Raw genomic sequence first — 112428 nt, 5'->3', positions numbered from 1 at the left:
TCAGAAAAGCCTGCTGCTGCTCCCCAAGGCAATTTTCTCTCCCTTGCCTTTTTGCCCCGCCTTCTGCCCTCCCCTGACGTGACTCTGTAGTTAACAGTGTTTATAGCATGTTCCTTTATGATATCCTCAAGCTTACTTTTGACATATATTCTTTGTTAGAAGACAGCAAAAGTGAAAGTACTTAGAAGTGTAGCTTTTTTTTTGACCCTATTAAAGAGCTCTGAATCATCTCTTTTCAATAGATTAAGCTGCAAATATTTATTTTAATTTGCTGCTTTGCATTTTATTTACTGAATGAAAAAAGTTCTGGTGATTTATATGTTGATATTAAAAATAGAGAGTCTCAGGGCCTTTGCACTGTTCACTTTTTCCTTAGGAATCAGCTTGGTTAGTTTCCCCACTTACTGCAGATCTGAGGCCATCCAAGCAACCCTTTCCCTAGCCACCCTGTCTCTCACACTTCATACTCCATTTTCTTGCTTCACTCTTTCTTTTAGCTTTTGTTTTACTTATTTGTGGTCTACCTCTCCCACTAGAACATAAGCTCCATGAGGGTAGCAATTTTTGGCTGTTTTGTTCATTGCTGTATCTCTGGCATTCAGAACAGTGCTTGGTACAGAGCAGAAACGTAATAAATGTTTGTTGGATGAATGGACAAAAAGTCAACACAACTGCAAACAAACCTCTGCACATCTTTATTAAAAACTGTCAATATAGTGCAAAAATAACTTCAGTGATATAGAAGTACAACTCTAAAAAATTAATTTCCACGCAGTACAGTATATAAAGTTTTAGTAATATTTATTAAAGTATTTGAAAATATTCGAAGTATAAATCCTCATTTTAAAAGTGTTTAGTGCTGAATAATTTTTCTTAGCTTTCCAACATTTTGTACAGTAGAGGGTATGATTTAGATGACTCCACTGTTTTCAACCAATGGATATTGAATAATAAGTAGTGGTAGTAGTAGTAGTAGCAGCTGCTAACACTTTGATAGCACATCATGTGTGCCAGGCACTAGTTAGAGGGAAATCACACAGACAACAATAATTATTCACAATGTTATTTTCAAGAATGTTCAAAGTGCACAAACCTAGTAAATTGGTTTCATAGCTCTTCCCATTTGTATCAGAAATATAAAAAAGCAGGGACTGCAATTTACTAACTTGCCAGTATGCATCATCCTTGAGGTCCCTTGGCACAAAAAGAGAAATTCTCTAACATGACAAACAAAGAGACAAAAAAGAGAAATGGAGAAATGGGGGTTGAAATCTAAAATGTAATTTTGTGGGGGGATGGGACTAAAAAATATATGATGGTGGTAAGACAGCACTTGCTTTTTTTTTTTTTTTTTAATGCTGGAAATATAGTCTTTTGCATTACAGTCTTTGGTGAAAAAGAACGTTTGCAGGATGATAAAATCCAACCTAAGAATGTTTCTATACCTGCAAAAGCATTCTATGTCCCTCTTTATTTAAAGTTGCAGACAGGCACTTATTGTCCAGTGAGGCGCATCTACTCTCAGGTGTGAATCTGAACATATATGGAAAAATGAGCAGCTAAGTTTACAGTACTTACCACACTTATTTTGATATCTATTTAGAGATAAGAGCCAAGATAATGTTTGGTTTTCTTTCTTAAAAATACAATGTCTCTGCAACATGCACATTACAGAGCACATCTGCAGTACTTCACAGGACTTGGCTTTATATAAGATCAGTAGTCTGTCTTTTTATTTCAGTTATTAAATAGTGGTCTTCTGATTCTTTGAGACCAGGAAAACAGTTCAACAGATCAAAATTTCACTAAGTGAAACAAAAAGTTCCTAATGGTAAGTCCAAAGTTCAGTCTGTTTGAAAATCTGAGGTGATCCATGGCTGCATTTATAAATAATTCTCCATATTAAAAATAGCTTCATGGTGTTTGAGGGAACATTATCAAGAAATTTAAGACATTTACTAAATACTCTTAAACAATACTTTGATACTTATATATGTGCACAAGCAGTCTTAAGACAGTAGTAAAGAGTCTATCATTTGACTAAAATTATAATCTGAAGGGGAGGTTATTGCAAGCCATTTTCTACCAAGTTTCTTGCTCTGTTTTGAATGCCAAAATTAAGGCCCACAAATCACTAATAGGACAGGTATAGTGGTTTGCATCTTCAACACCTGGGGGGAAATCTCAAACTCATGACAGAGGGATAATAGTGTTTCTTCTAAGACCAAATATTTAAAATGGTGCATCCACTATGTTTTTCAGTTAATTCTGATTAAGCTGGAGGTCTCATGCTTGAGGTAGGGAAAGGCAGAGACTGGCTTTAGATGTGCTGGTGTAAATTGCCTTCGAAAGGTAAATCCTGACGAAGAGAGAACCCAGTGCTATAAAGTCATGGGGGCATCTGAGAATTCAGGAGAATCCACTGGGTAAATGTCAATTAAGAATTGTCATGTTCTTCCTTCCTTTCAATCTGCCAAATTCTGACAGCTAAAGAAAATTCTGATCTTAGTAACTTTCTTTCTCTACTCATGGTTAAATAAATTATTGTTCATTAAATAATTAAAAATTATTGTTCATTGTACCCCTTTGGGGAAACCCAATACATCCAGATTTGTAAGGCAAAACTTTGTATTGATTGGAAGTCACCATAGAATTTCTTTAATTAACTTTTTCAGTGTTTTCAACATGATAGGGTTTTTTAAAAAAGATTTAATACAACTTTCCTAAAATTCGTGAACTTGTATAAAATGTGTGTATACCTGAACATATTTCAAAAAAGAGAAAAACAATGAAAGTATATGAACAAATAGTTTAAAAATATATATCCTAGTCAAAATAGAACTGACCTGAATGAGTAAAGAAAATCAAATAAATAAAAAAGTCAGTTTAATTTTCACTCCTCTCTTCCCCCACAGTGAGGTGTCTACTAAAGTACCCAGAAGAAACATATCTGATCTAAGAAGGAATCAGTGCTCAACATTACAAATAATTTAGGTACCAAACAATAGGTTAGAGGGGGAAAACTGCACATTTTACTGAAGAGGATCTTTAGACACCTCAAAGCAATCATTTCATTTGTACATGAAAAATCTGAGCTCAGAGAGGTACAAAAACTTGCTCATGGTCACAACACTAATTAGTAACAGAACCTGGTCATCTCTTCCCAATTTCATGATTATTTTGCCAGATATCAATATTAGTCTTGATAAAAATACACAAAAAATTGGGTATTTTTCCAAGATAAACATTCTTATATTAATTTTACATAAAACACATCACATTATTTCAAATCAGTAAATAAATTAATGTTATATACCAAAATGGAAAATAAGTTAACAATCTCTTTTTCATATTTTGATCAAGTATTTTCTTCAAAAGTCTCAGAATAAGATTTAGTGCATCAAATCCAGCAGCGTATCATCTCAGTCTTCATCAGCCTTATGCTCAGTATTGATTAGTGAAAATAAGTTAAACCTTATCTCTTTGTGAACAGATCTCAGCAGTTCTAACCCTGCTTGATGGTCTATGCACAGTGTTGCTATGCATCAAGAAAATACAGCTACAAGGTTAATCCAAAGAACAGTTTAAAAGCCATTTCAATGGCAATTTCTGTAACTGAGTCATGAAAACAGACATAAAGTTCTTGAAGTTTGGGATGAAGAAAGAGTCTCCTGTAGAGAAAAAGAACATATTAATTTCAGAAATTCCAAGAAGGAAAAAACTCCAACTCTCCAATATATTTTACTACATTTTTTTGGTTTCTGAAAGAATAAGTCATAAATTCAATCACTAGTCTAAATCTACAGATTTAGGGGGAAATGCAGCTAGATTTATAATTAAATAATCTATGCCTTCAGTTTAGTTCAGTTCAGTTGCTCAGTCATGTCCGACTCTTTGCGACCTCATGAATTGCAGCACGCCAGGCCTCCCTGTCCATCACCAACTCCCAGAGTCCACTCAAACTCAAGTCCATCGAGTCGCTGATGCCATCCAGCCATCTCATCCTCTGTCGTCTGCGGGGAGCCGGTGAGGCATTCCACTCGTGACAAAGGTCATGAGGAAGGAGGCTCGGCATACGCAAAGGCGGGATCGAGCCTCAGGAGTCCCCCCGGATATTCTCGAGCATTTTCCCCCAAAAAACCAGAGTCTGCCTACTTTATTGCTTTGTGCTCTCACCTCTGACTTTACTGGGGGCTGTCCCCTACCACCGTCTCTCTCTCTCTGTGTCAAAGAGTTAACTTACAGCTCCAATTAATAAAGTTCCTGGGCAATTAGGAGTGTTTAAATCCAAACCCCTCTGATGGCTCTCTAACTCGCCTGACAAGTTTACCCGGACTCCTGCAGCTATGCATACGATTGTTTACAGTCTCCCAGGAGAGGCATGGGAAGCTTAAGATATTCAAATAGCTTAGAGCCTCTCAGAGAGTTAAAAACTGTCAGAATAAACTAGTAAAGGATTTCATTGATGAGTCAATGCTTGTTGCCAAGTTTTCACATCCCCTGAATTGTATCCTTGAATATGTATCAATTAATAGTGGGTATGTAGAAAAAATAAGTAGTGGCCTTGGTGTTAGTAACTTTAGACCCTTAAGGTAATAAATTCTTTCTTTGTTGTAAACCCATTACACATCCGCCCTATAGGAATGCAATTTTATCTTTGGAAGATGGTGCCAAACCTTGAAATAATTACTCTTAGAGAAAGTAAGTCTTTGTTGATAAGTCCTTGTCAAGAGTCATAAAATGTTAGTAGGCCTTCTGGCCAGAAGATGATGTAAATCACCTAAACCATTTGTATACGATACATTTGCAGGAAAGAAACCTTGGTTTTTGATAAGAACCAAAGACTGCTGACTTTGCATCCCCTATTATCCTCTATGTGTAACTTAGGGTATAAAAGCCCCTGTTAAAAATAAAGCTACGGGCCTTGTTCACCAGCGCTTGGTCTCCCCATGTCATTCTTCCCTTTAACTTCCAGCTGAGTCTCCATCTGGAGCGCGGAACCCACCACGCTGACTAATCATGCCTGGGCTTCTAAGACCCACTCGAGAAGGTGTCTAGGGTGAGACACCTTCCGCTATTCGAGAGGGCGCCTGCGGCCTACGTCAGTGGTGCAAACTTCTTGTCTTGAAGTTTTATTGGTCTCCCGCGTAAACCAAGCTACTCAGCTTCTTTTCTCCACTGAATTTTCCTACTGAGCTATCCTCATTCTATTGTTCTCTATATCTCTAATTAGCATATAAATAGTCGCCTAGGCCGTCTCTCCTTCGAATACCCTGGATCAGCTGGGGCTGGTCCCCAGCAGGTGGCGCCCGAGACAGGGACTTTCGAAGGTAAGCTCCCAGCAATTGGGGTCACCAGCCCTATTGCCCCCCGTTCTCGGAACAACTGGGTGACCAGCCCTCTTGTTCCCCCACGGAGCAGTTTGGGTGACCAGCCCTACTGCTCCTCCCTTGGAACAGTTCGGGCCATCAGCCTACTGTTCCTCCCCCGGGACAATCTGGGTCACCAGCCCTATTGTTCTTCCAGTGTTCGGGACGGCTAGGACCCCACTCAAGGGTGCCGCGGACCCCCCTGTAGGATAGACAGGGCGAGAGGAGTGGGAAGTGTTGAAAGTGTTAAAGAGTTAGACTTAGAGAGAGAAAACAGTTTCTGAAGTTAAAAGGCCAAAGAAAAGCCTGATCTTTTGATAGCTTAAAGCAAAATCTTTTACTATACTTAATTTTCTGACATGGGTAATACTGAATCAAATGAAAGACAGCTCTTTATAGGAGTAATTTTACAGTTATTAGGTAAAAGAGGAATCAAAGTTAAAAAATCTGCCATTCAATCATTTCTTTCATTTGTACAAGAGCACTGTCCCTGGTTTCCAGACGAAGGCTCTGTTAACTTAGATGTCTGGGAAAAAGTAGGAAAACAGCTAAAAACTTACCATGCCGAACATGGCTCAGAAAAGGTGCCTAATGACGCCTTTTCCTTATGGAATATCATTAGAGATGTCTTAGACCCTGCCCCTGATTCAGAAAAAGTACATCTTAAAAGTGACAGTGAAGAAAATGCTGTAGTTAAACCTGCCCCTGAATCTAAAAGAGTAACTTTTAAAGAGGAAAATGAGGTCAAAACTGTAGTTAAACCTGAGGAAAATGAGAAAAACGAAGACCTGCCTGACTATCGGCAACTAAGAAAAATGTTAGCAGCCGTGACTACTCAGGAACAACCTAAAGATAGGGATGAGGAACAAGATCAGCCTTCCCCAAAACAAAAAGAGAATTTAGGCGAGATAACAGCTAAATATCACTCTGATGGAGATCGGCATCTCTTAAACAAAGATGCCCCAAAAGGCCTAAGAGAAACTTCCCCTGTCAGACCATCCGCTCCTAGGAGCTTGAGGGAAACATCCCCGATTAGACAGTTTGTAAGATTTAGTCACCAAACAGTTAAAGGATCTCCGGAGCAGGAGAAGAGAAATACGGGACGCTCCCATCCCTCCATGCCTCCTCCTCCGTGTGGGGGTAAAGGGCCTCCTCTAGGAGTTTCCCGGAGAAGGGTTTTCTCTAGTCCCAAGGATAAATTTGATCCTCACCTTGAGGCTTCTTTTCTAGTCCCCTCTGCAGTTTAGATAGGGTAAAGAAGGTACAAAATAAATAAAAATATTCTCAAAAAAAAAAAAAATTAAAAAATGGGTTTCTCTGCATCTAAGAATAGACAAATGTTTATTGGCTCTGTGAAATATGATTAAAAATGTCCTGGACCCCTGTCATGAGGCTGTTAAATAGCCTTTGAGGGAGGCTATAGCGGTAGATAGTGGTGAGTCTCCACTTTCTGCATAGATCATAATTTCTGCTATTGGGGAAAAAAAAAAAAAAAAAGGAGGGAGAAAGTGCTTTACCTCCCGAGGAAGGAGAGGGTTTACAGGACGCTGCGGCCGAGCGCCCTGGCGAGCTCCCTCCCCCTCTGCGCAAACCTTTAAAAAACTTATCCACCACTTTCTGATTTAAGGTGATCGCCACCGCCTCCGTTTGTGCCTCCCAGGACCCAGGAGTTCCCCACTTTGCCCCCAAAGCCTCTCAAAGCGTTGCCTAAGCCTGAGGAAGATAAAAAGTTTTTTGAACAGTGGAGCTTTTAAAACAGACTGCGTGCACAATATGCAGAGCATGCTTCTAAGAGAAAACCCCCTCGGGGGGGGTCTCACCCAGGCTAGGAGAAAAGCGAAACCGCAAGGGGATTTAGCAACAATATTAACCCCTGATGTGCCGCTTACTCCAATTCCAACGGGAGTGGCTGGCCCCCCGCCTTTGGACATTGTAAGATCTGTCCTGGGGCATAGCTCGCTTTCTTTTCAAAAAAAAAAAAAAAAAAAAAAAAAAAAATTCGGTGGTGCATGGTGTAGTAGATTCTGATTATATTGAGAAATTAAAGTCTTGATATCACCGCCTACCAAAACTGTACAAATTAATAAAGGTCAAAGAGTAACACAGCCTTTGCTTTTACCTTATTATCAGACAAGAAAAAACTTGACTTCTCAAGTTAAGAGCCACGAAACATTTGGATCTAGTGATCTAGCCTTTTGGGTGCAGGAAATTACAGCTCCTGGCCAACACATACTACTGAAAATGAGTTGGTGGGATTAGAGAAAGTGGTATGTGAGGGGGGGATGCTATACAGGTGGTACATTTAACAATACTTTATATATTGTTATAAATACATAATATAAATATATTTGCCTAATTACAGTTTGCCTAATTAGGTATGGGTATAAATAAAATATAATAAAGGTATACCTAATTCTACTTATAGATCTATACTTAATTTGTATATAAATTAATATGTATACTATATATACATATATATATACTGTATAATTAAATGTATATTGCAGTAATATAATGTGTGTGGCTGATATTAATTGGTATGGATTGATGTGCTGTGATGATATATGTTCTATATACTGTATAATTGTATGTGTGTGACATGTATTATTACAGTACACTGGTTTGTGTTGGTTGGTATTAGCTGTGTACGTGTTGTATTGCTGTAATATATATTAATTAATATATTAATTATAAAGATTAATTCAAATATATTGATTTATATATATTATATGTCAATAAGTTTATACTTGTTGCCATATATAAATACATATATAAATACATTTTACATTTAGGTATGTCTGTATACCAAAATGAGATAAGGAGGTTATACATTTATTACTTAAATTTATACAGAGACCTAAACTAAACATTAGACCTAAATTAACATGTCCCTAGGAAAACAGCTGGACAAATAGTAAAGTTATGTCCAAATTGTAATTAATCACTTAAAGGTAAACACACAGGAGCAGACTACAATGATGAGACACTAGATGCCTGAATTACAGGCTACGACTCGGCCCCTGGTCAAGTAAAAAGACCTCCTTACTGGAGAGTGAAAAGGGCCAGATGTGTTGCTAACTTGTGGGAGAGGGTATGCTTATATATTTCTACAGAATGCAGATTCTCCGATTTGGATCTCAGAAAAATTCGTCATGTCACATTCCCCAAAGACCAGGTTCGCGGCGCGCGCACTCGCTCGCTCCCCCTCCCCCAGCCAGCTCTCTCCGCCGCCAGCGGCGCCCTGCACCCTCCTTGCTGCACCCCGAGACCTAGAGCAAAGAAGTCTGTGCGGCGAGTGAGGGCCAGAGAGGAAAGCGCGCCCGCGCAGTGCAGTCCAGACCAGCGCGCTCCCGCCGCCGGCGACAGGAAAACGCCCCGAGCCCAAGCGGCGGCGGCTAGCCCGAGTCCGCGAACCCCGCCCCTCCGCCCGCCGTAGACGCCTCGGCCCACAACCTGCCGTTCGCGTTCTGCCTCCTGATGCTGCGGACACTGCTCCGCCGAGCCGATGCCTACAGCTGCTCCTTGTTTCATCTTGTTTAAATCCTCAATATAATGTTTGCTCCTTTGTGGTGGTGTTGTGAACAAATGTATGCTCTCATCTTGTTTAAATCCTCAATATAATGTTTGCTCCTTTGTAATGTTACAACGTCCACCTTATCTTATGATGTAACCACTTATTGAATTATGCTCTTGCTGTATTACAACAACTGCAGGATTTAATGCGAACACGACGGTTTGTGGGCTTACTTATCTTGGGAATAGCAGCTTTGATAAGTGCAATTACTTCTGTTACTGTGGCAGCAATATCATTGACTCAACAAGTACATACTGCTCAATATGTTGATTCTATGTCCAAAAATGTTTCTTTAGCATTGGCAACACAGGAAGCTATAGACAGGAAATTAGAGATGAGGGTAGACGCCCTAGAGGAAGCAATAATACATATTGGGACTGAATTGCAGGCTTTAAAGGTGAAAATGGCATTGTCCTGTCATGCTGACTACCGGTGGATATGTGTAACACCCCTGAAAGTAAATGAGACAGATTTTGAATGGGAAAAGATTAAAAACCATATTTCAGGTATTTGGAACAGCTCTGACATTAGCTTAGACTTAGGGAAACTTCACAATCAAATAGCAACCCTGGAACACTCCCGATTAGATTTTACTGCCGCTGGAACAGCAAATGATTTCTTCCATACTTTCTCTAACTACATTTCAGGAAAAAATATTCTGTCTACCTTCCTCGGCTACGCTACCTTGGCTGTTTTAATTTTATTTCTAATAATCATTCTTCCTTGTATTGTCAGGATTCTTCGGCAGAGCATTCAGAGGCTCGCGACTGAGCTACATCTGGCTGTTTTAAGAAATAAAAAAGGGGGAGATGCGGGGAGCCGGTGAGGCATTCCACTCGTGACAAAGGTCATGAGGAAGGAGGCTCGGCATACGCAAAGGCGGGATCGAGCCTCAGGAGTCCCCCCGGATATTCTCGAGCATTTTCCCCCAAAAAACCAGAGTCTGCCTACTTTATTGCTTTGTGCTCTCACCTCTGACTTTACTGGGGGCTGTCCCCTACCACCGTCTCTCTCTCTCTGTGTCAAAGAGTTAACTTACAGCTCCAATTAATAAAGTTCCTGGGCAATTAGGAGTGTTTAAATCCAAACCCCTCTGATGGCTCTCTAACTCGCCTGACAAGTTTACCCGGACTCCTGCAGCTATGCATACGATTGTTTACAGTCTCCCAGGAGAGGCATGGGAAGCTTAAGATATTCAAATAGCTTAGAGCCTCTCAGAGAGTTAAAAACTGTCAGAATAAACTAGTAAAGGATTTCATTGATGAGTCAATGCTTGTTGCCAAGTTTTCACATCCCCTGAATTGTATCCTTGAATATGTATCAATTAATAGTGGGTATGTAGAAAAAATAAGTAGTGGCCTTGGTGTTAGTAACTTTAGACCCTTAAGGTAATAAATTCTTTCTTTGTTGTAAACCCATTACACATCCGCCCTATAGGAATGCAATTTTATCTTTGGAAGATGGTGCCAAACCTTGAAATAATTACTCTTAGAGAAAGTAAGTCTTTGTTGATAAGTCCTTGTCAAGAGTCATAAAATGTTAGTAGGCCTTCTGGCCAGAAGATGATGTAAATCACCTAAACCATTTGTATACGATACATTTGCAGGAAAGAAACCTTGGTTTTTGATAAGAACCAAAGACTGCTGACTTTGCATCCCCTATTATCCTCTATGTGTAACTTAGGGTATAAAAGCCCCTGTTAAAAATAAAGCTACGGGCCTTGTTCACCAGCGCTTGGTCTCCCCATGTCATTCTTCCCTTTAACTTCCAGCTGAGTCTCCATCTGGAGCGCGGAACCCACCACGCTGACTAATCATGCCTGGGCTTCTAAGACCCACTCGAGAAGGTGTCTAGGGTGAGACACCTTCCGCTATTCGAGAGGGCGCCTGCGGCCTACGTCAGTGGTGCAAACTTCTTGTCTTGAAGTTTTATTGGTCTCCCGCGTAAACCAAGCTACTCAGCTTCTTTTCTCCACTGAATTTTCCTACTGAGCTATCCTCATTCTATTGTTCTCTATATCTCTAATTAGCATATAAATAGTCGCCTAGGCCGTCTCTCCTTCGAATACCCTGGATCAGCTGGGGCTGGTCCCCAGCAGTCGTCCCCTTCTCCTCCTGCCCCCAATCCCTCCCAGCATCAGAGTCTTTTCCAATGAGTCAACTCTTTGCATGAGGTGGCCAAAGTACTGGAGTTTCAGCTTTAGCATCTTTCCTTCCAAAGAACACCCAGGACTGATCTCCTTTAGAATGGACTGATTGGACCTCCTTGCAGTCCAAGGGAGTCTCAAGAGTCTTCTCCAACACCACAGTTCAAAAGCATCAATTCTTCGATGCTCAGCTTTCTTCACAGTCCAACTCTCACATCCATACATGACTACTAGAAAAACCATAGCCTTGACTAGACGGACCTTTGTTGGCAAAGTAACGTCTCTGTTTTTCAATATGCTATTAGGTTGGTCGTAACTTTCCTTCCAAGGAGTAAGCATCTTTTAATTTCATAGCTGCAGTCACCATCTGCAGTGATTTTGGAGCCCCCCAAAATAAAGTCTGACACTGTTTCCTCTGTTTCCCCATCTATTTCCCATGAAGTGATGGGCCCGGATGCCATGATCTTCATTTTCTGAATGTTGAGCTTTAAGCCAACTTTTCACTCTCCTCTTCATCAAGAGGCTTTTTAGTTCCTCTTCACTTGCTGCCATAAGGGTGGTGTCATCTGCGTATCTGAGGTTACTGATATTTCTCCTGGCAATCTTGATTCCAGCTTGTGCTTCTTCCAGCCCAGCGTTTCTCATGATGTACTCTGCATTAGGTCAATTACATTTATTTTTTCAGAGTGTAAAAATTTCTATAGTCATATTCCTTAATTTTAAAATGTTAGTTATTATTATTATACAGTCAATGATGTACCATCATTCTAAGTACAATAGTTATTAGACATCGAATTGGGATTAACATTGAACTTAGATTTTCTTAAAGTTAAAATTTTAGTCTTTTTAATCAATACTAATGTATACAAAACATTAAACCATTTCTGACTTCCTTTAATTTCTCTATTCTGCATAGATCAGCATCATCATAATTCAACACCTATTGATTTTTTCAATTCCAGTTGTGAATGTAGTTATGGCTCTACTATACACCTGCATCGGAGAAGGCAATGGCACCCCACTCCAGTACTCTTGCCTGGAAAATCCCATGGACGGAGGAGCCTGGTAGGCTGCAGTCCATGGGGTCGCTAAGAGTCGGACACGACTGAGCGACTTCACTTTCCCTTTTCCCTTTCATGCATTGGAGAAGGAAATGGCAACCCACTCCAGTGTTCTTGCCTGGAGAATCCCAGGGACAGGGCAGCCTAGTGGGCTTCTGTCTATGGGGTCGCACAGAGTTGGACACGACTGAAGTGACTTAGCAGCAGCAGCAGCAGCAGCATACACCTGCACGTGTGCCTAACTGGTTTTCTTATCTCTATTCTCTCTCATGTCCACACCATTCCATTTGGCTCCCAGCTTGATCTTCCAATAACACAGCGCTGATCACTATACACTGAGTTTAGATCATGTTGATGCTCCCAAGCGTGGCTGGTTATACATCAGAATCACAAGTGAGTTTACTAAACATACAGAGTTCCACTCCCATAGATTCTAGTTCAGTAGGTCTGAGATGGGGTACAGGCATTTCTGATTTTAATAAGTGACTCAATCAGTCATGTCTGACTCTTTTCAACCCTGTGGACTGTAGCCCATCAGGCTCCTCTGACCATGGACTTCTCCAGGTTAGAATACTGGATTGGGTAGCAGCAGCAGCAGCAGCCATTCCCTTCTCCAGGGGATCTTCCCAACCCAGGGATCAAACCCGGGTCTCCCCTATTGCCGGCACATTCTTTACCATTTGAGTCATCAGGGAAGCCCTGGTTAATGTGACTCAGCTGATTCTAAATCCTGTGGATCAGCACATGGGAATTACTGCTTTGGATAACATTTGTAAAGCATTTCTCATACAGCTTAGTACTACATGGTAGGTGTCGAGTAACATTAGTACCACCCAACTCTGTGCTCCTTCCTCCACCAACTCTCTACCCCAACTCAAAGAACTATCAGTAGTTCAATATTTGAAGGCTCTCTGCAGTGATCCTAACAGCTTTCTAGTTTTATCTTTCACTTCATCTTTGTATATGCCATTCCTCTACCATCCTAGCAAACCAGTCTACTCACAACCAAGCCTTGTGATTTCCCTTGTTTGGGTCTTTATTCATCCCATCCTTTACCTAGAATGTGCTATCCAAATCCAATTCGTTTCCTAAAGCAGATCAAATGGAATCTCTTAGCTTTTCTTTGTAATCTCAGATTTCCTCCCCTTTTTCAGAATTTCCAGAGTGTGTGGTTGTATTACCTAATTTACTTCTTTTTTTTTTTTTTTTTAGTCTTTTCATTTGCGTTTATTTAAACACAGTTCTCAAAACATTTGAGTGAAATTGGGCCTCCTTTGGTAAGCAAAGGACCTGAAAGTAATATTTAAAAAAAGAACAGGCAAAGTCTTCAGATCATCCACAACACAGGTGTAGTGTTCCCTTCTTTTTTCTCAAAACTCTGAAGCACCCAGTTTTTCCATAAAGTCTTAAAAGCTAGAAGAACAAGAGTACATTTGTGGTGGAATGTATTGTCACTTGCTGATAACTAATTGAAATACCATTAGCCCCTTCTAACAGCTTTAAGAAATAGCCTTTTTAAGGCATACATTGTGTAACTCATCTTATTCCCTGCTATATATAATACAGATTACATAAAGGCTGACAAATTCACATTTATATAAGCATTAAGCATTTGCTGTATTGAAAGATCTTTAGTTTTTAACACTAGCAGTATAGAGTTACAGAGCGTAATTTTTATCACTTAATTGCAGGTATATTAAGTATGGTATGTTTCATGGACTCGAGGAGAACGGGCATTTTTGTCTTTAATTTACTACTGACAATCTAATCTGAATAGTTCTGCTAAGCATTGATATGTTAGAAAGAAAAGTAAAAACCAAACTTTATTGTTGCTTTTTGCCATTTGGTAGCATTTTACACACAGGCTTCGATCTTCAGAATACCCTGGATTCAGTAGAAAAACCATTTAAATGAAGTTCTGTACAATAGAAACTTCTCAGCAGTCAAAATTTTAGACTGTAAAAAAATACATGCAAAACATACTTTTCTGAAAACACTTAACTTTGAACAAAGCACCGAACTACACAAATGCAGAATGAAAACAGCATTTCAACTCCACCAAAAGTAGTCATCATAAAAGGTGTAAAAGTCACCTAACTTCACTAGGCACTGTCCTAATTTACTTTTTATAGAAGTACAGTGGTGTCACAATGTCACAATGTTGTGTCAATCTCTGCTATACAGTGAAGTGACTCGGTTTTACACATATACAATCTTTTTTTATAGTATTCTTTTCCTTATGGTTTATACCAGGAGATTGGATATAGTCCCTTGTGCTATACAGTAGGACCTTGTTGTTGATCATTCTAAATGTAACGGTGTGCATCTACCAACCTCAAATTCCCATCCATTCTCTCCCCCTACCCCTCGCCCATAAGTATGATCTCTGAGTCTGTTTTCTGTTGTGTGGATAGGTTCATTTGTGCCATATTTTAAATTCCACATACAAGTGATACCATATAGTATTTTCTTTCCCTTTCTGACTTGCCTCACTTAGTATGATAGTCTATAGTTGCATCCATATTGCTACAAATGGCATTATTTTCTTTTTTGTGGTTGAGTAGTATTCCGTTGTGCATACTGCATCTTCTTCATTCATTCGTCAATGGATATTTAGGTTGTTTCCACAGAGGTGCGTGTATGTTTTTGAATTACAGTTTTATCTGAGTGTATACTCAGGAGTGGGATTGATGGATCATATGGTAATTCTATTTTTCGTTTTCTGAGAAACCTCCATACTGTTTTCCATGTGGTTGTACCAACTTACATTCCCACCAACAGTGTAGGTGTGTTCCCTCTTCTGCACACCCTCTCCAGAATTTGTTGACTTTTTTAATGATGGCCATCCTGACTGGTATGAGGTGGTACCTCATCATAGTTTTGATTTACATTTCTCTAATAATCAGTGATGCTGAGCATTTTTCATGTGCCTACGGGCCATCTGTATGTCTTCTTTGGAGAAATGTCTATTAAAGTCTTCTACCCATTTTTCAGACCACCTGACCTGCCTCTTGAGACCTGTATGCAGGTCAGGAAGCAACAGTTAGAACTGGACATGGAACAACAGACTGATTCCAAATAGGAAAAGAAGCATATCAAGGCTGTATATTGTCACCCTGCTTATTTAACTTATATGCAGAGTACATAATAAGAAATGCTGGGCTGGAAGAAGCACAAGCTGGAATCAAGATTGCTGGGAGAAATATCAATAACCTCAGATACGCAGATGACACCACCTTTTTGGCAGAAGGCAAAGAAAAACTAAAGAGCCTCTTGATGAAAGTGAAAGAGGAGAGTGAAAAAGTTGGCTTAAAGCTCAACATTCAGAAAACTAAGATCATGGCATCCAGTCCCATTACTTCATGGCAAATAGATGGGGAAACAGTGGCTGACCTTATTTTTTGGGGCTCCAGAATCACTGCAGATGGTGACTGCAGCCATGAAATTAAAAGACGCTTACTCCTTGGAAGGAAAGTTATGACCAACCTAGATAGCATATTCAAAAGCAGAGACATTACTTTGCCAACAAAGGTCCATCTAGTCAAGGCTATGGTTTTTCTAGTAGTCATGTATGGATGTGAGAGTTGGACTGTGAAGAAAGCTGAGCGCCAAAGAATTGATGCTTTTGAATTGTGGTGTTGGAGAAGACTCTTGAGAGTCCCTTGGACTGCAAGGAGATCTAACCAGTCCATCCTAAAGCAGATCAGTCCTGGGTGTTCATTGGAAGGACTGATATTGAATCTGAAACTCCAGTACTTTGGCCACCTGATGTGAAGAACTGACTCATTGGAAAAGACCCTGATGCTGGGAAAGATTGAGGGCAGGAGGAGAAGGGGACGACAGAGGATAAGATGGTTGGATGGCATCGCTGACTCAATGCACATGGGTTTGGGTAGAATCCGGCAGTTGGTGATCGACAGGGAGGCCTGGTGTGCTGTGGTTCATGGGGTCGCAAAGAGTTGGACACGACTGAGCGACTGAACTGAACTGACCCATTTTTCAATTGGGTTTTTTGTTGTTGAGTTGTATGAGCTGTTTGTGTATTTTGAAGATTAAGCCTTTGTTGTTTACATAATTTGTAAATATTTTCTCCCTTTTCATAGGTTGTCTTTCTGTTTTTCTTTTTTTTTTATGTTTTTCTTTTGTGTACAAAAGCTTGTAAGTCTGATTATGTCCCATTTGCTTCTTTCGTTTTTATTTCTATTGCCTTGGGAGACTGACCTTTAAAAAAAGTTAAAATATAGCCAGCTATATCTGTCTCTCTCTCTCCATAGAATATTCATACATAAGTACATAGATATTTAAGCATGTTTCATATTTCTTCTGCTGGATGTAAGATCATCAGATGCAATGACTGTGTCTTTTTCTTTGTGTTTGCCAGCCCACCTAAGCATCACCACATATATTTTGCCAAGCACAGCTCCATTTACTAATCCTTACATATTTATCAAGTGACTTGTGTCAGGTGTTGTGCCAGTGGGGGACAAGGCAGATACAATTCCTGATCTCATAAAACTGACATTCCAGTGACAGAAAGATGATAAACAAGAAAATTAAAGGGGTGATAGGGGAGAGAATAACTTTAATGTAGGAGAGAGATGACAGTTGGTCTCTTTGACAGGAGATGATACCACTGGTCTGAATATCGAGGAGCCAGATAGGCAAAGGTTAAGTAGAACATCCCACATGGAAGGAACAGCAGGAACAGAGTTCAGCTGGTGCCAGTGTGGCTGTGCACAGTGGCTGGAGGAAGAGAGCGACAGGAGGTGGAAACACAGAGGTGGCCGGGGGACAGATAGGGCCAGGTCTTGTAGCTGGTTGGGGACAGGGGGAAGAGAGGGAAGGGAAGGGGAAAGAAAGGAGCAAAGAGGGAGAGAAAAAAGTTAGAGACAGAAGGAAATAGCAATGGGTATGAACTCATTACCTTTTAGTGTCTTACTAGTACAATGTTGTAAGATAAGTGAATTAGTTTGTTTTTTTTTTTTTTGATAAAAAAAAAGACTTGGGAAGAATTTTAAAGGCGTTATTTAGTAAGCAGAATTCTAAAATACACTAAATATTAGAATTATGTTAATAAACTCATGGTGTGTGTTGTGTTCAGTTGCTCAGTCATGTCTGACTTTTTGCAGCCCTATGAACTGTACCCTGCCAGGTTCCTCTGTCCATGGGGTTTCCCAGGCAAGAATACTGGAGTGTTTTGCCATTTCCTCCTCCAAGGGATCTTCCTGACGCAGGGATCAAACCCACATCTTCTGCATTACAAGCAGCAATAAATCCATGCTTATATCTTAAAATGTTTATCTCCTTTACCCCCTTTTTAACATTTAAAAATATTTTCTTCCACTTACCCTACTACCCAGTAAGCCATAACTGGTGGTGCTTTCCTCTGATCAGTCCAGTTTTCAGGTGAGCATTCAAACAATACACCATGTTCTTTCACAGGGTTCAGAGAAGACACTGAATTTGTTGAACCTGAATGATCTTTACCATTTAGTGCTTTCTTGTTCTGTAAATTAATAGGTATTATTAGTCTTGGCTGGTATTAATAGTGCTGCTTTAAATGTTTTCATATATAGATTTGAACTGGCTGATCCTAATACCATAAGTGCCCACAATGACATTCTTCTTTCTCTTTACCTGCAGGAAAATTTCCACTCTTCCTCATACTTTAAATGCCGTCTCCTACAAGAGACTTCACGGATAAAGTTTCTCTTGACTCTCCAAGGACACATTTGTTTCACAGCCTCACCTTATTAATATTTATACTATATTAGCAGTTTATAGGTTTTTCTTCCCCAGTACATTAGAATGTTTTTCCCAGGGCAGAGACTATATGCCGTTCATCTCTGTATTCCTTGAAAGCAGTTGTGTTTGGGTACACAGTAGATGCTTAATGAATAGATTACTAATGAGTTACTAAATGAGTAGATGATTTTATAATGTATTTAAAACACATACACTTAAAGTAGTATTTTTCCTTTGAAGCATACTCTCTAAATTTCTCACTGATAAAATCATTAGTAAACCAATGACCCACTTGGAATATAAAGACTTTCTGTAAGGCTCAGGCCAAAACAGTGGAGTGATCCTTGATTCTTCTTCTTTCAAAATGCTTATTGAAGACACAAATCCTTTTGGCTCATCCTCCTCATCCTCCATTATATCTGCAAGATCCAAAACCCACTGATATTTCTTGCTTTGAGAATTTCCACAGATCCTTGCCTACCACCCTCTCTATCTACCCTGCAAGCTTGTTCAGAGTAGCCTGAGTGATCCTTTGAAAACTAAGGAACATGTCCTTGCTCTTCCCAGAACTACCCAGGAACTTCCCATCTTCTTCTGGATAAATCTCAAAAGGTCCTTAGCCTATCAGGCCTTGCATGACCCAGTCCTGCTGCTTTTGCCATCTCAACTCCTACTGCTCTCCTCCCGACTCAGGCTGCTCCTGCGCGCTCTCAGCCATCCTACCTCCATGGCTGTATACTGGCTGTTCCTTCTGTCTGGAAGCTCAGCCTCCACATTTGCCACATGGCTTTGTCCCTCAATTCCTTCTGGTGTTTGTTCAAATATTACTTGACATGATCAGAGGGATCTTTCAAAATAGTAACCACTAACTCTCATCCTTGACTCTGTTTTGTTATAATTGCTGTTGAAACTTACCCTACCTGATATATTAAACTGCTTGCTAATTCATTAGCTTCCCCTGCTAGAATATAGACTTCATGATGAAAGAGACTTTTTGTTCACTGCTGTATCCCCAGCATCTTGAGTAGTATCTGGAAAATGGTAGGTACCTCTAAGTTTAAATAATAGGGGAAAGGCTAATTTATATTACTAAGTAAGTTAATGAAATGAACCTTACAGAATCTATTAGTATGTTAAACAGGAAAGGAGGAGCATAAGAATGCAAAGCACACAGAGATACACAGTCAAACATAACATTTTGCCGAATACCAATTTCTGGTAGCTCGAAGAAGAAATCCTATAAGACAAAGAGTTTCACTGCTGAATGAGTCCTAAGAGATTATATAATTCAGCTCATTCACTTTATAACTGAGGAAATAGGAAAAGTTGAGGCCCAGTCTAGGAGTCCTTATTCCCAGCCCAATGTTCTTCCACCGTTACACCTAAGTTCTTCACAAATTTAGCAACCTTGGTGCATGTATTGCTATATACATTACATTCATTTTCCAGTCTTCTTTATTTTGTTTTTTTGGCAGTATGATGTTTGACCAGTCACAAATAAACTTATATATATTTATCTTTCTCAAGAAATTTAATACTTATCTTTCCCTGCTATTAAAACTATGTAATTGAGATTTTAATTGTATACAACATGACTACTTTTCTGGAGGTACAATATTAAATAAAACTTCATTCTGGATTGAAAAGCAAGCAAGCAACCAACCAAGTGGCTAAAACATATATAACACTATTGTGTAAATTCTGTTCTTTATTCCTTTATATTCCAGATACCTTATCCTGCCTTTGAAAACGTAAAAAATTTTCAGTTACAAACTGGTAGAGATAAATGTCCAAATAATGGCTGAATCACAGATATCAAATATGGGAGGCAAGTTTACATTACAAACTACTATATTCTATTTTGCTATAGAAACACACAGGCCCACCATTTCCTGAAACAGTAATCTGGGACATCAAACTCAGAATTATGAAAGAAAGTTTTAAAGTTAAGTACAGTGAATATAATCCTCTGGCATTCAAATTAGATGGAATGACTATTAAAAAAATTAAATGAAAATAGTTATTGCTAAAGAGTTTCAGACAGAATATTTAGAGATCTAGAAGTAAAATTGACAGAGAGCTATATTTATAGCAGTGCCCTACCTCTTTAGCCAACGTCTGCTGGAAAACTGCACGAATGGAGAGACAACACTGATGGAAATTCTTTATCAGTTGAGGGTGGATCGAGCCACTCAGCTGTGCCACCTCTTCATGGGTAGGAGTAATGAAGATCCCTTGCACTGTTTCTAAGGCAACATAATGGAAAAGTGTGTTCTCAGGACCAGATGTCAGTCTTGAAAAAAAAGGAATTAGAGAGATATTAGAGTAAACTTAAAAATGTTGCTTCGTTTTGAATTTTGTAGATGTCTAATAAGCTTCTAACTACAATAGAACATTAGTATAATTAGGGAAAAAAAACTAGGCCAAACATTGAAATTCCCACTTCCTCCTTATCTAAAATACAGGCTAGGGTTATTTATCAGTTCCCTTAATGGAGGCAAATACTACATGTTATTCAAGGATAAACACTAATTCATTTGCAAGTAACTTAATCATCCCCTTGCTAAACAACCCAAACTGGCTAAAGCCCTCTTTTTCCATGGTTGGTAATGAATAACTCAGCCTGAGTCTGGCCCAGATATCTACAAGCCATAAACAAGGTATCAGTCTAGGGTGCACCACATACAAAAACACATTCCAACAAACTAAGATTTTCAGTTAGTAGCTTAGTAGCAATAGTCTCTTACTATGACAGTCAAATGGACCATCCTGAAGAAAAATAAAATCAGTATTACCAACTACAAAGCTGAGTTGACATTCTAGAATCCATGGCATTACTAGAAGTATTCCACTACTTTTCATCATTACAGTCTCTTACATGTTCTCTTACTATTTTCACTTCTCCATTCTTTTCTATCCTTTCTTCCCCTACTGGGGTTTGAGACTCCAGCAGAACCTATAAGTACTGCTTATTTCTACCAGTGGTAAGAAGAGTAAAGAACAGTAGCAGTGACAATGAAATAATGGTAATAGTTATCATATACCGAATGCCCTCTGTGTGCCAGGGTAGGTGCTTTAAAATATCTTAGGCTTAATTCTCATAATTACCCTGTAAGACAGTAACTACTACTATCCTCATTTTGGGAGTCTAGTGGCTCAGATGGTAAAGCACCTGCCTACAGTGTGGGAGACCTGGGTTCAATCCCTGGGTCAGGAAGATCCCCTAGAGAAGGAAATGGCAATCCACTCCAGTACTCTTGCTTGGAAAACCCCATGGACAGAGGAGCCTGGTAGGCTATAGTCCACAGGGTCACAAAGAGTCAGACACAACTGAGCAACTTCACTTCATCCTCATTTTAACCAAAATCAATGTTCAGAGGACTTGGATTAACTTGTTTGAGGTCACACAGCTCAGTGTCAGAGCTTAGCTGATTCTGAGGCCTGCTCTACTACACCTTGCTTTTTCCTGATTGTCAGTCTGTAAACATATGGACCAAAATCCCCCATCAGCGCCTCCTGTTAAACTGTTAATTAGGCAGCAAGATCAGAATAACTTTTTATCACTAACTAATGGTTTTGGTTTTCTTTAGAGAGGCCAAAGATAGGCAGGGAAGGAGATCATCTATAAATTTTTCTCATACTTTTCCATAGGGTGGTGGGTTCATTAACAACTGGTGGCTGGTATTTTTTCAATTAAGTAAAAAATAATCAAAATACAAAAACTGTAATTATTCAAAAAGAAAATAATTGAAAACATACCATTTAATTCTGAGGTTTTCATATTCAAGAAAAGGTACAGAAAAGGAATGATTCTTTTAAAAAGTTATTAGTAATGTTCATATTTAGGGAGGTTTAGAATTAAAATTTATATTAACTTCTTTAGTTTTCTCTCAGAACAATCCCACAACACAATGAGCACCTCTGGTTCTTGAAAATCATAAATTAACTCAGTGTATATTAACTCACTCAGTGTATAAACTGAAAGTTTAAAAATCATCAAATAAGCAATTACCCAATGGAAGGACAAGTATTTATTTTTAAAACATGCAGATTAAATCGGATTTGTTCTTCAGAAAGGTCACTCGTATAGCAGAGGATAGATTCAGGATAGGATGGGAATTGAGAACTGGTTGCAGTATAACCAGGTGAGAGAACAGGAGCTTGAACTAGGGTACAATTATTAGGTGCTGGGTGGATTCAAGAATTACTAGAATGCAGAATGGATAAGACTTGTTTACTGAGTGGAATATTTTCCACATATTATTTAGTATATTATATATTTTTATTTTACGAAACAAATTAGGATAGTATATTACACCCCGGTCTATATCACACTTTTTAAATTAACTATATAGTTTGAACATCTTTCCATGTCAGTAAGGAGAATAAATATGCCTCTGTAGCATCCTTTTAAATAGGAGAGCCTATGATTTACATCACATATTAATTTATGTTTAAAAACAATTATAAATTTATATTGTTACAATATAACCTTTTTCCAATATTTCCAATACAATATAACCTTTTTCCAATATTTCCAAAATATTTTCCAAGATATAAAGCCCAAATAACATATATATACATACATATTAAAATAATATACAGAGGTAATAAAAATTCAGAGCAGTAGTTTTTGTTAAATGGAAGATTAGGGATTGGGGAAGTTATTACAGGCTTCCACCAGAGGTTTGATTTAGATTTCTTTGTTTAAAAAATATTTTTGTTTTTTAAAATAACTAATTTTCTTTAACTACTAAATATTTTTTTTTCATTGCAGAAGAATTTATTTTTTCAGATGTTAAAATGTGTTATAAATTTTTAGTGAATATAATATATTAAACATCACATTAAATTCCAAATTTTAACACGTTAGATTTTCAATGCATTATTTTATGAAGACAAATTACCTTGTTTTTGCCCTGACTTTATGAAAAAAGTTTTTCCTGACAACTCTGTGAAACATATATATGAACTTAATATAAAACATTTCAATGATTAAGAAGGTGGTAGCTCTAAAATGTCTTTTTAAAAATTTATTTTTAATTGGAGGGTAATTGTTTTACAATGTTGTGTTGGTTTCTGCCATACAATGATGTGAATCAGCCCTAAGTATACATATGTCCCCTCACTTCTTCCCAGCCCCTCACCTTATCCTACCCCTCTAGGTTGTCACAGAGTGCTGCGTTGAGCTCCCTGTGTTAAACAGCAACTTCCCACTAGCTACGTATTTTTACACATGGTGATGTATATGTTTCCATGCTATTCTCTCAGTTCGTCCCACCCTCTTCTCCCGCTGTATCCATAAATCTGTTCTCTATGTCTGTGTCTCTAAGCCTTCCCTACAAATAGGTTCATCAGCACTGTTTTTTTAGATTCCATATATATGTGTTAATATACAATATTTTAAAAAATTTATTTATTTGTTAGCACTGGGTCTTTGTTGCGGCATGCAGGATCTTCAGCTGTGACATGTGGGATCTAGTTCCCTGACCAGGGACCGAATCCAGGCCCCCCTGCATTGGGAGCACAGAGTCTTCGTCACTGGACCACCAGGGAAATCCCCAATATTTGTTTTTCTCTTTCTGACTTACTTCACTCTGTATAACAGGCTCTAGGTTCATCCACCTCACCAGAACTGATTCAAATGTGTTCCTTTTTATGTCCGAGTAATATTGAACAGCTTTTTTTTTCTTTTAATGTGAATTCGATTTGTACATGTCTGCTTGCTCTAATGAAAGTGTGCTGCTGCTGCTAAGTCACTTCAGTCGTGTCCGACTCTGTGCGACCCCATAGATGGCAGCCCACCAGGCTCCCCTATCCCTGGGATTCTCCAGGCAAGAACACTGGAGTGGGTTGCCATTTCCTTCTCCAATGTGTGAAAGTGAAAAGTGAAAGTGAAGTCGCTCAGTCGAGTCTGACTCTTAGCAACCCCATGGATTGCAGCCCACCAGGCTCCTCCATCCATAGGATTTTCTAGGCAAGAAGAGTACTGGAATGGCGTGCCATTGCCTTCTCTGATGCATGCTATCATAATACCATACAAAGCTTAGGAAGGAAGCCCTGCAAGTCACCACATAATAGCTGCTGCACAACAAGAAGTGAATTTTTAACAGTTCATATTTTAATAATTATAGACAGATTAAGTTCTAAACATGCTCCTCCCACTCAGCACCTTTCACATCAGAATTCCCTATTTACTTTTACCTATTTCCTAAAGAGGGTGTCATAGGTCAATTCCCTGGCTCTAGACTCTGATAGGGAGATATGCAGGGAGGAAGTTTATTAGGGAGGACTTTTGGGGACAATAGCTGTGGGGGTAAGCAAGAAGGAAGCAGGACTGAGCAGAGGGAAAAGCTGAACTGAGCTCCAGTTGAGGACTGCAGGACTCAGCAGATACTGCCAGGATGTTTGAAACTTGGATGGCTTTTCATGGATGGCTTTTCAGAGTTTTGTTGAATTTAATAGGGGCTAAGCCTGTACTCACTTATCGATTAGTCATTAGATGTTACTCCTAGGGAGAGGTTGTAAGATTGGCGGAGTTAATAAACTTCCAAGTTGGACAAGGCCAGGGTAGGGGGACTTCACTATGAGCCATTAGCAACCAACACTCTCAAGCACTGGGAATGAGTACTCAGAGCTAAGGAGTATCTATAAAACCAAAGCATCCATGAGAGTCTAAAAACAGTAAACTAATTTAAAAATTAGACACACAAAAGGGAGGCTACCTGTGGAAGAGACATAAATGGAAACTTTTACATTTTGAAATACTACTTTGTCTTTTTTATTTCTTATGTTTCTTAGATGCACAATGAAAAATATCAGGGAAATAGCATAGCTATCTTCTTTCATATATAAGACATATCATATTTGCTGAATAAAATCTATATGTTATGGAACTGCACGTTTTCACTGTAAAATTTCCTCGAAGACAGAGAGTTAAGTGAAAAAGAATGAAACAAGGAAGTGTCTTACTTTACTGTGTTATATATATCCAGTTCTTTTTCTGAAAGGTCCTTTTTCAGGTTCCCCAAATGAAACGGATTTGGAAGAGCAGACTTCTTTTTAGTGACCTGAAAAGTATTATAAGTAGATCTGTTTATATCTAAGAATGGAAATCAAACAGAAGATATAATGTAAAACTAGAAATCTTTCAAGGAGAACTACTTATTATTTTCAATGTTTCTGTTAGGGGAATGGCTGATCAAAACCACCCACCCTGGCCAGACAACAGTAGTTAACTACTTGCATGAGTTATCTGACAAGAGGGGTCCTAGTAAGGAATGCAGAAGTGACAGGCTACCACCAACTGGAAGAATTTGGGAAAGGTCAAAAGGAGAGAGGAGACACCAGTCCATATGTCCTACCAACATCCCAGAATCCCTGCTGGAATCCATCTTGGCTGAGTGATGTACACGCCACCAGGAAGGATCCTGAGTTAGAATCACTGACCAGAGACAACCCGGAAACCAACCCCAACATCATAAAACCTGAGACTGCAAAACATGTGGCAGAGAAGTGCTCCCTGGGTTCCCTTACCCTGCTGCCTGCTGTTCTCTGTCAGGGAGCCCCTTTCCAGTAAAGTCTCTTATTTCATCAGCATGTGTCTCTTCAGATAATTCATTTCCAGGTGTTAGACACGAGCCCCCTCTTGGACCCTGGAAGGGGTCCCCCTTCCTGCCAACATTTCCTTTAAACATTTTAAATGCTAACTTGTACCTCTTGGCTTATCCTATGCTAGCAGGAACCGCAGTAACACATGTGCAAGGATGTGACAGTTCTCCAATGTTTTATTACTTGGTATTTCTTTCTCTCTTGGCCCTAAGTCATTGGTTTGCCAACAGTGACAAAAACCACCACTAGTACAAATGAAGACGGGTTTGTCATTAAAAATTCCCTTGAAGACAGTTTAGCTCCTAGAATGTACACATAGGAATGAACACATACCTTAAGCAAGGCCCCAGTTTCTTCTGAACCATGAGAACCCTGAGATTCCGTAGTGTGGGGGCTCAGACCGACACCTTCACCTTCAAGACCACTGTCAGGCCCTCCACTTCGGGATGGACTGGGCTTACGTGTCTTTAAGGAATAGTCACTGAAAAGAGTTCTTCTGCATGTTGGAGAGGTTGCGACCCTGGAAGCACCGTGCAGCCTACTGAGGATAGGTGAGGTGGTTAAATTATCTAATTTTTCATGTGACCCAGCGAGGAACCAGTCAGCACAAGACAAGCAGGGGGTTGGAGAAGAAGCTAGCCGTTCATTTATGCGGGAATCTACCCCTTCCAGCTGGTGAAGAGTTGTTTTGACCTGATCCACATATATACAATCTGGTCCAGGATTCCCAATGGCTCTGGATGCACAGCCTCCAGCTTCTAATAGTACACATAACATGTAATGTCTCTATAAGAAAAAAAAAATTAATACAGGTTTCAGTTCAGTTCAGTCACTCAGTCGTGTCCAACTCTTTGCGACCCCATGAATCGCAGCACGGCAGGCCTCCCTGTCCATCACCAACTCCCGGAGTTCACTCAGACTCATGTCCATTGAGTCAGTGATGCCATCCAGCCATCTCATCCTCTGCCGTCCCCTTCTTCTGCTCCCAATCCCTCCCAGCATCAGAGTCTTTTCCAATGAGTCAACTCTTCACATGAGGTGGCCAAAGTACTGGAGTTTCAGCTTCAGCATCATTCCCTCCAAAGAAATCTCAGGGTTGATCTCCTTCAGAATGGACTGGCTGGATCTCTTTGCAGTCCAAGGGACTCTCAAGAGTCTTCTCCAACACCACAGTTCAAAAGCATCAATTCTTCGTTGCTCAGCTTTCTTCATAGTCCAACTCTCACATTCATACATGACCACTGGAAAAACCATAGCCTTGACTAGACGGACCTTTGTTGGCAAAGTAATGTCTCTGCTAATACAGGTTTAGCTACATGAAAATATATGTATGTAACAGGCATGCATAAATTTATGAATACTAAACAGTGCTGAAGAACTGATGCTTTCAAATTGTGGTGCTGGAGAAGACTCTTGAGAGCCCTTTCGACAGCAAGGAGACAGTAAACCAGTCTAATCCTAAAGGAAATTAACCCTGAGCATTCATTGGAAGGACTGATGCTGAAGCTCCAATACTTCAGCCACCTGATGCAAACAGCCAACTCATTCGAAAATACCTTGATGCTAGGAAGGTTTGAGGACAGGAAGAGAAGGGCACGACAGACGATGAGATGGTTGGATGGCATTACTAACTCAATAGACATGAGTTTGAGCAAACTCCAGGAGATACTGAAGGACAGGGAAGCCTGGCATGCTGCAGCTATGGGGTGGCAAAGAGTCAGACATGACTTAGCGACTGAACAACAAACAGATATGGGCATGTGGCATAATTATGTGATGGTTATTAAAAACTCCTCCCTCCTCTTCTTAGTTATCCTCAAGGCTACTTGATGACCCTTGAAAACAAATCTCACACTGCCTTATCCTGATACACCATCAGCTGCCACTTCTGGCACATGGACTCCCCTAAGGTAGCCTTCAAAGAGCCTTCATCCGTGGTATCCTTTCATTTTCAATCACATATTTATCATTTCTGATTCTATATCCTTTTCATGTCTTTCTATTTCCCAAAACAAACTAGAAGATAAAACCTCTGGTTTTAAAGAAATGGGAACAAAAAAATCTTAAGAACCTGCTAAAATCTTATCTTGGGGTTCATTACCATTTCTTTATGAGTATTAAATGGATATAAAATAAAAGAAATAAAGGAGAGTAACTTTTTTGAATACTAGTATTTGACATGCTTATAATTTTAAATGATCATTTTTATATATTTATTTAGACAATCAGTAAATGGCAAAAACAAACAAACCCAAGAAAGAAACGAAGGTAAACTTACCAAGCCAACGATTAGCAAAAAATATCTCCCTTCGGGTTCCTGAAAGACTTCAGTGTTTGAGTCTGCAGAAGGCTGGAGGTGATGTCGAGGAAATACTTCCCTCCATATTACCAACTGACCAATTCTCTGTTTTGCTGCCAAAGGCAGTAGGCAATAGTGGCGACAGTATACAGCAATATCAATAAGATCATCCTTAGGCAAATGACTGCATATCAAATACCCCTTAAATTGAACCACAGAAAATAGAAGTTGATTAGTGACATAGAGCAATAATCCTATAATATATTTTTTAGAGTTTTACAGGTATTTCTTCAGTTGGTTTAAAATATTCCAGTTTTAAGTGGAATAAAGAAATAACAAAAATGTTTTCTTTCAACTATTCATCAAGTATGTATAATAACTTAGGTCTGTAATAGACTTTAGCATAAAGCAGGATCACCTCTAAGTAGCATTAGTCTGAGAATTTGGCAAAATTACAAAGAACTGAATTCTGAAGGTGAAAAGCAGAGAAGTATGAGTTGAGGTGGGGCGAGACTTTTCACACTTACAGTTCTGTATTGTCTGATTCTCTTTCAATATGTTTAATTCTGTGCTTAAAAATATACAAAATTAAAATACTTAAATTCATTTGATGAATTGAAACTTTGAATTAAATTGAAACTTAACTTGCTTTACATGGAAGTTAACTACCTCATTTTAGAAAATTTATCAATAAGATACAGTTACTTTTCGAAGATAAGGGAAAGTTCTACACAACTGCAAAAGGAAATAAAGTATTGCTCTTTTCTCATATACACTTGATTCTTTTGAGTACTGTTTCTTTCTTACAAATTTGTAAATGCTTTAAAATGAAATGAAACTGAAATATTTAATGTATTTATAAATATTAGGTATAAGTCTTGTTTTAAGATCCAGATTTTATTGTACCTACATTCAGAGGAAAAGAGGTAAATGCATTTTTCATGTCTGTAAGAGTTTGAGAAAATTTAGGTTTGTTCACAGAACAGTACAACATTTAAAAGTCAAGCTTAACTTACCTTGTAAAATAGAGAAGACCCCAAAATTGTATATAGCCGTCTCATGTCATAGTAATCCTCAGACTGGGGGAAAAACCACAGTGGATTTATATATGTATATATATTTTTTATGATTTAAAAAATATCCTAGTTAAGCTACAACAGTTATAATGGACATTACATCCCTTAGTAACTGAAGTTTCTCCTTTTTGGTATTTATTTATTTATTATGGAAGCACAGTTGATTTACAGTTTCAGATGTACAGTAAGGTGGTTCAGTTACACATACACACATACATACTTTTTCAGATTCTTTTCCTTTATAGGTTATTACAAGATAATGAATACAGTTTGCTGAACATAGGTCCTTGTATTGAGGCATAAGGTGCCTATGTATTTATTTTTGACTGAAAACAACCTTATTTTTGATTCTTATAAAATACTGTTGAATAGAGACACCCAAGAGTAGAACATAATGTTTGTTACCCTAAGAGGGATTGAAAGGGATCATCTAAAATATTTGATATTACCATATACTATTTTTGAAAGTACAAACTGGTACAACATATTTGGGGTTTAATAGTATGTAAAAAAAATTAAATACACATACCCTTTGAGTAATTCCTCTTTTATAAATCTACAGAAATACTTGAACAAGACAATCAAGGTTTTTGTATAAAAAGTTTAGAATTTCTAATAAAAAAATAGCACCCCCAATGGTATGTGTATGTATGTGTGTATATATAGGCATGCATGTGTGCTAAGTCGCTCAGTGCGTCTACTCTGTGCGATCCATAGACTGTAGCCCACCAGGTTCCTCTGTCCATGCAGTTCTCCAAGCAATAATACTGGATGGGTAGCCATTCCCTTCTCCCAGGGATCTTTCCAACCCAGGGACTGAACCCAGGTCTCCTGCATTGCAGGCAGATTCTTTAGCATCTGAACCACTGGAGAAGCCCATATATATATGTAATATGTGTATGGCATGCCTTCCTCCAGGGGATCTTCCCAACCCAGGGATTGAACCCACATCTCTTAGGTCTCCTGCACTGGAAGGCGGGTTCTTTACCACTAGCACCACCTGGTTATATACATATGTATTGGCTTGTACAGGGGTATGTATGGGCTTCCCCAGTGGCTCAGACGGTAAAAAAATCTGCCTGCAATGCAGGAGACCCAGGTTCAATTCCTGGATCAGGAAGATCTCCTGGAGAAGGGAATGGCAACCCACTGCAGTATTCTTGCCTGGAGAATTCCATGGACAGAAGAGCCTGGCATGGGGTCGCAAAGAGTCGGACACAACTAAGCAACTAACACTTTCACTTTCATGTATGTGTACAGAAAAGAGTCTGGAAGAATACATTCCAAACTGTTGGAGCAGTTACAACTGGGGATGGAACTGGTGGAGAGGGATGAGGAAGGAGGATATGTGTTTTTAGTAATCATGCTTGCATTTTTTTTTAACCCAATATGCATGCATTACTTTTATAATTAAAAAACAACACAACAAAACCTAAGGAAAACTGGAAATAACCTAAATATCCCTCAACCGGGGAATGGATAAACACTGTGATAACTTCATACAGCGGACTACTGTATGCAGTAAAAAGAACTGAACTACTGATACAGACAATGAATGAATCTCAAATAAATTATGCTACGTGAAAGAAGTCAAACTCATCCTTGTTCATTTGTTTTGACTGCTTTTATGTCAAAGATATTTCCTGTGATGCTTTACTGTCCTCACACTTAAGAATGAGGTGTTAATAAATTTATTGGAAGCTTTTTGAGGGTATGGAAGCTCTTTGGCTTCACTGTAGGTAAACTTTTAGAAAGAATTTTAATTAAAAAATTTTACATGGTGAAATATACATAACAAAATTTACTGTCTTAATAACTGTTAAATGTACAGCTCAATAGCATTATGCACAATTCACACTGTTCGCAACCAAATCAGAACTTTTTCCTCTTGCAAAACTGAAACTTAGTATCTATAAAACAACAACTCTCCATCACCCTTCCTTCCCCCAGCCCCTGACACTCACTCTTCTACTTTGTTTTTATGAATATGACTACTTTAGGCATCTCCTACATTCTTGCCTGGGAAATCCCATGGACAGAGGAGTGTGATGGGGTACGATCCATGGAGTCACAAAGAGCTGGACACGACTGAGTGAGTAAACAACAACAATGGGGGAAATCGTGCACTATTTTATCCTGTCGTGATGGGCTTGTTCGCCTTTGTAATGTGCTTGTGTTGTGGTGTCCTCTGGGTTCATCCCTGTTGAGGCATATGTCAAAATTTACTTCCTTTGGGGGGCTAAGTCATGTTTCACAGTATGTATTATCCATAATTTCTGTCTGTTCGTTCATCTGTTGGTGAATGCGGGTTGCTTTCTCTTTTTGGCTGTTGTGAATGATGCTACTGTGAACGTGGGTTTGCAAGTGTCTCTTAATTCTTTTGAGTATATCAACTGCTCGGTCATGTGGTAGTTCTGTTTTTTATTTTTTTTCGGAGACCACCATGCTGTGTTTTATAACATTTGCACTGCTTTGCATTCCCACCAACAGTGCACAGGGCTTCCAATTTTTCTACATTCTTGCCAACAATTGGTATTTTGGGGGTTTTGTTTGGTTCTGTAGTTGTTGTCTTGGACCCTGCTTTTTCCACAGAAAATGATCTTGAATATTTTTTCATGTCAGTAGACAGTTTTCTAAACATTATTTCAATGGCAATATTATTGAACAGATTCCCTTATGTAGTATTTTGTTTCCAGTAATTTTTCAGGGTATAAATAAGGCTGTGGAGAATATTCTTAGAAAGAAAATCTTTGTGTACATCCCTAATATTTTCCTTAGTTGAAAAGTTCCTGGAGGTTGAATTCCTATACCAGAGGATACATATTTTTTAATGTATATTGCCAGATTGTTCTCCTGAGAGGTTGCATCAATTTATATTCCTACTAGCAGTATGACAGTATCATCTACACTGAACATTTCAGACAGAATTACTTCCATGCAAGATCATAAATACAAGGTTACCAAGAATATCCATCAACTGATAACAATGGGTAGCTCTGAGAACAGGGCTGGTTTTGATGTATGAGGGTCAAGCAAAATGCTAGCTTTATGTTTGCTGTTTGCATTTCCCCATAAGAATGTACTCATGGAATATTTGTGAAACTGAATATTTAAACTTCCTAATTAAAAAAAGTCAGATGCAAATTATTTACCATATGATTCAACTTATGTGACATTCCAGAAAAGGCAAAAACCATGTGCACAGTAAACAGATCAGTGGTTACAGGGACTGGGGGTAGGGAAAGGGACTGGCTATAAAAGGGCACAAAAAATTTATTTAATATAAATTATACCTTAATAATAATCTTAAAACACTAAAGAAAAGAACACAGAATTAAAATATAACATTAAATCTTTAATGTCACAAAAAGTTTAGAATAGATCCCTCTTTTTTTTAAATTAATATAAAACTGTGAATTATTCTGCCAGTTCTGACAAATGTGTACAGATGTGTAAGTGCCACCAACATCAAGATATAGAACAGTTACATCAAAACTGTTGCCAATTTTTTTTGCTGAGTATTATTCCATTGCATATATATATATCATACTTTGTTGATGGACATTGATTCTTTGAATGGTCTCTGACTATTAAAAATTAAGCTGCTATGAACATTTGTTTACAGGTCTTTGTATTGACATAGATTTCATTTCTCTTGGGAAGTTAGATAGCAATGAGTCGAGTTGAGTTCAGTTGCTCAGTCGTGTCCGACTCTTTGCAACGCCATGGACTGTAGCACGCCAGGCCTCCCGGTCCATCACCAACTCCCGGAGTGTACTCAAACTCATGTCCATTGAGTCGGTGATGCCATCCAACCATTTCATCCTCTGTCATCCCCTTCTCCCACCTTCAGTCTTTCCCAGCATCAGGGTCTTTTCCAAAGAGTCAGTACTTTGCATCAGGTGGCCAAAGTATTGGAGTTTCAGCTTCAGCATCAGTCCTTCCAATGAATAGTCAGGATTGATTTCCTATAGGATGGACTGGTAGGATCTCTTTGCTGTCCAAGGGACTCTCAAGAGTCTTCTCCAACATCACAGTTCAAAAGCATCAATTCTTTGGCGCTCAGCTTTCTTTATGGTCCAACTCTCACATCCGTACATGACTACTGGAAAAAACCATAGCTTTGACTAGACAGACCTTCGTTGGCAAAGTAACGTCTCTGCTTTTTCATAAGCTGTCTAGGTTGGTCATAACTTTTCTTTCAAGGAGCAAGTGTCTTTTAATTTCATGGCTTCAGTCACCATCTACAGTGATTTTGGAGCCCAAAAAAATAAAGTCTGTCACTGTTTCCATTGTTTCCCCATCTATTTGCCATGAAGTGATGGGACCGGATGCCATGATTTTAGTTTTCTGAATGTTAAGGTTTAAGCCAACTTTTTCACTCTCCTCTTGCACTTTATCAAAAGGCTCTTTAGTTCTTCGCTTTCTGCCTTAAGTGTGGTGTCATCTGCATATCTGAGATTATTGATATTTCTCCTGGCAATCTTGATTCCAGCTTGTGCTTCATTTAGCCCTGCATTTTGCATGATGTACTCTGCATATAAGTTAAATAATCAGGGTGACAGTATACAGTCTTGAGGTACTCCTTTCCTGATTTGGAACTAGTCTGTTGTTCCATGTCCAGTTTTAACTGTTGATTCTTGACCTGCATACAGATTCTCAGGAGGTAGGTAAGGTGGTCTGGTATTCCTATCTCTTTAAGAATTTCGCACAGTTTGTTATGATCCACACAGTCAAAGGCTTTGGTGTAGTCAATAAAGCAGAAGTAGATGTTTTTCTGGAACTCTCTTGGTTTTCTGATGATCCATTGGATGTTGGCAATTTGATCTCTGGTTCCTCTGCCTTTTCTAAATACAGCTTGAACATCTGGAAGTTCACGGTTCATGTACTGTTGAAGCCTGGCTTGGAGAATTTTGAGCATTACTTTGCTAGCGTGTGAGATGAGTGCAATTGTGCAGTAGTTTGAGCATTCTTTGGCATTGCCTTTCTTAGGGATTGGAATGAAGACTGACCTTTTCCAGTCCTGTGGCCACTGCTGAGTTTTCCAAATTTGCTGGCATATTGAGTGCAGCACTTTCACAGCATCATCTTTTAGGATTTGAAATAGCTCAACTGGAATTCTATCACCTTGACTAGCTTAGTTCATAGTGATGCTTCCTAAGGCCCACTTAACTTTGCATTCCAGGATGTCTGGCTCTAGGTGAGTGATCACACCATTGTGATTATCTGGGTCATGAAGATCTTTTTTGTATAGCTCTTCTGTGTATTCTTGCCACCTCTTCTTAATATCTTCTGCTTCTGTTAGGTCCCTACCATTTCTGCCCTTCATTGTGTGCCCATCTTTGCATGAAATGTTTCCTTGGTATCTCTAATTTTCTTGAAGAGATTTATTGTTTTCCTCTACTTCTTACACTGATCACTTAGGAAGGCTTTCTTGTCTCTCCCTGCTGTTCTTTGGAACTCTGCATTCAAATGGATATATCTTTTCTCCTTTGCCTTTTGCTTCTCTTCTTTTCACAGCTATTTGTAAGACATCCTCAGACAACCATTTTGCCTTTTTGCACTTCTTTTTCTTGGGGATGGTCTTGATCACTGCCTCCTATACAATGTCATGAGCCTCCGTCCATAGTTCTTAGGCACTCTATCAGATCTAATAATCCCTGGAATCTATTTGTCACTTCCACTGTGTAATCGTAAGGGGTTTGATTTATGTCATACCTGAATGGTCTAGTGGTTTTCCCTACTTTCTTCAATAAGTCTAAATTTGGCAATAAGGAGTTCATGATCTGAGCTACAGTTAGCTCCTGGTCTTGTTTTTGCTAACTCTATAGAGCTTCTCCATCTTTGGCTGCAAAGAATATAATCAGTCTGATTTTGGTATTGACCATCTAGTGATGTCCATAGTACAGATGTTTAGCTTATTAAGAAACTTCCAAACTGTTTTCCAAACAATTATATCATTTTACATTATCAATTTATCAACTTTTTTCTTTTGTGTATTGTGTCTTGATGTTGTAGACAAGGAATCCCAACAGATCTTTTTCTAACCAGTTAGTTCCACTGTTCATTAAAATGATGTTCTATGAACACACATGTTAGAGTTTTAATTAAACTTACAAATCTAGGTTCTGAAAACCTACATATTTTAATACTTTGGATCTAAACTGCTCCTAATGATTAGTATCCAGTTAATTTTTTTTCCCCCATTGGTGAAAAAACGTACATCCTACGAACAGTTCTCCTTGCTTAAATTTCCACTCTTTTTACAAACAAAATACCCTTCCATTTGCTCTGGATCTTAGCTAAGACTAAGCCACCTTTCAAGTGAACCACCTCTCCCCACTTTCAACAGCAATCTGCTAAAGAATGACCCAGCCTCACTGCTTCTACTTCCTAATGTCCCATTTACTTTTAAAAAAACGTTCATTACTGAAAACATTAGCATATACTAATAGAACAGAATAATAGAATAATATATTAGAATAGAATAATAGAATAGAATAGAATAATATATTAGCTCCTAGGTACCCATCAACACCCAGCTTCAACAAAGACCAGTACGTGGCTAACATTGTTTCATCTCTCTCCTTCCTCCCTCTCCCTGATGAATTATTTCTAAATCAATTCCAGATGTTGTATCATTTCATCTGTAACTACTTTAGAATGTATCTCTAAAACAGAAGAACTTTAAAAAATATACATATCCAGAATATCATTACCACATCTAAGGAATTATTCCCACCTAATATCCAGTTATCTGTGTTTATGTGTTCTTGATTGACTCATACACATTTTAAAATATTTTGTTTGTCTGAATCAGAATCCAAGTAAGATCCATATACTGACATTGGTTGATTTTCTTGACTCACTTGTAACTGATAGGTTCTCTTTCAATCCAATGCAGTTATTATCTTTATAGATGTTCAAGTGGGAGCTTCTTCAAGTTGTTTCCTAATTACTTGAACCTTATATTAAACCTAGTAATTTTTGAAAGCTTCCTAGATATCTGATATAACAAGATGTTGCCAAGCTTATCTTGTACATTTTCAGCCCTAAATCTGGATTCAGCCATTTCTCATAGCAATCTTGGTTGCCTTAAGTGAAAAATATTATTTATACACAATGGCCTGGGTGCTAGTGATGCTCTAGTGGACAGAGCTAGGAAATATATTTCACTAGACAGAGCTAGGAAATATGTATCTATTTTAAATGATTAAAAACCATACTACCGATCACTATAACATATATGGTCTTTCTTTCAAAGCCCAGTTATAAATGATACTGCATATAATGATTATTACATGCCTCCTTGGAAAATACTTAGAATAATGACTGATTTACAAAATAAGAAATAAACAACTTTTCCTAAAATCCACTGCTTCTCTTACCAGTTCTGCAAAGTCTGCGGCCTCCAAGTCACTCAATGCTGTGTCTAATTCCAACTATACGGAAAAAAAAAAAAAAAAAAAAAAAACTATAACACAAACATTTAATTTATATTACTTATTTTTTAGTACTGGCCATATAAAAGTGCTTAATTACTTGTGTGTGCTAAGTTGCTTCAGTTGTATCTGACTCTTTGTGACCCCATGGACTATGGCCACCAGGCTCCTCTGTCCATGGGATTCTCCAGGCAAGAATAATGGAGTGGGTTGCCATTTCGTCCTCCAATAATTACTTGAAGAAGTAAATAAATATCTCTCTCTCCTTTGTGTTATTTAAGGAATGTCCCAAAATGGAACATCTTGCTTTTAAGCTTTGCAATTACAAAAATAAAATCAGTGTATTTTACATATAGGCATTTTTCACTTACATCTTAATTACTGCAAAATGGGCTTCACTCTGTATTCAATACAAACTAATTTATGAAGTTACAAAGCTGCTTTACAGTTTTGTCAGAAAAAATTTTAACCTATAAAAATCTTAAGAGTAAAATAAATCAATCTTGATATAGCCAATCTATTATGAATTGTCTATTTTTCTATTTTCTATATATTTCTCAACAGTTGGATCTCGGAAAATATCAACATTCTTCCCTGTCTCTTGCCTTTAAATTCTTTTGTATAAAAAGACTGTTAATCTTTATTCATGGATTAAATCATGAAAGCAAGTGTTCCCCTGGAACCTGGCACAGTTTAACCACCCTACAGAGTTATTAGAAAAATCTCTTACTTAGGATTTAGCTTCTGTTCCTATGGAATTTGCCTGAACTCTTTCATGTATTTGTCCTTCCCTAAAGCATTCAAAAATTTAAAGCAGAATATATTTAATCTGAGGTTTAATCTGTAATGCATATATATAAACTGAAAACTATTGACAGTTAAAGTTTGTAGCGTGTATGGTATTTGTGGAAAATAATCCTTGTTTTTTATTTTTTTAAAGGCCAAGGGCACTCTCTGCAGGACCGTTTCACAAACTGTGTCTTACTGAGATGACAGAAGCTTTGGAAACATTAGTCATGCCTCTCAATGCTTTTCACACAGTGTGACTTATTACTCATTTGTGACCTACATTTTTCTGCATCTAGCAAATACTTCATGTTCTCCTTTTTGTGGGTATAGTTTCTGTTGTGAAAAACTACAGGACAAAAAGAAAATTACCTACTTAAGATTTCTGATCACAGAAATGTTAAACAGGTTGCTATTCCTGCTACTGAACTCTACAGTCTAAAACACAAGGTGACTGTAATTGTTTCTTCATACTGCTTAAGAGAAAAAGTAAAATATCTTTTCTCTTAATTACTCCAGTGTATCTTAGGGAAAAAAATTTTTTTTAAAGTCTGACATATAAAATAAGGAAATTCTCAAACACCTGGGAAAGAAAACTGAAGTGCAACCTCACCATATACTAAACTCAGAACAAGTATATTTTTCTCCAACTTAAAAACAATTATTCCCACCTAAAATTTATCAGGTACAAACGACCTCACACACCTATATGTTTTTAACTAGATTTCTCAAGGCACAAAATTTCTTATTGTTTTCCATTGGAATATATATAGTCAGTAAATCCTACAGTTTTTAATCACAGTAAGAAATGTCAAAGGGAAAAGCAAAGCTTTTGAGTTCTTTGAGTCTGCTGATAAAACAAAAACTTCAAGGATTACCATGTATTTCAAACTTTACATTCATCAGAGACTTTTAGATCACTTTATCAGAGCGTATCTATCTCTTTCCAAAAATATTATTCTTAATTCTCTTAACCAGACTACAAAATGTGAAAACGTCTCAGCTATATCCTCATTGTTTCCTGTGTAGAAGTTCCACCTACCCAACTACACTGTGAGCATCCAAAGGACTTTTCTGGATTCCCAGAGCACAGCACACATCTGAGTACTTGGCATAGTAAAGGCTGACCTCCATATAGAAATGTCAGACTCAGAAAGTACAAGTACAACCAAAGCTCTGGTGAGATAAACCAACAGGTATAATTTGAGTCAAAAGATTACAGAATATACATCAGTTCACACGGTGATTTCTCAGTGTGATATTGTCTTAGGCTGGTAAAAATAAAGTATACAGGGTGGGAGGTGGGAGGGACAGTGCAGGGAGGGGACATATGTATGCCTATGGCTGATTGATGTTGATGTGTGGCAGAAACCAACATAACACTGTGAGGCAATTATCCTTCAATTAAAAATTAGTATATTTTTAAAAAGTATATAGTCCTTTTAATCAAATATATGCTAAGCTAAGGGGAATAATGTCAATAAAAGAGAAATCTGAATACAGGAAGAAGCCTTCACATGGAATTTATAAGACTGAAGTAGCCTATATTTTTAAATGTCTTAAACTTCTTAGAAGGAAAATATTTAATCTTAATATATCCAAAGTCTAAATATACTTCCCCTAAAAACATTTAGTCTTATATCTCTACTCTCACAGAAGAGACGATATACTTTGTGGAGAAAACATTTCTTTAAGTGAAGAGAGTCTTAGGGGAGAGAACTTGGGCAAAACTCATGAGATGATAGCGTGTGTGCTTAACTGCTCAGTGGTGTCTGACTCTTTGCAACTCTGTGGACCATAGTCCACCAGGCTCCTCTGTCCATGGAATTTTCCAGGAAAGAAAACTGGAGTGGGTTGCCATTTCCTACTCTAGGAAAGAGACGATGGCACCTCTGACAATGGGTCTCGTGTCTTTCAGAAGAAAAAAGACCCCAGAATGGACATGAGGCAGACTTTGGAACCAGGGTCTTTCTATATTAAATTTAAGGTTATCTAATTAAACTCTGTCTCTTATTGATGGGAGTAGAATTCTATATTTCATACTTTTCAGTATGGAAATGATTTAGGAAAATGATAATCATTGGCCTTGGTTAAAAAAGGCAGCAGGAGGCAGTTGACAGAGGCAAGGACAAAAAAGAATATCAGAAGGTAAAGTTTCCTTTAAACATGCTCTAACCCCTCAACTCCCTCCAGTTATACAATATATAATACTAATTTCACAACTATAATTACAACAATGTGCAAGGCATGACTCTTAAGCATTTTATGTATTATAACTTCTTTATGAAGTTGATACTATTATTGTTCCAATTTTACAGATAAGAAAACTAAGTAAAGAGACTGATATATCAGTTTAAATTATTATTAAACTGTCAAAAGGCATAATTATTTGATCATATATTGTAGAATTCCATGAAGAGCAGAATCTTGAATTGGGCTTTTACTACAACATAGCTTGAGTTTCTTCATGGACAAGGAACTGCTATGGCATGGTGCCTCATTAATACTGTTACAAATGCTGTGGCTAAATATACTGTTGTTGATGAATATGTCTGAAATGAGTCTTCATTCAGTCATTTCAGTCCATAAAGTTATTCTGGATCTAGAAATGACTAAAATCTCATTGATAACCCTCATGAACATTACCTTTGGGTGAGCTATCTATGGGACAAGGCTAAGGGTAATTACAGATGCTCATGTAAACAATGGAGAAGGCAATGGCACCCCACTCCAGTACTCTTGCCTGGAAAACCCCATGGACGGAGAAGCCTGGTAGGCTGCAGTCCATGGGGTCGCTAAGAGTCTGACACAACTGAGCGACTTCACTTTCACTTTTCACTTTCATGCATTGGAGAAGGAAATGGCAACCCACTCCAGTGTTTTTGCCTGGAGAATCCCAGGGACGGGGGAGTCTGGTGGGCTGCCGTCTATGGGGTCGCACAGAGTCGGACACAACTGAAGTGACTTAGAAGCATGTAAATAAAGATTTTGGTATTATTTGTGGAGTTTGTATTTTAGTTAAGAATATTTGTTAGCCAATCATTTCATCCACCTAACTCAATGAGCCTGCATTATAAAATCAAAACCACAGAATTAAAAAGTAAGACACACATATAATTATGATTTCCAAAAAGTATTCCAAGTTTGAACAAAGTCTGAATGTTAAAGTAAAATGAGAGAACTAATTTTTATTTAGAAAGAAAAAGTTCACTGCACTGGACCTCCTACCATATCAACTAGTTGCCCTTTTAACTCTTACCTGCAATCCTGAAAATAACAAAAAGCCTATGGGGGAGAAAAAAAAAAAGAGAGAAAATAAAGAATTATAAGGCAACTGGCTCTGATTCTTATTTATGACACCTAAGAGTACCTTAATTTCCTGGGGAAGTGTGAGCCACCGAACTCCAGGGAGATTGTCTAAGAGCACTGCACTGGAAGCATCGTACTGCTGTGTGCTGGGACTGGCACTCGAATGCAGTTTAGTGGGCTGAAGTGCTCTTTGAAAAAACAAGCTGAAAAAATGATCCAAACGAGGAACATTCTCAACCTGGCAAAAGGCACTGAAAAAACAAGAGCTGTAATGTCAGAACAACACAGGGAAATGGTGGTCATCGCTTGTACAAACCTAAAGGGACTGGATCTTGCCCAACTACACAGGTTCTCTTCCTCACTCCTCCCTTCTTAATAAGAATTATAGCCATAATGTTACTGATGGAGTATATAAAGAAAGTCACCCTGTCAATATTTTTTACCCTAAAACTTTATTCTCAAATGCACTGGGCAGAGGGTGCATGGTGCCCTATGGGAAAACCACTGAACCCTATCACTGCTTTTCACTAGGTAGATCTCTCAGGAAAATCATCTAACCTTTCTCTGAACTTTTGTTCCCAACTGTAAAAACAGGGATAATACAATCTAACTCTCATGAAAAGTACCTAGTATACAGCAAGTACTTATTATGCCTATTACTTACTGGTATACAGTAAACACATGATTAGCCTAAGTTATTTCCTCCCCTCTTTGCTAATGAAGGCACAGCTATTTAAAAACTAAAAAACAAAACAAAACAAAAACTTGGTTTCAGTGATGTAAAAGTAGTATAGCATTACCTACAACCATTCAGTGGTATAAACTACTGGATAACACAATAACTGATATATATATATACCATTAATATATCAGACTAGTATTCACTGATTCATTCAACTAATTACTTGAGTGCCTACTGTGTTTCAGGCACTATTCTCATGCATGGAGGTACAGCAATAAAAATATCAAGACAAAAGACAAAGTCTCTACTCCCCTGGAGCTCCCATTCTACTGGAGAATGATGATAAATGATCAAAAAGTAAAAACATGAACTTGTACAAAGGACTAAGCACAGAACAAGACTGTCTGAATGGATGGGGTGACTGGCTGGCTATTTTAAATCAAATGGTTAGGGGAGGATCTCTGAGAAGGAACAGGGCATTTAAGCTGAGGTCCTGATGTCAAGAAGGTCTAGTGAGATGGAAGAGTACAAAAGCCAGGGTGGGAACAGGCTTGACCAGGATGCCTGCAGAACAGTACAGAAAGGCAGAGGGGATTGAGATCTGAAATCAGAAAGGTATGTGGGAGCCACATAATAGTGTAGAAAGATCATTCTAACTTTGGAAATTAAAGAGGCAAGAATGGAGGCAAGGTAATCAGGAAGTTACTGTAGCAATGAGCCACAGCAGTAGTTAGTCGGACAGGGTTAATAGTGAAGATGGAGAGAAACGGATGGATTTGAGATTTATTTTGGAGACAGGTTGATTAGGATTTGCTGATGAATTGGCTGGGAATGATGAAGGAAACATATCTTTAATTTGATCACAACTCTAAACTTTGTAAAGGTATAATCAGTTTTCTGTCACTTACAGAGGACTAACCAGCTCACAACTTACAAGTGGTAATTTAAGTTTTGGACTTTTTAGTCATTTCATAATTTTTCACAATGGGCCTTTAATATCTTTCATAATCAGAAAACTTGTGATTAAAAAATTATTGCAAAATGACTTAATATCATGGATCCATACTGCTTCTTGGTTTCAAGAATTCAGTGGATCTTGACATTTATTATTTTAGTTTGCCTTTCAAATTCTAACTTGGGTAAGGAAAAAACTGCTTAAATTTGCTGACAACTTGGAGATGCTTCCAAATCAATGGAAGCTAAATATCAAAATGAAATTCAGAGAAATCAAGAATCCCTTGGCCCTCAACCTACTCATTGGAATTTATAGAACAAGTCCAATTGCTTTATCTTCATATACAAAATTCATTACAGGAATTTAATCTTTGATCATCTCTAGTTTTTGAAAATAGAGATTCAGTTAGGGTAAAGCATAGCAATATTTGCTCATCTAGTATAAATTTAAGGAGGCAGTTTATAACCACCTTAAGAGTCCTTACTTTCATTGGTTAACATTCTTCTTACTAGTAAAAGGTAAAAGCACTATATATGAATGCCCAGCCTTTTGTAGTTCACACATTTGGAAAATGCTAATACGTAATTGGATTTGAGAAGAAGGTGTCTCCTAAGAGGCACCTGGAGGAAAACAGTGCAAATTAGACAATTTCTCCAGATGACATCATCACAGAAAATTCCTTTAGGCAGCTCTGAGAACAGTGACAACAAAGCTGATACTACTATGGTTTGGAAAAGTGTATAAACTGTCTTTGGAATTTTTATATTGATATACTCTTAAGGCTTTAAATTAAAGGTACCATTTTAGCCCTCTGAAGTACTGGGAATTAACAACAATCCTCCAAAGAGAAAAAAAAAATCTACTTCTCACTCATAATTTTACATGTTCAAATGTTAAATGACTACCTCAAATTTCCTCCTTAAGATCAAGAAAGATGTAGCACATACTGCGAGGTTAAAAAAGCAAGAAGCAGAAAAATATGCACACTGTGAGCTCACATGTAAAAAAAAGAATGTGTATATTCATATTATATAGACAATATTGGGTTGGCCAGAAAGTTCATTCAGGTTTCTCTGTAACATCTTGAGGGAAAAAAAAAAAATGAATTTTTTGGCCAACCCAATATATGGAAGAATATCCATGAAAATAAATAGTCAATTACCTTCTCCACTGTGTCTTTTATTTATTTTAATAGCACATTTTTTTACTAAAAAAAATTTTTAAGGAAAAATACCACATTTTAGGATAGTAATTTGACAATGGTCTTATAATCAGAAGAAAATACAAAAAACTTATTTGAAATCTTCTAACTCTTTTCTGTATCTGTTCTGAAGAAATGCTCTTACATTTGCCCCTACGAAAATATATCAAATCACAATGTAATTGCGCTTACATCACTATTTCACAAAATAGTGATGTAAGATGTAAAAATCAAAGATTATTTCACTGATTTTTATTTCACTGATTATTATTTCACTGATATTTCTTTGATTATGAGATCAAAAGAGAAAAAGCACTGGATCAAATGAAAACCTGCCTATAGCTGTAAAATAAAAGCCAGACATGAAGGATGAGAAAATAAGAAAACAAACAAACAACTAACTTGATAACCAAGAACACTAGTAAGCACAAAAAGTAATTTGGAATCATATACTTAAAATGTGAGATTCAATTCAAAGAAGTACTCACCTGTCTAAAGAACCATACATAAATTTTAAGGTTTGGGCAACATCTTCTATCATATTCCTTAGCTGAGGAAGAGGTACTCTTAAAAAAAAGCAAAATAACATCTGTTCATTTATAACATAGACGATTTCATAACAAAAGAAGCAGATCTTTACATTATACATATATGAAAAATGTGACAAGTATGTATGTTAACTGAGTACAGCTGTGTAAAATGGTTGTTTCCTGCATAATCAAAAACTCTGATGTCTACATTTGGGGTACTAACATGGATCGAGTACAAACTTTTATATCACCACGTACATGGAAATTATTTAATCCCCTTAGGACTTAATTTCCTTTATGTACAACAGGACCATAATCGCGAAACGTTCTCAGGTTCATTTTGAGGATTAAATAAAAGTAATACATTTAAGAAGTTGGTACAATATCTGGGCCCATAGAAACAAAAGTGAATTCTTGACACTTTCCAGTAATACTAAAATCTCAACTGAACCTCTAACTCTTGTGACAAAAAGATACCCCTTAATGAAAGAGAAAGGAAAGAAAGTAGGAGAAAGGAAATAAAGTAGGAGAAAGGAAAGAAATGGACTTAACACTTTCTTGTTGAAGCCTTGTAGGAATTTTACAAAGCAGGTCTTATTATTCCCATTACACCAATGGGTAAACTGAGGTTTAAGAAGTAACTTCTGCAAGGGAACCCAGGGACAAGAACCTGCTGCTGCTGCTGCTAAGTCGCTTCAGTTGTGTCCGACTCTGTGCGACCCCATGGACTGCAGCCTACCAGGCTTCTCCGTCCATGGGATTCTCCAGGCAAGAACACTGGAGTGGGTTGCCATTTCCTTCTCCAATAGAACCTGCTGGTGGGCTCCAAAGTTATTCTCCCTACTATCCTACACTGTCTTCCTGGTTACGTCCTCACTATTCACTGCAGCCATCACAGTAAGATGATCTCCCCACCAAGAAAACGCATGTTACTACTAGAGTATAGGCCCCACTCTGTCCTCTGTGGGGCAATGCTTTTCTCATCCTGATTGTAAAAGGTATAGTGATGAAGAAAGAAACATACAGACGGTGGCATTAAGACACACAAGGGAAAAAAATCCCAGGGACACCAGTTCAGTTACAAACCACATGGATGATGTTGGAGATACAGAGATGTACAAACTCACATTGAGGAGGCGCTCGTGCATGATCTCTCAATACTCTATTTCCCAATCAGAACAAATGAGAACAATAACAACTACCTTTCACAGTCATGTGAAACAAGATGAAACAAAGGAAAAGAGTCTGCTACAGAGCGGTTGATATGAGCAGTAAGACAGCTGGGTGAAGAGGTGGCTGGGACTATTTCTGACTTGAAGCTCAGGTTAGAGAGGGAGGAGGACCTTCCAATTTATTCTAACTTAACAAGCCAAATTCTCTAGGAAGGAAATGACATAAGAATTTAGGAGAGGCCCCCTCCCCACCCCCACCCCAGTCATAAAGACTGAGAAAATGGCTAGAGCATAATCTCCTTATCGAGCAAAACCTTGATCCAGAGCTCAGCAGTGACAGTCCTTTTTTGGCTTCAGGGCAAAACCTCTGGACACTGTCTCTAGCTGCCTAAATGTGACTGGTGGCATCATACGGTGACATCAGAACGTGGGAGAGCAGCCTCTGTCCACTTCTTTAGCTGGGCCTTCCTCTTTGCTCTCTAACTGCCCACACGACCTTATCTTACCCCTGTATTATCTGTATCTTTTCCCTTTTGGGCTACTACAAAAGTCTAAAGGCACTACCCTGCCTTTTACCTGCCAGTGCACTGTAAAGCATCTTATTCTGGATATTCTCCAATTTGTATAAACCCATACTGTGAAACCTCATGCAAAGAGCTGACTCATTGGAAAAGACTCTGATGCTGGGAGGGATTGGGGGTGGGAGGAGAAGGGGACGACAAAGGATGAGATGGCTGGATGGCATCACCAACTTGATGGAAATGAGTTTGGGTAAACTCCGGGAGCTGGTGATGGACAGGGAGGCCTGGCGTGCTGCAATTCATGTGGTCGCAAAGAGTCGGACACGACTGAGAGACTGAACTGAGCTGATACTGTGAAAACAACTCGATTTTTCATTATACAACCCATGGCATAGGGCAGTCTCCTAGCAGGGTTCGTTATAGTCCTTTTTTAGACAGAAAAATGCACATGCATGCTAAGTCACTTCAGTTGTGTCTGACTCTTTGTGACGCTACAGAGTGTAGCCTGCCAGGCTCCTCTATTGATGGGATTCTCCAGGCAAGAATACTGGAGTGGGTTGCTGTGCCCTCCTCCCAGGGATCTTCCTGACCTAGGGACTGAACTCACATCTATTATGTCTCCTGCATTGGCAGACGGGTTCTTTACCACTAGCACCGCCTGGGAAGCCTGAAAAATGCACATTAGCTGGTTAAAGAGAACCATCATGTAACAGCACCACTATCCCTTCATGTGAACATTTTTGATTCTCTTTCTGTCCAAAACTAAAGACCCTTTTAAAACACAATCATTATAATATTTTTCACTGCAGCCTCCTTTGGAGTTCCTGTTTGTGGTGTTAAAACAAGTCCACACATTGTTTGATACTGTTGCCTTTGAGTGTGGGCTGGATTTAGTAACTCACTTCTAATACATATATAGATAAATGTCAGCCCATTCTTATAGCCAACTATTAATAGTAAAATAAGATATATTTCAAAATACTTACAAAAAAGTTAAGAAGGGGACCATGATAAGACATACCATTAAAGAAATCACTTTAAAGTTAAAAATTCATTATTTGGTCAAAGATGCTCAACATCAAGGCAAAACATCTTTCTGCTGACCTTTACTTCTTCAAAATCACCAACAGGAAAAGGAATAAAAACTGTAAATATGCAAAATCCAAACCATGATACTGTCAAAAGTCTGAGCAGAGGACAAGCTGATCTCAGCCACCTCTGTACTGGTCGCATCTTAGAGGAAACGGTATTGACAGCCTTTCTGATTAATCTAGGTGGGCTGTCCTGGTGCCTTTCTGCAATCTTCACACCAAATGAACACAGGTAGCTATTAAACCAGTGCAGCAAACCTTTCAATTGTAAAACTTCCTGAATTGACCTTTTGACCAAAGTGTCATCATTTTAATGAAACAGACTTTATCAGCAGTATTTTAGAAACGAATTTAAGGTAAACAAAAATCCCAACTTACTCCTCGGCAGGCAGGCCAATTAACAACAGCTTGTCAGTTTCTTTCCAATAAGCTATATGAATTTGTTTTCTATTTAAAAGAAGGGATGAGCTAAGGAAAAAAACAGAGTCAAAATGAAATTAAGAATATCTTTAAATATCATAAAATTATAAACAGTCATTTAGAAAAGATTACATATGGTTATGATTTAAGAACTGCATGCTTAATAAGCAAGTTTCTTGGCATATACCTAATTGCCACACAGAAAAGGCAAGGAATTGTACAACATAAACGTATTCTAAAATACATACTTCAAAAAGCTCACAATAACCTGGTCAAACAAAAGACTCATTATAGCAAAAAACTATTGAAACTCTTCTGCTAACATTAATTGACTATATACACATTTTTTAAAGAAGAAAGCTTCCATCTCAGTGTGTTAACAAATTTTTACTGATTATCTATTTATGAACCTAATTTACTAAAAGAGATTACAAAGAAGTAAGATGTAGTCCCAGGCTCAAAACATGATCAGTTAGTATGGAACACGTAAATAAGTAACCAAAATGTTGTCAGATTTAAACGTATTCTCAAGGAAACATTTGGAGTGATAGATATATTCATGATGGTGATGGTTTCAGGGTCTATACCAATGTCAAAAACAATCAAATTACACAGTTTATGTATGTGCCATTTACTATACTTCAATTATATTTCAATTAATTTAGAAAACAATGTGTTCTAAAGAGAGATACAACAATAAACTATGGATACATAATACGATTCAATCTTATAGTGTGGGGAGGTGGTGAGAAGGTGTTTTCTTTGAAATTAAAATACGCCCATCAATCTTTATCTATTGAGTCCCAGGACATAGTGTACTTTCTATAATATAGTAGATGAGTATATGAGATTTTAAAAAGGATATTAGTTTTGCCTTAATAAAGTTTTAAAAATGCATGTACTTTTAGACAAATATTAGATTATAGTCATAATTAATTTTACTATAGTTTTAAAACTGTATGCAACAAAAGACACATGTTGCTAAGGCATCCCTGAAATAATAATCTTCATACTCTTTCAAAAAAGTTTTTCCTATATATATTTAGTTTTCCACATCTGATGATGGTTTAGTTGCTAAGTCATGTCCAACTCTTGCAACCCATGGACTGTAGCCTGCCAGGCTCCTCTGTGTATAGGATTTCCCAGGTAAGAATACTGGAATGGGTTGCCAGTTCCTTTTCTAAGGGATCTTCCCAACCCAGTGATTGAACTTGCATCTCCTACATTGGCAGGCAGATTCTTTACTGCTGAACCACCAGGGAAGCTGCTTCCTCCACATGTCTAATCCACATCTTATCTAACAAATATCTAAATATCAAAGATCTAAAGTATCTAGAAAAATAAAATCCACATCGAGAAACTTAAAACACATCTTCTTACTAAAAAGATTAGAAATGAGGCCTGCACCTTAAAAATATGTTAAGAGAAGGAAGCTAGTCACAAATAATGACATACTTCAATTTCTTTCTTACAAAATGTCCAGAATAGGGAAATCTAGAGAGACAAAAAGTAGATTAGTGGGTGCTTAGGGCTTGGGGGTAGGTAGGTGAGTGAACTGCTGAAAGGTACAGAGTTCTTCTTTCAGATAATAAAAATGTTCTAAAACTGGCTCTGGTGATGGTTTCACATCATCTGCAAATACCAAAAACCATCCAACTGTATACTTTAAGTGGGTGAATTGGATGATGTATGAACCATATCTCAATAAAACTATTAAAAAAAATGTAAATGCCTATGACATGCTTTTATGAATGTGTGTGCTGTACTAAGTCGCTCAGTTGCGTCCAACTCTTTGTGACCCCGTGGACTGCAGCCCGCCAGGCTCCATGGGGATTCTCCAGGCAAGAATACTGGAGTGGGTTGCCATGCCCTCCTCCAGGTTTATAAATGTGAATATATTCTAAATGGAGCCTCAGTTACTAGCATTCTGTAATGAAATAATCTTTTATATATACACTATATGTATATAGTGTATATAGTCCCAGAGTTAAATATCACTGTCATTTAGAAAAACAAAAAATTCTTCCTGTTAGCTTGCAGATCCTATCTATTAAGATCCTAGACAAAGACCTACTGTATAGCACAGGAAACTATACTCAATATTTTATAATTACCTATTACAAAGGGAAAAGAATCTGAAAAAGGATGTGTGTGTGTGTGTGTACACTGTGCTGTATACCTGAAATTAACACATTGTAAACCAATAATATACTTCAATAAAGAATAAAATCCTAAAGGTGTCATTTTAATCAGAAGATGGGAAAAGAAAAGCTAAAGCGTAGAAAATCCAACTTGATATTGTATCAGTATTGAAAGGCTCATAAAATTTGAGATAAACATTTTTTTGGTAAAGTTCAAACTGCTGAAATATCAAGAAAAATAGTTTATAATCTGTATATCTATTTTATGAAAAAAAAACAAAAACAAAAACAAAACTCAAAAACTTTGAACCCCCTCTTTCCATAAGTTAACTATACAATTTCAAAGTCAGGAAATATTATAGATGATATCACCTTCTGAATACTCTTTTCTAAAGTGTAGGTATATTGTGTGTTTTTCTACCATTGTTTTAAGAACAAAACATTTTGAACTATATGAAAAATTTGTATTCAGTCATCCTTACCAAACACAAAGCTATTGTCAAGCTCAAGTTAATAATCAAGATACAATCATTAAAAAGCCAAAACTCATCATAATGCCATGCTTAATAGAGATCACATTTATGAAAAAATTCTAAAATGCAGGTCATTAGTCTAATTTTGTTATGTAAAGTGTGCCCAAACACCCAGATCTACAGCTGTACTGAGCATATAATTTTCAACAGATGAGTAGTAGAAACAACTGAGGTGAGAAAGAAATTATCCACAGATATCATACCTGCCATATAAATATTTCCATTATAGATACAAACATATTTGTATAACAGATACCTGCATTAGTGTTTTGTCAGAACCAAGGTAAAAAGAACTTGAAAGAAAGAGAATTAAAGCTAAACAAAAGTCAATTATTACCTCGTAACTTGTGTCCCAGTTACATTTTCCAACATGTCACAGAGTGTGAGAAATATCCCTCTCACACTCTGGAGTTTCTGAGATGCCTCAGAAACTGGATAATGATAAAGGATTTCCTGCTGTTAAATGAAAAGAAACAGAAATATCAATCCCTCTGAAATTTTCCAACAATAATTTTTTTCATGCCAAGTATAGACTTCGAATTAAGGAAAAAACAAACAAAAATGACTCCTTTCAGCTTCAGTGGGAGTTTTATGCAAATATAAGAAGAAAAGTATGCCTGGAATTTTAACACATATACACATTTAAAGTAAGTTAGACTATCAAAATTGGTCATGCTATATATGCTGAGTAGAATACTGATTAGTTGGAATAGCTAAAACCAATTACCAGCAATGCTTCAAATATTAATCTCCTTTACAATAAATTTAAATACTAACATTTATATTTCATTATATAGATATTCTTATCTCCTATGGTTACATAGGCACACAGACACTAAATGAAACTTTAAGGAGTCTTTAATTACTTTCATTACCGACTTTTAAAAGATGAGCTTCATCTTTGGTAAAACATAAAATTTTTATTTAAACACAAAGCTGTAATTAAACTTACAAAGTGACAATACAAAATTTAAGTCATGCAGATAAGAAGAAAGAAGTATTAACGATACTATAAAATCTTCTGTTTCAACTTGAAAGCATTTGCCCGTCATAAATTAATTTGAATTCAACCTTTAAAAGGGACATTTTAAATTATGGAAAATACTAAATCCATAGGACTATTCAAAAAATGCTTAATAGTTTTCTGTTTTCAAGAAGAGTATATTCCCAGGACACAAATATTTTCATAAAATTAAATAAATTTCAAAACCAGGATGTGCATTGTTAGTACTTTTCCATGAAGAGATGACTCAATCTGTACCTCACTTTTTTGCTGTTACTTAAAACAAAATGCTATTTTTCTCTATAACAAATTAGAAGCAAGCAAAATAAAAATTTCTAGATAGAAACCATAGAGAATTCAGAGTAATTTCCACTTATGATATTCAATGACAATATTCTTAAATATTAATATAACCATGATTGAAACTCAAACTTTTAAAATGCTGTATCTTTTCTTTTGTTCTCTCTCTAAAGAGTGTTCTACACTTTGCTTTCGACTCTCTTTAAAAGAAACAATTATGTGGCTTGGAGTCCATCTTAGCAACTTCCATATTAGGATAAAACATAAATAATAACAAACTGGACACATCTGTTTTTTATACTTACCAAGCACATTTAATATATGCAAACTGCTATGGAAGATGTGCGCTAAATACAGCCTGCTTAATAACCTGAATTTCTGGTAGTATTTCTAGTGTAAAAGTAATCACAAAACATTTTATCTCTAGAAATTAAGTCAAACACCCGTTAAGATCTTCTGTTATGTCCATTTAATAAATTTGAACCTTAACTGGCAAACAAATTTACAGTATTTAGCCAAATACCCAACACCACTTTAAACAAATAACCATATAGTCTTCGATTAGTTTTTTTTTTTTTTAAGTCCAAATCTTGTAACTTGAAGAAAACAAGCTGGTATTAAATATGTAACTCATGAAAACAAAATGACCCTATGACATTTAATTGTAAAATAAGTAATACCAGAATACAAAGGTCATTTGAGAAAGTCTCTGCTTCAACCTCTGCAGCAACCAGCCCACAAAGCCTCACTATTCAAGACCTGGCAACCGCCACAGCTCCTAACCAACTTAATTAGCTGCGTTTTAAAGCACTTGTTAGTAGCATGTATTTGCAGCAGCTTCCACTCTGTTCAGTAAGAATAAAAAGCCTCTCCTAATGACAGTGTTGATACAGGGCTGTCAACAGACCGAAACCTGTTCATTAGAGAAACATCGACACACTTTCCCATGGAAAGAAAGGCGAGGATGACAAAAGGCCTCAGCACTATCCTACTCCAAGACAACCTTGAAAGATGCAGGGTGCTACCAGCTCAGAAATGTGCTGTGTGTTTTATTTAATACATAGTTAAATTTCTCATTTGTTCTAAAGATGCAAGGGGCTAGTAATATGTGCAAGAAATTAGAATTATCACCTCTAGGTCTCCATGTATTCTTCAGAGCACAGCAAATTATAAAAATATGTGTAAGTAAATTCCTTCCTTTCTGGTTCAGTTATTGGCTAAATTCTGACATATGAAAAAGCAACACAAGGAAATATACACTTTGAATAAAAATGGACTTGTCATTGACAGTATAGACTGCAAGGATTTCAAAACGAAAGAAATATAAATTAGGTATAAACTTCTAATTTTTTTTTAATTATTATTTAATTATTTATTTTTTGGCAGCATCTTGCAACACGTGGGATCTTAGTTCCTCAACCAGGGATGGAACCTGCACCCCTGCAGTAGAAGTTCAGAGTTTTAACCAGGGAAGTCCCGGTAAAAACTTTTTTGATTTCACTTCTGCTTAAAGCATTATGGTACACTAGGTGCTGTGAGACCCTTGTGCTGTAAAACAACCAGATTCATGGCCAAAACATACTTGTTGAACTGCTCAATATAAAAGAACTAGAGAAGTCTCCAATGATATCCTCTCCATAGCCTTCCTTCGGGCCTAGGCTGGGAGTGGTAAGTAGAGGCCAGAAGGACAGAGGCAGGTTGTCTTGAGGGCTGATACATACAATGTCTTTGGTCAGGACACTGAGCTTTGGGCCAATAGCTAGGTAGGTGAGTTGAGCCTAGGACCATCATGTTAAACCCAAACCTTTGGGTGAGGCTGAAGTGCCCTAGGTCAGTGACAGAAGCAGAAGAAGCAAATTCTCCTTGCAGGAAGGTATTCCCCATTTAGAACCAAAGGACGCCCAAAGATAAAAATCAAGCAGCAAGTTTAGTCAGTGATATCCTAGAACATAACAAGGTAAGCCACCACAAGTCAGAGTCCCCATCAGGAGAAGAGATCTGTATGAGATGCTTAGAGAAAGTAAAGAATCACTAAGACAAGCAAGCAACAAGTGATTATCAGGAATAGTCCAGCAGATTTGCATGTAAATTAGTTAAAAACTTTTCAGGAGTTTCTCAAAATAAAAATGGGACTGTTTAAACAAACAAATACCACGGAGAGGTTAAAAAGCAGTTTGGACACAGCAGAAGCAAGAAACTGAACACAGAAAATACAACAGTTCTTGAAAAGGAATAATGGAGAGTCATTAATTAATATCAACTGTGCAAGTCAGAAGACAAAGAAATACTGTCTTCAAACAGATTAGAGAAAAAAATTTTCTGTTTAGTTGGCATGACCAATGCCATGTGTTGACTTCATCTTCTTAGCGACACAAGAAGACTTATAAAGGAAGTATTACAGGAAGGATTACAAAGCTACCTCTCAAGAAGGGTGAAAAAGGCAGCATCAGATAAATAACAACAAAAAGAATTCAGTGAAAGAGAAATGCCTAAAGTATAAGTTTTAGGAAGAAGAAAAATAATCAAATAAGGTGAGATAAGAATAGTGAATTAAAAAAAGGTAAACATACATGCAAATTTAAAGATGATTCATCTGTATGAAATATGACGCATAAAATATGAACTTTATGATATATAATTTATACATTCTATAATATATAAAATACAATAATAAATAGTACCCCAGTGATGGCACCCCACTCCAGTACTCTTGCCTGGAAAACCCCATGGATGGAGGAGCCTGATAGGCTGCAGTCCATGGGGTCGCAAAGAGTCGGACACGACTGAGCGACTTCACTTTCACTTTTCACTTTCATGCATTGGAGAAGGAAATGGCAACCCACTCCAGTGTTCTTGCCTGGAGAATCCCAGGACAGGGGAGCCTGTTGGGCTGCCGTCTCTGGGGTCACACAGAGTCGGACACGACTGAAGCGACTTAGCAGCAGCAGCAGTATCAGTAGTATAATTATGCTCAATTTGTAGAATTTTAAAAAATGATGGCACTTAACTACTGATGATAATAGCATGTATGTGAAGAGGGGAAAATCTGAGTTAAGGTGTACTAAGGGCTTTGAATTATTTTGAAAAAGAGTTAAGGTAGTGTTTAACTTTAGAATCTATTAAGACAAATATCATGAGAAAATATTTAGAGTAATCACAAGAAAACAGAAATAAGAACATACAGCAAGAATAATAATGATACAAGCAACCAAGTATAGGTTAAAAAATATCATGGAAAAAGCAGTTCAAATAGACATTTTAAAAGAAGATAAGGAGAAACAAATTCAAATATTTTAGTAATCTCTATAAATGGGCTCACTGAGCTTGTCAATGTGAAGACTGCTGTGTGGAAGAGAGATACCAGAAACACAAGACACAGAATGGCTGAGGAAACTTACCATGCATTTGGAAGTCTACAAAAACGTCCTTGTCCTTACTTTTTCCCTTTGCACTTTTGAAAAGACACTCACCTCTTCCTTTGATGTTTCCGAGTCAAGCTGTAGCGTGAGGTACATAACGATGTGAGGAGTGTTTAGAATATTCTGCTGGATACCTTCTACCTCTTCTCCCCACAGAAGTTTGACTAGATCACTTGTGTTCAACTGTGCCTTTTTCTGTCTTGGTTGAGTTGTTTCCTTTTTCATAGCATATGCATTTTCGAATGTCAGTTTCACCTTTAAAAAATTAAAATGTATTGATTTTATAACAAGGGAAAATCAGCAGTGGTTTTCACAAAGAAGACTCTGTACATGCACATTCACTCCAGTATGCATAAAAAAATCACTGTAGAGTATGGGCTCCTTGACGGCAGGAATTGTGTATTCTATTTTTATTTGTATCTCCAGCTCCTAGGACAATGGCTGGTACATATTATTACAAACATTTATTGAGTAAGAACATATAAATCTCTGTACCTAAGTTCATTAATTTAAACATAGTCATTGTATTTTAGGGACTTCCCAGATGGTGCTAGTGGTAAAAAACCTGCTTGCCAATGGAGGAGGATAAAAGACGTGGGTTAGATCCCTGGGTCAGGAAGATACCCTTGAGGAGGAAATGGCAAACCACTCCAGTGTTCTTACCTGGAGAATCCCATGGACAGAGGAGCCTGATGGACTACAGTCCATGGGGTCACAAAGAGTGGGACTGAGCGACTAACACACACACATTGTATTCGAAATATTGACAACAAATACAAGATATGCCACGGGAAAACAAAAGTTAGTATAAGCTGACAGTGTAATAAAGAGTAACACTACATTACAAATACTAATAGCACTGACTCATCTGCGGAAACTGGCAGGAAGAGATTCAGGATTAAAAGCAACCTCATACAACCAAAATTAGCTCTCCTTTCAAATGGTGATATTCAAATATTCTTCTCTTAGATATTCTTTGTGGTCCTTTAAAATAAAGGCTAACAAGAACAAAAACTTATCAACATGCTGGATCTTGAACTGTGGCCCTAAGAAGATTATCTATCTTATAAAGATAGTTTAATTTCATGGCTTGATGTCAAATAAGATTGGTAAGATTCCAGAATGTGGCCATTTTCCAGTCGTTGAAAGGTAGCTTCCACTTCTCAATTACCTTTCCTTGAAAAAGGAGATATGTGTCTAAATGCCAGCTGGCCAAAGACAACTTGCTTATCTTGAAGAAGCACCAGTGTATCTTGACTAAAAGAAGTCATCACTAAATATAGTTAATTTTGTGTAGCAAGGACATCATCACAAGCTACATAGGCACAAAATATTCTTAATGTTTAAAATCTTATCAGAATACAGATAAGTCAGGACATTCTAATCATAACAATCTATATAATTTTAAATTTAGACATTAAAGTGCAATGACTTTTTAAAATTAAATTTTAAAAATAAAAAAATAAATTCATGCTTGACCAAGAATACAGAAGTCTGGATGATATATGTATATTAAATCATCACACTGTACAATCTAAACAGATACAATTTTTATTTGTCAATCAAACCTCAATAAACTGGGGGTAAAAGAAATCTCTTCAATATTTAAAAGCAGATAAAATTGTTTATATGCAGTAAGTTGTATTTTGAGAGGAAACATTTAAAAATTACTATCAAGGCAGTAATTATCCCTATTTTTAATAACTTATTAAAAGAGGTACTGTTTTCAAGGCCAACTTTAAATATATGATAAATACTAATATATCACTGTAATTTTAAAAAATGAGTCTTAAATATATATATTCTCATAAAAATATAAGCATATTATTTTAAAAAATTCATAATCCCATCAGCCTATCTATTGTTAGTATTATACTGTGAAATAAATCTACCCGATGAATAAAACTTTCCAAAAGAAAAACTATCTAGATATCTTTCTTTTTTGGTTGGCAAAGAGTGACTATGGTTGCATTCAATTTTGCTTATCTGTAGCTGTCTGATATTTCAGGGGCGCTGAGTTATCTTTGTCTACCTAAGGTGGTTCAGACAGTAAAGCGTCTGCCTGCAATGCGGGAGAAGGAAATGGAAATCCACTCCAGTATTCTTGCCTGGAAATTTCCATAGACAGAGGAACCTGGCAGGCTACAGTCCATGGGGTCTCAGAGAGTCAGACACGACTGAGTGACTAACACACACACACACCTACAGTGAATTTAGTTAAATAAACATCCTTTCTAAAATAAGTTTCAGATTTATTTTACTAACAAGCAGAAAAGGGACATAAGGTCTAAATTCATCAATATGCATATATTCAGAGTTAAGATGAACCAAGTCATGGCTAGACAGTAGGAAGGGAGAAGTTCCTCATGAAATTTTTCTGAGGCCAAATGTTCATGTTATAAAACATTTAATATTCCAAATGGAAAAGATCAACCCTTACTAACTGCAATGTGTTCTATAAACTTGATGCTGAAAAATGTGCCCTTGGTATTAGAACACTGTATCTAGAAAGGCTAGGGACTTCCCTGGTAGTCTAGTGGTTAAGACTCCATGCTTCCACTGCAGGGGGTATGCAGGTTCAATCCCCGGCTGGGGAATTAAGATCTGCATGCTGTATGGCCAAAAAAACCCAAAGGTAGTAGAACACTAGTATAACTGGGCAGTGGGGGAGGTGTTGGAATATTAAGTAAGCTAAACAAAAATATAAACAAGTTAGAGATCCTATATAGGAACACTCAAGAGTTATCTGAAAAATTAATATAAGGATAAGAAGGATGAGGTGAAGAAAAGCTGAAGAGACACTGTTTCAGAAATGACCTTAGAAAGATGCGAAAAAGAATATTTGGTGTGGTTTTGATCCAAACAAGCGATATGGAACCAATACATGGCCTGAAAGACTTATGTTCTGAGGGTGGCATCTGTTCTAGTACGTAATGCTCAATATATGTATATATAAATAAAAATATAAAAATAAGCATAAATATTGGAGAAGAAAATGGCAACCCACTCCAGTATTCTTGCCTGGATAATTCAATGGACTTAGGAGTCTGGAGGGCTACAGTCCATGGGCTTGCAAAGAGTCAGACACGACTGAGCAACTGAGCATGCAGAAGCATAAATATATTAAATCCTTGAATGAGGACCTGATGAAGCAAAAATGGCTTGTTACTTAGGGTGTTCTTTTATCTGAGAATAAGGATTTAGGAATGTCCAAAAGAAAATATATGGTAGTCTTTGGTGGTGTTCCTTGGAAATGTGAGAAATCTTTAGAATTTGGGGAAATCTCTAGTGCAGACTTTGTACCCTTAGAGAGGGTAGCTGTGAAGACTGTCCCCAGCACTGGGCTCTAGGGTGGAGCTGGTCATATGAGTGAAATGGAGGGTGAGAAATCTGACTGTAGCAAGCAGGGGATGAGTGACAACCTCAGGGAGCAGGCGTCACAGAGGCGGGCTGGGTCTGATGGAGCGTCTCTCTGTGAGAGGTGCTCAGAGAAAGAAATGGACTTGTGAACAGGAGGGGCATCTTCTCCAGCTCAGATTCTCAGGGGTGGAGAGGTCAAAAGATAGGGTATGACCAAAGGAAATTAGCTGGTAGATTTATAAAAATTTACCAATTCTACTTTAGACAGCTACAACAACCTAAAATTTAAGACTGGTATGTTATGCTGGTGAAGAGACACACACTTGAAAACAAGTTTTCTCCTCACTATGAGAAAAACTCAAAGAAGACACACACCACAGAACCACCCGTTAACATTCTTTAAGGAACTACTTTAGCCACTATTCTTCTGATGTAAGTAAAGCCGGCTCCATAATGCAAAGATAATTACACTTTAGCAAGATATTTTGAAAAGCATACATGCTAAGTAGCTATAAATGTCAGGGAATCTGGTTGCTTTGATAAAACCATAAAAGGGTGAGACAGATAACCAAATTAAAAGTTAAGCACTATTTTTTAAAAGGGGTTGACATACGTAAATATTAAGGATATCATATGTTTTATAGGAAAAAAAAACTTTTATTGAGTAACATCTAATATAAGATAGTTTATATCAACCTTCTTATAGAAAAGTTTTGTCTTGAGTTTATATGAAACTTCTCATTTTAAAAAGGGTTTTCTTCGGTTGAGTTTATGTGAAGCTTCCTAAAGAAAAGGTATTCTATTGTTCCTCCACGGACATTAAACTGTGACCAGTTTCATCATCTCCTGTCTCTCTCAAAAGGTTTTCTTATTTGTGCAATTTACCAAGCCTTTCTTTCCTCCTCCCTTCCCTCCACCCCCCGACACCTTCAGGGGATGCTGTACCTTATTCTCAAGTCCAAGGACATGCACTCTATAACTCACCACTTCCAAAACCTTGCTGCTTTAATTATCCTCTCCTTTCCACATCGTATAACAAGCAATGTTGCTTTGGCCTCTGCCAAACAAACCAGCCAACGCTCCCTTCCCCATTAGCGGCCTGCCATGCCAGCCTCTCCACACGCGGGACTGCACAGCCAGACTCCAGGCTCACTTCTGCCTCATCGTCCGCGTGTCTCTCACAACGTCTTCGCTGCTCTCCATGTGTCTGATCCTTTCTCCTTTGTCTGGCAGATGCTCTGAATAGTCCTTAGTCAAAAGTCTGAAGGAATTGAGTCCACTTGGCTCAGCAAATTCTCTCTGATCCTCCTCTTTTGGACAATATCACGGGACTACTCAAGAGAAAAACTGGAAGGCACCGTGGACTCCATTATCTCCTGCAGAGTGTACTGTCCTCTTTACTTCCCGCATACTTTACCTCTCACCTACTTCACCTCTCACCTGCTTCTTCTCCTCCGTATCCACAGCCAAGGCCTTTGCCCAGACCATAACCCCCTCTCTTCTGGACTATCATAAAGCTGAGCACCTGGTTTCCCAATCTCCAGTCCCATCCAGAGGGATATATTCCTAAATGCAAATCTGATCACATCAGCCATCTTCTTTAAAATACTGACATTGACTAGTTACTTTCTGGGTTCTGAGAGAAAAAACATTTACAAATACTTTAAAAAAAATGTGTCTGTCTACTTCCTAATCTTTCCACAATATATATGAGCACCACTTTTGTGTAACAAGGAAATAATAAAAGTCAAAATATTCTACTCAAGTATCATCTCCTTTAAGAAGCCTTTTTTCCTCTCATAGGCCTAAGAAGTAATGTTCTACAGGCTGGTCTTCCAGAAAAGGGGTTGGATTCCTCCAAAGTTTCAGGAAAACCAGCAATGGCCCGGTACTTACGCAATCAGTCCTGGTCAACTGCAATGCTGCTGCTGCTGCTGCTGCTAAGTCACTTCAGTCGTGTCCAACTCTGTGCAACCCCATAGACGGCCTCCCACCAGGCTCGCCCGTCCCTGGGATTCTCCAGGCAAGAACACTGGAGTAGGTTGCCATTTCCTTCTCCAATGCATGGAAGTGAAAACTGCAATGTTTGGACCCAAATTCCCTGACGAAGCCAGGGGGTGGGGGGATGGTGTTCTACCTGCATGATCACTTGCTGGTTGAATGAATGAGTACACAGAGATGTGGCAACAGATCAAGATCACACAAATCAGTCATTAGAAGAGTACTGGCACCTTCGTTCTTGTCATTTTGAATTTCTGAAACATTTTTTTTAAACCTACAACTTTTTATTTAAAAAAATTTAAACCTACAGAAAGTTGCAAGAAGTGTACGATGATCACCCATACATTCCCCTCACTCTGCTGCTGCTAAGTCAGGTCAGTCGTGTCCGACTCTGTGCAACCCCATAGATGGCAGCCCACCAGGCTCCCCCGTCCCTGGGATTCTCCAGGCAAGAACACTGGAGTGGGTTGCCATTTCCTTCTCCGGTACATGAAAGTGAAAAGTGAAAGTGAAGTCGCTCAGTCATGTCTGACTCAGCGACCCCATGGACTGCAGCCTACCAGGCTCCTCCATCCATGGGATTTTCCAGGCAAGAGTACTGCAGTGGGCTGCCATTGCCTTCTCCGTCCCCTCACTCAGTTACAGCCATTTTTTTCTTAACACATTTTGCCACACTTGCTTCCTCCCTCCTTTCTCCCCTGTCTTACCCACCTCTTCTTATATCCTCACCTTCTTTCTATTAAAAAAAATAATTTTGCCTGAACTACTTGAGAACTACTTGCAGCTACTTTAATACTTCACTGCTAAGTACCTTAGTACGTATCTCCTAAGGCTACACGACCAAAAATAATTATGACATTTAGGGATATGACACACAATACTCTTCTCTAACAAAGATCATATTCAAATTTCCCCAAATGTCCCAATAAAGCTATTCCCAATTGCATTAGAGGATCAAAAAAGGAAGAGTTGCTGCATTTAGTTGTATGTTAGCTTAGTCTATCTTATCTAAAACAATTCTCTAGCCTTTTTTTCTTTCATGACATTAACATCTTTGAAGAATCAAAGGTAGCTGTTTTGCAGAATGTCAAAACCTAGCTTTAAGAGAAATGATTTGGTCTCCCTGTGCTTCACCTAGTGTCCAGGCTTTGCTGTTGGACTTCATGCTGGTATTCTGAATCTATTTATAGCAGAACTTATTTAAAATTCAAATACAGAACTGTAGAGGTGGAAGAGGGCTCAGAGATTTATTCTCACAAATGCCCTCTGATTATAGATGAGGAAAGTGAAACCCAGAAGACTTTTGAAAATTGCTCAGAGCGAGGTTTAAATAGAGATCTGCCCTCCTTCTCCTCAGTGACCTTTCTGCCACATTACATTCTCTCCCGGGGCATCTTCTGCTGGATGATGAGAAGCATTTCAGGCTATTTTTATACCCTGAGTATAAGCTTAACATGCTACTGTTGGTTATTTCCAAAATTAAAATAAAGTCTCCTAAGGTATTCTTTGGGCTTCCTTGGTGGCTCAGCTGGTAAAGAATCCGCCTACAGTGTGGGAGACCTGGGTTCGATCCCTGGGTTGGGAAGATATCCTGGAGGAGGACATAGCAACCCATTCCAGTATTTTTGCCTTGGAGAATCCCTGGAGAAGGACTGAGGAGCCTGGAGATTCCCTGGAGAAGGGAAAGGCTACCCACTCCGGTATTCTGGCCTGGAGAATTCCATGGACTATCCACAGCATTACAAAGAGTTGTACACGACTGAGTGACTTTCACTTTCACTTTTCAAGGTATCTTTATAAATCAGCATTCCTCTTCTCTTACTGCCTGAATCACCGTTTTAAATGCCATAGGTACAAACTAGGTAGAACAGCTTTTTCTGAGACAAGTCCACTGCAGTTAGGTGTGGCAAGAACAAGGGCATACAGACACAAAGACGCACCAGGCTGTGCGTGCAATCAGAGCATCATGCTGTGGAGTCAGTTTTGGCTCCAGTTCTTTGAGTTATTAATTCTGTAATCCTGGACAAATCATTAATTCTCTCCTAGAGTCTTTTTCTCTCATGTGTAAAACAGGAGATTAATACAGACTGTTATGGAGGAACAAATGAAATTATCAAAGGGAATGCTCTTAGCAAAGCACCAACATACTTCCTGGCACCCTACAAACTCTAGTTCCCTTCCCAATTCTCAGGCTGTATACGGGCAAAATCCCCTTGAAGTTACAATAGGCAGGCAAGGCCGTGCTGGAGTTCAACATACTCTCTCAATATGACCATTCTGACCCACAACAGTGTTTCTTCCATCTTTGCTGTTTCCTCATTTTGTTTTTTAATTTTTAATTCTATTTATTTATTGACCATACTGGATATTCAAAAAATAAGGAACACTTCCTGAACTTGCATGTCATCCTTGTGCAGGGGCCATACTAATCTTCTCTGTATCATTCCAATTTTAGTATATGCACAGCTGAAGTGAGGACTGCTGTTTCCTCATTTTGGGACAAGATATAAGAATTGGCACTTAAGACTAATGTTGTAACAATATATATAAATATATCTATAAACGCATGTTTAAACACAGAAAATTTAATGCAGTTGTAATGGCAAACTGGGCAGCAGCAGATATACAACTCCTATTTCATGCTTAACAAGGACGTGGAAACGGTGGGTGAAATTGGTCCAAAATATTTAAATCATTTCTTTCTCTTCCTTTTTCTGCCAACTGTGCATCGCCAAATTTGCAAATGCTGTGTATTAATTAACTGTAAGAATAATGTGACTCCACTGGAAACATAACTTTTTGTGAAGGCAGAACAGATGTGGCTGAACTCTGGCAGTACTGTCGGGACACCTGCAAGTGACACAGGCAAGAAAGGAGGAGCCCTCATTCGGGGCTCACATGCAGCCACTTTACTTGGATGACGCTGTGTCAGGCTTTAAGATCCTGTGATTTTTCATTACTGACCGGTAAGTAGCTCCTGTCTGAGCCCAGTGAGGTGCTCTGGTACCCCTGGCCCACCCTTGTTCCTCTCCGCATCTAGCAACTAAAGGGGATACCAGCACACTCTGCTCCAGCACTATGTCTGGTGTGCTTAGTCACTCAGTCGTGTCCGATTCTTTGTGACCCTGTGGACTGTAGCCCTCCAGGATCCTCTGTCCATGGGATTCTCCATGCAAGAATACTGGAGTGGGTTACTATTTCCTTCTCCATGCCTGGTGTCTGCAAGATTCTTTTTTTCATTTCAAACAGCATCATCTGTCTAACCACTCCTAGGCATGGCTGGTCACTGGCTATCATAGTTATTCCAGCACTTTCATTTTGCATTTCCAAAGACAGCTTAGTTTACAGAGCATCTGTGTGCGTGTGTGTATGTGTATGTTCAAAGTATGTGTGCACACGCATGTGTGTGTATTTTGAGAAGGAAGTGAATACAACAAAATTTTACTTCTTAGAAAACAAGAAACTTTGTAATGAGTCCTGTTACCTCACAGTCTCAATCAGATGCAGGTATGATTCTGATTTATTAGGCATTCTGTTCTTCATTCCCATAAATCTAAAAACTGCTTCCTTCTTTTACTGCCTGATGGAGACTCTAACCTTTCTAAAGCATATCATCCTTCCTACCCCTCTAAAGAGAGAAAGCCAATTCCCCATGCTAACAAGAGTAGAACATTCATGAATAGGAGCTACGGCATCTTAAAAATACATCTAATGACCTAAAAATGTCATCTATAATACAAAATGTCAATGTATCAAAATAACATATTATGGAAAAAATTTATTTTTACCTTACAAGGAATGAAAAATAATTCATTATGTGGCTAAACAAAAGCTTAGGAGTAAGGCTAAACTAGATAACGTAAAAATCAAGAAAAGAGTATACTGTTTAAACAAAACCAAACCACATTTTTTAAAACTTTATAGAAATTATGATTTTAATAAGTCAGAATAGAAAATTCCATGACTGGTTAAAAATGACTTCTCGAGAAACTGGATTTTCATCAATATGTATGGTACTTACAATGGCAAGTTGGTTATTATGTATGTTTTTAGTATTGTTCTTACAGATATTTCTCTTTCCTTTTAGAACTATTTCCAAAAGCTAAAAATGTTGAGAGCTAAAAATTTTAAACTATTCTAGTGTATAACTCACCCATTATACCTGCCTCTTTTCAGAATTTTATAAAAAGAAAATAGCACAAGACACACCTATTTCATCACAAAACACAGAAAAAGAACGCCCACCTGCATAGGTCCAGGAATGCAAGACAGAACTCTCTCTATGTTCTCAGAGGTCACCTCTACATCATTCACAGCAACGAGGACATCACCTGAAAACACAACCACAATGAAAGACAGTTGTGTGAGTATCCAAAACTGAAAAAGATCTGGAGTTGGAACATTAAAAAGTATCTAATCTGACCTTCCAAGTGCAGTACAAAATGTGGTGCAGACATTCAGGGACTTGCTCAAGATTATAAAACTCTTTAGTGGTAGAGCTAATCTGCTACCCCACTCTTAAACTATAATGCAGCCCAACACTGCACCATAACTAAATATAACTTATGAATGTTTAAAGAGATGAATATTCTTATTTTTTTCTACAATTGGGAGAATTATATCAATTCAAGGGACAAATGGAAAATTTGTAGCATTAAGCAAGTATTACACTTAACAAAATTGAATCTAAACACTTAGACCCACACAGTAAAAAAATTCAGCTGAAATTTTAATTAAATCCATGTGGTACATCCAAACTCAAAATGCTGGGTATTCACTGTTATTACTGATCTTTGTCTACACACAGCATTTTGTTTCAAAAGCCCCCAACCACAATAAAATCTACAGCATGTTTCAGTTAATATATCCTTTTCCATGGCTTTCCTTTAAATGTGTATATTATCAAATCAAGTGGTTTTAATAAAATAAAGATCAGTGTTAAATTTGGAAATTTACTCTCAAAACATGAAGGTAATATCTAAACACCAGTGAACTGCAATACACATAACAAGGTTATTTTTTCTCATCATTCTTACTGATAGGATATACATTAAATAATTACAACCATTCATTAATTCATCCAACAAACACTTATTGTATGCCAGGCACTGTTGTAGGCACTGCAGATAGAGAATGAACAAAACAGACAAAAATCTCTATACATATGGAGCTTAATATTCTTTGGAGAAGACAAAACAAACAGGCATATAGATAAAACAGTGTTGTCAGACAACTCTCTATTGACCTTTCATGCTTTTCTGTATCTTACAAGCCAAGGAACTGAAAGTCTTTGTTCTGAATTATCTTTTCAAGATTGTACAGAGAACAGTTTTGGATGAAATAGTGTCTCCCTCCAGAGCAAAAGTACAGAATAATAAGGATAACTTCTCCCTCAGTGTCTTATTATTAATAATTGTTCTTTATAAAAGATTTAGGCTTCCTAAACTCAAGTTCCTTTCCTTTAAAGCAACCCACTACTGTGTGTAGGTGTCCCTTGCTCCTCTTCATGATGACCTTTGCGAATGAGGGCTGGGGAACAGGTGAAACTGACATTACTTTGCCCACTGCTGTTCTCCCCTCCTCTCTCTGCCTTCGTTCCTTGGTTTCCTTGATATGCTGTCATATGGGAAAGGGGCAAAGTGCAGAGTGAGCAGGAGTTTCTTAGGCCAGCCCTGTGAGAGCCTGCAATGACCTGCCTAGATTTAGATGCTCAAGAAATGCTGTTCAGTTGAGAACGGCATTGGGTTTGGCCACCAAGTCTGACATGATGGTTCACTATTATAGCACTTTGAGCAACCTCATAACTTTTCTTAAAAGTTGAGAATTTTGAGATGTATAGAAATATCGAATCACTATGCTATATAATAGGAACCAACACAGTGCTGTAGGTCATTTACACTTACAAAACAAATATTTTCTCCCATTCTGAAGGCTGTCTTTTCACCTTGCTTATGGTTTCCTTTCTTGTGCAGAAGCTTTTAAGTTTAATTAGGTCCCATTTGTTTATTTTTGCTTTTATTTCCAATATTCTGGGAGGTGGGTCATAGAGGATCCTGCTGTGATGTATGTCGGAGAGTGTTTTGCCTATGTTCTCCTCTAGGAGTTTTATAGTTTCTGGACTTATGTTTAGATCTTTAATCCATTTTGAGTTTATTTTTGTGTATGGTGTTAGAAAGTGCTCTAGTTTCATTCTTTTACAAGTGGTTGACCAGTTTTCCCAGCACCACTTGTTAAAAAGATTGTCTTTAATCCATTGTATATTCTTGCCTCCTTTGTCAAAGATAAGGTGTCCATATGTGCGTGTATTTATCTCTGGGCTTTCCATTTTGTTCCATTGATCTATATTTCTGTCTTTGTGCCAGTACCATACTGTCTTGATGACTGTGGCTTTGCAGTAGAGCCTGAAGTCAGGCAGGTTGAATGGGAGAAAATAATAGCAAATGAAACAACAGACAAACAACTAATCTCAAAAATATACAAGCAACTCCTACAGCTCAATTCCAGAAAAATAAATGACCCAATCAAAAAATGGGCCAAAGAACTAAACAGACATTTCTCCAAATAAGACATACAGAGGGCTAATAAACACATGAAAAGATGCTCAACATCACTCATTATCAGAGAAATGCAAATCAAAACCACTATGAGGTACCATATCATGCCAGTCAGAATGGCTGCAATCCAAAAGTCTACAAGCAATAAATGCTGGAGAGGGTGTGGAGAAAAGGGAACCCTCTTACACTGTTGGTGGGAATGCAAACTAGTACAGCCACTATGGAGAACAGTGTGGAGATTCCTTAAAAGACTGGAAATAGAACTGCCTTATGATCCAGCAATCCCACTGCTGGGCATACACACTGAGGAAACCAGAATTGAAAGAGACACGTGTACCCCAATGTTCATCGCAGCACTGTTTATAATAGCCAGGACATGGAAGCAACCTAGATGTCCATCAGCAGATGAATGGATAAGAAAGCTGTGGTACATATACACAATGGAGTATTACTCAGCCATTACAAAGAATACATTTGAATCAGTTCTAATGAGGTGGATGAAACTGGAGCCTATTATACAGAGTGAAGTAAGCCAGAAAGAAAAACACCAATACAGTATACTAACGCATATATATGGAATTTAGAAAGATGGTAACAATAACCCTGTATACGAGACAGCAAAAGAGACACTGATGTATAGAACAGTCTTTTGGACTCTGTGCGAGACGGCAAGGGTGGGATGATTTGGGAGAATGGCATTGAAACATGTATATTATCATATGTGAAATGAATCGCCAGTCCAGGTTCGATGCACAATACTGGATGCTTGGGGCTGGTGCACTGGGACGACCTTTAGAGGGATGGTATGGGGAGGGAGGAGGGAGGAGGGTTCAGGATGGGGAACACATGTATACCTATGGCAGATTCATTTTGATATATGGCAAAACCAATACAATATTGTAAAGTTAAATAAAATTAAAAAAAAAAAGCATTGTACTAGGCAATAAATGGTTTAAACCAACCAAACAAACAAACAAACAAATAAACAAACAAACTCATAGAAAAAGAAAATGGATTTGTGGTTACCAGAGGCAGGGAAGCCAGGAAGGGGAAAATTGGATGAGGTTGGTCAAAAGGTACAAATTTCCAGTTATAAGATAAATAAGTATTAGGAATGTAATTACGACATAAGTATAATTAATGCTCCAGTATGTTACGTAACAAAGGTGTTTAGAAAGTAAATCCTAAGAGTTTTCATCACACACAAAAATTCTTTTTCTACTTCTTTAACTTTGTACCTATATGAAATGATGCATACTCACTAAACATTACCACTTATTATGGTAATCATTTTATGATGTAAGTCAATTTATTATGCTGTACACCTTAAACTTCTATAGTGCTTTATGTCAGTTATATCTCAATCATACTGGAAGAAAAGAAAGAACTTGCAAACTAAATTTCCAACTTTAATTCAACTTGGAAAAATAAAAAAGCAACATACTCCCCTAATTATTTTTAAACAAGAGATTAAATAAGTATACTATATAACATTATTTATACCTATACTGATTTTTAAAAGGAAGAAAGGAAGGGAAGGAGAAAGGGAGAGGAGGAGAGAAAGAAAGAAAATAATGAAAGAAAAAGAGGGAGAAGGAAGGAAGGGGGGGCAAGGGAAAGATGAAGGAATTTGAACACAATACAGGAGTACTGATGTAAAACAAAACCACTTCTGGATGATACCAACCATGAGTTCTACTGTCTGTAGATTATTCTGTCCTCAGGACACTTAAATAGTGAAACGATTTAAAACTTGTTCCTTTAAACTAAAACCACCTGATAATGTCACAAATGACTCCTTTCCTCCCCCCCACCCTACACCCTAATGAATACAGTTCTGTAGTTGAGTACTGTAGGAAGTGTAGTCTGAAAGCACCATGTCCAGCAAACCTCTAAAACTAGGAGACATGAATCATCACAAAAGACATGAAAATTAATCCTAGAACAACTGTAGTATGTACACAATATTTTAAAATGTTTAGTAGAAAACTGTCTCTTTCTATAAAGAGTTGTATCTCCTTTCCATTTCCCAGATATTTGTTTTCCTTGTGTTTTTCTGAGCACCTCCTATGAGGTGAGTCAGAGGTGGCAGGCTTCCTGGACATCACATCACTGCAGTGGGCAGCCTGTGCCCCGGGGAAGCTCTTTCTCAACAAGTGCATGGGAGTCATTAGTATGCATGGTGCCATCTCAAAGGCTGAAAGGAAATGAAATGCATGAATTGGTTTGAACTGTTAAATAAGCAATAGTCTGAGGATTATTGATGGGTAGAAATAAGAGGGGAAAATCTACCAAGTTTATCAAGAGATACATTCAAGAATCAAATAAAACCTACAGAGAGAAGGTTAGTTTATCATAATGCTTAAGTCAATTCCTCAATGTAAAGTTTATTATTTCAGAACACCCATCAATTTCTCAACATCTACTTATATCAAATGACAAATGTGTACTGAAGCATACTAACTACATTAGGCATCAGGGACTATGGAAATATATATGCAAAAGTTAGTTTACAGTTCCACGAACATTATATGCAAAATGAATACACAATTTAAGAAATTACTTTTGAACAAAATTATTACACATAAATGTATGAAAAAGAAAGGACACACACCAAAATGCTGTCTTTGGGTGACTGGACTTTTTCTTTGCTTTATTACATTTTCTAAATGGTCTACAATAAGCATATATTATTACTACTGCAAAGAAAAAAATAACACTCATATCTTATAAAACAAAATAAAAAACACACACTGTGGTAGGCAGAATAGTCCTCCAAAAATGTCTACATCCTAATCTCTAAAATCTGTGAATATGTTACTTTACATAGCTAAGAGACTTTTCAGATGTAATTAAGAAACATGAGATTGGGAGATTAATCAAGTGAGTCCCATGTAATCAAAGGATCTTTAAAGGAATGAGGCAGGAAAGTCAGTCAGAGAAAGACTTCAAGATGCTACACTGCCAGGTTTGAAGGTGGAGTTAGGGACCACAAGGCTAGGAATGCTTGCCAAGGAAAGGAGTTCTCTAGAAGCTTGCCAAGGAAAGGAGTTCTCCCTTGGAGACTCCAGACTGAATGCAGCCCTTGTGGACACATGCATTGATTGTAGTGTAGGAAAACACATTTTAGACTTCTGATTTCCAAAACTGTAAGATGATAAATTTGTGCTGTTTTGAACCACCAGGTCTGGTAATTTGTCACAGTAGCAATAGGAAATTAATATACCCACTGAACAATATAAGGCAACCTTGACTAAGCACCAAATGAGAGTCAGAGACCAAGAATGCTAAAGAACAGATGGATATACAAGGTACCTTTGGAGGTCACCGGGGAAAGAAAAAATCAGTCCTGTTAGAAGTGAGTATTTAATGTACAGGAGGACTGGAAAATACGTATGAGATGGGGGGTTGGGATCAGATTGTGAATTTAAATTGTTCATTTAAATTAAGCTGAATTTGACTTAAGAGGGGAAAGCATCTGCTTTTTTAAGCAGTTATGTACTGCCATTTTATTCATTAAAGTTAATGCATTTACTGACAAAATCTTAAGTTTTGAGAGAATAAAAACTACTATATTTTTTAACTTCAATATCAATCCCTCAACTATAATACTTAAGCACTAAACTAGAGAAAATTAAGGTCCCTCCCAACCTACCATTCTAGAGTTCCTTGACTAATGATAGCACAAATATTGTAACTACTAATATTGTACAGAATATTAAGTAATAATAACTTATTTATTAAGTAATATTAAGTAATAATAACTACTAATATTATGAAGTGAAGTGAAGTTGCTCAGTCGTGTCCGACTTTTTGTAACTGCATGGATTGTAGCCCACCAGGCTCCTCGGTCCATGAGATTTTCCAGGCATCAATACTGGAATGGGTTGCCGTTTCCTTCTCCAGGGGATCTTCCTGACCCAGGGATGGAACCTGGGTCTCCTGCATTGTAGGCAGACGCTTTACCATCTGAGCTATCAGGGAAGCCCATGTAAAATTTAATATGATATTAAAATATCATATTGTCAGAAGATGATGGATAAGAAACTATTGTAAGGTTTTCATTTCTCATTAAAATAGAAAATAATACTACAGAAATGTTAGGAAAAACCACTGATGACTATAAATTATTTATGGCACTAATTGTCGTTGTTCAGTCACTCAGTCGTGTCCAACTCTTTGCAACCCCATGGACTGTAGCCCACCAAGCTCCTTTGTCCATGCGATTCTCCAGGCAAGAATACTTGAGTGGGTAGCCATTCCTTTCTCCAAGGGATCTTCCCAACCCAGGGATTGAACCTGGGTCTCCTGCATTGGCAGATGGGTTCTTTACCAGCTGAGCCACCTATAGCCATGATTCATTTTGAAAATTATTTTTAGTCTTTACCTCTGTTCACACAAAGGAGTCATCAGGAATTATTTTTTCCTTTTAAATCTCTCAAGTAATAAGAATTTTTATGCTGGTTATATAGTTTTTAGAATTATAACTTTAATGGTCAAATAACAAATAATTTATAATTATTAAATTATAATTTAAATAACCATACTGTTGGCCTGACATTTTCATGTTTTTTGTTTTTTATTCTAACTGAAAAATGCTTCAACAAATGTTTTCATGCACATAGTTTTTCCTCTTTTTACATCAGGGGTCAGCAGACTTTTTCTGAAAAGGCTCAGATCAGTAAATACATTAGGCTCTGCAGGCCATATGGTCTTTGTTGCAACTCTTCAACTTTGACATTGTAGCTTTAAAGTAGCAATAAACAAATAAATGTAGCTGTGTTCCAATAAAATTTTATTTATGAACACTGATGTCTGCATTTCATAAAGTTTTCATATGTCATAAAATATCACTCTTTTGATTTGTTTTCTAACCATTGAAAAAGGTTAAAACCATTCTCAGTTTGCAGACTGCACAAAAATGGGTGGTGAGTTCATTGGAAAGACAGAATTTTAAGAGATTTTAGGCTGGTGGGCCTGACTTGATCTGCTGGGATGGCTTGCAGGTGTGTCTTATAGATGACTTCTTGAGAACAAATGTTTCAAAATGGATTCACTGGATTAAACAGTACATTGTGGTAGCTTATTTCCCAATTATATTTTTGAAAGGATTAAATCATTTCTTTTTTGTTTCAAAGGGAAATCTTTTGGCACTCCCCACCCACTCAAGTGAGCAACATGGTTAAGTGAAAGAGCTCTGTGAACAGAATTCACAACCCATAGATTCCAGCTTTATCACTGACTGGCTGTCTGTCTGCTCTTGGATAAGGAACATGACACCTCTGGTGCTCACCCACGGAGGGAAGTAACTGCACCAGACTCTCTCTACAAGGGCCTAAAATCTCTTAAAATTCTCTTTCCAATGAAGTCACTGCTTCAGTGTCTTTACTAGTGGATCAAGTACCATGGGTAAAAATATGGGGGATAAATTATATGAGAGAAGAGAGACAAGTAAGTAGAGTTATTTTCATTAAACATATAGAAATGGGGACTTCCCTGGAGGCCCAGGGGTTGGGACTCTGTGCTTCCACTGCAGGGGACCTGGGTTTGATCCCTGGTCGGGGAACTAGGATCCCACAAGCCACACGGTACAGTCAAAAATAAACAAATAAATAAAAGTAATTTTACTTGGGGATTGTAAATATAGGAAAACAAAGAATATCCAAGTGTTACAACTATAATGGGAGAAGACAAAAATGTATACCAAATAACAGTCTACCAAAGATTAGATAGTAAAATCACACATTCAGTTCAGTTCAGCCGCTCAGTCATGTCTGACTCTTTGCGACCCCATGAATCACAGCACGCCAGGCCTCCCGGTCCATCACCAACTCACAGAGTTCACTCAAACTCATGTCCACTGAGTTGGTGATGCCATCCAGCCATCTCATCCTCTGTCATCCCCTTCTCCTCCTGCCCCCAATCCCTCCCAGGATCAGAGTCTTTTCCAATGGGTCAACTCCTCATATGAGGTGGCCAAAGTATTGGAGTTTCAGCTTCAACATCAGTCCTTCCAATGAATACCCAGGACTGATTTCCTTTAGGATGGACTGGTTGGATCTCCTTGCAGTCCAAGGGACTCTAAAGAGTATTCTCCAACACCACAGTTCAAAAGCATCAATTCTTTGGCACTCAGCTTTCTTCACAGTCCAACTCTCACATCCATACGTGACATGTTCATAAAACCCAAAGCTATCTTTTCAAAAGAGAGCTTCAGATATTTTAATTGCAAACCCCCAATGTCTGTCAACAGTGGAATGGAAAAACAAATAGTATGCATTCATACAATGGATTACTACATAGTGACAACATCCACATGTCTCATAGACTATAAACTAAAGAAAACAGAAACAAGAGAATACACACCATATACTTCCATATACATGAAGCTAAAGAAGAGGTGAAATCAACTGTTGCTAGAAAACTTCTGACTTTTAGAAGATTATCTTTGGTGGGTGTACCAATAAGGAGGATGCACCATGGAGCATATGGGTACCCACCTGGGTTGTAGTTACAAAGGTATATAGATACGTTAAAATTCACTGAGTATTCATTTAAGATTTGGGCATGTTATAGAGTAACACCTCAATTTAAATGATTTTTAAAAGTAAATCAAAAAGCTCTTCCAAAATTTTTTTAAAATTTAAAAGCAAAACAGCACAAATATTATATAAAACAAATCTATTTAGTGACCACAGGGGAGCATATCAGAAGTTGATACAAAAAGAACTTGAAATAAAAACTTTGTTTATTCTTCATCAGAAATAGTCTTCAGGGTATGCAGGGTCTAGAATACCAATGTGTACTTCTTCTAACCCTATCCTTCCCAATCCTTAAAAGAACACCTAATTTTAAATGACTTGAATAATAATCTTGAAGAAAAAAAAAAAACACAGATGATAGCCAGTTTCTAGGATGTAGATAAAAGGAGAACTTCTACTTGCTCTTGACCGAGATGGGGACCTGCTACAGGTGGTTCAGGAGCTATTATCTGTCAAACTTTAACAGAAATATAAAAATAAACATGCAAGCCCTTGACAGCCTGAACAGCAAAAATGGCACCAAGAAAGGGAGCAAAACCCCCAAGAAACCAGCAAAGAAGAGTGAGAATAGAACAGATTTCTGCTGTCGTGAAAAGAAAGAGGAGTCACCAGTCTCAGTGTGCTGCTCAAGGGACTTTAGCCAACGGTGGGTCACTCTCCAATGAGACAAGGGCAGGTCACCCGGAGCAAGCTGCACTGATCAGGACAAAGCTCTCATGATCCTCCTGCCTGTGGGGCGACTGCAGTGTGCACGTCACCGCGAGATAAACAAGTGAGGAATTACCACCACAGAAGCACCTTGTGCAATTGAGCAAGGTGCTTTGCATTTAGCAAACTCACCATGACATTACAATTGTCCACTGATGGGTATGAACACATACCCGACTTGGAACAGGACTTCTGATCTTGATAAATGAGGGCATCTGCCCAATGAAGCATTCAAGGACGAAGGCTCTTTCCTAGCAGTGATTTATATCTCTGGTGTAAGTTAGGTTATGAGGTAATATTCATTATTCAGAAGCTTAATACCTATGACTGCTCAGAGAATTTTAAAAAATAAATGCTGAAAAAAAATCATCCATTCTTTATTCCCAAATTATATAATTTTAAAACTACAGGGCTTAATCATAAAGTTCAAAACTTGAAAAAGCAGACAACAATCACCCATAAAGCCCCCACACTAATCCAACACCACAGCATTTTGCTGTATTTATATTAACTTCTAATTGTTTTCCCTGCATGTATTCTTTTTTTTTTAATTTTATTTTTTAACTTTACAATATTGTATTGGTTTTGCCATATATCAAAATGAATCTGCCACAGGTATACATGTGTTCCCCATCCTGAACCCTCCTCCCTCCTCCCTCCCCATACCATCCCTCTGGGTCATCCCAGTGCACCAGCCCCAAGCATCCAGTATCGTGCATGGAACCTGGACTGGCGACTCATTTCATATATGATATTATACATATTTCAATGCCATTCTCCCAAATCATCCCACCCTCTCCCTCTCCCAGAGTCCAAAAGACTGTTCTATACATCAGTGTCTCTTTTGCTGTCTCGTATACAGGGTTATTGTTACCATCTTTCTAAATTCATCGCAGCACTGTTTATAATAGCCAGGACATGGAAGCAACCTAGATGTCCATCAGCAGATGAATGGATAAGAAAGCTGTGGTACATATACATAATGGAGTATTACTCAGCCATTAAAAAGAATACATTTGAATCAGTTCTAATGAGGTGGATGAAACTGGAGCCTATTATACAGAGTGAAGTAAGCCAGAAAGAAAAACACCAATACAGTATACTAACGCATATATATGGAATTTAGAAAGATGGTAACAATAACCCTGCATGTATTCTTTTTACATAGTTTATTCATTCAGTACATGTTTTTGAGGGCTTATTATGAGCCAAGCATTTTGCCCTGTGCCAAAGATGAAATAATCATTTTATTTCAACAAATTTCCTTGTCTACTTATTTGTAAGTTATAATCTTTCTTTCTAACTTTTTATTGCTATTTAGTACACATGCAGGAAAAGTGCATAAATTGTAGTACAATACATGCTACCTCACTCAAGTTAATAAAGTAGACTACTAGCATCTCGGGTACCTTTAAATTATTTTAACAATAAACAGTAGGCCCACCCTGGTAGTCTTCCTCTCTGGTTGATTCTCTTTCCTCCCATACAGAGGCACAAAGATCACACCCAGAGGTAACTGGCATTCCTAGGAGGGTCAGCAGACTGGAGTGATTATCAGGGGAAAAGAAATAAGGAACAGGAGGCTAACTGGTCATAATGACCTCTCTGTTAGGTTTCAAGAGAAATGGGTACAAAAATTTTAGAAATTTGTCTAAAACTCAGTCCAAATGGGTATTCCCAGCAAAGGCCCCAGGTGAATATAAAGAGAGGACATGAGCTGGGGTTTTCCAGCATGTGGGATCCTACAATTATGGTGGCAATCCTGCAACAACCAGGCAGGATTTCATAAGCAGGTATGCTGGCCTCCTTTCACAGAACTAAAAGAAAAAACCCTAGAGATATTGTGGCCCAATCCTGTAACTTTACACAGAAGGAAGGTGAGGACTTCAGAGAATGAAAGTATGCACTAGATCCTGTTCCAGGTGCCTGTTACTGCCTAAGTGATCACTAAAAACTCACTAGCTTCAAACAATACTGATCATTTTTGTAACTATATGTGAAGATGGATGCTTCCTAGACTTATTGTGGTGATCATTTCAGAGTATACACAAATATAAAATCATTATGCTGTATACCTGAAACTAATATGTCAATTATATCTCAGTTAAAAAAAAAAAAAGAAACAAACACCAACCACCATTTATTATCTCTCCCGGTACTGGGGTGGATGGGGTTCAGCTGAGGTTCTCACTAGGGCTTCTCATGTAGCTGCAGCCGGACAGTGGCTGGGGCTGGAGTTCCCTGGACAGACTCTTCACTCACATCTGGTGGCCATTGGGAAGGGTAGCTGGGGCCATCAGCCAGAATACTACTACTCAAGGCCTCTTCATGCCACCTGGGCGTCCTCACAGAACAGTGACAGGCAAGCACTTCCCCACAGAATGGTGACAGGCAAGCAGCATTGCCTGTTTACGATCCCACTTCTTAAGTCACACAGTACCAATTAAGCTGCTGGCGCAGGCCAACCAAGTTCAAGGCCAGGGAGGCGGGGCAGAGACACCCACTCAGACTATAACTCTCCATGGGAGGAGTATAAAAATACATTTTAAGGAGAGAAAATGGAGATCTTGTTGCAACCAGTTAGAACACACACTTTGCACAGATGCCCTTCCTATAAGATTCCCCCTTGCAAATCCCCATCGTGGCATTTATCACACTGCAGGAAACTGCTTATTTTTGACCCACCTCTTCCACAACAGTTAAGTGAGAGTCACTCAATCGTGTCTGACTCTTTGCAACTCCGTGGACTATACAGTCCATGGAATTCTCCAAGCCAGAAGACTAGAGGGGGTAGCCTATCCCTTCTCCAGTGGATCTTCCCGACCCAGATATCAAACCGGGGTCTCTGAATTGCAGGCAAATTCTTTTCTAGCTGAGCCACAAGGGAAGCCCTTCACAACAGTATGAGCTACTTAAGAGAAGTAACTGGATCATTAGTATAACCTTTGTATTCCTGGCATTTAGCAGATGCTCAAAAAATTATCTGTTACATCAATGACAAACAAAAGTTGGACTTTTAAGTAAAAGATATTTTTAAAATATTTTAAATGGTTTCTAAAGAATCTAAAAAAACTCCTTTATCAAAAGCTCTCAGACTGAGTCAGCTTAAGACCATCAGCTTTGAGAATTGTTAATACCTGTAAGTTTCATTAACAACAGAGTCTCGTCTTTAACTAATTTATCTTAGGTAATAAAGTTGCTACTAATTCAAATATATCCAACAGCTTAAAATATATCAGCAACACAAAATGCTCATCTTAACACATATTCAGAATAACTCATAGGTTTATTATTTTCCCTTCAAAATTGGTAGGATATTTTATGACAAATGCCCATAAAAGGAAACTTATTTGTAACACCACTGTTGCTAAATGTGCCAAAGGAAATCATTTAAAAACCACTCCAAGAACTCAGTGTGCCTAAGTCCAAACATACAATTTTAAAGTATTTTTATTCTTAAATTACATATTTTTGTATCATGTTATTGGATATAGGTCATTCAAACCTAAATTATCACTGTACTGTCAATTTTCTTTTTCTTGTCAGCAAATAAAACAAAGATGCAATAAAATTTATAAAAACTCAAAAATTAGTTAAGTTGTTCCCTGGCTGAATAAGGTATGCATGCATATTCCGTGCATAAAGTGCTTGTCTAAAGAACACTGCTCATTGCAGTACACCATCCTTACAATTTCACTACTGTCCCAAATATCCCAAATGATATTGTCCAAGTATCATTGAGCAATCTTTAATTAATTGAGACTCAGTATAATTTTGTTTTAATCCCTTTCCTCACAAGGCATCATCAACCATTAACCCTGCAAACAAGGACGGATGTTCACCAGCAGGACTTACCAATTAAAACCTGACCACTCTTCATTGCAGATCCTCCTGGCAGCAGGCCATGGACCACAAGCCTCTCTCCACCGCCCTGTTTTCCAGTTCTTCTCCAGCTCCACTTGGTCTGATGGATAATCCCAACAAGTACTTCCAGAAGCTTGAGCTGCTCTTTGGCTTTGGTGACCGTTAGCTTTTTGGGGTTTACGTAGATACTCACATCTTTGTGCCGCTGCTGGACAATAACTCCCATTTTCTGATTGGACTGATGCTTTAGAATGGATACTGGCCCGCTGGCATTACTATTTTTTTTATTATAGCGCTTGGGTAAAAGTTTTTTACTTTTTAAAATCTTGGTAAACCGCTTGAGTTTGGGTTCATACTTTTTTCCTTCTCTGTAATCATCTTCTTCGATAATAATCTCGTTTTCACTAAATCTGACATGGTTCACGGTAGGTGTTTCAGGAAGGAGGCTTTCCTCCTCATCCTCACTCAACTCCAAATAAAACAGCTCTCCATTTTTCTGCACACTGTCCAGCCATTCAGGCTCAAGGTCACTATGGAAAAGAAAAAAGACAGTCTGAATCGCAGCCAAACATAAGAAAAACAGTTATGCCTTTCCAGCATGGGGATGAGGGTAGGGGCTGGGGTGAAGGGGGATGGGAAGGGTGAAAGCTCCTTGATTATCTCAAAGTCTCCTTACTGTTTCTAATTTACTGTGAGCATCAGCATTATTTACTGTAGAATGCTGTTTGTAGAGCCTTGAAGAACTGAGGTTGGAGGAGAAGGGATCAAAATGGCACAGTGATAGCAAAGAAAACAAGTGAAAAAAAGAGATGGCCCTCTTCTAGAATCTAAGGTTCTGTTTTGTTTTTTAAATTTAATTCCCTGTGTGGTTTTTGTTCACTTTAGACAATTTCACTGGACAATAATTTATGTTAGTAGTTGATTATGCAATTATGTCCACAGATGTAAGACATTTGGAAATTGTACATAAAAACATCTTATTTGCATAGAAATTATTCATCATGGCTGACATGCTAAAACAAAAACTAAAGCCTACCAATATTAAGAGACTTTGTTTATATAATAAAGTTTCAAAAAAAGGAACATTCACTCACCATGGACTAAAATCTTTGCTGAGATCAACTAATTTATCATACAATCACAGTTAATCATAATCACTTTGTAGCCTAAAATTTCCATAAAATTCTTTTTAATGAACAATTTTAGCAGGAAAAGTAAACCACATATTACATAATCCATCATGTGATTATTAAAAAAAAAAACCTTTTAACTGGGAAGTAGGACATTGAAAAAAACAAAATTGTTGCTATTAAAGTGATTGAAACAGCACTGAAAAACAAAAATACTCTTCTTAAGGTAACAGAACTAACCACAAACTCTATCCTGTTCTATGTTACAGTTTACCTTTCAAATTGGTATACTTTAAAGCAAAATTACAGTGGAAAAAAACTAACATGTGGAGAGAGTTTTTTCAGAAACATGTACTGTAATATGTTGGCATGAAAGGGTATAATCTGTGTCCTCATCATTCAGTTATAAGACATCTCTATTTTCTGCAGTATTTATTATTAGCAACCGTGGTTCTTTTAACTTAAGAGTCAAGTGTCTCTTTCTAAATATCGTGAAAATTAATCCAAAAAAAACGCACTATTCTATTACTCACTCTGAAACTAACCACTGCCCTGGTCTGTGGTTGGTAATTAATACTGAATTTTCAACTATATATGTTTGGTTAAAAAAAAAAAAAAAAAGCATAACTATCCCCAGATATCAAAACTAACATTTCTTTGGCCCTTGCTGGTCCCCAGTGTGTGGATCATTTTAGGCACTTAGGCACATGTGTATTATTCACCATTATCAGTTGCTTTGAATATTATCTATCTATACCTGCAGAAATCAGCATTTAATAACTCTGCAGTTCTACTGATAAATAACTGTGTCCTTGCCATAAAAAATTAGATAACAATGTACCATAATTTAAAATGGCACAATGAAAATACCATAATTATACACAATTACTTATGGAGATACATATCAATTAGAAAATGAATGAAGCTGATTTGCTTTATCATCTCACCCTTTTAATCTGCTATGTTATTTATATTAAAGATCATCATCATCATTATGCTCAGTTGTGTCCGACTCTTTGCGACCCCATAGACTGTAGCCTACCAGGCTCCTCTGTCCACGGGATTCTCCAGGCAACAGTACTGGAGTGGATTGCCATTTCCTTCTCCAAGGGATCTTCCCAACCCAGGGCTCGAACTTGGGTCTCCCACATTGTAGACAGACGCTTTACCATCTGAGCCACCAGGGAAGTCCTATATATTAAAGATACGTGATCCCAAAGAAACATTTATCCCTCCCTGCTAAACATGATTTATCTTATTCTCTAAAATCTGAATGTGAAACCACTTTTTGGTTACGAGTTAATGATCCCAGCAGGGAAGTGTGCCAGGGAGGGTGGCATTCAGTAGTGGAACAAATAAACAGCGCCAGGCACTGTGCTGAGTACTAGAATTACAGTGATGAAAACATCAGTTCCCTCCCTTGTCCAGAAGAGAGGAGAAACTGAGAAAGAGCTCATGACAATACACATGGTCAGTGCAAAAGAGAGTTTATCCAGCTTGGTCAAGTTGAGGGTGGGATCAAGGGAGACTTTCCAGTAGGGAGACCACACAGGTGAGTTTTAAAGTGGCCAGGGAGGAGGGCTTGGGAGGCTGAAGCAGAGGACGAGATGAGAATTCCAAACAAAAGTACCAGGATGAGCAAAGGTCTTGACGGGTAGTCTCCTCGGTCTATGTGGACAACCAGAGCCCGTCTGTGGTTGTCAGAGTAGAGTTGGTGAGTTGGGGAATGATAGGAGATGTGGAGTTCTAATTTTGCAAGGGACCCCTGCAAAAGATTTGGATTTTGTTGTGTAGGTAAGAGAGCATCAGTGAAGAGTTTTAGTAGAGGGTTTCCAAGTCAGATACCCTTTGAACAGCTCTACGTTGACAGGATGATAGAAGAAGTTGACGTGGACAAAAATTCAAGAGGCCATGCAGGGGACTGCTTCCATAGTCCAAGCAAATATGATATAGCTAAGGCAATGGGAGAGGAGACGGAAAGCAGGAAAAACATTTGAGACATGCTTGAAAATCACCAGGATGTTGAGACTGATTAGATGTGATGATGAGCAGGAGGAAAGAATTGATGCTGATTAGATTTCTAGTTGGCAACTTGTACTTTCATGCATCCTTTCTTATATATATAGGCAGACTCATTTTACATAAATGGGCATGTAATTATTGTACAGGTCATCTTCCCTTTCTACCTTTCTCTGACATAAATGATGTTAAAATCTATGTACCACACAAGGTCTTGCTATATAGCACAAAGAACTATAATATCCTGTAATGAATCAAAATGGAAAAGAATATGAAAAAGAATATAGATATATAAGTACAACTGATTCACTTTGCTGTATACCAGAAACTGGAATTATATATTGATACATAACATTGCATATCAACTATACTTCAATAAAAAAAAATTCTGAAAATCTATGTTCTTATAACAATATAATATATATATAGGGAAATCTGCTACTGTTTGTTTTGAAAAAGTGATTGGAACCTACACATATGCACATGCACACACCTGTATAATTTATCACTTAAAATCATGATTTAGAAATCCCTAATGGCTATATCCCTTATGGAAATGTAGGGAATTTGATTACTCACCTACTGATAAGCTTTACATTCACTTTTTTTTGGCGGGGGGGTGTGCCTATGAACAACAATACAATAACCATCCTTTTATGTAGGAAAATATATATATGTACATACACACACATATATATACACTTGTGATATATATGTATATACATATACATTTTTACCCAAAGACTGTAGCAATTCACATTTCCACCAGCAATGAATGAGATCCATTTTCTTAACCTCTATATTTAAAAAATAATTCACTTTAAGCAGAATTTGCTTTTTAAGAAGAGGAAGAAATTTTTAAAAAGGGGGTAAGAGACAAAAATAAAGACAAGGAAATGACTGTAGTATACAAATGAAGACAAAACACATAATAAAAGGAAAATGAACTGAGAAGTCACAGACCTTGGTTCAAACTGTTCTTTTGAGATTTTCACTTATGATACTCTGGACTGGATCTGGGAACCGAAAAAGGACTTAAGCAGAGGAACGGTGAAATCTGAATAAAGTCAGTTTAGTTAATAGGACTGTACTAATGTTAATTTTGACATTACTAACTAACATTACTAATGTTAGTTTTGACAAACGTACCATATTTGTGTAAAAGGTTAACATCAGAGAAAACCTGGGTGAAGAATTTACAGAAACTCTTTGTACTACCTTCGCAACTTTTCTGTAAACATAAATTTATTCCAAAATAAAAGATTCATTTTTAAGTCTACCAGTTTTAATTAAGATTTTTATGATATATAAAAATCACAGTAATCAATATTAACATAAATATCCTTTCCTCTCTTTTTCTGAGATCCTATGGTGCAAGCTGCGAGGCTGTTATTGTGCAAATGTCTTTCAATGAGATTCTTACTTGGTTTATTCTGCTTTGCTGTAAACAGAAATAACTGTGTATTTATAGTCGGCCTGCAAAGTTTGATGGCACATCAATTGGGTTCAAACTCTAAATGATGTGGTAAATATGGGCAGAGGCCTTCTTCCTAGAGAAAAACTTGCTAATTTGCAGATAGTTTGCTTACATAAGCTGTAACAGAAATATATTAAAGAAAACAAACTTTAGATAATGCTAATACGTTGCTCAATTATTGATGTATTCAAGAATTCCATGTTGATACTACATCTTTTTTTCTTCTTCTAAGTTATGGAATCTCTCAGATCCTTAGCTGCATTAATGTCAGCATTTTATCCAAGTGAAATAGCATCAGCATTTCCTTGGTCACCACAAGAATGAGAAAAACATTATGAAACAGCCAGCCCTCATGGCACATTTCCTTAAGGAAAACAGATTTTGGCTACAATTTCAAACCTCTTACATTATACTTTTTTACTTTTAGTGGGAAAAGCACACATGCTTTACCTAGGCAGCCAATACATGTGGCTATGTAGTTACATAGTACTAACAGGTACAGCAGGGCAAGTCTAGGGACAGAGAAAAACCACACACAACAAAAGCAGCATGACAAATTTTCATGGATTCCACTGCGGCTTGGTTCAGTAAGGACTGGTCTGCGTAATGCTTTTCTGTGTTTTCATTTCTATGTTCTGTCTACCAGCAATATCTAAATTTTCATCTCCAAAGTCTTCTGCTTGTTTTCTAAAAGGAAACAATGATTTTTAATGGATAAAATCTGTGCTAGCTTGAGAAGGTGGGGAACCTGGGGTGGGCTGATGGTGTTCCTTCCAGTCCAGCCACAGCCACCACTGGAACAAATGTGAAGCACAACAGAGAAGGGGTGAGCCAGTGAGCTAACAACTATGAACCTGTTGCCTGAAAGAACTCTTTACACCAGGGACACATCTCCACTGGAACTATGCTAATAATGACCCCATCTCCTATCCCAATACTTCAGCTAAATGGGGCAACTCTACAGTGCACTAAGTTAAGGATATGGTCTAACTCTGGTAGAACTGGAAACACAGACTAGCAAATCGGTTTCTGCTAGAACTTTACTGTGCTTTTAAAAGAAGTCAGGTGGACAGACAGCTCTTCATCTAGCTCAAACACAAGTGCCAAAAGTGAGGAATGAAAACTGCTATAAAGAAAACAAGGGCTTCCCTGGCGGTTCAGGAGTAAAAGAGTCTGCCTGCAATGGAGACGTGGGTTCGATCCCTGGGTCAGGAAGACTGCCTAGAGAAGGAAATGACAATCCCCTCCAGTATTCTTGCCTGGGAAATCCCATGGACAGAGGAGCTGGCCATGAGGTCACAAACAGTCAGACATTATTTAGTGACTAAACAACAACAACACAGGAGAAAAACTGTTACTGGAGAAATCAAATCTTGTTATTGTTCAGTTGCTAAGTTGTGTATGACTCTGTGTGACCCCATGGACTATAGCACGCCAGGCTTCTCTGTTCTTCACTATCTCCTGGAGTTTGCTCAGATTCACATCCATTAAGTTGGTGATGCCATCGAACCGTCTCATCCTCTGAGTCCTCTTCTCCTTTGCCTTCAACCTTTCCAAGCATCAGGGTCTTTTCCAGTGGGTGGCTTTTCACATCAGGGGGCCAAAGTATTGGACCTTCAGCTTCAGCATCAGTCCTTCTAATGAATATTCAAGGTCGATTTCCTTTAGGATTGACTGGTTATATCTCCTTGGTGTCCAAGGGACTCTCAAGAGACTTCTTCAACACCACAGTTCAAAAACATCAATTCTTTGGTGTTCAGCTTTCTTAATAGTCTCACTCTCACATCCATACATGACTACTGGAAAAACCATAGCTTTGACTACATGGACCTTTGTTGGGAAAGTAATGTCTCTGCTTTGTAATATGCTGCCTAGGTTGGTCATAGCTTTTCTTCCAAGGAGCAAGCATCTTTTAATTTCAAGGCTGCAGTCCCCATCTGCAGTGATTTTGGAGCCCAAGAAAATAAAACCTGTCACTGCTTCCACTTCTGCCTCTTCTATTTGCCATGAAGTGATGGGGCCAGATGCCATAATCTTTTTTAATGTTGAGTTTCAAGCCAACTTTTTCACTCTCCTCTTTCATGCTCATCAAGAGGCTCTTTATTTCTTTTTCACTTTCTGCCATTAGAGCGGTATCATCTGCATATCTGAGGTTGTTGGTATTTGTCCTGGCAATCTTCATTCTAGCTTGTGATTCATTCAATCTTGATTCCAGCTGTGGCATTTTGCATGATGTACTCTGCATATAAGTTAAATAAGCAGGGTGACAATATACAGCCATGACATACTCCTTTTCCAATTTTGAATCAGTTAGCTGTCTGGTTCTTGACCTGCATACAGGCTTCTCAGGAGACAGGTAAGGTGGTCTGGTATTCCCATCTCTTTAAGAATTTTCCACAGTTTGTTGTGATCCACTGCTGCTAAGTCGCTTCAGTCGTGTCTGACTCTGTGCGACCCCATGGACGGCAGCCCACCAGGCTTCGCTGTCCCTGGGATTCTCCAGGCAAGAACACTGGAGTGGGTTGCCATTTCCTTCTCCAATGCATGAAAGTGAAAAGTGAAAGTGAGGTCGCTCAGTCATGTCTGACTCTCCGCGACCCCATGGACTGTAGCCTACCAGCCTCCTCCATCCATGGGAGTTTCCAGGCAAGAGTACTGGAGTGGGGTGCCATTACAATTAAGTCTAAAAAGGATCAATTAAGGTTCCAGGAGAAAGTAGCACTTAAATGGGATCTTGAATGATGATGACAAGTAGAGACAGGAAGAAAAGGTATTTCAAACAGAGAGAACAAAGTATGTACAAAGTGTAGGAGGAGTAAAAGAACATTTAGGAATGAGAATGGGTGACCATTTCAGTGTAATAATATTATGCACTGAATTCTTATGTTCCCCCAGAATTCATATTTTGAAACACTACCCCCCAATGCAATGGTATCAGGAGGTGAGGCCCTTGGGATGTAATTAGAATTAGATGAGGTCACAAGGGTGGAGCCCTCATGAATGGAATTAATGCCCTTAGAAGAGCCACAGAGAACTTGTTTCTCCTCTCTACTATGTGAGAATACAATGAGAATGTGCAGTCTGTAACTTGGAAGAGGGCCCTCACCAGAACTTGGCCATGTTGACATCTTGACCTTGGACTTCCAGTCTCCAGAGCTGTGAGAAATAAATTTCTACTGTTTATATACCACTCAGTTTAGGATTCTTTTTTTCTTTGCTATGTTACATGGCTTGTGGGATCTTGGTTCTCTAACTAGGGAGAACCTGTGCCCCCTGCAGTGGAAGCATGGATTCCTAACCACTGGACCACCAGGGAATTCCCTAGGATGTTTTTAAATTAGTGGCCAGAGCTAAGACAAGTAGGAATAAAGGTGACTTAAAGGAAGATCATCAAAGATGGATCTGAGAGGCTAAAGAACAGATCTAAAATAACTTTAAAAAGCATCCTAAGGAATCTGGAATTTATCTGGGAGGACAAAAAGCTTTTGAGTAGAAAAATGATTTAATAGATTTTTCTTTTTAGAGCAGTTTCAGGTTCATAGCAAAACTGAGCTGAAGGTACAGCGACTTTTCATATACTCCCTCCCCATGACATGCATGACCTCCTCCACTATCAACATCCTTCACCAGTGTGGTTCATTTATTACAATTGATAAACTCATAATCATAATCACCCCAAATCCACAATTTATGTTACTATTTATTCTTGGTGTTGTACAATCTACAGGTTTAGACAAATGTATAATGCCATGTATCATCCAACCACTATATAGCATCACACATAGGAGTTACACTGCCCTAACACAATTATTCTAATATTTTCAATTTTAAAATAAAAGTTAAAAAAGATGAAGGCTCATAAAGTTTCCCAGTTACCAGGAAGATAGTTTTTATGTTAAAGAAAAGCATGTCTTTTCTAAGGCAGCCAGACAAAGATTTCATTTCCAAAGAGACAAAAAAGCTTATACATTTAGCCTTTATTTTCTCTTCAAGTGTTTGCCCCTTAGAATATAGCACTCTTGAGACATCTTGTAAAGTAATAAGTTATACCCAAGAACTAATTCTGAATTCCTAAAAACCAGAGAAAACTTGATGAAATTAAAATGTCAACACTTTCAGGTTTTCAGAACCCTACTCTTAATCTAGTACTTATTACACTGAAACAAAATGCCTCTCATAATAATCTCCTGAAAAAATTATTTTGACATTGCAAATATGCTATGGATACTGAAAAAATCAGTAAAAGTTTCAGTTGTTTCAGGCTACATTATAAGAAATTTCATTGTAATTGAAGTGGCTGAATTCTTTGAACAATAGTCTGCAGTGATCAAACCTGAAATATTAGATAAGTTTTTTAATCTCAGCCTTCTTTTCCTGATCATAAGGATGATCTGGTTAAGGACATGGATATCAACTTCATTTTAGTTAGCTTTGTTGGTAATATTCATGTGTGTGTTTAATTATACTTTTGATCCAAACTGCTACACTGTATCTTTTTGTAATAGGTTCTCTACAAGAAAAACAATTTAGAACTGTAGTTTAGAAAGTAAACACAGTCAGCTGTATGGAAGAAAGACAGCAAACAGGAGAAATTAGAAGCACCCAGACCAGTTATACGGCTACTCCACTGGTATAAGGGACATGCGAGCAGTTTAAGTAAGGCGGTGCCTGTGAGAAGGGGAAGGAGGTGGTAGGGTGGATATTAGAAAAGTAAGTCAACAGGATTGGAGACTTATCAGATCTGAAGACCTGAGTAAAAACAGAGTGAAGTCAGCAAATGAGATGGGCAACACTAGTGAGGAACTAGGCAGACAATGAATTCTTTTCAATATGCTGAGATGGAGATGGTGGCAGAGAATTACCATATCTCATCATAAACCTAGCTACATATTGTTTCACTTTTTAATCGATATAATTTGATAAAAGAAAAATTAAAAGAAAAGAGAAGTCAAGGTTCAGAGTAGGAGAGAAAAAGGAAAATATTGTACTAAGCTGGATATTATTAATAATATATTGCACCACAACTCTGAATGAAACATTTTGATTCTTCACTTAGCACCTTCCCACATTAAAACCCAAGAAAAAGACAAATTTTGATATATCCAAGGAATTCTATTCAGAAACAAAAAGGAAAGAACTACATCTAAGTAACAAAATGAATCTCAAAATAACTATGCTCAATCCTATTCAGAAATAAATGGAGTCCTATTCTGAAATAAAAAGGAGAAAACTACATTTAGGCAACAATATGAATGAGTCTCAAAATAAGTATGCAGGGTAGAAGAAGCTAGACAAAAAAGAGAGTCCATACTGTATGATTTCATTTTTATAAAACTCTGGAAATACAAACTCATCTATCACTACAGAAAGCAGATAAGTGGTTGTAAGGAGTGAGGCAGGCATGAGTAGTATTGGGGAGGCACACAGGGAAACTTCTGGAAGACAAGGATATGTTCATTATCTTGGCAGATGTATACATGTCAAAACTTATCAAATTGTGCACTTTAAATATGTATGATTTATTATATGTCAGTTACACTTCAATAAAGATGTTAAAATATCCCAGAAAAAAAATTTAAAGGACGTATTTCTCTTCTCCAGTCAGTCTTCTTATTTTCAGTGGACATTCTTTAGCTTTTTATAGCTGAATTCTCCTTCTAAAGTATCCCTTTTTCTCCCCATCAGTCAAAGTTTTAAAACTCACAACAATAAACAATTCACTTTGAAAAATCAAAACTCTAGGTCAATTTTATGAAAACTGGTAACTTTGGCCAACACAAACCATGTGGCTTCAATGAGTAGGATAACTGTAAACCAAAGCAAAGAAACATGGAGTTATTGCAAGTGAAGTATTTCTGTCATTTCAGGACTGAAAACTAGTCAATGGTTCCCTCAACCCAACCCACCCTCCAGTATTACCTCTGAAGCTTCCTCAGGGACTAGCCAATATGCCAGGTTAGGAGGTACTGCACTAATTTAAAAATTTCCTCTTAAAAGTACCTATTAAAAGTACTATAACCAGAATGTACCTTAAAGACATCTTCTCTAAAAAATGATAAACTTATTAATTCTGTATTGACAATAACTTGCAGCTCAAATTGGTTTTCAGTTTCAAAGCATGTCAGAAACAATGACAATTTCCAGAAAGAATATGCAGAAATTAACTGGAACCTTGAAAGTTCAGAACACTTTATGTGAATCAGTAAGTGGCGTAACTTCCTTAATAACCTCCATGTAGGCAATGAAAGACAACAAGCAATTCATCTCTTAGCTTTGATGAGAAAGCTTAGGTTCACATCCCTGCATCTTTGATCCACATGTTCCAGTGTACTGTCCAAGCTGGGAAGGCCATCACTTGCACTGGTGACTCTGCACCTTAGGAAGGTAAATATCATAAGGAAAAAACGAACAGAAGCCTACCTGGTCAGGTCAGTATATCAACTCGTACGTTCTAAACACCAAGAAACGACAGCCATAAAATCTGTATCTTGGTAGGACTTGAAATGTAGACCAGCTAAACAGTTTACATTTGAGATTTCCTGTAGTCTTATTATTAGGATGTTAAAGATACTGGGACATAGGGAGTGACCAGGAAATGACTGATACAGAAAATTTAAAGGCCATTAAAGAAAAAACTAAAATATAATACATATATACATGTATTCAGAATCACATTGCTGCTGCTAAGTCGCTTCAGTCATGTCCGACTCTGTGCGACTCCGTAGACGGCAGCCCACCAGGCTCCTCTGTCCCTGGGATTCTCCAGGCAAGAATACTGGAGTGGGTTGCCATTTCCTTCTCTAATGCATACATGCATGCTAAGTCGCTCCAGTCCCGTCCAACTCTCTGAATCACAAAATGCTTTGAAATAACACATTTTCTGACACAAGGTCCTTAGCTTGCTCACTTTCCAGGTAACAGGGCTAGCTCATTTATTTATTCATCAAAATCAAAACACCCCCTTTGAAAACAGGTCTCCTAAATTTCTCCACTGACAGCACTCAACTGTGTGACCTTAAAAAGATTATAGATGCTCTCTGGACTAAAAGTGTGTGATTCTAAGATGTAGAGAAACCAAGAGTTTGAATCTCACATTGTCTATGGCTCCAACAGCAAGACCAAAGAAGGTTCCACATAATCCACACTTCCCTTCAAGCCGCCTGGCTTGACAGCCGTGAATTTCTAAATTATTTTTTAAATGACCACAGTAGAAGATTACACAAAGTATTTGATATTCTTTAATTTGCTCAAGTCTTCCAGAATATAATCTGTCCTCATTAAGCCTCTAGAACACATTTAAGCAGCCAGCAGTGATGGTTTTCTCCTCCTACTTTTTAAAGATAATGATAAAAATGTTTTACATACCTATGGGTGAAAATAACTGCCAAGTAACTGATACTCCTAAATACACATTAAAGACTCCTGTTATTTTAAAATACATATAAAATGTCATTCTAAGAATGACTATATATGGCAGTCACTGATTGATGCTTTGGCACCAGAACAGTTTCACAGCTAGTTGTTTCAAGCAAACACTAATTACTTTAATTGACCTTTCCAAAAAGTTCTCAATCCATAGCAGCAAGGGATAAATGCCTTCAAAACTGAAGCAGCATTGGGTACTGTGAACAAAAATAACTTTGCATCATTTTTAGGGATAAGAAAGTAGAAAATAATACTTGAGATACTCTGTATTTAAAAATTACATTATGACACAAAACAGAAAACAAGAAAACCATGGAAGTTCATAGGAAAATACAGCAGAAATACCATCCCCCTCAAAGCTAAAATAAAGCAGAAACACCCCCCAAAAAGTTGAGAGCTTGTTCTCTTTGGTGAGGCTAGGGTTGATCTACTTTCTTTTATACATCTATTCAGTTTTATAACGGCAGAAAAACCTACATAACTTAAATAGCTGACCAAACTTAGAAGGTGTCCCTTCACTCTAAATACTGTTGAGATTAAAGTCACAAAGATCATGACACCGAAGCAAGAAGACACTGCGACAGAACAGAATTTTGTGAACACTCTAGCAGATTATACTCTGATACTAAACTCACCAAAGAGACCCTCCTCCTTAAAACCTACAATAACAAAGAATGTACAGTAAGTCATTTCGGCTCACATCGCACAGCTGAAAGCTGGTGCAAATAACCCCCACTTATTATAGAACCTCAAACACTTATTCTCTACCACGCCAACACTCTCGAAGTCTCCCCAGCCCACGTGTACACTTTCGGGACAGAAAGGATGGATTTAATTGTCCCTCTTCGAGAACCTTACTTAGAGTCTGTACTCGTAGGGGAGTATGAACCCGAGCCGCTGACCGGATCTTCAGGATCATAATCCTGACGATCTTCTTGTGATGAAGGCTCTCCAGGGAGTCCCTCTGGGCTCCGAACCGAACCGCACAACGGCAGAGACGCCATCAGCAGGGATGCCGCTGCTAAAAGCAGAGTAATTCAAACCCCGCATCTACTGCTTGCCGGCGCCGCCATGTTGCCTCCTCTCGGGAAGCGAGTGGGGCCACGTGACCACCAATCCTCAGCTGCAATTGGTGGCAGCTCAGGTTGCCAGGGAGACGGGGAAGCTTCTTGGAGAGAACTGAGATCCACTGAAAGGAGCCAATGAACTAAAATTTCTAGGACATCCGGGAAGAATGGAAGAAGCTAAAACTTAACCACTTACGCTCCCCGAAAGACACTCATTTGGAACAGCTTAACTTGCTAAAACTAGTGGAGGCCTACTAGGTTTTTTTATTTTTCTTGCAGTTTGCACTTTGTTGCTACGCCGAAAGCCTGTCCAAAACCTTAGATGGGCTCCGCCTGGGTTTCCCTAGAGTAAAGGAAAACTACCTTCTACCTCTCTGTACGTGCTTGGAATGGACGCTTTTAAGCAATGCCATGTAGGTGTTAATGTAAATATGCGCCATTATTTCTTTGGTTTTCTTATTGTTTCACAGAAGTAAATATTTTCACAGTTCTTCCAAGCAGATGTTGTAAAGGTGCTTCAAATTGGTGCCAATATTGTGAAATCAACTGCGTGTTCATTTTCTAGCTGAAAATTTTATAATTTGATGAAGTGTTTTCATCACCGAAGTCGGAAGTGTACACAGGTAAAATTTACCTGTCTTTTGCGAATACTTGCACCAACTATTTTTGGAATGTACAAAATAATAGCACTTATTTAGATTCGGCCATTGCTCTAATTACTTGTTCTATTCATGGGTATATGAACATACATGAACTAAATTTCTCTATACAAAAATAAGGAAACTGAAGCTTAGAGAGGTGTTATTCATCTTGTTTATGGTCACACGGGTAGCAGGAAACAAAGCCAACAAGAGCGAAGTCATTAACCATTAGATTATATTTACTCCTCAGCACCCAGTAATTCAGCTATTCAGTTCAGTTCAGTTCAGTCGCTGAGTCGTGTCCGACTCTTTGTGACCCCATGAATCACTGCAAGCCAGGCCTCCCTGTCCATCACCAATTCCCAGAGCTTACCCAAACTCATATCCATTGAGTCGGTGATACCATCCAGCCATCTCATCCTCTGTCGTCCCCTTCTCCTCCTGCCCCCAATCCCTCCCAGCATCAGGGTCTTTTCCATTAGAGATGAGTAATTCAGTATTAGAGATCTATTCTGAGAAAATAAGAGCTGCAAATAAAATTTATAAAACTTATAAAAATAAAAAGCTGAAAGCAAGCTTAATGTTCAGCAAAAGGGTAAAAGTTAAATGTCTTTATATATAAAGTATGATCAATATTATGATGTTAATAGAAATGTTTTCAAAAGCAATGCATGGGAAAATGTTCCTATTATAGCTGTTAAATTTTTTTAAAAGATCTTAATGTTATTTTATGATCTCAATGGATGAGGGCTGGAGATTCAACTTAAACTATATGGGTAGATGGTAGAGACTGAAAGATGAATGTGCAATTCATAACATATAGTGTACTGTGGTAAATACAGAGTTCTAATGGAATACCCAAAGGAAAACAAACTTGGGACATGTAGGGCCACAGCAGATTTCTTAGAGGAAGGCTTAACTTATCTTGTCATTACAGAATAGTATGTTCCAAACAGTGAAGAGTAGTGAAAGATGAGTCATCCCATAGCCCAGAGAGATATATGCATATATATTGCCCAAAAGAACCTGGGCAGTAGCCATTAAATATTTAAACTTTCAAGCTGCAATGTAGTTTCATTTGTCACATTAAATTATGTATATTTGAATATCCTAAGTTTAATGGTTTTAGGGTTAGGGTTAGACGCTTGCTCCTTGGAAGGAAAGTTATGACCAACCTAGATAGCACATTCAAAAGCAGATACATTACTTTGCCAATAAAGGTTCGTCTAGTCAAGGCTATGGTTTTTCCAGTGGTCATGTATGGATGTGAGAGTTGGACTGTGAAAAAGGCTGAGCGCCAAAGAATTGATGCTTTTGAACTGTGGTGTTGGAGAAGACTCTTGAGAGTCCCTTGGACTGCAAGGAGATCCAACCAGTCCATTCTGAAGGAGATCAGCCCTGGGATTTCTTTGGAAGGAATGATGCTAAAGCTGAAACTCCAGTACTTTGGCCACCTCATGCAAAGAGCTGACTTATTGGAAAAGACTCTGATGCTGTGAGGGATTGGGGGCAGGAGGAGAAGGGGACGACAGAGGATGAGATGGCTGGATGGCATCACTGACTCGATGGACGTGAGTCTGAGTGAACTCTGGGAGTTGGTGATGGACAGGGAGGCCTGGCGTGCTGCGATTCATGGGGTCCCAAAGAGTCGGACACGACTAAGCGACTGATCTGATCTGATCTGATCTGAATGGTTTTATTTGTATTGATTTCTAAATTTGCTTTTTAATAATTGTTAACTAGCTATTGAATTTTGTTTTGCAGTTTATTTGTATTAATTTATAAATTGTTTTTATCTTATGAAAGAGCTGTAAAACACAGAGCTTATACCTGCTTATTTTAAATTAGAGTAAAGTTTGTCATCCCTGGAAATCTGTAAGTCTTTCCTGAAAAGAGAAGTCCACATACCACAAATATTAGAAAACAGGGGACTAGTTCATAAAGGGATAAATGGGTAAAGGGATGATGACAGAAAGAGATGGCACCTAAGGAACAGATGGAGAGATATGACCTTGCTCAACACCTCGTCTCTGAAGCTGGTACCCAGAGGAGGGTGCAGGTGTGGATGCTGACTTGCCAGTGGCACTCAGGAGGCTAAGGCAGTCTCCACGTGATGGTGTTTATTTTCTCTAGTAGTTAGAAGACAGTCTTGCCAGGTAAAAGTGATGGGGAAAGTAATGGAGTCAGAAGCCTCAAGAGAGTGGAGTCCGGAAAGAAAAGAAACATATTTCCATCAATATTGAGTACCCCCCACCCAAATAAAGGTGTATTACTTTTAAAATCAGAGATACTATTAAAAGGTGGAACTGCTATAATAGTTATATTGTGTTTCATCTTAAAACATACATATTCTCACCACAATCCCTAAGATTCCATTCTAAAATTAAAATGCTTTCAGTGCCTCTTTAATAAAGTTAGACTTTCCTCATTTTAAAAGCACCTTATTGGAAATTAAAAAAAAAAAAAAGACATTTTAAATTTTAACAAAGGTGCTAGTGGTAAAGAACCCACCTACTAATGCAGGAGACATAAGAGACACAGGTTCGATCCCTGGGTTGGGAAGATACCCTGGAGGAGGAAATGGCAACCCACTTCAGTATTCTTGCCTGGAGAATCCCATGGACAGAGGACGTGGCAGGCTATAGTCCATAGGTTGCAAAGAGTCAGACATGACTTAAGTCCCTTAGCATGCATGCACACATTTTCTACTATAAATAACACTTCATTTTTTTCTATAAGCATCTGATAATTTCATACCCTGCTCATAAGTCACAATGCCACCCCATTAAACAGAGAATAAAATCCAAACTGTGGAGTCTCTAAAAACAATACCTTCCAGTTCTACAAATAACTGAGCACTAATATGGAATTAGAGACTTTATTTCCTACTATACATTAATCAAGTTAATCAAACTGTCGAACTTAACTAATTGACACATCTTAACTGAGATGCTTGTTAAACATACAGCTTTAGGATCCTACCCCACTTCAACAAGATCAGGATCTCCAGGGGAGGAGCCTGAAAAGCTCTGTTTTGAAAAGTAGCCCTAGTGATCCTCAAGTTAAAGGCAAACTTGGGAAAAACTGCCCTTAGCCTTCCTTTGGTTCTATGCTTCCTACTTACAGGCCCACTGACCATCTCCTAAACAGGAACCCATTCCCACCTCCTAGTTTTGAGCCTGGCAGCAGAACTCTCCCTGCCTTAGAAACAATCATGGGTTTAATCTTGAGTGAAAAATCTCTCCACACTTTACTTTTCCTACCTGTGAGTTAGGATATCGGTACCTATTTCACAGGACTGTTGAATCCAATGAGTCAATGCATGTAAAATACCTAACACATAAAGTGTCAGATTTTTTTTAACTCTTCTGTAGATCATTTACTCACGCAGATCTCTCACTATGGAATGCTGCTTATCCAAAACACTACATTTTCCTTCAAGATCCAATTTCGAGTTGTACTTTTTGCAAGAAGTCTCCCCAGGCTCTTTTCCTACCTTAGTAAGAATTCCTCTTTCCACCTTCCCTTTATAACATATCACATAAAGTTCTAATTAACTGCCAGTCTGCCTAGTATCTAAATTATGTAGGAATACATCTATATTTGCTACCAAATAACAATTCCTAGAAGACATGACTTTTTTTTTTTTCAGTCTTCTATCTTACATAAGGTTGAACCAGGGCAAGAAGTGTCACATAAAAGTATATCTTTAGGAAAAGTTCTTTCACACTAGGTAAGTATTTGAGTTATGTCAACTTAATTTCCATAAGTTTAATGAACAAAATTCCTCCCCCTCCCCAGAAAAAGTTTTCCCTTTGCCTGATCTTTCACAGAAGAAGAAATAATAGCAATCCTTTAAAATTCTTATTTAAAATTTGAGGGTAATCTGATTTCCAGATTTCTAACTTTATATATCATATTTAACTAAATTAATATTTGATACCATTAGATGTATTGGAGAGGATGAAGAATGGAAAAGAATTTTCAAGGACTTTGTAAGAATACTGACTTTGCAGAAAGACTCAAAAGATTTAGGTTCTTTTTTTTTTTTTGGCTGCACTTGGAGGCTTGCCTGGTCTCAGTTTCCTGACCAGGAGCTGAACTCTGGGCCATAGAAGTGAAGCCCAAAATCCTAACCAGTAGGCTACAGGGAACTCCCAGGCCTAGGTATATTCTTATTTTCTGTTCCACTACAAATAGCCAGCCATCTTCTGAGGCCCAAATATGTTTAGTTTAATACATGAGACATCAGGTCCTTATTCCATTGATTACCATCTCAACTAGGCAAACAATACAATACTGACATAAAATACACCAGATAAGACCATAATTAAATATTTAGTATCTTTAGCAGGTTCAAGAGCTCTTTCCTAAATAGTAATATAAGCTAGCAATGAGAACTAAATGAAAATAGGGCCACAGGAGGTCATGTCCATTAAAAAAATTTTAATTGCAAGATAAAAACTCATGTAACAGAGGTCTATTAGGAACTAATTAATATTGCCTTAATTGTGAAGATGGAAATAGTAATTCATGAGCTATATAGTAATACTGACAACCACAGTCATTTTAAAATCATGAATAATTAACTGGTAGACTCGGCAAAATAGCATTTTAAAACCTGAGACTACATAATGTGGAATTTTTCAAATTTGGGATAGATTCATAATACATAACATTTCAGCAATCTCATGTTTATAGAATTGCATTATGATGGAAAATTTCACCTTCCTGTATAAAAATTGAACTACCTATAAGAATGCATGGAATTTGTTCTAAGATCATGCATACTGCATCTGAACAATAATGGAATATAGATGAGAATCTAGAAGTGAGCATAAAGCTAACTAAAGTAGATGGCACAAAGCTGAACCCAAAACCCAGTTCACTTACTCCTACTATTCTCATTTCATATTTTCATTTACAAATTCTAACAAATTTGGTGAACTGTTCTACTGCCATATATCAGTAGCTGACAATCAAAACAGGAATACACAGCAGCAAAAATTCTTAATGCCTGACAATCTGCTGATGAAGAAAAAAGTGGGAAACACATGAGATTTACAAAAACCATAGCTTCTAAATGAGTGTCAAGTACCCTCAGTAATATCTTTAGAAAGTCGCTATCTGTCAAACACTACAATAATAACAACTATGAAAATGCTTGATAATCCATAAGCGCCATGCATTCCCCAGTTAGGGGAGCCAGGTTCTCATCCTGATTCTGGGACTAATAACCAACTGACTGTGAACACAATCAATTTCTTCATCTGAAGACAGCAATAATAATCCCTGCCAACTATACAGGGTTGCTAAGAACTAAATGAGATAACCTTTGCAATTTAATGTCTTACATGTTAGGAAATAGAGCAGTGTGTGATATATACTGTATTTTCAAAGAGCTTTGATCTTACTGATTTTAGTTTTTACTTTTTGAATTTAAGAGGATATTTTATTCATCAGGATTATTATCTAATGGGACATCCTTTATCCCTGAGACTTCTGGATAGTTGAAGTATTTTAAAGATGCTTATTTTGCTGTTGCCAATTTAGGTCATCAAACATTTTCAGAGATTCACATTTAGCTCACTTCCTTTGAAGCATCAAAATGCTGGCACTCTAGCCTGGACCAGAATAATACATTAGCCTTTAGGCTTTGGGCAAAAGTCACTTAGCTGAATTTTCTCAGAGTGTTTAGAAATAGGTATCCTTTTGTGTTTTGTTTTAATTTCTTAGGGATTACTTGTAAACAGAATTCTTTTTATTTCATAGAACTTTCATTTTATAGAGCATTTAAATATCACCTGAAGTTTACCCACCATTCTGTAAGGTGGATATATTACAGAATGAACAGGAAAGTATAGACAGGTTGTCTTGCCAAGTCCCACAACTATGTAGTATGTAACAGAATAGGACTCCAAGGGAATGAGTAAATTGGAGTAACCTTGTGCACACATTTTTAAAAAATCTGCAAAATTTGAGTGCTAATATTATTTGGGTACTTCCTATAATCAAGATTGACACAAATATTTATTGATTTTATTTAAGTAAAATACCTGAGAAATGCAATAATGAAGCTTTGAGTCCCTGACTCAAACAACCTGTATGTAACTTTTTATCAAAAAACAGAATAGCTGAATATTTTTTGCCAAGCTATTGTTTCATTTTAATACTGACATATTTTGAAGCTAACACCTCATGCAGAGAAAAATTTGGCACTTTGCTTCAGTCTTTGTTTGGCTGAAGTATCTTTTTCAAAAGCATAGCAATTTAACGCTTTACATTTTGAAAACCGTATTTACAATGGAAAATATACAAGTAATTAAAAAATAAACACTCAGAAGAATCATCCTTTAAGATGTAAAAATAGAATAGTCTTCTATTTTCTCTTGTCTATAAAATTTCTATGGCTCATGGCTACTGGTTTCTTTAATGCAACTGCTCAAATTTTGTGGCTATCTTACAAGGGATGTTTTAAAGGAAAAACATAAAAATTTTGTAAGACTGATATAAAAACATAGGCCATGCACTGGTCTAGAGCTTGAGAACTGTGATGATAAATGAGTGTAATTTAAAGGTTATCTGACTTCTCTAATTTCTATTATATTATGTCTCAACAAATCTTTGCATATACTAGCAAAAGACATTTGATTATACATAAACTTGTGTGAAAATCTATCTTCATTAAATGAAATAGAAACATCTATAGATGTCTGAAATTTTTAAATAAATCTGTTTGAAAACAAAAATAATGTATTGCAAAAGCAGAAAGATTTTCAGAGAATGTTAAAAATAGAGAATTATTAGCCATCATATTGACAAAGACACTTACAGTTTCAGATCCCATTGGTTCCTATAGCATGTGGGAGCAGTTATTTGTAATTCAGATAAAGTAGCTTTTCATATACTGAGCAGGTTTATTCCAGAAACACTCCACTACTTACTTCTGAAATAATCATCTCAGTTTTGATGGCTATAGTTTAAACATGCTCTTTTGTCCCGGTTCATTCAGACAGGTTTGTGCTTTGGATCCGAAAGCCTGTAGTGTTAGTCAGTTTGGAATTTTTTGGCACCTGACATTTAAAACATGAAGGAATTCTGTTGCATCAGAGTTTTAAGCATTTAAAACAAACAGTCCTCCTGACTTTATCAAAGTCATGCTGTGAATGAATTTCTAGTTAATACTTTGGGGGCTTATTCCTGGACTGTAATTTTATCAAATGCAGGGAGAATTGTCTTTGGGAATTTAGCAGAATCCCCTTTTAGTTGCTCATTTGATAATATTTTATTGTTTGTGGCAGGGGCTCTCCAGGGGGAAGAAGAGAAGAAAACCAACTGTGGAAAATTGCAGGTTTCAGAAGACAGTTTTAAAATTGAAGAGACCCGATTTCTTCCTTGCACGATGTCTTTCTTCTTTACTCACACTTCTAACAGAACAGGATTTCTACAGCTCATATGGTTTTGTACAAAGACTTAAAAGGGTCACATGAAACGTTTGCAGATGAGAGAACTCACATAAGCCTCCCCCTGACAGTTACTTACTAAGCGCCACTTACACTTTCTCCCTACAAATGTATTCAAGAGATACTTTTGATATATTTCTAAAGAGTTTTCCCCACATTATGTCTTACCAAGTCCAGGCTTTCCTAGAACTAAAGCAGCATTAGCTGCCTGGCCTTTCAACCATTCTCTCTTAATCTTAGAATGGAAAGAGAATTTGCTCTCCATGTGAATTCTTACTTTTTCTTCCATAAACCGCTTACCGTTACCATGGGATTTAATGTTTGTTAGTCCATTTTATATAAAGTTTAAGGTTAGACAAAGTAAATGACTACATTAGCAGTTTACCGGCAAGTTGGGATTCTCACCCTTCTGAGACGAGCTCACGTTTCTTTTGTGCAGTTATGTGTGTGGACGCGCATCCGTGAATCTATATGGGTCTGTGGTGGTGGCACGTAGAATTTAGAATTGTTAAAAAGTAGCTCCTTCTAATTCAGATCACAACCAAAATCCAAACAAAACTCTCAGCTCTTTTTTTTTTTTTTTTTAATCCTGGAGAAAGTTTAGAGGTGTTGAAAGAGCAGCTTGGCTTCTCCCCCCACCCCCCCCACCCCCCCCACCCCCCCCCGTGTATAGTAAGAAAGTGATGTATTTTGCAGTGAAGTGGATAACCAGGTCCCGCGCGGAGGTAGACTCCCCGCGACCAAATCGGGTGAATCCGAGGCACCCGATTCTGGAAGGGGTGGAGGCTAGGACTCAACTCCCATCCGGAGGACCGCACGGAGAAGAATCCCAAAAGAGACGTTCCCGGCAAGACCCCGGAAGGAAAGGTCGCCCCTCCCCTCGCCATCCTCCCCGGGAACGAAGGGAGGTCTTTCGCCGAATACCCCGGCCCAGCACTGACCTGTGTAAGAGGACGCGCTGCACAGAGTCCAGGTCCTCCAGGCTGTGGGCGGCAGGTTTGGGGATGCTGGCCCTGCCCACCTGAAACATGCCCACTGCAAACAATCGCTGCAAAGGCGCACAGCAGGTATTAGGCGCAGAGGTCGGCGAGGTCTCTCCCGGGGCACTCGAGGCGCCGCCTGCCTGGGGCACGGCTCGGGCCGCCGCCGGGAAACCGAGAGCTGAAGGAAAAGGCTGCCCGCTTCCGTTGCGAAAGAACCTGGGACTGAAGGGCTGAGGTGTTAGCGAGCGCCCTCCCTCTCCTTCGCCCTCGGGCCAAGCTGCGCGGATCTCGGAAACCCCAGGGCCCGCGGCCGGACCGCCCCTGCGCCGGAGGACCCGGGCAGATGGGCGCTCTGTCGGCCGCCACCCCACCTGGGGCTGACCAAGTCCGGGGCGCCCCGCTTCCCCGTCTGGGCCCCTCGCCCCTCCCGCTTGATCGAGCTCTCAGCAGGGTCCCGAGCGCCCGCGGCCAGCCGTCGAGCGTCTCCAGCCCCGCGCCCGAAGCTGCGCTCTTTCGCCGCCTAGTGCTCTTCAGTCTTCCTTCTCGGATCGCAAGGCTGTCCCAGGCGAGGGACATCCGTGTCCACGCACCGCCCCCAAGAAGCTACCACCTGCAGCTTGGAGGGCCAAGAACAGGAAGAGTAGAGGGGCCGCTGAGGGGCTCGGAGGCATGAACTGCTCCGAGGGAGGCCAGAAAACGAGTAAGGGAAGCGAGTTGGGTAACCGTTATTGGTGGGAGTTTACATTCTGACTAAAAAGACCAGTTACATTCATTCATCCAGGTCATCGTATACGTTATTACTTGACATGTGCCAAACTGAATTTTAGTCTTTGGAGATACAACGATAAATAAAAAATAGTGGCTGCCCTGCCTAGTATAGACCCTTTATTCTCTTTTTGGAGTCCATTTGCTTTAAAAATACACTTGACATTAGAATATAGTGTCTAGGAGAAAATCTAGATGACCTTGGGCATGTAATGACTTTTTAAATATAACACCAAAAAGCAATCTATGAGAGAAATAGTTGATAAAGTGGACTTCATTAAAATTAAAAACTCCTCTGCAAAGGTGCTGTCAAGATAATGAGGGAAAAAAGGCCAACACTGGGAGAAAATGTTTGCAAAAGACATCTGAAAAAAGATTGTTGTTCAAAATATACAAAGAACTCTTAAAATCAACATAAGAAAAGAAACAAACTGATTTTTAAAGATGGGCAAAAGACCTGAACAGACACCTCACCAAAGAAGAAATTTAGTTGTCAAGCAAGGTATGAAAAGACGTTCCACATCATATGCCATTGTGCATATTAGCAGCTCTGTCACCTCCAACTCTTTGTGACCCCATGGACTGTAGCTCACCAGGCTGTTCTGTCCGTGGAATTCTCCAGGCAAGAATGCTGGAGTGGGTTGCCATTTCATTCCCCAGGGGATCTTCCCAACCCAGGGATGGAACCCTGGTTTCCCACATTGCAGGCAGACTCTTTACCATCTGAGCCACCAGGGAAGTCCTAAATAGGGAACTGCAAATTAACACAATGAGATACGGCTACACATCTGTTGGAATGTCTAAAACACAAACACTGGCAACACTATGCTGGTGAGGATGCGGAGCAACATGAGTGTTTGTTCACTGCTTATGGGAATACAAAATGGTACAGCCACTTTGGAAAAATACTTCAGCAGTTTCATACAGAATTAAACCTACTTTTACTACACAACCCAGCAGTCACATTCCTTGGTATTTACCAAATGAGTTGAAAACTTGTTCACACAAAAACTTGGAACAAGGATGTTTATAGAAACCTTATTCATAATTGCCAACACTGGGAAGCAACCAAGATGTTCTTCAGTAGGTGAAAGGAAAAACAAACAGGGTACATCCAGACAATGGAATAATATCTAGTGTGAAAAATAAATGAGCTGTCAAGCCATGAAAAGACATACAGGAAGCCTAAGTGAGAGAAGCTAATCTGAAAAGGCAAAATACATTATGATTCCAACATATGGCATTCTGGAAAAGGCAAAATTATGGAGACAGTAAAAAGATTGGTGACTGCCTGAGGAGGGAATAAATAGGCAGAGCACAGAAGATTTTTAGGGCAGTAAAGTATTCTGCACGATATTATAATTGTGGATAAATGGAGAACACGCTGAAAAATGTAGTTTGAGTTGAAAGATACTACTGATTGCAGATTACAGATATAAAGAGTAATAGATTAATTTTAAGACGTAGAATTATTAAATGGGGCTTAGCTTTTCATTGTAGGATTTCCAAATGTCATTATCTGCAGGATTTTTCTGTTGGATCAGTGTCTTGAATCCTGGCTGCCGGTGTTTTGGGAGCCAAGTGAATGAAGAGGTGAATAATGAAGATCTCATCTCTTAACATACATTGACTTCTACTTAATCCTTCTGTTTTGAGTAAGGTACCTCAGTTCTGCCCTACACTCTGCCTAGTGGCCTTGAGTCCAAGAGTTTCAAGAATCTGAAAATGTTCATATCTTTTAATTCAGAAATTAATCCCAAGGAAATGATAAAAAATGAAGATCATAATGTTCATCATACTATGTTACCACAGCAAATATATTAAAAGTATAGATATCCAAAATTAGTGTAACTTAAGTAGGTTAAAGTCTATTCATACAGTGAACTAATGTGTATTTATTAAAATGAAATTTAAATAGAATGGTTAATGACATTCAGTTAGGAAATTGAATGCATTTTCACCAAATCTTAAAAATGGTTACATCTGGAATTAGAATTGAGTGACTTTTATCTTCTCCTTTATGCTTTCTGTACTTTTTTCAGAATGTAAAATAGCAAATATATATTACTTTTAGAATCGATGTATTCAACTATAAATATATAAAAAGGATAATTTGAAATTGGCATTCTGCAAGTGAAAATTTTCTATTATTATGTTTTTTAGACTTCCATTCTCAGATATACATGTCATTTTGAAACACTGTATCATTTAAGGATACATGGTAACCTACTTTTTAAAGAAATCTCATTATAAATCTGTTATATACAGAAGTTATTTTGTAACTATTTTGGGTAATTACTATTTCACTTTAAGTTTTTACTAATTAATCTTTTGTTTGAAAGGGTTAGATAACTTTTCCTTCCAATTTTAAATTTTGTGAAAAGCCTATGATGTTATAGATCACTATTCAGTTGTGTTTTCATTATAAGTCTGGATTTTACATGTGTAATATTTTCTTAAAGTGAGCTATATCTAGAGCTACTTGTTTGCCCTTTGAAGCAAAAAGCCTTCTCTGGCTGGTAGCAGAAGAGGGAGTTAGAGAGATTGGCATGAGAAGAATATACAGGACTTCACCAATTTGGAGATGGAGAGGGCTATATGAGAAAGGCCTCTAAAAGCAGAAAGTGGTCCATGCCTGCCTGCCTGCAAAGAAATGGAGATTTCTACAACTACAGAAAACTAAATCCTGCCAACAACCTGAACCAAACTGGGAGAGGGTTTTTCCTCAGATCCTGCAGATAAAATCTTAGCCCCGCTGAAACTGATTTTGCCTTTGTGAGACCCTAAGTAGAGAATCTAGTGGAGCCCTCCTGGACTTGTGACCTGTGGGTATGGTGAGCTAATAAGTGGGTGTTGTTTAAGGCCACTAAGTTTGTGGTATTTTTTATGCAGGAACTATTTGCATAATAGAAAACTAATACAGAGTGTTTTTAAGATTGGTTATGGGAAATTGTTTATGGAACAACTAGTCCCATGGGTCGGAATATCTCTAGCTGTGCTTGGCAGCTCTGAGGCAGGCATGGTTTCCAAGACACCACACTCTATGGCATTCTCTGGTGCCTCTTCCATCTCACAAACTCCCTCAGGCACTTAATAACTTCAAAGGTCCAAAAGACCATCATGCAGGGCAGAGATTGTTTTATCCAGTACAGCTTCTGAGGTCAGAATTAGGACAAGTAGACTTTTCTAATACCGAAGTAGATTTATACTTTATACCACAAGTTGGGTTCCTTGAGAAACTGCCTCTGAGATGAGATGGAGATCTCCATGTAGGAGATTTATAGGGAAGTGTTCTTAGAATCAACAACCATAGGGAGAGTGAAGGGAGCAGGACTGGGCAAAGTGAAAAGCTGAACTGTTATACCACCTCAACAAAAGCCTCAGCCTATTCCATGGGCTTGATGTGAGACAGTGTCCTGAGTTGAGGCAAAAGGGAAAAAACCTTTGTATCCTGGTATCAGTTCAACCTAGAAAAGAGGTGTCATGTTGGGCACAGTGACTCTTTTCAGCTGAGGACAGTTCCTCAAGTGAGATGCAACTGAAAGGCTCACCTGTTGACATTCCCAGTGGGATCAGGAAGGGGTGCCTCCATCCTAAAAGGGGCAGAGAGGGTGCAGAGAGGAGAGGAATTGGAGCGGTGCACCATAGCATTTAGTGCAATATAAAAAAAAGACTCACCATAGTGAGGAGGCTCTTTGTCATTGAGGGAGTTTATCAACAGAGCTTTCAGGACCTGGCAAGGATGCTGCACAGTGGAATTCAACACTGAACAGAAAAGTAAAGTGGATTGTGTCTGAAGAATTTCCAAACTCTTTCCTTCTCTAACATGCCTGGTTGCTTCAGTTGTTCGTGCCAGCCCTGCTCTCCCCTGGCAGTTCTGAGGTGGTGACTGTGTGTGGATACTCTGCCTAAGGAAAAAGATAACAACGTGGGTGAAAGCATGGAGTGGAGTCTTAGTAATTGACTGCCTTTGACACATCAGACATGATTTTGTCTTTCTACATCCCAGAACAATATATATATAGGATGTCTAGAGTTTTAAAAATTACAGAAGCATCTTGATCTACTCTTTACTCTCTACCCAGAGAGATAAGCTTTCTTCAGTCTTCTTTCAGTTTCTCATCATTTAGGAGGATCTTTTAGTCTAAAGATAGATTGAAGTTATTATTAATAATCTGAAGAGTTTTGTTTGCTGAGTAAGGTGCTTCTTTATGAAAAATTTGAGGGACCACTATTGCACCAGAAAATAGAGCCAAAAACAGACTGCAAAATCCTTGACCACAGAAGACACCAGAATGATGCGTTCCTCAGCAGGAGAAATTTGGAATAAGTGAGGACTGAGGAAGAGAAATAGGACTTCTGAGTACACACTGGCCCATGTAACATAGGTAATTAGTGTTTTGTACTATCTGAACCTTAAATATGTTTATGATTGAACTCAGGTAAGATTGTGTTCTTTCTGCCAATGATCTGTACCTGTTTTTTACACTCTTCCAGACACTGTGAGGGCTCGATGACAAGGTTATAACAATTTAACACTTCTGATTTTTTGTCATGCACATCATTCACTTAACAACAAATTATATATACATAGGGCTTCCCTTGTGGCTCAGATGGTGAAGATTCCATCTGCAATGCGGGAGTTCTAGGTTTGATCCCTGGGTTGGGAAGATCCCCTCGAGAAGGGAAAGGCCTAGAGAATTCCATGGACTGTATAGTCCATGGGGTCGCAAAGAGTCGGACACAACTGAGCATCTTTCACTATATATACATATAGCTGATTCTCGTTGTTGTACAGCAGAAACTAATACAGCATTGTAAAGCAATTCCTGTGTTATCATTAAGAATGCTTCTAAAACCCTCTATCACTTGGCTCCTGTTCCATCTTCCTAACCAGTGTAGGGGTGGGGGGTGGGGATCTTGTTTGGTTTTAAGCCTCCCATAAGACCAGGGGTCCTGGTCACTTTCTCAGGAATTGGCTCTTAACTCTGGCCCTCCAGGCTCTGCCCTGTCTCATCTCTTCCCACTTCTGTTCCACTGGCATTTAACAGGAGTACTTACACCCTGTTAATCTGATTCTCTACTGATACACCTTTGCCATTTCCCAGGTCACTGAACCGACATTCCAGCTTTTTCATCCTGATATTTATTAAATGTGTGAAGTGATGGATAGATAGAATGATAGGTAGGTGGATCAAGTTTTATTTGCCCAGATCTGAATCCTTTCTGAATGTAAATCCTTAGAACAAAATAGGGAAGGGCTGTTCCACCAACTCCTCTCCCTGCCATGTAACCACTTCTTCAGAAGAGCTGCAGTCAACTGAGTGGCATTGAGACCTCTGGTGACACCCCTAAATTTTTGAGTTGGAAGATACAACTCAGTCATAGAATACAGGAATGTGTTTTGAACACTCTCTTGGATTCTGTGTGATTGTGTCAACTGCTGACAGTGGTATAGTTTAATAATGGATTGTATCAACTTTCATTGAACCTTTGAGGGCATCACACAGATAAAAGTGAGGTGAGCCACACACTTGTGTGGGATTTGGGAGTAGACAGTTCAGTTCAGTTCAGTCGCTCAGTCGTGTCCGACTCTTTGCGACCCCATGAATCGCAGCACGCCAGGCCTCCCTGTCCATCACCAACTCCTGGAGTTCACTCAGACTCATGTCCATCAAGTAGACAGAAGTGCTACAAAACCTCTGTGCCTTTTTCAGTACCTTTTAGTTTGTCATGACCCAAATATAAATAATGACATAATGCAGTGGTTAAAACAGAGATGATGTGTCCACATAAATGAGAGTTAAGGAAGTGAGATGAAACCTGAAAGGAAATAAGGCAATGGCTGCATAGAACATCAGTGTACTGACCTCAGTGGGCTAAATGGAATTTAGAACACTTAAACAGATGTTTTCTGTAAGGGAAAGACAGCACGATTTATTTAAGATTATTACATCTGGCTCATATTTATTTGGGGGGACATATATGAATGAGGACATACAGACATGATACATAATCTGTTTTATCATTCAAAAAGTCTGCATGATATTTCCCAGTGATATGAAGGGATAAAGTGATGAGGGGGTAGGCTACTTAAAAGATGTAAAGAATAGTATTAAAAACATAAAACAAAAACTCTCTGGCAAGAGGACTGTGAATAGTAGGGGCCTCCAAAACTGAAGAAGGTAGGGCTGGACAGGTTTAACAATTTATAAATAAGGAAAGCAGGTATGGACAGTGACATCTTTATACTTGAAAATATCACTTGTCACTAAGCTATTTTGGGAATTCTAGTTATTATGGGATAAACTATAAGATCTTGATAACTATATGCGTGGATAAAAATAAGGGATATTTAATTTCAATAATGGAAAAGACATGAGAAATTAATCGACATTTAGATATATCCATGTGTATCAGTTACATACAGAGCCAGGAAAGGGACCTGAGAGTCAGTTAAGATATAATCTCAATGTGTATAGTGTAGAAATTCAAGATTTTAAACAAAGTAATGATCTTGGATATAAGATTAAGGCTATTATCAACCTTAGGTCAAAGACATTTGTACAGCAGCATTACACATACAGTTTTTGATGATATCCTATGTTTAAATCATAAGGAAATCAGAAAATGCTTCCAAAGAAGAACTTTAAATGATCCTAAAGATGGGTACGTTGAAAGTCCATAAGGGATTAGAATCACAGTCTGAAAAGAATGACCAGGAAATGTGATTTATTGTCTTGTTTTCTAGCTTAGGTGGTAAAGAGTCCACCTGTAATGTGGGAGACACCAGTTCGATTCCTGGGTTGGGAAGATCCCCTGGAGAAGGGATAGGCTACCCACTCCAGGATTCTTGCCTGGAGAATTCCATAGACAGAGGAGCCTGGCAGACTACAGTCCATGGGGTCACAAAGAGTTGGACACAACTGTAGGTTTTCACTTTCAAACCTATAGAAAAGTTGGAAGACCAATGCAATGAACACTCATATGCTTTTTGCTTAGATTGAATCAATTTGCATTTTTCCACATAGCATATTGAAAAGCAGAGACATTACTTTGCCAACAAAGGTCCATCTAGTCAAGGCTATGGTTTTTCCAGTGGTCATGTATGGATGTGAGAGTTGGACTGTGAAGAAGGCTGAGCGCCAAAGAATTGATGCTTTTGAACTGTGGTGTTGGAGAAGACTCTTTTGAGAGTCCCTTGGACTACAAGGAGATCCATCCAGTCCATTCTAAAGGAGATCAGCCCTGGGTGTTCTTTGGAAGGAATGATGCTAAAGCTGAAACTCCAGTACTTTGGCCACCTCATGAGAAGAATTGGCTCGTTGGAAAAGACTCTGATGCTGGGAGGGATTGGGGGCAGGAGGAGAAGGGGACGACAGAGGATGAGATGGCTGGATGGCATCACTGACTCAATGGACGTGAGTCTGAGTGAACTCCGGGAGATGGTGATGGACAGGGAGGCCTGGCGTGCTGCAATTCATGGGGTCGCAAAGAGTCGGACACGACTGAGCGACTGAACTGAACTGACATTCATACTCTGTTTTTCCAAATCATTTGAAAATAAATTGCAGACAGATGTTTTATTTCTAATACTTTAGGGCATTTTCTTTCATAACTGCAATATTATTATCAAAATATTACTGATACACCAATGAGTATTATCAATAAATGGGCCATATTCCAAATTTCCAGCTGTTCAATAATATTTCAGTAGCTTAAAAAAACAGAAGCCAATCAACAATTGTTGCATTCAGTTGTCATGTCTCTTTAATATTTTATCTTGAACACACTATCAGTCTTTCTTGTGGGGGCCTTGACTTGACTTTTATGAAGAGTCCAAGTCAGTTATTTTGTAGAATGGTCCACAATTTGCATTTATCTCATAGTCTCCTCATGACTGGCATCAGATTAAACATTTTGATATGAATACTACATAGGTGATATTGCTTTCAATGCATGGCATTGGAAGGCATATAATGTCAATTTGCCTCAACTTTGGTGATGTAAAGTTTAAACATTTGGTTAAGGTGAAGCTTGTCAGAGCTCTCCTCTATAAAAGTAAATATTATTCCTATTCATAATCAATGAACAATCTTTGGAGTGTTGTCAGTGTTGTATTCCCCAATGACTTTTTAACCACATGTTTCAGCATTCATTGATGATCCATATTTATTTTCTCATTCTTTCATTGCTCCTTCACTTACTAACTGGCACAACCACCCTTTTAAGGATTACTATGGTCTTGCAGGTTCTTTTTATGTATAATATATTATAATCCTCTCTACAACTATTCTCTTTGATGCACAAATTGTTCTAGCTCCCGTGTTCCTTAGAATGTCTTCAATTTTTAAGGATTCCCTGTTTTCTGACATAATAGGATATGCCAGACCCACCTGTACCTTCCTTGCTCCAAACTTATAATCAGCCATTTGTCAAAGGAGTCTTTCTTTTTTTTAAGTGTGGAATAATATTTAGACACTTAGATCTAGATGCTGGTTCTCTTATGCTTCTGTACATCTTGTGAATGATGCAGTAACTGCCCTTTGCTCTGGATGGTCTTTACAAAGATGTTTGTGTAGTTAATGAATAGTCGTAGAAGATATGCCTTCTCCAGAGCCAAGGACAGGTTTGTTTCCTGTCCAGTATAGTAAAGATAATGTCTTTCTCTGGGGCAAATGCCAGACAGCCTTCGCATTCTATAAGATTCAGATTACCTAAGTTCAGTGTCCATCTGTAATAGAACCCCCTGCATGTCCTGATACCACCTGGTTCTTTTCACATTGCCCGTGGAAATTGGGGCTGGGCAGCTGGCACAAATGGTGACTCTGTGCTTAGTGGCTCAGGTGTGTCCAACTCTGCGACACCATGGACTGCAACCCACCAGGCTCCTCTGTCCATGGGGATTCTCCAGGCAAGAAAACTGGAGTGGGTTGCCATGCCCTCCTCTAGGGCATCTTCCCAATCCAGGGATCGAACTCAGACCTCCCACATCGCAGGCAGATTCTTTACTATCTGAGTCACCAGGGAAGCCACTGCCGTTTCTATGAATAATGGAGTCCTTGGCTGACCCAGAACTTCCTTGTATTCTGCTAGCATTCATGAAGCTCTGGCAGATTGGTTTGTTGGGTTGCAAGCAGGATAAAACCTCAGACCCTGAACAGTTTTTAACATTGAGAAACAGGTGTGTTCACTTAGCTTCTATGTCCTTCCAATGGAGATAACTAGAAAATATATATTTTTAAAAAATTTGTTTTGATATACTGTATGGGCTGTGCTTAGTCACTCAGTTGTGTCTGACTCTTTACACCCCCATGGACTGTAGCCTGCCAGGCTCCTCTGTCCATGGGGATTCTGCAGGCAAGAATACTGGAGTGTGTTGCCATGCCCTCTTCTGGGGGATCTTCCCAATCCAGGGATCAAGCCCAGGTCTCCCTCATTGCAGGCAGATTCTTTACTGCCTGAGCCACCAGGGAAGCCCATGAATACTGGAGCAGGTAGCCAATCCCTTCTCCAGGGGATCTTCCTGACCCAGGAATCAAACCAGTGTCTCCTGCATTACCAGCTGAGCTACCAGGGAAGCCCCTTTGAAATACTAATACCTCCTATTCCAAAACCAGGCCCCAAGTTTCTTCCTTTCCATATATACATCTCCTTTCTCCCATAGAGAGAACCTCATTTCCCCAAATACTCATTCCTTTGCTCTTTCCTATAATTCGTATAAATTTTAATTAGCGTTATGATGCCAAGTCCACTACCAAAGCCAAACATTTGAAGTGAAGTTCAATATTTGCTTGCAGTTCTTTTTGTCCTTAAAAGTGTGTCACCTAAGGATAAGGTCAGATTACTGTACTTTAAAGATACTTTAGTTCTTTTTCTATAATTATGTCATCAATTCAAAACATACTTCATTTATTTTTATTAGAATTCAACTTTGGAGTTACATAATAATCAATATGTCAATGTTCAATGACATATTCAATGAGGCTCCTAAGGATGGCCATCTAGATGGTTCCTTATTTTTGCTATTACCAGTAAGGCCACATTTAATAAACCTTTGCAGGTGTATCTTTAGGGTAAATCCCTAGAAGTGAGAATGCTGGAACAAAGAATAAATGCTTGCACAGTTTTGGTAGATGTTGCGTTTCCACTGAGTGGATTGTATCATTTTTCCCTGTCAACCACTGAAAAGTTTGAGAATGCCTGCTTCTTCATCAGTTCAAGTGTGTGGTGCAAACCTCCTAAATTTCTGCCAATATGAGAAGTAAAAAAATGGCATCAGCATTTTGCATTTCTCTCTTTTGTTTCAGTGTTTGTTTTGGTAATTACTTTTTATTGGAGTACAGTTCCTTTAAACATTGTGTTAGTTTCTACTGTACAGAAAAGTGAACCATCCATATGTATACATATATCCCTTCTTTTTTGGATTTCCATCCCATTTAGGTTACCACAGAGCACTGAATTGCATTTCTCTTAAAAATGAAATTATTCATCTTTTCATATGTTTAAGAGTATTTTTCTTTTTTAAAAAATTGTCTGCTCCTATATTCCAATTTTTCTATTGGGGTTTTGGTCTCTTTTCTCTTCTTCTGAATTTTTCAAAAAGTTTTTTTCCCTTATAGTTTTATACTGAGGAATAATCAACATGGGATAAACAGTACCTGTTTAGAATATACTATTCTTGAGCTTTAACATATGTAATGAACATACTGATTGCCTTGCATCCTTTGTAATCCATCTCCTTTTCCTCCCTCACTCCCATCCCTAAGCAAGCTCTGACCTCCTTTCTGTCATGAAAGCTTCATATTCTACCAGATTCCACATTTCAGGCTTCTCCACTCAGGCTTGGGGGAAATAAACTATTCCCAGTGCTGTGTAAACTCTGAGGATTGTTCCATCTGCTCCTTTCCAGTGGTTCTTTCTCTGGCCTCAGGAGGTTGCTTCACATGCATGTTCTTACCAGAGCTTAGCTGAAGACTCAAGAGGAGTCCTCTTTAGTTCTCTAGCTGCACAGCTGTCTCCTGCCCTAGCAACTTCTTCCTCTGTGGTGCTCTGCCCCACCCTAACCTCCTCCAAATTCTAACTGTCTCCTCAACTCAGTGGTGACAGCCTGGCTCTGAGTTCCTCCTCCCTCTTCTGTGGCCTGGAAACTCTCTCCAGGCAGAAAGCTGGGGCCATCAAAGGCATCGCTTCATTTGTTTTGCTTCTCTCGTGCTGTGCTGCCTGTGATTCAGTGTCTAAAACCCATTCTTTCAAGTGTTTTGTCTGTTTTTTCAGTTAAGATGGGAGCGTATTCTAGTCTCTGCTACTTCATTGTGGTCATGGTCTTCATGGTGGGGACAGTTTTTTTTCCTTTAGCTTTTAGGATTTTTTTTTTTAACATGTTAAATCAGCCCTTTGTATATGACATCTATTCAAACATTTTCTTCTGGCTTGTCATTTATCCTTTGACTTTGCTTATGGTATTTAGTCTTTTTGTTAATGCAAAAGATTTTTCTCTTTAGGCAGTCAAATTTACTTAACATTATCATTAGTTGCATCTGCATTCCTAATCATTTTTAGAAAGTTTTCCCCATGTTCTGATTATAAGGGAATTTATCTGATTTTTCTACTATTGTAGGGTTTCTTTCTTTTTTTTCTTTCATACTTGATTGGTCTTTAACCATTTGGACTTTATTCTCATGTATGGTGAGAGGTGTGGATCTAATTTTCTTGTTCAGTTGCTACATCATATCTGACTCTTTGCAACCCCCTAGACTGCAGCACGCCAGGCCTCCCTGTCCTTCATCATTACCAGAGCTTGCTCAAATTCATGTCCATTGAGTCGGTGATCCCATCCAACCATCTCATCCTCTGTTGTACCCTTCTCCTCCTGCCTTCAAACTTTCCCAGCAACAGGGTCTTTTCCAGTGAGTTGGCTCTTTGCATCAGGTGGCCAAAGTATTGGAGCTTCAGTTTCAGCATCAGTCCTTCCAATGAATATTCAGGGTTGATTTCCTCTAGGATTGATTGGTTTGATCTCCTTGCAGTCCAAGAGACTCAA

General features: G+C 38.2%; 1 protein-coding gene and 1 non-coding gene across 4 annotated transcripts; both read right to left on the bottom strand.

Annotated features, from left to right (window-relative positions):
• Positions 1–672: 672 nt before the first annotated feature.
• On the bottom strand, positions 673–100114 carry INTU (inturned planar cell polarity protein). Of its 3 annotated transcripts, none has more exons than XM_027567310.1 (16): positions 99579–100114; positions 77407–77945; positions 63993–64078; positions 54438–54641; positions 50002–50120; positions 46949–47038; positions 43745–43822; positions 40480–40669; positions 36270–36323; positions 28822–28884; positions 27785–28006; positions 25840–26292; positions 24868–24965; positions 19999–20188; positions 17499–17656; positions 673–3671 (listed from the first exon to the last, which is right to left on the bottom strand). In XM_027567310.1, the coding sequence occupies exons 1-16, from the start codon at positions 99665–99667 to the stop codon at positions 3560–3562; spliced, it is 2745 nt and encodes a 914-aa protein (XP_027423111.1). In that variant the 5' UTR covers positions 99668–100114; the 3' UTR covers positions 673–3559. The 3 variants fall into 3 exon arrangements, with proteins under 3 accessions (XP_027423111.1, XP_027423109.1, XP_027423110.1); XM_027567308.1 differs by lacking the exon at positions 99579–100114 and adding an exon at positions 90325–90976; XM_027567309.1 differs by lacking the exons at positions 673–3671; positions 99579–100114 and adding exons at positions 16272–16964; positions 90325–90978.
• On the bottom strand, positions 62120–62224 carry LOC113875192. Its single transcript, XR_003506192.1, has one exon. It is a non-coding gene; the product is annotated as a U6 spliceosomal RNA (small nuclear RNA).
• Positions 100115–112428: the final 12314 nt, after the last annotated feature.

This window comes from Bos indicus x Bos taurus, chromosome 17 (assembly GCF_003369695.1).
Source record: "Bos indicus x Bos taurus breed Angus x Brahman F1 hybrid chromosome 17, Bos_hybrid_MaternalHap_v2.0, whole genome shotgun sequence".
Taxonomy (NCBI): domain Eukaryota; kingdom Metazoa; phylum Chordata; class Mammalia; order Artiodactyla; family Bovidae; genus Bos; species Bos indicus x Bos taurus.
The sequence above is the reverse complement of the archived record's forward strand: the minus strand, read 5'-3'. Positions and strand labels throughout refer to the sequence as shown.

What these genes read in the sequence shown, in the direction of transcription:
- INTU (XM_027567308.1), bottom strand. Translation starts at nt 90,470, where the DNA reads ATGGCGTCTCTGCCGTTGTGCGGTTCGGTTCGGAGCCCAGAGGGACTC. An exon ending in GCATTCCTGGACCTATGCAG is followed by an intron (nt 54,642 to 63,992) that starts GTGGGCGTTCTT and finishes AATTTTTTAAAG; the next exon opens with GTGAAACTGACATTCGAAAA. An exon ending in AAACTGGGGCCTTGCTTAAG is followed by an intron (nt 24,966 to 25,839) that starts GTATGTGTTCAT and finishes AATACTTTTCAG; the next exon opens with GTCACTAAAAAGAAGTCTGC.